General features: G+C 42.3%; 1 protein-coding gene and 1 non-coding gene across 6 annotated transcripts; both read left to right on the plus strand.

Moving 5' to 3' along the window:
* Window positions 1–6,364: 6,364 nt before the first annotated feature.
* KCMF1 (potassium channel modulatory factor 1) lies at window positions 6,365–109,034 on the plus strand. Of its 5 annotated transcripts, XM_074285619.1 has the most exons (8): window positions 23,594–23,619; window positions 24,165–24,367; window positions 69,523–69,690; window positions 82,376–82,515; window positions 97,929–98,030; window positions 102,129–102,303; window positions 105,439–105,721; window positions 108,409–109,034. In XM_074285619.1, exons 3-8 carry the CDS (start codon window positions 69,660–69,662, stop codon window positions 108,668–108,670), a joined length of 993 nt encoding a protein of 330 aa, XP_074141720.1. In that variant the 5' UTR covers window positions 23,594–23,619; window positions 24,165–24,367; window positions 69,523–69,659; the 3' UTR covers window positions 108,671–109,034. The 5 variants fall into 5 exon arrangements, with proteins under 5 accessions (XP_074141718.1, XP_074141720.1, XP_074141719.1 ...); XM_074285617.1 differs by lacking the exons at window positions 23,594–23,619; window positions 24,165–24,367 and adding an exon at window positions 6,365–6,499; XM_074285618.1 differs by lacking the exon at window positions 23,594–23,619 and having other exon boundaries at window positions 24,144–24,367.
* Window positions 46,117–46,364, plus strand: LOC141559268 (small nucleolar RNA SNORD17). The gene has a single exon (XR_012487330.1). It is a non-coding gene; the product is annotated as a small nucleolar RNA SNORD17 (small nucleolar RNA).
* Window positions 109,035–144,179: the final 35,145 nt, after the last annotated feature.

Here is a 144,179-nt window from a genome sequence, read left to right on the forward strand (position 1 = left end):
GCATTTCACTCTACCAGGAAACAGGAAGGAAAGAAAAGACAGGCAATAGGAGGAAGGATAGATTCAGGAAAAGATTCGTTTATAAGGAAAAAAAGTCTAACAACAGAGGGCAAAGTCCAGAAGGGTTTACAAGGAAAGAAGGGACAAGAACCCGTGACTGGGCTCTGTGCAAAGAGGGATTACCTCCAAGAGAACACAAGGGTTGGGTACATTAAATGAAAGCTACCCTCTTCTCTGGAAAGACACAACGGTGTAAGGATCCTTTAAATGGGTGGCCATAGCGCAACAGGCCTAGAAGTAATCTCTGTGGATATAGGATTGCCCTATGGGTGGAATCCTGACCATAGTGAGATAGCTTCGTAATGGGTGACAGCTCTCTTGCTGGTTGGCTGTGTGTGTGTGACCTCACAGCCCTTTTATAAGCCCACTGCTTGCAGCAAGTTGCTCTCTTTAACCTGGGGTAGCTAAGCCAAGCTGATGGATAGCCGAGAGGTAAGGCGTTTGGTAGTGAACACGTGGGTCTTCAGACCAGGTGTTCACTAAGGAGTTAACAAGTCAGGGCATTATGTGAGTAGGTACAATAAAGGCTTTTAAGATTACACATGGCTGTTCTTGAGCGTATTACCGGTTATTAAACTATAGATTCAAGAAATCATGGCCAGAGACCTTTGAAGGCCTCAAGAGGAGGCGAGCTGGGTAGAGTTGACACTGCAAAGGTCAGTGGTCAAAGGTACTCTGTTGGGCCTAGGACAGACTGGTAATAGTAACTGCCAGGAAGGCATGTTACACAACGGGAAAGAACAAAACCTCTCAGAGAAGAGGATGGAAAGAAATACACAATCCCAACAGACTGTGGATAGGCTACACTCACCCATGCCAAATGAACTTCAAGATCACCGTATAGACTGAGCACCCAGAACAGGTAATTTTTACTAAGTTTTGAAGAATCTAGGACACAACATGGGGAATAGTTCAGAAGGTCAGAGTACTGGCTGCTCAATTTTAATCCACAGCAAAGAGGGCTTTTCTGCTCAGTACCATCCCACCAGGCAGCAAGGGCGATCTCCTTGTCAGGGAAGTTTAGAAAATGTTCCCAGTATCTGAAGGGTCTAGGTCCCTAGCCCTTTGAACATCAGTGAGGTCGGCTTCTACAGCGTGGATAGGAGCTGTTACACTCCCACTGATGTCTTTACTTTGATGTCTTAACTTTGGCTACAAAGGGAACAAGGAGGGCATCAGCAATGTTGAGCTATGAGCACTACATTCCTGTCTTTCTGGATAATTAGGTTTCTCCTTTCTAAGAGTTAAGGAAATGGCTGAATTACAAGTGACTTTAATTATAGAATCACAGCAAACTAGACTGGTGAGAATCATAAGTGCCTTCTACTTCAGTTTCCTTGTTTCACAGAGAGGCTCAGGGAAGCTGTGACTTTTCCAAGTTCACACCGTGTAATATTATCCTCAGCCTTCACAGCGGTGAAGTCCTCCCGAGTCCAATTCTAAGGTATCTGAGGGCCCATCTCTCGCCCAGCACGGAGTCTAGAGCTCCATGTGTTTGCATTTTGTTTAACAGATAAACACTTGTTTTGATGAGCAGCCTGTAGTGGCTCACAGGATCTCCAAGCAGGAAGCAGCTTTAAGACCACTGAATTGCTATAAATGCAGCCTATGCTGTTGAGCAGCTCAAGACTTAAATAGTATCCTGTAGGTGCTCAATCAGTCCTGTGGATGGACCTCAGTTAAGGGACTAAGAAGGTCCAGTACCCTGACAGCCATGATAGACACCCCTTGGGGATGCCTCTTCCCAGGCTACCAAGTGCCCACATGAGCTTTACTGCCCACTCACACATTTATAGAGGGCCAAGTGGGTGAAAGGAAGGGTCCCAGGCTGCTGTTTCAATCACATCTAAATCTTGGTGACCTCACTGGGGGTTTTCTTGGCAAAGATGCTGAAGTGGTTAGACATTTCCTTCTGATGGTTTTCCAGCTAAGGAAACGGAGGCAAACAGGGTCACGTGACTTGCCCAGGGTCCCACAGCTAGTAAATATCTGAGGCTAGATTTGAACTGAGGGAGAACAGGCTCCCTGCCTCCAGTCTGGCTCTCTACCCTCTGTATAACACTGCATACCCAACAGACCAAAGATGTTGTCTTCCACTATTGTCAGGCACCAGGGACACAATGACAAAAGTCCCAAACTAACAGGGAGAGAGAAAATCCCAGCAGGCACTTAACTAGATCCCTAGAAGAGAGCTCTAAGGGCAAGGGCCTGCTGGCCGAAGGAAAGGGAAGGCTTCTTGCAGGGCCTCTGAACTGGATCTGGAAGGTGAGCGTGTGTGTGTGTGTGTGTGTGTGTGTGTGTGTGTGTAAGAGAGAGACAGAGAGATAGAGGGACAGAGACAGAGCAAGCACAGCATCCCAGGATGCAGGGTGGCCAGTACAAAGGCACAAATGCTTAGTGCTGTGTACAAATGCTGTGGCAGCTGAGATAAGAGAGAAATGAATATAGTCTGAGCTTGGGTCAGTGACAGTTGTGGAAGAATACCAACTTGATCCAAACCCTGAAGAAGGCTAGAACTTATGATGAAGGAGGGCACTAAAGAAAGATGATGGGGGAGGGCATTGAAGTCACATCATTACTCAAGGCGAATCCTAGTGTCTGACCTGCCTTTAACCTTCCTCAGCTGGAGCTCACAGGGCCTCAGTCCGTCTTCTGTCCGATTTGGTCATTTCTCTCTTCTGAGCGTTCATGTCTCCTCTTCAGTCCTCAGTATGAGGTTAAGTCAGCACATCAACCTTTCACATGGATGGGGCAGTCCCAATTTATAGGTGATTTTCCAAAACTTCATTTGAAATTCAGTTGTTTGCAACTTGGAACATATTTTCCTATTAAAAAACAATGTTACAGCTGGTAAAACTTATTTCACCCATAACCTACCTGAAGTTTGGTAACAATATCTTTCCTACTTTTCCTAATCATTATTTAAAATGAATTCCAGATTTCAACAAAGGATGACAGGAGTAATTATCCTTTAGTAGGGAGAAAGGTTAAAGGTGGAAAAGAGATGGTCCTGGCAGATGGAAGGCTGGGCTTCTCTTGGCTACATTTGAAGTTGATCTGAAGTTAAAGTGGAAATACCACAAGTGCAGAAATGAACCTTGTCTCTCCCCCCACTCCTACTGCTATCTTTGCTAGCAAATATAGGCCCTGAATGGATATACACATATGAGGGACCCACGGAGTAATCCAGGAAGGGGAGGTGGTTACTCTGGTAGTTTTACCATATGGTTTGATTTACCTAAACTATCTGAAATGCAAAATGACTCCTTTAAATAACCAGTGAGAAAAACAGTACAGTTGGTATTGAATCATTGTTGGACTGAATGAGGCTGAAAAGAGCAAACTCAACCTGTTGAAGGATAATCATTCTCTTTTCTCCAATGCTATTTATACGGGCAGTACTCTATTCCTCCCCTGAAATCCCATTTCACTGCCTTACTAAGGATATAAAATTTGTTGTCAGAGGCTATTCCAGAGGAACCAAAGTTCTGGCTGAGCTTTCCAACAAGGAAAGCTTAAGAGTGTGGCTTAAAGGACAGACTCCATTTACTCATTACCCACGTGCTAAGGTTCTTCAGCAGGGTGGCCAGAACTACTCTTAAATACTAACTCCCTGGGCTGAGAAATCAGAGAGCTTTTGAAAGATTAGTGTAACTACTATTAAGTATTTAAAGGGGATCACTTATTTCTTGAAAAAAAAAAAAAAAATTTTTTTAAATGGAAGTGTTTTCCTAGAATTTCTCCCATATTGAAAAGTATTTTGGAAGTTCAGACTCCAAAATGTTTAAGAAGTTCCTCTATGAACCAGCAACGTCCATCCAGGTACGGATGGATCACACCAGCATTTTCCAGCTCTACAGTTTGCATTCAAAAGACAGCTAAACTTAATAGAAACTGTACAGATACAGAATTGATGGGGCCTCAGAGACCATCTAGTGCACACACCCCTTTTCAGATAAAAAAAAAAAAAAGCCTAGGAAAGTTAAGGGACACCCCCAAGATCACCAAGTTGGTGGGATTTGATTCCAAGTCCAGAATTGTTGCCCTTATCCCTATACTAATAAATAGGGCACTTCTAGAAGGCAGGAGCTGTGAATCATATTTCTTGTCCACAAGGGAACAAGCATTTATTTAGCACCTACTACGAAGCCACTGTGCTTTGTGCTCTTCAGGTATTATCTCAGTGGCTTAGAATAGTGCACTCAAGGGGAAATCAAAAAATTGAGCTTGAATCCCACCTCAATGGGTGACCAAATTTAGCAAGTATGGAAAGGGTATTTCACTTGACCTCTCTAAGCCTCAGTTTCTTTCTAAATTTATTATTATTCATTCACATAATTATAATTATTAATTCAGAATAACAATACCCTTACTTCCTAGAATTGGTGCAGATCACAGGAAACCACATGAGCTTTATAATTGGAGATTGTTTCCTCCTAGCTCCACTTTGGAGATTCAAGGCCTGTCTCTGACCCATACTGACCAACTGAGCCTCCACATGGTACTTCGTGTCCCAGTGATCTAGTTATAAATTGCCAACAGGTGCCTATGGGGGAAGCTACAACCAAAATAATTTACATAAACAGCCCGAATGTAGAGGCAGCAGCCTTGAATCTCCCTCCCTCCCTCCCATAAATTTAGATATTAAAGAGATTTCTAAAATGTGTAAAAATAATGTTCCCATTTTCACTAAATTATTGCTGTGGAAAATAGTTACTTTTTTTTAAAAAGACCTATTATTTATGTTAACCTGGAATGGTTTCTTCTTGCCATTTTTCAATGAATTAGTAAGCATTCCAAAAACTCCATTTTTAACTCAAAACTTTAAATGAAAATATTGGTTGAAAACGGCTCCGTTTTCACTCTTGACGCCGTTAAAGGTGAGGAGGCCGGAGGCCCCTGTAATTTACGGTCTGATTTATCACTGCTCCGGAGGGGCGGTCGCGGCTCTCCTTCCAGGGATTGCACATGGCCGCAGGCCCGGGCTCTCAAGCTAAGGCCGTGCCGAGGCCGCTCTCCCGCCCCCAGGCCCCGCCGCACACATGGCTAGCAGAAAGGGCGACGCAGGGCAGACCTCGGCGGGAGCCCGGCTCCGGGGGCATCCAGGCCCCGCGGAGCTTCGCTCCGTCCCGGGAAGCAGGCACGGAGCCCGGCTCTGTGGCCTCCCCAGAACTGGGGTTCTTCCCGCCCGGTGTCCTCCAACCCCCAGCGGGGCCTCCCCTCCCTCGGTCTCGGTGTCACCCCCAGTCCCGGAACCGGGTTCACCCTCACCTCCCGCCTCAGTACCAGCCTCGGTCTCCCCCCTCCCCCCTGGCTTCCCCGGCCTCACCCCCGGCCTCGGTCTCGGCCCCGCCGCAGCCTCGCTCTGGCGGCGCCGACGGCGGCTCAGAGGGTCCGTCAGAGGGGGCGCCGCGGGCCCGGGCATTTCCTCTTCCTCCCGGGCGCCCCGGGGCAGCGGCGGCCCAGGCGGCGGCGGGCGGCGGGCGGCCCAGGCGGAGGAGGCAGTGCCCCGCCCTCGGCCGTGCGGGCGAGCGCGGGCCCGAGAGCCGAGCGCCCGGAGCCGCGGCCGCCGCCGCCTCCTCGTCGGCCGCCGTCGTCGGCGCTGTCGTCGCCGCCGTCGCCGCCGCCGCCGCCTCCTCCTCCTCCGGCAGCAGCTGCGGGGCCCGAGGCGGGAGCGGGAGGCGGGGCGGCGGCGGCGGCGGAAGGGGGAGGGGGAGGGGAGGGGTGGGGAGGGGAGGAGGGAGGGGGAGGAGCGGGAGCCGGAGCCGGAGCCGCCACCGCCACTGCCGCCGAGCGCCGCCGGGCCCGCAGCCCAGCGCACAGGGACCGTGTCACGGTGACGGGTGCCGGCTGAGCGAGCGAGCGGCGCGGAGCTGCGGCGTCGGCCCCGCCTCCTGGAGGAGCCGCGCAGCCGAGCGCGGCCCGGCCCGGCCCGGCCCCGATCCCTCCTCCTCCTCCTCCTCCTCCTCTCCTCCTCCTCCTCCTCCTCCTCCCTCTTTCCTTCCTCCTCCTCCTCCTCCTCCTCTCCTCCTCCTCCTCCTCCTCTCCCTCTCCTCCTCCTCCTCCTCCTCTTCTCCTCTCCTCCTCCTCCTCCTCCTCCTCCTCCTCCTCTCCTCCTCCTCCTCCTCCTCCTCCTCCTCCTCCTCGCCGCCGCGGCGGAGCCAGCACTGCCCCCGCCGCCGCCGCCGCCGCCGAGCCCACCCCGCCCCCGCGGCCGGCCCGGAGCCCGGAGCCCGGAGCCGCCGGAGCCGGAGCCGGAGCCCGGAGCCGGAGGCAGGGCGCCCGCCTGCCCGCCGCCGCCGCCGCCGCCGGCCGCTCTGTGGCCGGGCCGCTCGGTCGGTGCGGGCAGCGCCGGGGCCCCCGCGGGGACTCTGCGTGCAGCCGGAGCCCGGCAGGGGCCGCGCCGCCACCGTCTGAACTAGGATGTCCCGACATGAAGGTGAGAGGCCGGGCCGCGCCCGCTCGCCGGCCGCCGGCGCAGGAAAGGGGAGGCCGCCGGGCCCAGCCCGGCCCGAGTCTTTGCACTGTCATGGGGCGGCTGGGAGAGGCCTCGGAGGGGCCCGTTAGCGGCAGGGTCTGAGCTCAGCGGCCGATACCGGACGGACGCGGCGGCCTGGGCCTGGCGGGCGCGGCCTAGCGCCGTGCGGGGCCCGCGGGACCCGGCGGGAAGGGACGGGACGGGACGGACCGGAGGCCGGGCGGCCGCCGCCGTCTTCCCTTCACCAAGGCCCAGGCCCTGGCACCGCGCTGGTCGCTGGGGAGACGCCGCCTGGCTCGCCACGGCTCCGCGAGGGCCCGGGAAACCCTGGCGCGGCCCTTCTGGCTTAGGCCGCGCCGCGTCCCGGGGCTCGGGTAACTAGCTCCCCCGCGGGACTCGGGCCCTGCCCGGCCCTGCGCCGCTCGAGCTGTTGGGGTGAAGCCGGCCGGCTCCGGGCTCGGCCCAGCCGGATTCGGGGCCATATGGTCGGGACGAGCAGGCGGGGGCCGCTGGGCCGTCTTTGTTCGGCCGCGTTAGGGCCCCGGCGGCCCCAGTGTCCTATGGGGCCGGGGCCCGTACTGGCCTCTGCTCTGAGCTGAACCCCGGGCCGAGCCTAGCCGGCTGCTGGAGCAGTGCCGGGGCCCTAGGGGTTCACCGCCCAGGGAGAGAGCAGCCTCAGGCTTTCTACCCCTTTTAAACTCAGATCGATTCCTGCCCGATTAGTTTGGATTTTATTCCTAGTAAGTTTCAAAAAATAACAAGGCTCCGTGCCAGTTGTTGGGGGCCCGGAGCACTTTGGACTCGAGGGCCAAGCTCTGCCAAAGTTTAGATTTTAAAGGGAGACCAGAGAAACCTAGCACCCCGGGCTCCAGCTTCAGGGACTCCTTAGGAAATACCCTGTGGGCCGTGTATTGTGCTGAATTGGAAGGTGGCACAGGGCCCAGCCAGGCCGGAGACTGCTCAGCTCTTCTCGGGTTAGCCCCTTCCCTGCAGCTTGTCCTAGAGTGGGGGCTGCCCAACTGAAGGGGAATATGTGCCGGGAGTCCCCCAGCCAATGCATCACTCTGCCTCGCAAAGGGCTGGAAACAGCAACAACAGCCCTAAAATATTTAGGAAGCTAGTACCATTGTAACATAGTAACATTCAGAAGTTACACTTATTTCTTCCACTTCTCAAAATTTTGCCTCCCAGGCCTGAGTCATTTAAGGTTGGGCTATAATAAAGTATTGGATTTTGTAATCAGATTTTAGTTTTCATGTTAAGTTTTATTTCAGACTGCAAGTTTTAGGTGTGTGGTACCTATGTCAAAGGGATAGAGACAGTATGACATCCCCTTCACACAGCAGGCCTGTAAGTTAAAATCACATAATCATAGCCTTGGAAGGGACCTTGAGAGGTCAAATAGTCCATTCCCCTTGCTTCAAGCAGGACTATTTTTAAAGATATTTCAAAAGAAGATTGATTTCAGATCTCCCCATAACCTTTTCTTAGTGCTAAAGAGTCTCCTGTTAAACATTTTTCCTTATGTCTAAGTATTTTGAGATCTAGTTCTGAAAGTTTAGAATAACTTTTGAGTCACTTTAATAAACTGGTACCTTAAAAAAAAAAGCAAAACTGATTATTCTGGCAGCTTAAGTTTCGAAATTAGTCCCTATCAATTATTTGTCCCTTGTTACATTATAATAATAATAATTTTAAAAATACCTTCCTCCTTCTTGGGACCTGATTCAGTTCCCAAAGTTTGAGCATTAATCGTAAGCTACAATCTAAACATGACACTCATTTAAAATCATCTTTTATTTTGTGGATTTATGTTTTGTGAACATTCAACTTGTGTTAGGATTCTCATAAGAATTTTAGTCCATTGGTAAATCTGAGTATGATGCTAGTACCCTACTGAAGATGCTTCAAGTTGCTTTCTCTCACACATCTTTAAACCAAATCCTTTTTCTTTCATTGTTTCTCATTGCTGTAATTTTTCAATCTATTAATCATCTCTATTTCTATTATCTGAATACTTTCAGGACCTCCCCCTCCCCCCACACTCCCCTTTCCTGTGAGGTTGTGAAGTTCAAAGCTGGGTAAAAAGATCTAAACACTGCTGATTGTAATGAGTTTGTTAAGCTTTATTTCCACTTATGGCTCTCTGCTTCCCTTTTGGCTTGGGTATGCATTCACTGACATCATACTGTCCATTTGTCTTAATGCCCATTCTGTAAACATTTTGCTGAATGTGAGACTTTACAGTGAAACCATTTACCTTTGGTAAACAAGGAAGCTTGGAGTATTAAGACAGACCTCTACCTGGCAAGTCTATACACATACCATGCCTCTTACAGTAGAATGTTCTCTCCGGTGAAACAGCAAAAGAGAGAGTTCATGGCAGCAGGAGTGATCTTTGAACAGCTAAGGAGAATAGAATTCTCTGGGAATGTCAAGGTGAGCTTGGTAGAGCAGGTGACACTCCTGTGTAGGCCACGGTGGTGTCATTGATTAGGGAGCAGAGAAAGTGGAAGCTCTTCTGTATGAGCAAAATGAGATGCTGCTGAAGGTCGAACCATTTCCTTTGAAAGAGGAGAGGCAGAATCTCTCTAGGGCAGTAGTTGCTAATTCAGTTCACATATGCTTTGTGTGACTTGGGACAGGCAAACAGGCTGTTCTATCACACCAGTATTTCCCAGCCCCTGCCTTTTCCTTCATCAAGGAGACTCCAGAGGAGCTCTGGAGTTCCTTCCAGCTTCAAATCTGGGATCCTGAGAAAGCCCCGACATGAGCAGAGCTGTCATTACCAAGGCCTGGGGTTGCCCAGGTGAGCAGACTTTGGCAAAAGAGCATGGAACCTCTTCTTGTAAACTGTTGTCCCTTTTTACAATTTAGGCACCCCCAGTGGCATGGCAGAAAATGTTTTCTTTGAAGCTGACCTGAGACTTTGCCTGTAATACTTATATCAACCCTAGCTCTGTCAGTTGGAAGGGCTGTACAGGTCATGTTATCCCCCTACCTGATGAGGACACTGGAGGGTCAGAAAGGTGAAGTAATGGCGAGCTAGGCCTCTTCTACTGCCCCATCCTGTCTTCCAAACAAGGCCCTTATTCTTTTTTTTCTTTTTTTGTATTTGCCATTATTAAACACTTTGTTGAATACACCTAAAACAGATGAGAGGAAAGATCTTTTTCACATTTTACATGAATCTCATTTCACTATAGTTTGGTAAATGAAAGAATATTTTTAAAAATTTCATGCATTTTTAAAATATTGCATTCATTCCTAAATATATCACTCACTCTCCTCAGTGACTTCTCAGCCTGACATTATATAATGAAGGCCATCCCCTTACTTTCTGATATGCCTTTACTGCTTCTATTTGATTATCTGGGAATTCTGGGACCACAGATTCATGGTTGGGATGCCTGTCCAATGAGGTGATGAAGCATCTTTGTGGCTCTGGGCTAGAGAATCAGAGGCTCACATTTTGATCTGAAGCTGGGGAAGAGGGGCTTCAGAGCTGATGACCCAATGGATGTGCCAGAGAGATTCATCTACCCACTATTACTCTCTTCCTGTGAATTTTTTAAAAATTATATTTAAATATTTTGAACTAGGCAAATTGAAATTATCTTGTATTGTACTTGCATTAGTCAGTATCATGGAGGGTGAAGATAGATCTATCTTGATGGTGTCATAGCTGGATGTTGAGTGGTAACAGACAATCTGGAAGTGTCTGGTCCGAAGCACTTTTAGGATGTAAAAATAAACATCATGAAGCCATTGATTCCCAGTGATGTTGAAATTGTAATACTCTTTTTCCTTATTTATTCCATTTCATAGATTAGAGCTGGCAAGGAGTTTTTGAGGCTGCCCAGATTGCAGTGTTCATTAGTTATAGAGAGGTTGGATGACTTGGGTAGAATCACACAGTCTGAAAGGGTATGAGGCAGGATTTTAATTCAGTCCTTCTTGCTTCCAGTGCAACACTGTAACCACTCCCCCTTCTCATTCTTTCATTCATATATACATCCCACCCCTATGCATACACTCATAAAAATTAGGGTTAGGGACTAGATGTATTTCATTGTTACTAGAACTCCCTCGTGAGAAAATGCCCTCCTTAAGCTACTTGGCTCAAGATCTTGGGGGGGGGGGGTGTGCGTGCCTGTGTGTGTGTGTGTGTGTGTGTGTGTGTGTGTGTGTGTGTGTGTGTGTGTGTGTGAGAGAGAGAGAGAGAGAGACAGAGAGAGACAGAGACAGAGAGAGAGAGAGACAGAGAGAGACACACACACACAGAGGAGAGAGACACAGAGAGAGAGAGAGAGACAGAGAGAGACAGAGACACAAACACAGAGACAGACCAGGACTTGGTCTCATGGCTGTCCACTGTCACACTATCTCAAATATATATTAAATTAAATTTTGTTTTGAGAACATAGTGCAAAACTAAGTTCTCTTAGCATCTCTTCTGGTGATTCCTGGCTGTCTCCTTTTATGATTGTCAATTGGCACATCCACAAAACTTTTTTCACCTATACTTAACAGGTTTTTAATGTGTGCCTTATATTTCAAAAACAGTACTTTAAAAGCATTGTATCCCTCTTCACCTTTAAAAAAAAAAAAAAAAAAAAAAGCTGTGCTAAACTCTAAGCTGTACCTGTAATGTCTTTCTTTGTACTTAGGATGCTGATATTATTAATTATGGCTCAGATTAAAGTTGACAATTGAATTGTCTTCAGTATAATTGAAGGGGGTAAGTAAACATCATAGGTTCTGATTTCATGCTGCTTCAAGCTTGGTCTGAGTAGTACAAGTGTCCTGTTGAAGCAATTGCCCTTTGTGCCTATGTGTGAGATTTGAGTCCTGACTTCCCAAACCTTACTTAGCAATTGAGCTCAAGGACCGGAAGCTCCAGCTTTCAGACAAGTCAGGGCTCAGCTTTGAGGGGAAAAGCATTTGTTCTACGGCTTTGGAGGGAAAGTCAAGACATGCTGAGTTTATTTGGATGTAGTTGCCAGTTTTACAACAGAGTAGTAGCTCAGCACTGTAGCTTTTGCTTTGGAAGTTTCATATCAGCACTATCACTATTTTTAAGCTATTCAATTGATTCCTTAGTCTCTTAGTTTTTCCATTTAAGTATTCAGTGTGATCAGATTGGGAGTACAGATTCACCAGATTTGAGGAACTAAATTCTCACAACTGTTTTGAATGGATGTTTAAGTAGTCTGGACTTTGAATCTCTTCTGATTCATGTAGCAATAAATGTCCTGTTTATACTGGAAATATCAGTGTTACAGAAAAGGCAGGCATTTAACTTCAGTTCTTATAGACATCAGTTCTCATACTGTTTACAAAAATCAGGTTTTTGGTATGCTAGACCCTAAGTAAAATTCCTCTGTTCTTTCAGAAGAGATCAGTGTATTTTAGCTAGAGGACTTGATTTCATTTTCTAAATCTGTAGCGGTCTATTTCCTTTAGTCTTCAGATTGACTCATGATATGAAATGGGAAAACAAAAGTAAGTAGTCTTTAGGAAGGACTATATCATAAATATTTGTCACAGTTGTTTTTATAATTTCAGGGACACTGAGAGATACTGTAGTGATTGCCAGGTTTAGCAGCTGGCCATAACCTGTAATTCCTTTGTAGAATGAGGGATAGCTAGAAGCAGTTTCTAGAAGGAATATATGCAGATGGAGGAAGTATAGAATGCCCAGGATATTTGGAGGAGGTGTTCAGAGATGAGGTGGGGGGAGTACAGAAGAAGGCCCAGTGACCTCTGCTAGGTGATCTCATTGCAGACAGGTCCAGAGAGATAGGAGATCATAGGTTTGACGGAGTGTTGGGGGGTGGATTTCTTATGAACAGCCGTCCTGTTTAGGGGAAATGTGGTTCAGGTTTTTTTTGGGAGAGGGGGGATTTGACTTGAGATGAAAGTACTTCTCACACTCTTTTTTTTTTTTTTAAATTTTATTCATTTTTCCAAATTATCTCCTCCCTCCCTCCACTCCCTCCCCCCGATGGCAGGTAATCCCATACATTTTACATGTGTTACAATATAACCTAGATACAATATATGTGTGTAAATACCTTTTTCTTGTTGCACATTAATTATTAGCTTCTGAAGATATAAGTAACCTGGGTAGATAGACAGTAGTGCTAACAATTTACATTCACTTCCCAGTGTTCCTTCTCTGGGTATAGTTATTTCTGTCCATCATTGATCAACTGGAAGTGAGTAGGATCTTCTTTATGTTGAAGATTTCCACTTCCATCAGAATACATCCTCATACAGTATTGTTGTTGAAGTGTACAGTGATCTTCTGGTTCTGCTCATTTCACTCAGCATCAGTTGATGTAAGTCTCTCCAAGCCTCTCTGTATTCCTCCTGCTGGTCATTTCTTACAGAGCAATAATATTCCATAACCTTCATATACCACAATTTACCCAACCATTCTCCAACTGATGGACATCCATTCAACTTCCAGTTTCTAGCTACAACAAAAAGAGCTGCCACAAACATTTTGGCACATACAGGTCCCTTTCCACTCTTTAGTATTTCTTTGGGATATAATCCCAATAACAGCAATGCTGGGTCAAAGGGTATGCACAGTTTGACAGCTTTTTGGGCATAGTTCCAAATTGCTCTCCAGAATGGCTGGATTCTTTCACAACTCCACCAACAATGTATCAGTGTCCCAGTTTTCCCACACTTCTCACACTCTTGAAAGACAGAGGTCTTTAACCTTTTCTGTGTCCCAGACTTCTGGCAGACTAGTGAAACCTCTGGACCCTTTTGGAAGATGTTTTTAAATAGATAAAATAAAATGCAATTACAAGGAAAATAAAATAAAATGAATTACAAGGAAAACAAATTCTATTCAAAGGCGATTATTGAACTATTAAACCCCCAAATTCAAAAGTGGTTGAGGCATTCCTGAAAGGATGCTTGGGATTGAGGACACAGGCCAGGCCCCTTTGTCTGTTGGCTCTGTTGTACTCGAAATGAAGGTGTTTGAATGGGGTAGCTGAGGTCCCTTCTAAGATATAAGGAGTCTGACACAATGTTTCCGTGTGTTAATATGACTTTGAACACCCAGGGCCTAGTCATTTTCTGCATAGATGTTAAGTATATGGGTATATTTGTTTGAGGGGGGTGGTGGTTATTGAGGCAGTGGTCCTGAACTATGATTTAATTCGTTTGGGAGCTCCTGATGTAAGTACTCTTGTTTTTAAATTTGTTTGACTGGCCAGTGATGATCACATAGTTAGTATATGTCAAAGGCAGTATTTATATTTAGGTTTTTCTTCAGTACTACCCTGTCTACTATTCTGCTTTAGTCAATTACTGACAGTTTTGATTTCTTCTTAACAATTAATTACATACCATTTGCAAAAACACTATTAGGGAGATATGAAGAGGTGGTAGCTTTGGAACGAAAATTTGAGGTCAGATCTGAACTCATCACTTCTGCTCTGTGAGCCTCAGTTTCCACATCTGTATTGTACTAGATGACCTCTAAAATCCCTTTCAGATTTCAGTCTAGGAACCTCTCTGATCTTGGATCCGATGGGTCTGTCCTTGCGGTGCTTAAAATTACATTTGGAGGATATGCCACGTATGCATGGTATGTGCCTTTGGGATTGCCTCAGTGAGCAATAAGAAGGAAGCCAAAGTTGTGGGTAGTCTTTTATTTGAGATCAGCCAATTTCACTGCTCTGTGGCTACAGACTAGAACCCTAACCCCAGCCAGCCATTCTGTTAAATACATGCCTTTTGTCTTAAGATTAGGAGAGAAGAATGGACTGGTACAGATTTATCACTTTTACTGGAAAAACAACATTTCCTTGATGATGGTTGTTCAGTAGTATCATATTCTGACACGACAGAAGCGCAAGTGACGTCATTCATCAAATTATCAATTGAGTATCTACATAATGCTAGGAAGAGTACAAATACATATATATTCATTTCTTTTAAGGCACAGTCTTGTGGTGGGGCAGAAAGAACTGAAGAGAGGTCCAACCCAAAGCTTGTAGATCTTTATGGGAGACTCTTTGCTGGGGCTTCAAAGCATAGCAGTGTGACAGATACAGTTTGGAAGGGGGAGAAAGGGCATTCCAGGCTCTTGAACATCATGAAATGGTAATGGAGAGTACCCAAAGCAGGAAAGTTCGAAAAGAAGGCAGGAAAGGTAGATTAGGACATGAGCATGGGAAAAGTATGAATGAAACACTAAAGAATCTGGCCTATATGAAAGTAATAAAGGTATAGGTGAAGGGAAGGGGGGATGAAAATGGAGAAGAGGCAAGGAATGTTTAGAGCCTCCTTGAGTGTGCTAGACGAAACTCTGGTGACCGATGTCCAGAGAGAGAGAAGAGTCCCAGGTTTTCATGTTATAATTTGTCTGAATTGTGGACTTTTTTCTGCTTAAAGTAGGTGAATTATTGTATAACATGATATACAGTAAGAGAACTTTAATTAGAAGGCATTCAAATGCTGAGCTAATGACAAAGCTCTTAGGGCAGTCTTTAACAGGTGTTTTCTACTAAAATTTCTTATTTGGGTCTATTTTTATCCTACTATAATTCTAAACGAAGGATCAGCAACCTTTCATAAGTGATGTATTCAAAGTTTCATTTCTTCCCAGCTTTAAAGTTTCGTGTACTAGTAATAACTTTTTAAAAATCCTTTTTGAATTAAAAGCTCCAAATCTATCTAAAAGGACAGGTGAATTAAGGTGATTTTATTAGATCTGCTCAAGTTTAATGTTCGCCAAAGGTGACAGTGAAATCTTGCCTTTTATGACCAAGATGGGATAGCAGGTCTGAGAATTGAAGGAGAGCTTTTAGAAAAACTGAGGGATCTGGAGAAGAGGAAAAGCAAAAACTTTTATGTGAGCTGAATGTGAGGAAATACCGAAAAAAAAGAAAACAAGCCTCTTCTTTTAGAACTGAACAGAATGTGGTCTTCTCTCGCTTTCCTTTGACAGATAGTACCTTTCTATCTGTAGCACTTTGACTACCAAGAAATCCTAGGTTTCTGAGCTGGAAAGGACTACAGACACCATCTGTTTTGGCCTTCACATTTTGCAGAGGAAGAAAGTGGGAATGACTTGGTCAGGGTCACCAGACTGATTGTGCCAAATAACTAGTGGTTTTGAACTAGGGTCATGTGACTCCTGAGCTGGTGCTTGCTCACAGCCATTCTATGCTTTCCTCACCTGGTAAATTGAACTAGCGTCCATTCATTCTTTTGACAGACATTCAAGTGTTACTGAAAATCATTTCTGATGTCTGTCAAACATTTGTATCTCATACTCAGCATTTTTGAAACCACATATGTATTTGCTGCTTCAGAAAGTTTTTTGCAGTCTCTTAACCTTTCAAGCTGTTTCCGTATTTTATTTTTTAACAAAGCTTTTTATTTTTAAAACACATGCATAGATAGTTTTCAACATTCACCCTTGCAAAACCTTGTGTTCCAAAAAAATTTTTTTCTCCCTTCCTTCCCCATACTCCCTGTCTTAGACCGCAAATAATTCAATATATATTAAATATGTGCAATTCTTCTATACGTACTTCCACAATTATCATGCTACACAAGAAAAAAATCAGTTTTTATTTTAATTTTAATACTTAGTTTAAAAACTTGTATTTTTGATAGAAAAATATTTAAATCGGGGGTTTTTTAAGCTTTTGGGGAGGATCATAAACCAGACCCTTTTGTCAGTTTGTCTATGAACTCCTGAGAATGCTTTTAAGTGCTTAAATAAAATACATAGGCTTACAAAGGAAACAGATTATATTGAAATATACTTATCAAACATGTGTGTGTGTGTGTGTGTGTGTGTGTGTGTGTGTGTTTTAAAAGCAAAGTTTTTTACCTTTGACCTAAACTAGTTATCCTAACATTTGGACACTTATGTCAATTATGGGTGTTTGTACATACAGTCATATACATATATGCTTTATGTACAGTAGAAAAAGTGATTATTTAGCGTTTCCTACTTATTTTTAAAATTCTGCTTAATTATATTCTTTAAATAATATCTTATACTTATGTTTCTGTCATCTGAAATCTCAAAGTACTTATGTATACAGAATTATGGATTATTTTGGATATGGGTTAGTCCTTAGAGATGATTTCCTCCTTTAAAAGAACTTGAGAGGGGACAGCTTCCCTGAATAACAAACCAAACTGGAACCCAGGCATTGGCTCTTTTTCTGCTATCTATGGTAGAACATTTTTAGTCTTATTTATGTGGCATTTATTTTATTGATGCTTAGGAAGAAAAAACTATTTTAGCATTCACTTTGTTGTTTAGTTGTTTTTCTATCTTGTTGGATTCTTCTTGACCCATTTAGGGTTTTCTTGGCAGAGATGCTGAAGTGATCTGCTGTTTCCTAATCCAGCTCATTTTATAGAGGAGGAAACTGAGGCAAACAGGGTGAAGTGACTTATCCAGAGTTACACACAGCTAGGAAGTGTCCAAGGCCAAATTTGAACTCAGAGGGTAAGGCTTCCTGCCTAGTGCTCTGGCTCAGCAGCGTGCCCAAGCTTCCTCTTCTGTGGTCAGGTAGCTCTATATACTGATAATATTGGAGAAGTTATATAAGAGTTCTTCTACCATGTTCCATCAACACTCTATTGTATAGTACATGGATTAGTCCAAGCATTTGTACAAAAGTTCATTTATCTATTCACATTCTTGCCACTAGTGTGAGAGAACCAGTGTGGCAAGTTAAACAGCAGCAAGAAAGAGCCAGGATTGTTGCACTATACATTCTCTGGAAAATTGATATGATATAAACTTGGAAGGATGACTGTTAGAAGGAAAACATAACTTCATTTGCTATTTCATTAAGGCAATGAATTTTTATTCTCTCCCCCTCCCCCAATCACCTTAATATTTATTCTTATTAACAGCAATATATAATTTAGGTATAATTCTGAAACACGTGTGTGTGTGTGTGTGTGTGTGTGTGTGTGTGTGTGTGTGTGTGTGTGTGTGTGTGTAGATGGGAATAATTTTCATTTTTTATGGGAGAAAATGATCGTCAGAACCATTTGCTAGCAGTGAACAGCAACTTTTATTGGAATATGCTGAAATTTAATTAGAGGTCAGTATACCTCTGTGTTTTTTCATGCAGGCTGTTAGAGCCTTCTGGATTTCTGTTTTTGATCTTATAGTTCTTAAGATTCTTCAAATTCCATGATTCTTTCTATTCTTGTGTGGAAATATTTGTTAGATTATTTTTCTGTTATGCCTCATGTTTATCATATTTACATAGCTCTAACTTTAATTTAGTCTTAACTTGTTGATTTGCTATTTACCTAGATTGGTAATACTGTTTGCCCTTTAAAAGGGAAAAATAAAGTACGATGAAAGCATATGCTGGAATTTTTGGAGAATCTTTATATTGAACCAAAAGTATAGAAAGAAAGGAAATGATCTCCCATTTTTCTGAGACATTTTCTACAAACTAGTTTGGAAGCTTACCTAAGACAAGGAGGCATCAGAAATCCGTGTTTTAAAACAGCTGGGGATATCTGAGCCACCTTTTTTAGACAGTTGGGTGTTGTCTTAGGGAATGAAGGCATAAAAAACAAAATCATCAGCTACAGGTCAATTTGAGATCACCTAAATTAAATTTTATTTTATTTTAACAAATTCTGATAAGTAAACCTCCTTGGTCTTTTCTAGCAAGTCTTGTTCTACTCCATTCATTGGACTGTTCTTTGATGGAGGTGGAAGACTACATGGTGAAAACCGGGTCAAAGTCTTAGCTCCTCTACTCCCTCTATGGACTCTTGGGGAGATCTCCTTGCCTCTTGGGGACAGGAATTATCTTCTCTGGAAAAGGAAAATCTGCTTCCAAGTTCCTGTGATCTCTGATTTCTTTGTATCCTTCCCCCCCCCCCCCCCCATTTATGCATCCTGATCTGAGTGTAGGGCTTGATCCACACTTCCAGAGTTGTATAAAGATGTAGCTGCTCACTCTTGGCCGTTTTTGTATGTATGTTTGATGAATTTTGTGGTACCTTGTAAATGTATTTTAACTTGCTGGTCTCCACTGCCTGTTTTATAATGTCTTCTGAGTTTTTCCTCCTGGGGACCGAAGATCAAACTTTACTCTATTTGTCCCAAAGGTATTGGATAGCCTTATTTATACTTTAACAAAACCTAACTTAACCATGCAAATAGACATCAATTTAAGTGTGTGCCTACTTCCGTTATAAAATGATAGGGCCTAGAAGCTTGTGTTACTGAAAGATTTTTGAGATGAATTTGGATTTGTTTTCTCTATATCTCATGTCCTTAGGGAAGAAGGCTTTGGAGAGACTCTGTCAGATCAGTATACTCAGCCTTTCTCCCTTTTGCTTCTTCTAAGACCTTGCAAGTTGCCTTTCTCCTGCTTCTCTCCTTCTTCCCTTTGTCCTTCCTATCTTCCAAACCTGCTCAGGTATCTACAATGTTCAAAAAGCTTTCCCATGATCTTGTAGCTCATCTCTCTTTCCTCTCCTCAATAGTAAAAGCTTTTGAAAAAGCTTTCATGAAGAATTGAATAAGACAAAACAGCAGCATCTGTATCTGATGTTTACAGCCGCCTAAGACTTTACTCTGCCCATTACTTGAAGCTGTTCTTTCAAAAGTCATTGTGGACCTTTTCCCCATCAAATCTCACCTGGTTTTATTTTCTGTCTTCCTCCTTGATCTCAGTGCTGTTGCTGCTCTGACCTTCCTTGGTTTTGAAACTGCTCCTTTTTATTTCTTTTTCTCCTTGTCCCTTTCCCAATGTCATATACTCGAAGGTAGTTATCATATTTACCCTAAGTCTTCTCTTCTCCAAGATCATTATTCCTACGTTTTCTTCCTCCAATCCCTTCTCTCTCTACCGCTAGTGTTAATCATAGGTGGTATTTATGTAGTGCTTTTAGGTTTTCAAAATATCTTACTAGCATCTTCTCATTTTAGCCGCTCCGTGTGAGACATCCCCACTTTATAGATGATGAAAGTGAGGGAATAGACAGTGGCTCAATCATGGGCAGGTAGCTAATTAGTGTCACAGACAGGATGGGAATTGGATGCCTCTGAGTCCAGGCCCAGCCCCGTCTCTGGGCCATGGCGCCTTCCTGTCACTTTAACTGCCACCTCAGGCAGATGATTCCCCAGTGTGTGTCTCCTCTGTTGACCTCTTAGGCTTTCCAGGTCCCTTCAGGACATTTCCATCTGGATGGTTACACTAGCACTTCAAACTCTGCCTTGGTTGAGATATGGCTGGCCCTCCCTTGGAGAGTGAGCTGGGGGTTTTAGAGAAGTGCCAGCAGGGAGCCCGCCATGTCCTGCTCTCTGGCAGTCAAATCCCTAACAGACTTCAGCTTTCTCTAAGGAGTAATGTCCTCATAATTCACTGCCTCAGGAATTGGAGGTTCCCCTCTTTGAGGTTCTCATCCAGATCCAGATTTGTCTCTGAGAACTTTCCAATTTTGAGCTGCTGAAGTGATTCTCTTGGCAGGCATTTCCCCATAGTTTTTGTTTTGCCATTATTGACTGTGAGAGACAGAGTAGGCACTGAATCGAGAGGATCAGGACTCCTGGGCTCGTGTCCTGCCTCTGACTGAATAGTATTATGACGACAGATAGGTTACTAAGCCACTGAATTGTGTCGTTCCCCCCTCCCCCCAATCCTTATTCCCCAAATCATAAGTTTCAAGACAGTTGCATCCCTAGAGAGAGTGTCCGGACCACAAGTCCATGTGCAGATGAAGTCAGGATTGAAAAGCTAATCGGGGTCTATCATTTTTGGAAAGCTGGCTTGGATAGTTTTTAGCATGCTTTATCCTTAGAACGGGGAGGGAGGTGCTCTTTTTATCCTCCAGGGGTCCTGAAGTGGTAGCGTTGTCAGAGTTGATGGGGCCAGACTTCCAGAAGGTAGTGGGAAGGTCCATTTTTGAGCCAGGATTTGAACATTGTATGGATTGGGCCACTCAGATGCCTCATCCCCTCAAATATACTTCCAACTCTGTGAGGTGTACATTGTCATTATATCTGTATCTTTCTTCATTTGCTAGACTGTTCGTTCCATAAAGGCAAGAAATATCTTTTCTAAAATTCTATCTTCAGAACTGTGAAAAAGTAGCTAACATTTATATTGCTTGTTAGCTTTTGTAGGGTACTTTATATGATCTCATTTGACCCTCCTTAATAATCCCATGAGTTAGGTACTGTTATTACAGGGTCAAGGAGATGCATTCAAGGCAGAATTTGAACTCAGGGCTAACACTCCCAAGTCACCAAGCTGCCAGTCTGTATACAGTAGACCCTTAATGAAATATGAATGAGTGAGTGACTGACTGTGAATCATGAACCCTCAAAGGATAGTTCCTCCTCTCTAGCCAGAAGTAGAATTTTGGTTACTTGAAATAAATAAATTGAAAATGAGGATGTTTTACCATAATTTAATTGACAGAATCTCTAGGATTTTATTCTATAATGATAAACACAGCTCCCACTGTGGGAAGTCAGATTGGATGATGATATGACAAACTCTGGGACTGAAAGGGATTTTAGGAGCTCTGGGGAGACACTAGATCAGCTTAAGCCCAACTGTCAACAACATGAGTTCCCTGCTGGAAACTAGTCTCCTTTTACCCATTGACCTTGTTATGCTCTGTAACCAGTTTGAATTAGATTTACAATTAAGTCTTTGAGACACTTGAACTTTTGGAAGGGTGGTGCTTTAGATATATAAAGTATAGTGTTTGCTAAACTTTTGTAAACACATACATTGAATTATCAATTTGTACTTCTCTTCAATTCTCTCTTGCTTTTTTTCCCCTCCAAAACAAATAAAAATCTAGCTGGAGCTTTAGCCATAGTCCTGGTACTTCCGTTTAATTATATGACTTTGAGCAAATTAATCTTTCTGGATCCATTTCCTCATCTGTGAAATTAGTAGGTGATTTAATTCAACAACATTTGAATTGAATTGCATCTTTCAAGATTGTTTTCATCTCTATGATCTCTTCTATTTATTTTGTGGGATTTTTTTTCCGCTGTTATGAAAAAAATGTTAATCAGATTTAGAAGTCATAACCTTTTTTGATATAGTATTCTCTTTGGCTTTCGAGCCGTAATACTTTAAATGGAGTTCTCAAAATTAAGACCCAGGAAAGTTTCTTAAGAAGCAATTCTCATCATTTCCATTTCCTCTGGTAAAGTGCTTCTATCCCACCTTCCTTATTATATATTTAGTATAAAAGATAAGGCTCACTAATAGCAGATGAAAAGAAATAAAAAAATAGAAGTCAATAAAGATAATATTTTATATATTTTTTTACCAGGTACTATGTACAAATTATGTATATGCAATTAATATTAAAGGTTACATAAGGTTTAAGTAGCACTTTTTGTGTGTGTATATATATATATATATATATATATATATATATATATATATATATATATATATATATATATATATATATATAAAATATCTAGAGTGACTCTTTGGAGATGATGTAGATGATATCAGTGTGTTATCTTTGCATGTAAGGGTGACTCCCTGCTAGCATAACATGTTCTTTTTTTTTTTTTTCTTTTCTATTTATTTTTTTTTTTGCAAAAATTTTATGCCTAGGTAATTTTACAGCATTGACAATTGCAAAACCTTTTGTTCCAACTTTTCCCCTCCTTCCCCCCCACCCCTTCCCCCAGATGGCAAGTTGACCAATACATGTTGAATTTGTTAAAGTATAAGTTAAATATAATATATGTATACAATAACATGTACTTTTAAGAAGTTTTCAGTTTTTTCTGCCTTCTTCCTAGTAGTTGCGAATATGGTGTAAACTGACTAATTCATGCACTTCTTTCTTATTATTCTGTATTAGAAATGCCAGGTATTTTTTTTAAGATGATTTAATCATCTTAAAATCATTTAAGATGATTTTTTTTTAACATCACCATAGCTTTGACTTAGTCCCTCCCCCTCTCATCCCCTCCTGCTCCAAAGAGCCATCCCATTTAACAATATTTTTAAAACAAAAAAAAAAAGAAAGGAAAAATTAATATGATTGATTAATACATCCAAAACCCTGAAATGTGTGTAATGTACCCCAGTTATGGACACCCCCCCCCATTTTGTAGAGGGAAGAGTGGAGTATCTTCTAATATCTCTTTGGAGTCATGCTTGTTCCTTGTAATTTTGTAACATTTTCATTTAATTGTGTGTCTGTCTGTTTCTTTCTGTTTACATTGTTGAAGTCCTGTGTGCTGTTTTCTTCACTCTACTTACTGACCTCTACCTCAGTTCATGTAGCTCTTTCATTATTAGTTTTCATTATGTAGCTCTTTATTAGCCATCATGTCTTGTAGCACAATAATATTCATGTAGTTTGTTAGCCGTTTCCCGGTTGATGGGCATTTACTTTGTTTCCTATTATTTGTCTGTCCATAAAGAGCTGCTGTAGAGATGCTAGTGACTCTGAGGACTTTCTTAGTGTAAAAACCCAGTAGTGGAATCTCTGGGTCAACGTGTGGGGACATTTCAGTCGCTTTTTTGCATAATTCCAAGTGGTTTTCTGAAGTGGTCCCGCTATCACAGCCCCTCCAACAGTGCAGTGACTGTCTTGCCTTCCACAATTCCTCCAACCCTGACTGTCCTTACTTTTCTTCATCTTTACTCATTTGCAAGGTGAGGGGCTGCAAAGTTTTTCATCACTCTTCTTATTTGTAATTTGGAGCATTTTGTCATGGTGGTTGAGTTTGTGAGTCTTCTTTTGAAGTCTGTTGTTTCCTATCTTTTCATTTATTGCCCAGGCACAATTGTTTCACCTGGACATATTTTTTTAATCGCAGATTATACAGTTGTTTGCTTTTCATCTAAGTCTTTTGTATCTTTTTCTAGTTACTCTGTGATTTTTGCCCTTCCTTTGCATGTGTGATTTTTTAAAAAAATGCTTTGGAATTTTAACTGAATGTTATCTGCCCCTAGTTTCCATGACTGTTACAAGAATTGGTTGTATAATCAACTTCTGATTATCTCTGCTAAACTTTTTACTACAGTTATGATCTCTTTATCATGTAGGCAAGTTTCTGGGCTCTGTCCCTCAACTATAAACTTGATGAATATTTGGGAATCGAAACTACTTTTAGGTTGAGATAAGGATCCCCAGAGGGTCAGTTGTGATTAATTCTATCTTCAGAGCCAAGGTCAGCATCAGTTATTACCGTGTTGGCACTATCATGCCACCTTTTCCATAGTGCTTGGGTTTTTCTTGTAGAGAGAAGCTGGGTGCTGACAACATGCTCGTTTACTTAGGACAGTCAAGTGAATGCTGGCCTTCTGAGTGTCTGGCAGTATCTGCATCCTCCTCATTTGGGATGGGCCTTATGGGATCTTTTCACTTTGGAGAAATGGAAAATATATTTTCCCATGGAAAAATTTGAGGCCTTCCTTGGAAAGCAGCTATGAAATGATAGCCAAAGTACTTGGCGCAAAGATTTATGTGCTGTGAAAATTTTCCTTAATTCTGCCATTCTGTGCTACTCACTCTTTTTTTTGGTTGGTTTAATTCAGCATATCTACCGTATCTTTATCTTATATTCTTAGTTTTGTGTTTCTCTCATTAGATTTTTAGTTCTGAAGGACAGACTTTTAGAAGCTGTGTGGCAAGCATCATGAATGGAATACTTGGTGTGGAGTCGGAACCTGCTTACCAGATTCAAATCCCAACCCCCATACTTAATAGTTGGGTAGGCGACTTTATTGCTGTGAATCTCAGTTTTTTTTTATCTATGAAATGGAAATAACAACTTCAGTACCTTTCTTACAGGTATGAGATCAAATATTTAATGCATTATTAACTGCTCAGTGAATAAGAGATAGCCAGGTGGCACAGTGGAGAGAGCAATGAGTCTAGAGTCAGGAAGGCTTGAGTTCAGATTCTGCCGGAAATGCTTATTATTAGCTATGTGATACTTCACCATGGTCTATCTCAGTTTACTATAAATTGAGGCTAACTATATGGCACCTATCTCATAAGGTTATTGTAAGGATCACATGAATATTTGTAAATACAATGCTTGAAACATAGTAGGAACTTAATAAATGCTTGTTTCCTCCCCCAAATGTCAGTTATTCTGAGATGCTTAGTCAGTCAGTAGCTACCTTATTGAACATTTACAATATATGTCGTTATGCCTGCCAAGCATTATAAAGGAGAAAGAATTGTGTCATGGGCCTTAACTCCCCCAGGTGCTTATACTGTACTTGAGGCAGTAGGATGTATATGCATTAAATATTAACTGTTAGGATGGGACAAGTACGGGTAGACTGAGCTTAAAGTGTTCTAAGGATGGTGATGAGGGAAGGTTTAAGGTGATCTTTGAAAGTTAAGTTTGATTTATGTATTCAGAAACAGAGTATGACCAACCATTCCAGGTTAGAGGAATGGAATCGATGTTGGCATGAAAATTGGAAATCAGAAGACTTATGTGGAATAAGGCAGGTGAATTTTACTAGAGAGAACTTATTGGATCAAAGTTAAGGAAATAGTGAGGGAAAAGTCAATTTTAGGAGATCTAGAATGCTAAGCAAAATTCTAGAATAGATTACTGATCAATATTTGGGGGATGTTCAGGAAACAGTTGCTCATTGGGATCTATGTGTTTTCAATATTTAAAAATCCTTCCAAATGAACTTTTATTGCTTCTTTTTTTGATTGGACTAAGGTGATGGAATAAGGGAATGCTATTTTCAGCACATCATTAGACTTTTTTCTGGGATATTCTTGTAGATGAGATGTAGACGTGGGGGGGATGAGTATTAAGTTTACTTAAGGAGATTCATAGTTTGACAATTGTATTCAGAACGGATTTTCATAACCTGGAGAGTGGGTTTTAATAACTCATTTGAATGACTGGCCTTTGTGTCCTCAGTCATGCCTTGTCCAACATTTTTTCAAATTAGTAACTTGGTTGAAAACATTTTGTCTTCCTAGAAATCCTAGTTCACATGTCACGGTTTATGAAAAACCACTGTGCTAAAGAGAATCTCTCCTTGAATTTCTCATCTTTTTCTGTGTAACTTTTCTTTTGCATCTCTGTGCATATTCCTACCTGGGTTATACTTCTTGTAATATCACTTCAGTCTTCTCAATTTGCAGGCTCTTTGAAAGCAGGGGTCCCATTTTTCATCCTTGCTTTCCTGCCCCTTTGTAAAGTGCTTTGCAAATGGTTGAACCTGGATAATTATTTCCTGAATTGAAATAAATTGAAGTGACAAAAGGGCCTGTGATTGCATTTCAGATAACACCAAGTTAAGTATGTTCACTAATAGGTCAGGTGGAAGAATCGGAACTGTAAATTAACTCAGCCTGAATGAAATGCCTGTATTTGAAGCCCCACAGTTTTTAACTTTGAAACATCAATTACAGAAGTCAGTGAGGAAGACCCTGGCTTAGCATTTAATATAGAAGACTTAGGGATTTGAGCCTGATATGAAGGAGCAGCCTTTCACAGTAGAGATTAGCATGTGGTGGAAAGGGGCTACTACTGTATTCTCTCACAAGTCTTCATCTGAAGCATTATGTGCCATCCTGGGGGCTCCAGACTTGATAGGAAATTGGTTATAGGCTTATGACATTTTTACCACAGCAGCTTTAAAGACACACTGTGTCTTAGAGAGGTGGTGATACATGTTGATGGCTGAGAGTGCTCACGTGGTTGTAATCATAGCTCATCTCAGGCTCAACAGATTGACAAGCTAGAGAGTAGGAACACTTAAGGGTATGAGGACACCTGTTTCCCCTATTAGGTGAAGGAATGTGGAATGTATTTTATCCTCATTATGGTTGATGGACTAGTGTGCTCATTATTTTCAGAGTGCTGTACTAGGATCTTGAATTGAAATATTATTATGGGGTGGCAATTCATTTTAATTAAGAAATGTTCCATATACCAAAACACAGAAGGGGCCAACAGTGGAATGGACCACTTCAGAACAAAGGGCTCCTTAACTCTGCCATAGTTCAAGTAGCTCTCTGGGGGGGATGTTGTAAGGGATTGATAACTCTTGGAGTTGGGAATTGATGGGATTAAAGAGGAGCTGCCTTTTCTCCCACTTTAATTTGATCAGGTTACAAAATACTGGAGTTCATTCCAAACGTCTACATTTCCTTCAATCTTCTCTTCCCACTTTCCGTGTGACTCTATACAATGTAGGATTGAATCAAAATAGTCCTTCATTTCTTGAGAAGTGTATAGATGGTCAGGGCTCAGGATTCAAAGGGGACATTGCAGGGTTTCTTCTTCTTTGGCTCCTGCCCGATCTAAGCCTGAGTATCATATTCCTGAATTTTTAGAACTTTAAAATTTAGAACAGACCTTATAGATTACTGCCCATTTCCTAGTGAGGGGCCAGAGATTCACAGGGGTCTGAGTTTAGTTCCTTTCACTTCTGTTACCACTGATGGGGGGAGAAACCTCTCTAAAGCCAAGGCTCTCACTATTTTGACCTGAGGAGAGCAGGACTCCTAGGGAGAGTTGAGAAACTTTTTTGCTCCAGAACCCTGCTTGGGTTTCACTTCCTCTGCCCTGGATTGCCAATGGTGGTGAATGGATCTAGATACTGAATTTAGAAGCGTTTTTATTCTTAAACTTCCAGCCACGTGTATAAACTTCCTTGGGCCCTTTTCATGGGCAACAGACAAGGATGGTAGATGAAGCTTTGAGCTTATAGTGGGGGGGGGGGGGGGAGGAACTCCACAGGACTTTCTGACTATAAGCAGGTCCTGCCTCTCTTATTTCTGTGTTTGTTACCTGATGTCAGCACCATTCCTCTGCCCCTCTTCCCACCTTCTTGTCCACCTCAGCCTCCACTTCAAACTTTTCAGCTTTTCTGCTGAAAAAGCCGCTCTCCTTTTCTGTTCTCCGTTAAAGTATTGCACTCTATTGAATCTGTTCTCATATTCCTTCCATCTTTTTGAACTTCAAGAAAACTAGCTTTCCCTGGAGACAGTCTCTGGCCATCATTACCAAATGTGCCTTTTCTCATGTCCTTTATATGCTGAGCCAGGAAAGAGTCAGGACAAATTGATATTTTAAAAAATACCATATTTTGGGTTTTTTCCCCAGTTACATATTAAAACAAATTTAAATACTTTTGAAAATCTTTTTTTAAGAAGATTTTAAATTCCAAAGCATATCCCTCCATTCCCCTCTCCCAGAGACAATAAGCAATCCTATATAGGTTATACATGTGCAGTCATGTAAAACATTTTCTTGTTAGCCATTTCATACAAGAAGTCTTGAATAAAAAAAAGTGTAAGAAAAAAAGTGGAAAAATAAGCATGCTTCATCATGAGTCCTTTGGGATTATCTTGAATCATTGTATTGCCGGGAATAGCTAAGTCACTCTCGGTTCCTCATCATACAGTGTGGCTGTTATTGTGTTTGGTTTTCTCCTGGTTCTGTTCTCTTCACTACACATCAATCCATGTAAGTCTTTCCAGGCTTTTTTGAAATCATCTTGCTTGTCTTTTCTTACAGTACAAAAATGGCCTATCTCGATCACACACCACAGCTTGTTTTGCCGTATGTATCCCATCCTTTTGATTCCCAACTCTTGGCTACCACAGAAAAAAGCTGCTGCAAATACTTGTACAAACAGGTCCTTTCCCATTTTTTAATGCTGTCTTTGGGACATAGACCTTGCAGTGCTATCACTGAATCAAAGCCCTTGGGTGTAGTTTCGTACTGCACTCCAGAATGGTTGTATCAGTTCCCAAGTCCAGCAATGGTAGTGTCCCAGTTTCCCAACATCTTCTCCAATATTTATCATTTTCCTTTTTTGTCAAATTAGCCAATCAGATACGTGAGAGGTGGTACCTCAGAGTTGTTTTAATCTGCATCTCTCAAGTTTTTGCTACCACCAGGCACTGCACTAAGCTGGGGCATATAGGTACAAGCAAAAGGATAGTTTTTGCCTGGGCAGCTTCCATTGTAATGGAGTGGCTCTGGGTGCTTCCACTTCCAGGGAGTGGAAGTCCCATGGAGACCCTCATTTATGTACCTCTGATTCCCAGAGTCACAGGCAAGATTTGAACTCGGGTCTTCCTGACCCATGGTGGGTACTCCATCCCTGGGCTACCCAGCTGCCCTCGTCTCTAATCCTTAAGAGTGGGTTTTTTGTTTTTCTTAAAGGAGTAAAGTCTGCTCCTTTGCACCTTGTAACTCATGGTGCTGCCTCTCTGCTTGGCTGCCTTTCAGGTACTCCAGGACAGCTGTTTTGTTGCCTCTGATTCTTTCTTTCATTCCCCGACCTTTCCAGTGACCCTTAGAGAGTCTGGAGCTTGGGAGCTCCCAGATCTGCACCTCGTGCTCTGACTGACACCTGGCTAGTGAGCCAGGCCTCAGCCTCTCCCAATCCAGCCTCCCCTTGGAAAGCCTTTGAAGCTGTGCGGTCACACCTGTAGCTGGGACTAACCCAATCCTCAGATGGTTTGCAAGCCACAGTTTTGTACTTGGACACTTTGTTTTGTAACCATGTGCCAGACTCTGCCTTCACACTGTTATTTTCCTCAAAGCTTCAGTGCACTGGTCCCATGCTCAGTGAAACCAGGTATAGAATCTTTGCCATTTGTCTTAACTAACTGAGCTGTGACCAGTTTTCTAAAGTTCTACATTTTTCTTGTCCTTTTTTCTGCTGCTAACATTCATTTGCACCTGTTTTAGTGAGATTCAAACCAGAGAAGCAGCAAGTATTACTTAATAAAAGGGAGTCCTTACCCCCTTTTTAAACTGCTATATAACAATGATCCTGGCACCATTAAATCCAGCATCCTGATGAGCTCTGTTCAGCATTTGTGATTGAAAAAGACAAAATGTAATTGTTGGGGTATAAATGGAGAGGTTTAGTTAAAGCTGGTGACCCATAGGGCACTCTGAAATCATTTGGAACAGGATTTTCACCTTTTTTATGTTACGGGCCTTGGCCAATCTGGTGAAGTCTCTGGAACCTTTCCCAGAATATTTTTAATGCAGAAAATTAAAAAGACTAAAAAGGAAACCGATTATATTGAAATATGATTGCCAGTTGTTGTTATTGTTGTTAAAGTTCATGGACCACAAGTTGAAAATATATATTTTTAAATTTTATGGTGGAAGATCAGGATAAATATGTGCAAAGTATTTTTTTAAATACTACTTTTAGCTCCACTTCTGAATCTTATTATTTTTGCCCTCACAACATCTCTCAGGGAAAGATGCCCATCTCCCACTCACACAGCCACCCTCATTTAGCTCTTAGCACCTCTTACCTGGACTACTACTGGACATTTCTGAGCAGGTTTTTGCCTTACCCACTCACCTGCCAAAGTGATTTACCTAAAGCGTGACTCTTGACCACATTGTCCTCGCTATTCAATTTAATAAACTCCAGTAAAATTACTTCCAGGATCAAATATAAAGTTCTTTGTTGGATATTCAAAACTCTTCGTAATCTAGGATCTTCCTACCTTTTTATACTTCATTCTCTCCAATCCAACAATACTGCCCTGTTTTGCATATTTTGATTAAGTTTTTAAACATAATTGGTTTCCCAGTTTTATTTTATGTATTTAAAAACCTTGTGAGAAGGTTACCAAAGCAGGGGATCTGTGCCACAAAGACTAAGAACAGTTGAGGTCACCTTTCATTTCCTCTGTCTGGATCTCCAATGTGCCTGTCTCTCCCAAATTAGAATTGAGCTCCTGGAAGAGGATGCTGTTTTGTCTTTCTCCATGCTCTCCAAGTTTAGCACACTCAATGCCAAGGATAGACCACGAGTGCTTTTTGTTGCATTGATTCAGAAAAGGTCTCTTAAAGAGATAGCTCATAGAGGTTAGACTCATCTTCATTGGTAGGCAAAAGGTAAACTAGATAATGGTCTAAAAAAATCTGAGGATATGTCTAAGAAAGGAAACCAGTTGGAGGGCCAGTGAGGTAGCTGTACAAAAGCTGTGCTTAGATTTCAGAAGGAAATTCCATGCATTCGGGGCCTTGGGCTCAAGAGAGCCCCAGTGGCTCTGGAGACTTCACAATGGTACATTGTCAATAGAGAACTTGCGGAGAAACAAAAAGTATTTTTTATTTATGTCCTCTGGCCTTTATTGATTTTTTTTTCCCCTTTGTGGATAAAATAACCTTCTTAACAGAAATGGCTTTGTACCCTGAAGTAATAAAAGTTTAAATCTGTAGGCAGTGTTTTTATGAAATTTGGAAATGGGCACATTAGATTCTGTTTCATAATACCTTGGTAAATGCCTAACTTTTGTTATCGGCATTTCTGTAAATGAAAATTTTGTAAAATGAATCCTGCTTTCTTCCTTTGACTTCCATCATGGTTTTGAATATGCACTATCCTTATCTTGTTGATTTTTCAACAACTATTTATTAAAATAGGCTTTGTACCTGGCACATGAAGGAGATAGGAGATATGTTGACCTTTTTAACTAAGATTCTTACAACTTTTTAGAAAAGACAAGCTAAATGTAATACGCAAAATCTGGAAAATTAAACTAAGTTAAAAATAATGCAGTGCAAAATCCTCAAGAATAGAAGTGTGGATAAGCCTCCCCATTGGGCAGTCTGGGCAGAGCAGTTCCTACCCAGGGAGCTGGCTGTGTTTTGCTCGTGTCCCCTAAAGCCAGCTGCTTCCAGTTTTGTGGATTGCCTGTGCGTGACACCCTGAGCATTGCAGGCATTTATAATGGGGAGATTCATTTCTTGCTAATGTGCTTGTCAGAAGTGTGCAGAAGAGCTAAAGCTGGTTTGAGTCCATTCTTTCTTGAAGAAGTATATCTAGTTAGAGCTTAGAGTATTGTTCTTTCCACTCAAGTTGACTCTACTTGAAATTCGAGGTTTTTTCCTTAAGAATTTTTAAATGAGAAGGGCCCATAAAGATCATATTTGACCCAGTTTTTTATTTTAAGGGAAAAAAGTATGCATTTACATTTCTAGTTTTTGTTTTTACTTCACCTACATTTTCTACTGTATGTTTCTCATACTTCTGTCCAAAAGAGCCATTTTTTATAATAAAGAATTGAAAAAAAAAAAGATGAAAACAAAATTCATCAAATCTAAGTAACAAATGACAAAAAGTCTGAGGTTCTATGAAGAAGCAAGAAATCTTCTTTTCTCTCTTCTTTGAGGTCAAGATTGATTATTATAACTTCAGAGCATTCAGGATTAGGATTTTTGTTTGTTTTTATTTTGTAATTCATAAGGCAAAGAAAAATAGTAGGTAGAAATTTTTATTTCAAAATAAAATTATTTTTATTTCAGTCACTTTATGTACCTGGTCCTTCTAGTATTTAACTCAGCTCCTCTGATCTCAACTCTGTGCTTTCTTTATTATTTGGTGTGTATTTCATTTCAGCAAACATTTATGAGGGGCCCACTATATTCAAAGACCCAGTGTTGGGCATATCTCAGAGAGAGAGAATTTTCCTGTTGAAAGCCACATAAGAAATCTAGCACTCCATTTTGTTTTAATCTGTTTGCTCTACTATATTAAAATAATGAGATGTGCTGAAAGATTTTGGGGGAGCAGGTTTTGGAAAAAATATGTTTTTTTAAATTCATGATGAGTGACAATAATGTAGTGTATTTCAATAAGCCCTTGGACTTGGACTTGAGTTCTGGTTGTTGTAGTTAGTGGACATTGATCTCTGTTTTTGAGTTGAGGAAACAGTCTCTAGATTCTGACTCCCAAGTCTAACCTTCCATTCATGATGCCCTATTTTCTCTCTGAAGGCATGTAATCTTTAAAGGTACTGACTTTTCATTGCTAAAATGAACAAATAGACAATGTGAGTCATTTCAACATCTGCTTGAACATTTTCAGTTGCAGAATATCTCCTGCTCTGAGAAGCAACTTATTCTATTGTTGGACATTTCTAATTATTAGTGAGTTCTTCCTTATATGTAGCTGAAATTGCCCCTAAGATCCTCATCCTTGGAAAAGGATACAGTAAATCTAATCTCATTTCATATTGAAAGCTCATGCTGTATTTTAAAGACAGCTATCATGTTTGCTCTTCCCCAGACTACCCTTCCTTTTTCCAGGCAAGATATTCTTAGTTCTTTCACCTTTTTCCTATGAAAGTCTGATTTTCAGACCCTTCACTATCTTGGCTGTTTTTCATTAATTTTATAAGTGTTCTTTAATGTGGCACCCTCAACAGTACGTGGTATCTTTAATGTAGTTTGACCGGTACAGTTTATCCTGGGGCCATTATTTTGATTTGGAAACCATACCTGTCAATAGTTTTTGAGGGGACTTGTTAGCAACAAAGTCAAATTGTAGTTTTTTTGAGCGTGTAGTAAAAATAAAAATCCCAAATCTTTCACATGAACTTAAGATCACATCTCTCTGACTCATGCTTAGGTTTTTGAACCTGTCTGTCCAGTTTGCTGATGACACACACGTGTGTGTGTGCTGACAACATCAGATTTGATGGTAATACAAAGTGAACTACTATGCTAGGTAGAATTTAGTTAAGATTGCTGATTGACAGCTAACCAGATGAAATGTAGCAGAAATAGCTGTCAACTTGAGCTGAATTTATCAGCTATTGTCATTTGGGCCTGCCTCTGGGTACCCTAGCCTGCTGCCATGTGTCCGGTGCTGTCCAGTGCAGGTTTTTGCCAAAGTACCGGAGTGGTTTCTGTTTTCTTCTCCTGTGGATTCACACAAACAAGGTTAAGTGACTTGTTCAATCACCCAACTAGTTAGTAAGTGTTGCATTGGGGCCTTACTGACTCCAGGCCCAGCATTCTACTATTATACTGTAAGAGCTGCCAAGTTTTTGGTCATAATCCACTTTGATAAGCATTCCTTCTCTGTCTTCATTTGAAATTCTTTGGTAAAAGCCTTAGGTAGACTAGATCCTGCAATATAAATTTCTGGGTGGTCTACCAAAAAAGTATGGAACTTAACATTTTGTATGGAACTTGTCTTAGGGGGCCAAAGTTCCTCACACCAAAGAAATATACGGTGCCATAAGCCAGAGCTTGAGAAACCTTGATATATAAATCTCATATTCACGTGGACCTGTGATCTCATTGATTTGGGAGTGTGCTCCAACAAAGCAGATTGCAAACCATCTCTGCTTGCCAATCCATTGCGGCTCTGGTCTGTGTCTTCCCAAACATTTGTCCCAAAGGCTCTTCTGATGTGCTGGAGAGGAGAGGCCTCCTGACACCCTGGGGGTGACAAGGAGCACCCTGGTCTTGTCAGCTCTCACCCACTTTCTGTCAAGTATTTGATGGCACATTGTATTCCTGATTCCCAGAACTGCTCGCTGTTGTCTTCTGAAGCCTCCCATGCCCACAGAGCTAGACAGACTGACCGACCAACTGACAGGAATGGACCCCGGAATAGCAAGAATTGGAGGAGAATTCAAAAGCCACTGGTGCAGTTTTCACCTGGACAGAAATGTCATCTGCTTATACTACTGACTTTCATTAGGGGTTCTCTCTCAAGGCAGTCTGCCCCAATTCTGAGGGCTCCTAATTATTAAGGAAGAGTTCTTGGCCCTACATCAAGTCAAAATCCATTTTTCTTCTGATTCTGTGTATCACCAGAGAACAACAGATCTATGATCTATGTTCTCTTCCACATGAGGATTAGGTAGTCCCAGGTCTTCTTATCTACACCCTAAGTATCTCCCAGGTTCTTTTACTTGCTTTGGTTATGTAACTTAGCAAAAAAAAAAAAAAAAAAAAAAGGGGGGGGGGAATGATCTAAGCATACAGAGAAGCCCTTGATGTCTTTTTGAAAAAAATCTTGCCATTTACTAGATGGTGCCCAGATCAAAATTCTTTGTGAAGGAGAATAATTATGAATGTAATAAATATTTATTACATGTCAATAGCCTCTGATCCCATTGAATGTTGTTTTAGAGACTAGGATTTTCATTTTGTGATCAGCAAAGGCAGTTTCTAAATATTTGAGATACATTCCCCCTTCCCTCTTTTTTTCCACCAAGAATGGATTTTTCCACACATAAGTTTTTTAATTTCTAAAATCCCTGGAGGCATCAATTTTCACTGTCTGGTTCTTCTTCTGTGATTAGCAGTCAGATAATTGCAATAGTGCCCAAGAGAATGGAGTTCTAATACAGTTACTAACACTAATTAGCCATTTGTGTTTGGACAAGTCATGTCTCTGGAACTTGGTTTACCCACACCTTTCAAATGAGAAGATTCCATTTTGGATGATGTGGCTCCTCTCAGAATGCCGTAAGTGACTTTTCACCACTTTCTAAATAAAATTTAAGTGACTTATTACTACATTTAGGAGCTCCTACCATCCTGACCCCATCCTTTCAGCCTTTTCTTATATTCTTCATATATTCAATTTCTAGAAAAACTGTGCAATTCTCAGCCTCCTGCTCTTATTATGGCCTCTCTTTTTGAAATATTTGCTCAGGTGGTTTTCCCATGCCTGTAATTTACCTCTTTCCTTCTCTCTCCCCAGATAAAACAATTACTCCCTTATCATTAGTTCTTTCTTTCTTGCACCATAGTCCCTTTGTCCTTGTCATTCCCGATCAAGTTTTGTATAGTAGAATTTTAATAAATGTCAGTTGAGTGAAAGTCTGAGCACCTCGTAGTTTTAAAATTCCATAAACACTACGCAGGGAATAGCCATTGAGGCAGCATTTTGTGTTCTTAGGAAAAATGGGCCTAAATTTCCTTTCTTGATCAAATGGCAAAAGAAGGTTGTTTGTGTATATGTTGTTATCATTTTTTACCGTTAGGAGATTTGCTTTATGGTTGGTTGGATTTTTCACATAAATACTTAAGTAGCAGCCTCCAGGTTACACTCTTGTGCTACAGCTTCATTTATTTATAATGGGCATCTAGTTTTTGTTTCAATGTGAAAAAACAATAAATCAAATTGGTGGTAGAGTGTTAGTTTTTTGGGAGAATCCGAGCTACTGAGTGCTTCCCTGCATGTTTGCTTCTGTGTTGTAGTGCAGCCGAAGTAGGGGAATGGAGGACTTTTTTTTGGCTGAGGTAAGGAGATTGTATCTGGAACTTCTGGAGGAAGCTCCCTCTAATGATGCAGATTTGCACTTCTTCATAGAGAACAGGTGGAGGTCGAGATGTTCAGTCACTTCCTCAGGTTGTCATGGGTAGCTCATGTCTTAGAGACTGCCCTTGAAACCTGGGACTGTCTGGTTTTGAGGACAGACTACTGAGACACATGGCTCCTTTGTGGAGGGGCAGGAGAGAAGAAACTCTCTTGGGATGGTTGGGAGATGACAGAAAGCAATGGTGACTTTTGGGAGGAGTAGGTGCCCTTTTCTTGGGTCTCTCGAGTCAGTCGATTGGTGTTTCTGCCAACTGTCCCTGGAAAGCAAAGCCAAGAGATGTGCTGAGAATGCTTTTTAGGCAGGGTGGCGTCCATTGTTGAGACAGTTCCCAGGTCTTCTCCCTTGGGAAGGAGAGAGGAAACAGTGGGTTACAGGACTAGAGACAGAGTTGGAAGAGACCTGAGAGGTGAGGCAGGGAGCAGGCTCACACAGCACTTTTCACACCTTACCTCATTTTATCCTCCCAAGAACCTTGTGAGGTAGGTTCTAGTATTACCCCCATTTTATAGGTGGGGAAATTGGGGCTGGGAGGAATGACTTCCTGGGATCACCTCACTGGTTACACTCCTGAGGCTGGACTTGGATTCCCATCTCTTTGACTCCAGCTCCCAGAACTGCCTTTAGAGGGCTTTAGGGGCTTTAGAGGGCCTCAGCTCCCTTTGTTTTACAAATGAAGATACTGAATGGCAGAGTTGGGATGTGAGCTCAGGTCCTCGCCTGTAAATCTGCGTTACATTGTGTGAGACAGGAATTATTTAGGTAATTATTGAATGCTTTCATGTATTCTATGTGTTTTGTTGCCTCAATAAATATTTAATTGTTTGACAAATAGTTAGGGATAGGGAACACAAAGAAGAATATCTTCATCTTCAAGGCACATCCCTTCTACTGGGAAATGTAGCATGTGCATGAATTGGTAACTAGAACTTAATTTGAGAGACCATTAAAAAAAATTAGGGGAATAAAAGAAAGCATCCTGGAGCAGGCAGCATAGTCTTGAGTCCTAAAGAGAGTCAAGGATTCTTAGCATTGGAGGTCAATCACTTAGCAATTATTAAGCATTAATTATTGTTAATTATTAATTATGTTCCAGACAATGGGCTAAATATTGGAGACATCAAAAAAGGCAATAAATAAGTAAATATATAAACAAATAAATAAAATCAAACCATGCTCCAAAAGAGCTCAGTTTAATGGGGGAGACAATGTGCAAACAAAATATATAAAAGATGAATTGGAGATAAAGTACCAAGATCGGGATGACTGAGAAAGGCTTCTCATAGAGAAGGTGGGATTTTAGCTGGTCTAGGAGGTGAAGGTTGGGAGAGAAGGAATTCTGATTGTGGAGAATAGAGCAGTTAGGAGATAGGCTGTTTTGTGCGAGGATCAGCCAGAAGGCCCACATCACTGACAAGAATTATTGCCAGCATCAGGAATTGCTTATGCAAGTGCATAGAGGAGGAGAGAGAATGTTGCGTTCAGGGAAGAGCTGTTCATATTTGGAATATAGATGGGGACAGATTAATGTGTGAAATCAGCCTAAACCAGGTAGAGGGGAGTCTTAAAAGCCAGGTTTAAGAGTTTTTATTTTAACTGAGGAACCATGAGAAGCTATTTGAAAGTTTTTGTGTAAGGATTAGAGGATTATTCTAAATTCTTTTGACAACTATAGGGAGACTGGGATAGAAGGGGGAGAAATTGGACACTTAAAGAGCACTTATAAGGAGATGATTACAAGAACCCAAAAGAGAGGCAATGAAGGGCTAGCATGGGTTATATAAATGGAGAGAGAGAAATAAGTGGAAGACGTGTGGTAGATCTGCCAGGACTTGGTAACTAATGGTGAGTAAGTGGAGGAATGTCAAAGTTACAAATCTGGGTGGTTTGGCACACCGTAGAGCCATAGGTTCAGAGCTGTCTTCTACATAGCCCTGTTTTTCACACAAAGAAACTGAGGCTCAAAGAGGCAAAATCATTGTCTGCCATTTCACAGGACTAAGCGGCAGCGCAGGCAGAAATGTGGTATATAGTAGAGGGAGAGCACTTGGGCAAGATCGGCGTTGCCTCTGGGCTTTGGTTCTTTCTTCTGTAAAAGGGAGTGGGCAAATCAACAGATGTGGAGAAGGCTAGAGGATATAGAAGGAAAAATGAGTTCTCTTGTGGATTCTTTGAATTTACTACACCATTGGAACAATCTCTTTGAAATATCTCAAATGAGACTAGGATTTGGAGTAGACATTCTGCTTATGGAGTTGTGTTCATCTGAAAAGAGATAATAATTGTGTCTGTAAGAGCTGTTGAGATCACCAAAGAAGACATTGTGCAGAGAAGTGCCAGGGAGTGCTGGACATCCCTGCTGAAGTGGCCATTTATTTGTTTACTTTTTGGTTTATTTTCAATTCTCCTCTACCCATTGAGAAGGTAAGAAAAACAAAACTGCCACAAAATGTAGCCATGCAGGACAGATTCCTGTGTTAATATACGTGTTTATTAATGATTTACTATGTGCTAGGCACTGTACTACAAAGCATTTCCTAGCACTAGGGTTACAAAGAAAAAGAAAATGTTGCTAATCTCCTTGTTGTTAAGGAGCTTACATTCTAATAGAAGAGCCAGTGTATGTATTAAACAAAGTAGATAAAAGATGAGCATCCCAGTAACTGGAGGGATTATCAAAGATAGCACTTGAGCTGAGTCATGAAGTAAAACCCTGGGATTCTGAGAGACCTTGGTGAGGAAGAAGACTCTTCCAAGTATTGGGAATAGCCAGTGCAAAGGGATGAAAATTGGGAGTGCTGTTGCCTGAAGAACCATGAGAACAGTTTGGTGGAACTCTGTAGAGTGTATGAAGGGGACCTCTGAATAAGAAGACTGGAGAGATGGCCAAAGAATTACAATGAGAAGAGTTTATATCTGGTCTTAGTGATAATGAGAAACCTTGGAATTTTGAGTGGGATACAATGACATGGTCGAACTTGGACTCTTATTACCCATCTTTATAACTTTCCCTTCCTCCTTTGAATAACACCAAGAAACAACAATAATAGAAATAGCAAAACCCTCATCATAAACATGTATTTATAGTCCAGCAAACAATCCCCACGCTCACCTTGTTGGAAAATGTTTCTGCCTGCATTTAGATTTATCACCTCTCTGGCAAAGAGGTGAGTGGCTGTTTTAATTCTAGGCTAGTGGTTCATCATTGCATCGATTACAGTTCCAAAGTCTTCTAAAGTTTTTCTCTGCAATGTTATAAAAATTATTCCATTTGGGATACTTTTCTTTCACCGCTTCCTCTGAAACAATCCATTTCTTCATTTCTTATGAAATGATAATAATCCACAGCATATATATGCCATAATTTCTTTAGTCATTCCTCAGTAGGAAGACTCCCCACTCACCCATCCAGTTCCCTAGTTTGGGGCAATTACAAAAGGAGCCACCTTAAATATTTTTCTCTAAATAGAAATCCTCTAGGGGAAGCTAGGTGGCCCAGTGGATAGAGCACCAGCCTTGAATTCAGAAGGACCCGAGTTCAAATGTGGTCTCAGACACTGAACACTTCCTAGCTGTGTGACCCTGGGCAAGTCACTTAACCCCAGCCTCAGGAAAAAGTAAGTAAGTAAATAAATAAATAAATGGAAATCCTCTTTCTTAGATCTTTGAGGGATATCTGTGTCCAATAATAACTTTTTGGACATAATGAAAGGGAGCAGAAATGTAACACTTCCAAATTGTTTTCCAAAATGACCAAATTTATTCACAGTTCCATCAAGAATGCACTAGGGCGTTTGGTTTTCCAGTTGCCCTTCCAACGTTTGTCATTTTTCTCTTGTGCATCTTTGCTGTGAGTAGTGGGCATGAATTGGAACCTCAGAGTTTCTTTAATTTGCACAAATCTGCACTTTAGGAAAATCACCTTGGTAACTGAGTAGAGGATAGAGTGAAATGGGGAGAGATTCAAGGCATGAAGACCAATTAGAAGACTATTGAATAATCAACCTTAGTGTTTATATGGATCTGAACTAGAATAAGACTATATGAGTGGAGAGAAGAGAGATGAGAGATATTGTGGAGATAAAAACAGTGAGATCTGTTTTACTGAATGAATATATGAGGTGAGTGGTAGAGAAGACTTGATAGATGACACTTAGCTTTTGTACCTGGATAACTAGAAGGATGGTGGGTCCATTAACAGGAATGTAGTAGGTGCTTAATAAAAAGTTTATTGTGTTGTAACATTAAAAGAGGTGGGTGAAAAATGGATGGTGAACCAGCAAATTATTTTTTGGGAAAGATTACAGAGGGGTCAGAGGAAAGGTAGGTAGAATTCTTAATGCTGAAAAAACAAATCTCTCTATAGAGTACTTGCTGAGCCCCAGCCTGACCACCTTCAATAAGGAGGGAATTCTACTAACTCCAAATGCAGCCCGTTCTATTTTTTGGATAACTGTGATCATTAGGAAGTCTGTAGTAGAAGTCAGGACAAGAGGAATAGGAAACTCTTAATAAAGTTTCGAACACCCAAGGGGGAATAATCTCTGTGAGAGTCAAAAATGAGAATTATCTGAAGAGGCAGGTATGAATGTAGAAAAATTTTCCATTTAGATTTTTAAAATATATCTGCAGAGAACAGATCCTAAAACAACATTCCACATTATCCTAAGGATTATGTTAGAGGCTATAGTTCCAAGTGTACAAAACAAAAGGGGGAGGAATAAATCTGATATACAGGGAAGAGAGGAAGATCAAAGAGAGTTTAAGTGCTATAGGCTCAGACTGGATAGAACAGGGATAACTGATGACAGAGAGAAAGAAGGCAGAGCAACCTACTTCTAATTTTGCTTCTGATTTTTCTGCCAAGGAGAATGACCTTTACTTTGGAAAAGAACAGAACAAAAATGAATAATAGGGAGTGGATACCCAAAACAAATAAAGAGATAGTAAAAATACTAAGCTGTCCCAGATGAATTCAAGTCATTGAACCTGGCCCAAGCGAACTACCCCCTTGGGTACTAGAAGAACTTTGGGGTGAGGTTGAGCCACTGTTGATGAGATGTGAACAATCATGAAGAGTAGGGGAGGTAATGATATGGGACTGGAGAAAGCAAATATTCTTTTCAAAGAAAGGAAGATAATACGGTTACCATACTATAGACAAGTGGATTTAACTTTGATCATTGGTACAATTCTAATATATTGTTAGAGAGGTAGTGAACATCTAAAAAAGGAAAAGATTACAAGAAAGCTGGTGTGGCTTCATTAGGAACAAGACATGTCAGAATATTTTTTTTTTGGATATAAATACTGAAGAGTAGGTCAGGGGAATGCAGTAGATCTAGTTTACCTATGTTTTAGAAGGCATTTGATAACAATATCTATACAATTCTTACGAGGGAGATAGATGTGGGCTAGATGATAGTATAATGACATGGATTTGGGGCTGGTTGGACAGATGTTAATCATTTCATATCAGCTTGGAAGGAGTTCTCAAGTAGAGAGCCCCCAGGGATCTATGCTTGGTTGTCTATGAGCTGTTTATTGAACATTTTTTATCAGTGATTTGGATTGATCTGGACTAAGGCATAAAGTAGGCCAATCACACTGGAAAATAGTCCGCAGCTAGGAGAGATACTATATGAATCAGGATTTTGAAAGGATCTTGACATCGGACTGATTAATATGACAATTTTAAGAAAGGTGAATGTCAAGAATTATTCTTGGGTTTAAAAAAATTTCCATAAGTACACAATAGCTCAAGGGCAGTTTGAAAAAGAGCCTGGGTGAAGATAACTAGGTGGTGCAGTGGAGAGAGAGCACCACTCCTGAAGTCAGAAGGACCTGAGTTCAAATCTGGCGTCAGATACTTAATACTTCCTAGGTGTGTGACCCTGAGCAAATCACTTAACTCCAGTTGCCTCAGCATAAAAGAAAAGAAGGAAGGGGGAAAAAGTGTATTATAAGTTCAATATAAATCATAAGTGAGATGGGACAATCAAAAAAGCTACTACAAATTTGGGCTCCATTAAGCTTCCAGGAGTAAAGGAGGTTGAAAGTCCCTGTCAGTCCGGAGTATTCTGTTCTGTTCGGGCCCTACAGTTTAGGAAAGACATTCAGAACATGAATAGTGACCAGCTTCTGACAGTGACAGAGAAAGGCAACCAGGATGATGAAGGGCTTATAACCCCACATTGAGGACTGGTTGAAAAATCTAGCCAAGTTTTGCCTAGAGAAGACCGAGAAAGATAAAGTAGCAGGCTGTCCTATGTATGAGGGATTAGATTTATTTTATTTGGTACCAGGGGACTGAACTGCTATCAAGGACTAGAAATTGCACAGAAGTAAATTTAGGCTTAATGTCGGGGAGAGACTTCCCAATGATTACAGTTATCCAAAAAGTAGATGGGCGGTATTTGGAGGTAGAGGGATTTCCCCTCTTATTGGAGGTGGTCAGGCTGGGTGGGCCTCAGCAAGTATGCTGTGGAAGGATTGTGATTTTTCAGAGTTAGGGTTAGACTATGAGGTAACATGGAGTGGTGGCTGGAGCACTGGACTGGGAGTCAGACCCGATTCTGGCCCTGCCTGAGACCATTGTTAGCTCTGTGACTACCTGTGCAGGCCATGTAATTTCTCTGTAAGATGAGGGGGTTGGATTTAAAGTCCTCTAAGGTCTCCTCCATCTCTAAATCAATGATTTCTGACATAGGTGGTCAGTCACTTCTGGTTCTAAAATGCTGTGGGAAAGGTGGGTTAGATTGTCCAACAGTCAGAATAGAGCAGTGTCAGGAAATTAGTGCGTGAGAAATTATCTGGGGGTTGACAGTGGCATTTCACAGAAAAGCACGGGGATATTCAGAGGGCCTGGGTTTGAATTTTGCCCCCTGCTGGTTGCTAGTCCTTGAATCTTGGGCAAGTCGCCCTTTGGTGACCCAGCTTCCTCATATGGAGAAATTAGGGAGTTGCTTTGATGACTTCTAAGGCTCATCTTTGTTCTATATCTGGTGATTTTGGAGGATAGGTCAAGGATTGAGAAAAGCAGTTAAGAAGCTGTTGGTATCTCAGAGAGCTGTCTTAGCATGGTGAGTTGGGAAGCCTGATGTGAAGGAGCTGAGAAGGAGGAGGCAGGAGGGGAAAAAGAAACAGAGAGAGGAAATAGCTCTTTATAGGGAGACAGGGAGAGGCAGCCAAGAGGTAAAATATTGACCAAGGAGAGTGCTGGGAAAGGAGGAGGAAGCTCTGGGCACATTGAGCCATGTTAGGGAAGGGACCAGCTGGAAAACTAGAAAGGAGAGGGTGATGGGGGCCTGTTTCCTGAAGGGAGGTCGGGGGTTCTTAGAGCCCATGCCCAAGAAATGAAGCGGCCTAGCTTACAAGAGCCGGCCTTGTTTTACCCTCATAGAAGTAAGGTTTTCAAAGTGGGAAATTGAGGCTGTCTTGCCTTTTTCATAGCCATAGCCAAGATCTCCTGCACTTTATAGGTACCTGTACCTACCTCTACCCTTATTCTTCCCAGTCCCCTTACTATGTATGTATGTATGTATGTTCAGCGTCCTGATTAAAACTTTTTTCAAGAATTCAACAAGTAAGCAAGCAGGTAATGCCAACTTCAAAGCATTGTGAGGGTGGGGAATGTGAGATCACAACCCCTGTTCTTCAGGAGGAAGAAAGAGTGGCTCTCAGGGGTTTCTAAGAAAGATAAAGGCATATGTGGAAGGATGGAGTGCTCCTCTGCAGTGGGGGGCAGCTACACCAAGTTAATTTTTGGAACCAGCTCTTCTGGTTTGAATGGAAGATGGAGTGTGCTTGTGGAAGCAAGGTGAAGTCAGGCTGAAAGAGAGCCAGATTGTGGAGGGGCTGGAAAAGCCAGCCTGAAGAGTTTTGTCTTGGAGTCACTAGGGAGTGACGGTTGAGGACATATGTTCATACTTCTACTTAGAAGGACACTTTTGTTAGAGATTTTAGCTTTTCGTGGACAAAGACTTGTCAGAATACTTTTTGTTCAAGTTTCTCCTTAAACTTTTCTGTGTCCTCATTAGCAGAGTGGTTTTTAGAATAGATTAGTGACCAAGACCTGGGGGAAATCTTGTATCTGTGAACTTAACGTTATCATGGTGTTTTGTACCTGAGTAGTGGTCTTGGTTCATTCACATTGATGATCTGTCCATTTGCATTGCTAATCTACTTCTCAAAATTTATGCTCGATGGATGTAAAATTAGAGGGGTTTTGTGTTCTAGAATATGGTACAGTGGAAAGAGAAGTGATTTGGAGCTTTGAAGACTTGAGTCCCCTGAGCTGAGTGCTCTAACCCTGACTCCTTAGGTCAGCTTTGTCAAGTCACCTAATCTTTTCTTTTCACCATCTAGCGATCCAGTAGGTTAGCTAAAATGATCTCAAAAGGCCACTGCAGCTTTAAGTTCTATCATGCCGGTGTTAGTATAAATCAGTTGGAAGGAACAAAAGAAGAGAGAGAATGCTTAGCAAGCTAAGTCACAGGTGTCAAGCAAGCAGCTCCCAACACTCTGTCCAGTGCTCTGGAACCAGATTCATATGGAATTGGGAGAGATTTAGCGCAATAAACAAAAATAAGATAAAACCTGGATAACTGGAGCCTTATCTATCTTAGTGGCCCTGTTTCTATTGGCTTTTAACCCCAAATTGAAGCTTGTTTTCCCGCTCTTCTTCAAGATGTAAAATTCTCTGGCCTCCTTGAGAGGATCAGAGGTGTTACAGAGGTGTGATGGTCCCATATATGGACAGGGCTTAGTGAGAGCCAAGTTGTTACACTCCCAGCATGAAACAGGAACTCTGCCATCCGGGCCAAGTTGTGATGGGGGGAGTCTCAGCCACTTCTCAGAGCTTGCACGTGCCTTACGCTGACACCTTGACCACAATCATGAGAGCTGACTGCCCTCATTTGGCAGAGAAGGACACCAGCGCCCAGGGGAAGCAGGGAAGCTGCTGGGGGGCCGAGCCAGGCGAGGGCTGGGTCTCCTGGTCCAGACCGACTGTCATGAGGGTGACTTCAGGCAGTCGGTGACATAGAGAATCACCTTTTTGGTTAAATTGTCCAAAGTGACAGTGTGCAGACAAATGGAGAGAGAGGAGGGGTTTGGGAGCGGAGCCGGGGGGCAGCTCCTGGTCACCCTGGTGGCCTTACTGAGGGCTGTTCAGCAGAAACTAGAAGCTGCTCACTTTGTAGGGGACAGAGCCCCAGTCCCCCAGGCTGCCTCCTAAGACTGCCTCTTAGGTGCCTTCTTTATTAACAGAAAAGAGCCTTAGGGTACAGAAAGGGGAATGGCGAATGATGAATGATGTGTAATAAGTTTAGAAAGTCTAGACCATGTGGTAAAGAGATTATTCCAGAAAATTTCTATTTCATCCTAGGGGTGATAGGAGCATTTGGAATTTATTGAGTAGGGTGGTAACATGTCAGAACCAAGCTTCGGGAAAATCACTTTGGGAGCTGTGTGAAGATTGGATTAGAGTATGGAGACAAGGTGGTTGGGAGACCATCATCATCATCATCCCAGGGGAGCGTGATGAAGCCGTTGCTAGCAAATGTCAGTGAATACTTCTTGCCTGGCATTCAAGAGTGTATTAAAACTGGCCCCACTTTACTGTTACGGCTGGCCTGATCTCCCTCTGCTCCCTAACAAGGACTTTCTGCTCTAGTTGAGCTGGCCCTCCCCAGCCTACCCACCCTCCCCTTCTTCTGCAGGCAGCTTGCCTTTACTTTTCTGTAAATTCTTTTGCTTTCTTAACTGATGCAGCTCTCTTGAGAACACCTATGGGGCCTCTCTTTGCTTATGGTGTTTTATATGTCAGCACTTTTATGTCCTTCGTTATCTTGATTGTATATACAGAATTTGAGATTGAGATCATAACTGTTGTATTATTAGGGCTTCTGTTTTCCCTTACTTTCTCCCTAAATATTCATTTATTGATTAACTCAATTCAAAGGACTTTTCTGTTCCAAAGAAATAGAAAACAAGAAATCAGAAAAACAAAATGGATTAGTTGCCAAAAATAGGGTGCCCCCCCAATATTCTCCATTCTGGTTCCTGTTACTTATGTATAGACAACAGTACACTACTCTACTTAGATCAGAGAGTAACATCTAAAAGAAAATTTGTATCCTAGTACAACTTTTCTACATAAATAAAGGTAAACAAGGTCAAAAAGAATGGTAAATTGTAGATTGTTTTTCGTGTTAGCAGCACTATATGTTAAAATTGTCATGAACCCCCATGGCTTCAAATTTGGTTGTAATTAAATGTAATTTTGCTTAAAATATATCGGGAACGGTGATTTTTCTTTATTGTTAAAGCACCTTAGCAGTGTTGCTTTAGTTTTTTGTGACTCCTGGAGATCTCTAAAAATCGCTGGCTGCCAATATTCCTTGAAGTAGATTGGAATAGCTCTTTGGACTACTCTGTATGTGAAATGATGACAAAGTTTATCCATTCTCTGAGATCACTGTTCATTAACCTTCTTGTAGCACTGTGTTCCTGTTTTAGGAATTCGGTGCTATACAGGCTCCAAATGCCCAGCAGTCTTGCAGTGTTCTACTGTAGACCGTTGGTGTGAGTGGTAGCATTTTAGAAGGAATGGATGGTGTCAGCAGAGGTGGAACCTCATCCAGTGGAGGTCTTCTCTTGCCAAGATGAATAATGGGAGTCTGATCACATACTGCCACCTTCGAGTTTTATACCCTTTACAACAGGAACTTACAGCTCAGCCATGAGTTCTCTGGGACATTAACGAGTTTGACAGAAGAAGTAGAAAGTCCTCAGAACCATCAGCAATATCTAATAACCAAGCTCTCTGATTGCCACCGGATGGCACAAAATTTAATAGAAGAAAAAAAGTTCATAGGATCATCCTTGAAGCGGAAGGGAAAGCAGAGGCCATGTGCTCCAACATCTTTATTTTTCAGTTGAGAATACTCAAGCCTGGGAATTTCCCCAGGGCTACAACAGATAGTAAGTATGAGAGATAGGCCTTGAACCCAAGTCCTCTGATTCCAGATTCAGTAAGAAGGATGGAAGGAAAATTAAAGAAATGTGACTAAGTTGTAGTAGTATAATATAACTGATGATTACCACCTGTTATCACTAATGCCACAGATTGCACGTCCCTTTCCCTTTAATAGTAGTGAGCAATTAAATTTATTTTGAGTTTTTAATAATAAGCTAACAGAAAACAGAAGTAAACATAGTATACATTGTTTTACATGACATTGCTAACAGCACACTGCTACAATGAAAAGAACTTTTGGTTTGACTAGGTGCTCCAAACTTATGTCACAAACTCAAATGGGTCCTCACTCCCGCTAGGCAATCTTACTACACCTCTATTATTGACTCACTGTCCTACTATTCAGAGTACCTCTTTGAAACCTTTTTATCCCTCCTCAAACCTTCCATGACTCTCTGCTCATTCTCAAATTCCCTCAGCTGAGAATCTTGCCTCGTTTTATAGAAAAAGCAAATGAGCCCACTCTCTGTGAGTGTCCTCTTGGTTATTTTCTATCACTTCGTATCATCACTTCCTTCGTCATTCCTCTAGGTGTCTTCTGCCACTCTCTTCTCCTTCACGCCTGTCTCATATAATGAAACGCCTTGCTCCTTACCAGAGCTATCCCATCCCATCCCATCTCTTCTGTCATTCCCATTCTTTCGCTTATATTCAGTCTCTTGTCTTTGTAGTTAAACTGGAAAAGGTTCTCTACAAAAAGCCTTTTCTCTCCTCTTCTTAACCCTTTACAGTCTGCTTCTGACCATATCATCCCATCGAAACTGGTCTCTCCTGAGTTACTGAGCCTCTTTGCAGCCTTTGACACTCTTCTCTTTGGGTACCCTCATCTTTCTGGGTTTTTAGAATAATACTTTCTCCTGCTTTACTTTCTACCTTCGGACTGCTCTTTTTCTGTCTCTTTTGTTGGACCCCCTTCTAGGTCAGGCCTTCTAGCCGTTGGTGAGAGGCAGCTAGGAGGTGCAGTGGACAGGGAGCCAAAGTGGAGTCAGGAAAACCTGAGTTCAAATATAGTACCAGTTTACAGCTGTGCGACTCTGGGCAAATCACTTCACCCTCTTCACCTAGGTTCCCTCCTCTGTAAAACGAGCTGGAGAAGGAAATGGCAAAACCCTTCCAGTAGCTACCAAGAAAACCTCAGATGGAGACATGAAAAGTCAGACACAACTGGAATAATTGAACCCTCAAGCTTCTCTCCTGAACTTTTTCCTCTTCTCCCTCCCTACTACTTCACTTGATATCCTCAGCTCTCATTGATTTAGATGTCATCTCTATGCTGATGATTCCCAAATCTGCCTTTCCTGCTCAGTCTCTCTGGTGATTTCCAGTCTTGCGATTTCAGCTGCCTTTCTCACATCTTAAACTTTATATGTTCAAAACCGAACTCATTGTCTTCCACCCAAACCCTTCTCTGTTACTACAAAGAGCAAGTCTTTCCCCCGGGCCCTCTGACCCACAACCTAGGAGATTTCCTCACTACCTCTTGCCCCTCCTGTCCAAATCACCCCCTCTTCCCTTAACACAACTGCCCACCTCTCAGGTGCCGGCTCTTGTCCCCTCACCCCTGGGTCATTCCAGGGGCCTGGGGGTGGCTCTCCTAGTGCAGAGCCGGGCATGTTGCCTCCCTCCTCAGGCAATTCTGGCAGTGCTTCAGTGACTACTTATTGCCTACAGAAGGAAATGCTTAGCCTGGCATTCAGGGTTGTAGAGAAACAGGCCCAGGGTACCTGTCAGGTTGGTCTTAGGGACCAGGACAACATAAGCAAACAAAGTGGGATCAATAGAAGTGCTGGGAAGAGGTCTGAGAGCTCCAGTCATATCTGGTTTTGAGTCCGCTCTCCTCCTTGTGAGTGTTATTTATTATTGAATCTAACTTGGTCTAACTTTCTGTGCTGTTTTAGAAATGATGCAGGGCAGTGTGCTGGGCTGGGAGTCAGGAAGGCGAGGGCTCATGGCCCACCTCTGATGCTTGCTGACTGGTCACATGTCCTGAGATTTTTGAGCTAAAAGGGACTTTAGAGGTCATCTGGTTCAATTCTTTTTTTTTAATGAATGAAATCCAGAGAAGTTCTGAATTGCTCAAAGTCAACTAGTAACTTACAAAATCAAAATTAAAACAAATTCCCTGACTTTCTATACCATTCTGCCTTTCCATTGGGTCAGAAAAACTCTTGATATTTTGTCACCTAGGAAAAGATATTCGTAGATATTATTGACCATGTGTCTATTCTAGCTCCATCCTTAGGTCATCTTGTGCCCATATTGGGGAGGAGAGAGTATCTCCTCAATTGCATTTTACCATTTTTATGTAGATGACTCTTAAATTTGTATTTTTTCCCCTTATATCCCTTCTGAAGTTAATGTGGACATGCCCAAGTGCATTCAGGACTTCTCCAAATTTACGGTTACACCAAACTCTATGTCCAAAACCATACTTATCTTTAAGGTTTAAAGCCCATTGCCTTCTGTCTTTTCTGTTTGTCTGTCTTTTTGTCTGTCTCTCTGCGCCACTATTTAGCCGCTTTTATTTGAAAGCTCTGAGTTGCCAGCCATGTGTGTAAGACAGTGTGCCAGATTCCAGAAATAAAAAGATAAAAATGAAACAATTCTTGCTCCCGAGGAACTTGTGTTCTGTTCTGTTGGGGGTGATTCAAAATCTGTAACTGTAAGTCAATAGAAGATAGTTTGAAGATGAGAACTAGCAGCTGGGGGGAGCAGAGAAAGCGGTGGCCACTCAACTGAGCTTTGATTGAAGATAAGAATTCTGAAAAGCAAAGATGAACATCACTCAGAATTTATTAAGGACATATGCTATATGCAAAGGACTGTGTAGGGATGTAAAAAGTCAACATAGTTCCTGCTCTCAAGGATTGTACATCTAATGAGGAGATACCCAAGTGTATCTACATAATAAATGTATTTATTTAGTATGTATATATAATATAAATAAATAAATAGATAGAACTAAAAGCAAAGCAGATAAATACAAGAGGAGCGGTACTAGCAGTTGTGAGGAAGTAAGCAGAAAAAATGTTATAGGAAGTGTGTCTTGAAGAAAAAGAGGGATTTTGAGGGGCACTCAGGAGAAGAAAAGACATATCGGCCCTGGTGGGGTAGCTAGTGTCGAGTTGCAGAGAGAAAATATGGAGGATCCTCTGTGGGAGGATACAAGAAAAGCAAATCTGACAAAAACACAGTGCACAGGGGACAGTAGTGGACAATGAGGCTGGAAAGGTAGGTTGGGACATGGATATAAAGGCTTAAAGACTAAAGGTATAGCAGATATGTGGAGGAAGGCGATGGAAGTTTGATTTTGTAAACAGCTGGCAGTGTAGATTGACTGGCGCTTAAAGTTTGTGAAAGAGAGTAACGGGAAATAAAGTTGAGAAAGTGGGTTACAACCAGATTGTGGACAGCCTTAAAAGTACTTAGACTGAGAAGAACAGGGAAAGGGCATGAGAAGACCTTGGCCTAGAAAGACTGTTTCATCTGCTTCATGGAAGGTAGATTGCAATAGTTAGAGAACAGAAAAACAGGGAGACTAATTAGGAAGCTGTTCGAATAGTTTGGGAGATGAGAGGCTGAACAAAGGTGACAACTCTTGGGGAGATGGGGGAATATATCTAGATGTGTTGAGGAAGTAGAATCGCCTCAATTTCCCATATTCTCAAATGTGGGTTATCTTTGGTGAGCGTCCTCTGTCTCATCACGGACTTGAATAATATTTTGTTCTTAAGGAGAGTCATTATGTTTAAAATTTTGTATACAAGCATATTTCATAAAGATTTTGGGGGTGGTATTTAGAAAACTTGACCTTGTCTCCCATTTAGAAGCACTCCTGAAAAACTGTTCGTTATCTTTTCCTATCATTCCACAAACATTTTCAAGCTCTTACCAGGTCCTGGTGCTAAGTCCTGGGCACGCACAGAAAAAGCAAAAATCAATCCCTGTCTTCAAAAAGCTTGCGTTCTAGTGCCAAAGATAAATCTCTTATCATCTTGGGGATGTTTTTGGTTTCAATGTTTGATTGATTTGGAGAAAAAAATTTTTGCTTTTACTTCCCAAGACTTACATTGATCCCAAGAACTCTCTCTTGCCACAACAAAGTATAAGTGAGTAAAAATACTCAGACAAACCCGAAAGGCGTCCCAGCATTCATACCTGATCCTTCCCTCTTGTTTCACCCATCAGGGTCTCTGCACATGTACACACACCCACTTCTCTTAAAAGACTTGAGTGCAGTAGGGTTAAATCTTGTGAGCTCTTTAAATATGAGATCTTTGAGTATCTATTAGTGGAAGTCCTAACTGGTGCAGTCTTTGAGGTCCTTTGGGGAGCTGTGAAATAACTGTTGTGAAGTGCTTTGGGCTTTTCTTTCTGAGCAGGGGAGCCTTCCCATCAGGCTCATTATAATCATTTATTAAAGATATATCTGTTAAACTTGGTCAGTGTGTGTTCAGGGCATTACACTAACTGGCCTGTATTTGGGTAGCATTGCTTTTGATCTTATCCATGACTTTCAAGTGACCCAGATTTAAGTGAGGCAGGACTGTGCGGGGTCTCCCATTGCTTTGTGCCGGACACTACCGTGGGGAAGAAGACCCCAAAGAAGTAGAAACCCTAAACTGGCCATGCTGTTGGGCTAACCAGGCAGACACAGGAGCTTGACAATCCAGGTGCAGTACTTATAGGATCATCTCCCAGCATGAGACACAGGTGAGGTGCCAGGGTGAGGGAGGAGGAGGAGCTGCTGCTCTCTAATGGAGCCATTCCCCTGTTCCTCTGTACCAGGGGAGAGTGAGGTGGCCGCGGAGCCACGGACTTCCCGGTGGTAATGGAACGTACTTTGGGAACTCCCGAGCAGAGAAGTCACCAGGCAGTTTGGAGAGCTTTAAAGCCAGAGGCAGGCCAGTGATTGCCTTTCTGAAAAAAGATGTGGCCCGGAGAAAGTCCCAGAGAGCCAGGAGACTGGAATTAGTAGTAATGAGAGGTCTGAAACCAGGGGATCCTGGACTTCTTGGTGAGATCCTAGAAACCAAAGGAGAAGTTCCAGGAGGGACAGAGCCCTGGTGCTGCAGCTTGGCTCTTCTGCCCAGGGTGATGCTGCCCCCTGAGGGCTAAGCTTCTGTAAGCTTCTTCATTCATGAGAAAGAAAAATCAGTGGATTCCATTGAAAATATTAATGAATATCATGTTTGCACATGGTAGGTGCTTAATAATTGTTGCTTAATGTCTGATTTAAGGGCAGTTGTTTTTAGCTCATACAAAACTACTGTACTGTGGGTAATGAAAGATTTTAAGGTATGGAATATTTTCTGCTAAGTAATATTAGCTTATTTTAGGGTTTTTTTCCTTTTAAAATATTTTACTGATATTCTATGCCTTTAAAAAAAAAAAAAAAAAAAAAAAAGCTACAATCTTGGTACTTTTCCATGAGTCCTTCCAAAAGAACCCTCCCTTTTAAAACTAAGTACAGTCAGGCAAAGTGAATCTCCACATTAGTCATATCTGAAAATGTAGGCTTTTTTCCCCCGAACATGTTCATCTGCAAGAATTGTGAAGTCATCATTATTTGATTTGACAATTTCTGGACAAGGTCTAAAATATTCTTAGTTGTATTTACTTTTGCTCATTCAGACAATAGAATCTTTTCTTTCTTGGGTTTTTACACAGCCTGTCTATATTAAGTGTAACCTGGTTGAATTGAGTCTGCCTTTCATCTGCCTTTAATTTCAGGCTGATTCGCTTTCCCTCGGAGCTTCTCATTTGATTTCTGAGTGGGAGATTTTTCTTCTTCTTTGGATGTTAGTTCTCCCACAGGACTTGGTGTTTGAAATTGTCCTAACGTGCTGTCCCACCTCAGCACAGCCTGATTTTGGTTCTTGTGAAATTCAGACTTTAGAACTTTTTTTTGCCTGCTCTGTTGTGCTGGATATTTTTGAAGGATACATGATTTCACCTTTGTGAGCATTCTCTCTAGCTTGGCTGGTGGCAGCTCCTCTGTGCTTTTTCTTCCTGTTTCATTACTGTCAGAGCTGTCCTGTTGCTCTCTCTCCCTGGGGCCTACTCTCTGGATCCCTTTTTGCTTTCATCTTCCTTTGTTTCCTTGTCTGCTATCTTAAATTCTTCCCTCTCCTACTTGCTCTTGCCCCACTTTCATTCTGTCCCCCTTCTCCACTTCTCCCCTAAGACTAAGCTCTTATAATTGGGACCATGTTTTGCCTTTTTGTCCCTGGTGCCTGGCAAATAGGGATGCTTCATTATAAGTTTGTTTCTCTGTGACGTACTTAGTACACCTTCAGAAAAGGTGTTGACCCTGGAAGGAATCTAGCAATCAAATCCACTTTTCAGAAGTCTCTTCCTGACAACACAATAACATATATTTTCATAATACCTATTTTTAGTACTATTAAACAAGCTCAGTGAATCACAGTAGAAAAAAGGCCCCTCTTTTCACTGCAAACATCCTTCTTATGATGATGTTGATGACATACATATCTTAGAACTCCAGGCTTTAAGAAACCAAAATTGTAGATGATCCAAAGGACAATGAAAAGAGCCGGAGTGGGGAAGCAAGTAGGTTGCCACCTATTTCCTTTGTGGCACCTCTGTCCACAATTGACATAGAAGCTGTCTTGGAGAAAATGTATGATAGAAGAGGTGGTGGGGTGGTCATATAATGAGATAGTATATGTATGTGTCCTAGTGATTCTTTAGTGTCTGAGAAATCATTCAATCAGGGAATATTTAAGTTCCCATTCTATGCCAGGCACTTAGCTAGGCACTGAATATACAAAGCCAAAAGTGAGACAAGACTAAAGAGGAAGAATCTTTGAGTTAACCTTGCTGAAGAAACTATTAGAGAATCTTAACAAGAATAGCAAAGTAAGATTAAGAGCTCCTCTAATGGAAGAAATACTCATATTCATGAAATCACAGTAAATAAGAGTGTACATTTATATTTTAACAGAAAACACATCATCTCCTATTATCTCCAAGAAAGAATATTATCCCTTATATTCCACTTTCTCCCCACATTTACCTTTATTAAATATCCATAATTACTCCAGCAACAAGAGCCCATAATTTTTCAGTTTAAAAAAAGGAGAGGGAGAAACCCTAGCTATGTATATCTACCAAGCTAGGATCCCCCATTTCCCCTCCCCGGTCCTCCCTCGGAGAGCAGTGGTCATGTTGGAAAGCCGGCAACAAAACCACTGACCTCAGATGTCTTTCCTTAAAGGCACAAAGGAAAGATAACAAAGTGAAAGACCAAGAGATGCGTGTGACATTAGAGACACTGCTGAGACATGGTTGGAATCAGATCTGGGGCTACCGTGGTTCTAGGAGAAACTAGTGAAGGGGGTAGAGTAGCATGGAATGTCATTTATTATTAACACTAATAGACATCTTAGGGGACTTTCAAGCTTGCAGAGCAGGTTATATACACTATCTTCTTTGAGTCTCACTCCCACCATATGAGTTAGATTCTCATTTGTGATAAGGAAACCTGAACTCAGAAGGAATAAGTGACTTCCCCATGGTCACTCAAGTACAAAGTGGAAGAGGCAAGGTTTGAACTGACACAACTATAGGAAGAAAATACCCAGGAACCAAAGAAGGAAGTGTAATGAAGGATGTTTGGGCTCCAGTGGAGGCAGAAGCAGCTTTCACCGGTGTCCCAGATCACCTGGAAGGAAAATGGGAAGAGATAAGGAGTTCCAGGAACAGATGCCCGGGCACAGAGGCGTGGCATAATAAGGATGGGCAAACAAAGTTAGCCATCCTGGGCTGAACTTCTCCTGTCCAAAGCAGAATAGCTCATAATTTCTTGATTTTCCTTAAGGAAAATAGCATCGCTCTGACAAAATGAGATCCAAGAATTTCCCTTTTAGTCTTGATTCTCATCAAGAAGGGAGCTGGTTATTGGAGTGTCAATAATAAGAACATTGGTAGTCAGAGGGAGGGGGAAAGGAATCATTCCTTCTTAGAATTTGTGATATAGGTGAGCCATCCTAGGTTTTAGAGGAGAAGATTTCAAACAATTCTAAGAAGGGTCCTAAGCTCCAAAGGGGTTCCCTCCTACCTGTCTAGCCCTTCCCTTCTGCCCTGGGCCCTCAACACTGTCCTTGTCTGTTGTTGAGCTCATCCACAGGCTTACTTTTCCCTCTCCTGTTTATGGAGACGACTCCCTTCTTTACCTACCAAGCCCTGCTCTTTGGAGCTACAGTTCCACACCATTAACCCACTTCAGAAAACTGGAAGATGTGTAGGCAGCTCAAACACAGCTTGTCCAAAACCCCAGCTTCCCACTCATCCCTCTTCTCCACCGTGGTCCCGGAAGCAGCAGCAGGGCTTCCCTTCCTCAGCTAGAGGCCACGAATTGCACACCTGTACTGCCCTCCATCTCATTTCTCACCTGCTCGGAGGCTTGTGTTGATGTCCCATGGTCCCTGGCGCACATAGTCACTTGATGAAAAGCTATTGACTATTGACTTCTCCACCCGCTCGCACAAACAAAACAAAACCCGGGAGTCATACCCTCCTGGCCCCTCATATCCAGTTAGTTTGCAGGTCTTCATAAATTCTGTCATCACTACACCTCACCATCTTATCTATCCACTTTTCAGGCTCTTAACCCTTTCACCCCCACTTGTCCAGCAGACTCCTCATGGCCTGTCAACCTCCTAATTGATTTCTCTGCTTCCAGCCTCCTTCTTCCCTCTTATCTTCTTAAGAAAAAAGACTGTTTTGATGTTTTTTTCTTTATACCTTGAGCCTATTAGCACTGTTACAACTATTCGTCAATCAAGATGTTCAGGAGGGTCTTCGACTACGATTGGGCTAAGTCGATTCCAGTTAGGATGATTTCTGATTCTCATACTTGGACTAACCCTCTTGTTTTCTATACCATATGAGTAAACTGAAGCCTCGCCAGGTCTGCATTTAGGCCAAGGGATCCCAGGCCATAGTCTTACTTCCAAGTATAGGAGGGGATAAGTCTGCCTAAGCTCATGGGGAAAAAAAAAAAAGACTTTAAAGGGTTGTTAGTGGTCAGAAAATTCAATATACCAGGACAAGCTGCAGTAACAGAAGAGTTCCAGAACGAGAGTGACGGGCCCTGCCCTCATTGCCCCACACCGGAGCCTCTGGTTCAGCTTGGGGCACTAACAGCAACATCGCTGAAAGAGTGGGGCGTGTTGGGCATGTGGAAGAGAAGGCCGGGGACTCTGGAAGCTGTCACGTGGGAGCAGGTGTTGGAAGAAGTGGGTGGGGTTCAGTGAACAGAAGAAACTTCCTACAATTAGAACTGGGCAAGGTACCAAGAAGTGCCGGCTTGGGAGGCGGCTGAGGCCTAAGTGACCACCGGCAAATATGATCTCATACAAACCTCAAGCAAGCCCTAGCTCGAGCAAGATTCTGTCGTCTCTATGACTAATACAAAACAATTAATGACGGATTTGGGAAATCAGGCAGTCAGGAGAGTAAAATTCTAACCACTTGGGCAGATGAACCCCTATTATGCATCAGGACACAGTGAGAAGGGGAAAGTAAGGAGGTCTCCATTCAAACAAGGGAAACTGATGAAATTTGACAGCTAAAGTATAAATATGACCCTGATCCAAACTGAGGAAGACCTTGGGTTATGAGCTCTCCAGCTACCTCTGTTCCTCCCCTTACAACTAGTAGCTAAGTCCTGTTGCCTCTGCTTCCCCAGTCTGTCTGACACCCCCCCCTTTTCTCTCTCTGTGCTAACTCGGGGGGATTCTGAATTATTTTGAGCCATTTTGGGAAACCTCTTCAATCCAGGAAGAGTCTTTCCTAGTTGTCTCCTTTGTAAAAGAAAGGGCCTTGTCCAGATGACCTTCAAGGCCCTTCAGCTCCGAGTCCACCTGTGTAGCTCAGGCCCGTCCTCCCAGCTCCTTCTTCTCTGCTGGAGGCCTCCCCCTTAGCCAGTCCGGCCCCCACTCAAGCTCACCTTCCAAAGGGCCGCTCTGACAGGTCACTATGGTGACACACAGGCTCTGGCTATCTTGCTGCCTTTCCCCAGCCTGGCTCTACCGTCACCCCGGCAGCCCTGATTCACGCTGGGCCTGCCCTCTCCAGTCCCGTGCATTTGTACCCGCTGGTGTCCATCCCTCCTTTCCTCTTGCCCTTAGCTCAGTATCTCAAAGCCTGGGTCTGGGTCCAGATCGGAATTACTGTGAATAAAGCTCCAGGCCTCGAGTTCAAACTTGAGCTCAGATGCTTCCTAGTGGGGATCCAGGGCAAGTCACTTTCTATGTGCCTCAGTTTCTTATCTGTACAATGGGTGTAAAGCAGCACCTCCTTTGCAGGGTTGTGATGAGGATCAAATGAGAAGATGATTGTAAAACTAGCTCCAATCTTTGTGGGTCAAGGAGCACAGTGCTCACCTGTCACAGTGGTGATTGAAGCGAGGATAATTGAATTGATGTTTAAACTTCAGAAAAGTGTTCACTTCAGTTCAAGTTTAGTTTACAGAATGTAGAGCAGAGTTCCCCCTCTGACAGAGCATGGCATGTACCTCTCGGTACAAAACAAAAGATGGACAAGCAAAGGGTTGGGGGACACGGGAGAACTGTCAGGACTGCAGGTTGGAAGAGAGGGCTTTGGGTTGGGATTCCAAAGACGGGGTCAGAATTAAATGGGTGGAAAGGTGATCTGTGCAAGTGTCCCAAGCCTTGCACTTCCTTTGCAGCCTGTCATTTGGGGTTTGTAGGGGTTCAGATTCATAAACAACATTATCATGAATATAGCCGTAGGATTCAACAAAGCATTTTTTGCTTAATACCAAGTGTGGGTTATTTTGAGTCTGCATTTTTCTTGTAGTATTAGCTTCCTGTGTTTTTTTGTATTTGTACCCAATTTTGGTCAAATAAAAATGATATTATTACAGATTTCTTCATTTGAAGGTGTTTTAGGCATGAAAAAAAGAGTACAGCAAGTGAAAGAAAATTGAGTGAGCATAAAAGGCAGGGAGCCTCCGAATTTATCAGCGAAGAGCAGGGCATGTGTGGGGAGAGACCTATTTTTGATTTAAGATTTCTTTCCCTGTCGAAGCAAATAACAGTTATCTGGTACTTGTTATCTATTATTTAAGAATAACTAAAAACAGATTCAGCTTATCGCTCCTGGGGAGGCGTCTTCCAGAATGCAAGGCTGACTAGACACCAGAATTCCTGGTAGAGCTCTGCCTTCATTCCTGGCCTTTTCTCTGCAGAAATTTTTGACTCATGGTCCTGACCATGTGTGTGTGTCTGTCTCCTGTCTCTGTGTCTGTCTGTCTGTCTTCCTCCCTCTCTTCTCTCTCTCTCTCTCTCTCTCTCTCTCTCTCTCTCTCTCTCTCTCTCTCTCTCTCTCTCTCTCTCTCTCTCTCTCTCTCTCTCACACACACACACACACACACACACACACACACACACAGATTCTCAGAGCGGGGAGGGACTTCAGTGACCATTTAGTTTAACCTCCCCCATGGATCCTCACTACAAGTATCTGTTAACCATCTACTGTGTGCTGAGAATTGGGGATCTCGTTGCTGAGCAGGAAAGTCTGCTTGCAGCCAGCCTGCAGTTTAACCCCCAGCACTCATGAACACAGGGACAGGCAGGGCACTTGTAGTTGGGGCTGGCGCTGCCCTTGTGAAAGACTTCCAATAGGCATGGTGGTCCCCAGTTTTCTTTTGGACAGTTTAATCTTTTAGGAAGCTTTCCCTTTGTTGTTTTGTGGACTGGTCTTGTCCGACTCTTCATGACCCCATTTAGGGTTTCCTCGGCAGAGGTGCTGGAGTGTTTGCCATTTCCTTCTCCTGCTTATTTAACAGATGGGGAAACTGAGGCAAGTAGGTTAAGTGGCCTGTCCAGGGGTCATATGGCTGAGGCTGGATTTGAACTTTGGGTCTTCCTGACTCTAGGGCTATATTACCTTTACTACGCTCTCAATTTTCCTTCCATCACCCCCTCAGTTTACTGCTTTTAAATTCTCCCTGGCTTCTGGGAGCCCAATAAGAGAAACACAATTATCTTTCCAGGTGATGGCCATTCAGATACTTGAAGGAAACCATTGTGGGTGACTAGGTCTTTTCTTCCCTGATTTATTTTTAAACCCTTGAACAGCCTCATCTTGAAGGTTTCTTCCCTCCTCCTGTCCTTTCCCTGAACTCTTCCTGGCTTATGAATGTCTTTCCTGAACACATGAAGATTATATTTTCAGGACATTTACATTCACATGCAAGGCAAATTTGCTGTTTGGAGGCGAAGGGAGGAATTGATTTTAAAGCATGATTATTAATCACGGTTCAGATAACACCTTAAGGTTCATAGAGCATTTTTCTTACAACCACCCTGTGGAGTAGGTAGCACTCATTTTACAGGTGAAGAAACTCGGTTTCAGAATTTCCCATGATTTATCACAACCAGTAAGTGTCAGAACTCTAATTCAATTTGATTCAAGTCTGGTGTCTTCCTGTATCATTACCATCAGTGCTCTGGAGTCCCTGCTCCACTGTATGTAAGGATGATGCTGTTTGTTGTTTCATGAGCAGTGTGAAAGTGGTTTTATGTTGACTCATCCAGATTCCCTCACTCAGTAGCCATTGTGACCAAAGGGAGACATGGGTAAGAAGGCTAGTTGAGTTTCAGGTTGTGTTCTGTAGCTATTATTAATGCAGCTGAATTTGTTCAGATTGATTAGCCAGCCCTCCTACAACTGCATTTGGTGCATTTGAGTGAAAACTTGGGGGTGCTCAGGGCACTTCCATTTGGGCTTAGCATCTTACAATGGTGAGACAAAAGCGGCTTGCTTTTTGAGAAGCACACAGACATAGAATTACATGATCATCTTATGCTACGCTGGCTTTAAAACTAAACAAAACTAAGTTTTGGCTTCTGATACCTTAAGGACTTGCTGATTTTTCTTTTTATGATTACATAAAGCTAACCAACAGTTCTTTAAGCCACAAGTTTAAGCTTACCTCTTGCCACTTCCTAATTTTCCTGTTAGGGTAGAGAGCAACGCTCTCCTCCCACTCCCTTGGCTCCCCATTTATCTCCCACCCGCTGGATCCATATGTTGGCAAGGCCAGTAGGTCTCACCCCTCCGAGGCTGCCCCCATTCTAAGGCAGGACCCCCTCCTCCGGTGCTGGGCCTTAGTCTGCAGAGGGGCTCCCAGGGCCTTGACCCCTGCAGTGCTTTTCCTAAACTTCGAGTTTTCACTCCCAAGTTTTCACTCAAATGCACTTTTCTCCACAAATTCTGCCGGCTTCCCACGGCCCTGGAGATGCTCCGGCTCCCAGAGTCCTTCAGTCTTTCCCCTCCCTCCCTGCCATGGGGCTGACATCCAGGTCACTGGGCCCCTGGCACTGCCTCTGGCTATGAACCCTTCTCCTCCTCATCTCAGCCTCCTGTCTTCTTTGCTTCCTCCAGGTCCCAACTCCAGTCCCGCCTTGTACAGGAAGCCTTTGCCACCACTCTTAAGTTCTGGGGCTGACTCAGGCCTCTGCAGCCCACTCCCCCGGGGGGCCTTCCTCTGGAACCCCTTCCCACTGACTCATCAAGTACAGTTTGGGAGCAGACCAGGGTTTGACCTTACAGTTCTGACCCAAGAGCACCCTAATGCTATTTCTGAATGTTTGTGATCTTAGAACAGAAATTGGCGTCCTCTCGGAAGAATTGTACCATGCTTTTTTGTTTCATTCACAAGTAAGAAAATGTTGAGGATAGGAAGGCCATGGCTCAGAAGGAACAATCTGATAGTTCTCTCCTCGAAGAGGAAGTAGAAGTGGCTTTTGCAAGACTTAGAACGAGGGAACGCTTGAATAACTGCCAAAGACCCAGTTCTGCCAATGTGAGTACTGGGTACCTCAAGGTGGGATTGGACCATCCCATCAGAAGAGCTGCAAGAAGGATTAGGCAACAACAGTTCCCTGATCAGATGTACAGGACACCCTCAGTACTTCTTATTCACTCTTGGATAGGAAGAGAGGAAGGAAAAAGCATTATTAATACCCATTAACCATAGGCCAGACTCACAGAGCTATTGTTTTAAAAGCATTTTGTGAACTGAAAACACTTTGTAAACTGATCTTGGACATCATCAGAGATAGTTGATGCAAAGATTTTTTTTTTTTTTTTTTGGCCTTCTTTCTTTTGTCAGCAATTGAATTTCTGCTTATCCTCTAAAATCCAATTCCAATGCCACCCCCTTCAGGAAACCTTCCCATGTCTGCTTAGTTGGAAACAGATCTGTGCTATCTCGCCCCATATATGGCACTTTACCTTGCACCTCTCTGAAGCATATAGAACTTTTTAAAAATTATACTTACATACTCTGTACATTTGCCAAGCTGTGAGTACCCCAAAGGTAGTGGTCCAAAGTGAGTACTCTCAACTTTTTACCTCCCTCAGTGCTGTGCACACAGCAAGTACTTAATTAATGTTTGCTGAATCAGAAATTGGGAAAAGAAGATTTTAAGAAAACTTGCTTACTTTCATTACTATAAGTAGAATAAAGAAACTATGTGATCCTGGCAATGTTAACCATCAAAAACCCCAAAACCATAGGCTAGAAGTGTTTCATCAAATGGATTCTTTTAAATGAATAATACCGAATAAATGAATTAGTTCTTAGTCTTTTAGTTGTTTTGACCAAATTTCTAAAACTACGTTAGAGCTGTGCAGTTCTGTGACAGTCTGGAACGGTTATTTCATCAGTGGGTGCTCCACTCCGCCTGTCAGATGACGACCCGTCATTATATAGAACATGAGCAAAAAGATAAAGTGTGCTGAATGATGGTTTGGGGTGCTCGGTAAAAGGCAGAGCTTTGTCAACGGCTGGTTTTTCCTCTTAAATACTTTTGGCTTTTAAAGGGAGACTCTATCTAAGGATAAACACCTAAAACAAGCGTGTCCTATCTCTGCATCCTTGCAGTCAAAGGATTTACAGACTTGAAAAATCATCTAGAGGCATTTCTCTTTTGTCAAATGATCTTCAGTAACTCTCTAAGCAAATTGTGTGTAGTGCAAACATCATCCACTTCCATTTTATGGAGAAGATAATGTTGGAGAAATGAAATGACCCTAAGAGTTCATGGGAGGGCTGGGGGCTCCAAGATGGCGCTCATTCTGGACATCTCCAGGTGTCCTCTGCATTCCCTGCCCCAGGCCCTCTCCCCTCCTCCCTCAAGCTTAAAGCCATTCGGAAGGGAGGGCTTTATACCTAAAGATCAGTGACAGAAACTGTTTCCGTGGCCTCAGATTTTTATGCATGAGATTCATACTTGATTCCATGCTAGACAAACTATGCAGAGAATTGAATTTGACCCCATAGTTAGCACTGAGACTTAATGGGTTTTAACTGACAGTTGAGATCCATGACTGGAATATGATGCTGGAAGGATATACCTTCTTCAGAAGAAACAGGATAGGTTAAAGGGATAGCATCTTATAGTAAGAAGAAGATGTGCTCACGGGAAGAAATCCAGAACAGGGAAGCAGCATTGGAGTAGATTGATGCCGACAGAAGCAGAAGTGATTGTTATCCACATATACTGTAAACCAATGCTCCTTAAATTGGGCGTCCCCCATATGGGGTCAAGTAACTGAATGTGGGGGTTATGAAATTGTGATTTATTATCAGCAAATATTTGATTTGTATTCCCATTTTGTAGGCCTATGTATAACTAGGGTTGCATAAAAATGTTTCTGGCGAAAAGGGGTTGCTAGTGGAAACAGTTTAAGAAACCCTCCTGTAACCACCTGGACAGTCAAGTTCATGGATTAAGTAGATCACTAGCTTGGCACAGACCCATGGTATAGCAGTGGTTTGAAACTTGTTTCCTCTCTCTTAGAGTAATTCATAATTTCTTGATTTGTCTTTGTGATATTTTCATCCTTTAAAAGATTACAAAACCAACAAAGGAAATTTTATTCTGAATCAGAGTCACACTAGAAAAGAAAAACTGAACTCTGGGATATAAATGATAATAAGGGTAAGAGAAAGTATCTTGAAATGAACCCTAGTTTTTTTTTTTTTTTTTTGGTTTGTTTTTGTTTGTTTTTTGAGGGGAGAGGAAGAAGCAGAGTTTTAAAGATTTATGGGTAGGATTCAGTGAATTAAAATTCTGTTGATGAAGTCAGCTTCTCAGGAATGGAAAACTATAAAGAATGTCATTTGAATATAGGAAAGTTCTAGGACAAACAGAGTTTGAATAAAGATATTAATGTGGATATGTAGGGACTTCCAAACAACTTGGGATTTTTTTTACTTTTGTTTTTTTATAGAGATAAGGGAAACGGGATGAATTCAGAACCATGGGTACTATAAAATCCTATCAGGAATTCTTTCGCTCAGAATTATCAGAGAATGCAAAGACCAACATGGGTTTTGTTATGGTTTTAAGTAATATTAGGGAAAAGGGAAGATCATAATAATTCTTTGATATTTGCCTTTGCTATTGTATAAATTGTTTTTTTTCTGCTCATTTAAGTCTGTATTTGTTCATATGAGAGTTCCCAGGTTCCCACAGTGTCCTAGTACGTTGTAATCCAGGAGTAATACTAGGATGATATGACAACACTATTGTCTTCCTGGATGTGAACATTACTGCTGCTGTGAAATCTGTGTATGACAGCATTGACCTTTTTAGCAGCTGCCTTGGGGCACAGAGAGGCTGTCTTCAGTAGTTAGAATTCAGCAAGACAATTCTAAGGAAGATCTGGGTAAAAGTGAATGAGAGTTATAAGAAACAATCTGGTGAAAATGATTCCATCACAAAAAAGGGAAAAAGATCTATTTATATAAAAATGTTTTTAGCAGCTCTTTTTGTGGTAGCAAAAAATTGGAAATTAAGATGTCTATCAATGAGAGAGTAGCTGAACAAGTTGTGGTATGTGATTGTGATGGAATACTGTTGGGCTATAAGAAGGGACAAGCAGGATGGTCTCAGAAAAATCTGGGAAGACTTATATGAACCGAAGCAAAGTCAACAGTATTAAATCAGAAACACACAATACACAATAACAGCAGGCTTTTAAGGATGATCAACTGTGACTTAGCTACTTTGACCAAAAAGTTGAAGACAATTTCAAAAGAGCCATGATAAAAAGTGTTACACTGAGAGAGACAGAAACTCACAGAGAGATATGGGGAAAGAGACAGAGACAATGAGAATTTATATAGTGGTGTAGATTGAAGCATACTTTAAAAACCTTTATTTTTCTTGTTTTTATTTTGTTTGTCTTTTCTTTTGGATTGTGAATAATATGGAAATGTTTGGCATGACCTTATTTATAATCAAAATCAAAGTGCTTGGAAAGAACTTGGAACTTAAAATTTTTTTAAATTATAATTGGGAAATATATAATGAAATAAATAGAAATAATTTGTTTTAAAAAGATTCTACAGCATAGTAAAATTATGAAAGCAAAGAAAAATTATGAAAGAGAATAAGGATTAGGAAAGTGAATTTTGGAGAAATGATGTTTTTAGAACTCGGAGCAGTCAAAACTTGAAGTTTCCTTGTCAAGCTTTAGATTGATGTCCCATTTTTGGATTTAATTATAAAAGATCTTGCTTCCCCATGATCTGATCGTCCTAGTCTGACTGGTCAAACGATGCCTGTAGTCACACCTGAGCTGTGTGGAGGGGAAGATTTGGGTAATTTTAGAGACATTAGTAGCTCTAAAAGTAAGAGCCTTTAATAATCTTAGTGAATATGGAGAAAAATAGGTGCATGTCAGAATGGTGAAAGGGCCAACCAGAGGGAAGTAGCTGAAGGAGGTTCCCTCACCTTCCCCTGTGTCCTATGGCCTTTGAGGACAATACAATGCGTTACTGTTTTTATTACTGTGGTTAAGAACCTGAAAAACTTATTTTCTTTATTTTTAAAGTTCAACTGTTCTTTCCACAATGTTTCTAAAAAGATGAAAATTGTACACTATAGCTCCCAGAATCTGTTTCTTTGTTTATGGCATGTAATGGTCATTAGAGCTAGAACCAGAGCTCAGAAGAGATGATTAGAACATATTATTACTTATTCTATCTTTCATAACCAGAACTCATATTTAAAAGCACTTTCTAAGTTCATTGCATGCCATCGTGCCTTACATAAGGTGCTTAGTAAGTATTTTTTTATCTGCTTCAAGCCTAAGCCCTTGGATAACACATACTTAGGTAGAATTGTCCTACTCAGATTGTTTTAACATTCGTGACTTGAAATAAAATTAACATAAGTTTAAAGATTATAAATTTCAGTTTTTAAAAATATATAGGTTTTGTTCTGCAAATATATAATGCACAAGTGTGAGGACAAAATTGAGACAATGCTCACCTACCTACAACATTGCATATGCTTTCAGACAAGGCTGAAGTCTTGGTTTTGCTCAGCTGTTTATGTTTTCTCCTTTTTTATTCTTTGTTATAAAGGATTCCTTACTGGGTAGGGGATGAGAGGGAGACTGTTTAGAAATAAAGTAATATAAAACAAAAAATAACATTTTTTTAAAAAAGAAAAGTTTTAAAGTGTTTCTTTAATTGAGATTCTCTAGTCTTCCCTCCTCATTTTACTGATGAGGAAAGTGAACAAAGAGCTGAAGTGATTGCCCCAGCTAGATGGTGCAGTGGGTAGAGCACACTTATTAGCTGTGAGACTCAGTTTCCTCTTCTGAAAAAATGGGGATAATAACGCCATCTACCTCCCAGGATTGGTGAGGATCAGATGAAACAGTATTTGTAAAAAGCGGTTTGTGAATATTAAATGCCTTATAAATGCTGTTATATCATAAGAGTAGAGTTTGATATAAGCCGAGGCCCTTTAATTATACCAGGAAAAGGATCAGAACAGGGAACCCAAATAAATGCTGGTGCCCATGAAGAGAATTAGGGAAATCAGAAGGAAAATAAGTTTAGAGGGAAAGATAATGAACAACAAGTCTGAGGGGCCAGGTGGAGGGTAGGCCTGTGGAGCTCCAACTCCGTACTTTGGCCAATTAAAGTAGAAACACTTCTAAAGCCAGGTGAAAGTCGCTCTCCTTTCTGAGAGTGGAAAGCTGGGCCTTCCCTGCCTCATGGACCAGCTTTGAATCTTGGGGAGGCCGGTTAGCTTTCTGCACCTCAATGTGGCCTCAAACAGGTGTTCTGTGTTCTGGCAGCTCCAAGGGCCGGTGCTGCCTTCCAGTGACCTGAGTCTTGTGCAGTGGACAGGGTCTGCAAAGAAAGGGGAAAGTAGGGTGGGTTTTCTCTCTCAAAACTTGTCAGTGCATCGTTTCCTTTTTCAGTTTTCATTTGTGTACCAGAGATGCACTCCCCGTGCCCTTGTAAAGTCTGATAAAAATGGGCACAAGCCCAGCCGGGCCCTTCTGGCTCTGGGGGGCCACCTGCTTCCTGCACATCCCAGAGCCATTGATGCTCCTTGGAGGCAGTTTGGGTCCTGGCGCAGCGGAGCACCACCAGAGAGTGGGCCCAGAAGAGGAGGACCTCTCTGTACTTATTGACCAGGAAGGGGGAAAGACCTGGACCTTGGATTTCCTTCTCATCCCCGGGCGCCTACTCGAGGGGAAGAGTCCCTCCTTCCACATCTTTCCTTGTTTCCTTTTGAGACTCCATCAGCCCTTCTCTTCCCTCCCCAGATGGACAAGCCGCTCTGTTTAGGTTTCTGTAATTTCCTCGCTTCTTGGCTCAGTTTTCACACGGCACCATCCTGGTATCTGAAGGTCTTTGTAGAAAAGTTATTGGCCCGCCCTGGTTTAAAAGAAGTAGAATTGAATTGGCTGATAAGCCTAGAGCAGCAAAGTAGGGTGAGTAGCTGGAGCAGGGGTCTGTGAACTTGCCTTTTCAAAAACCTCTAACTGAAATGTGTTTGAAAGAAATTCTGAAAAGGGATCCTTAGGCTCCCTGAGGTTAGGGTTAGGGTTAGGGCTAAGTGTGCTGTTCCTGAAAAAAGGAACCCACAGCTAGACATAGGATGGGAGGAATGGAGGAGAGAGGGCTTGAGCTGGGCCGCAGGCCACCAGCTCCTGCGTTCTGCCACATCTTACGTGAACCAATGGTTAATTTTAAAGTATTCATTATACTTTTAGTTCAATGAAAAGGAAAAAAGTTCAGTTAGAAAAAAATTTGCTTTTGTGATTCCTTGATGGTATCAGAAAAAAATAGTACTTTATTATTTTTAAATTAAAATAATTCCTAATTCCAACTTTGTATCAGTTTTTTCTGTCTCTTTATGCTCACACATACCTGTGGGGAAAGGAGGGGAGAAAATATTTTGGTTCTAACCATTTCTAATTTGGGCCTAATAGATTTGGAATAGAACCTTGGAAATTTTCTAATTAAACTTCCCTTACTTTCGAGGTGTGATTATCCCAGTCACACGGTGGCAGAATTGGAGCAACATAATTATGTACTTTTCAGATTCCTAGTTAGGAGCCAAGCTGACAGTCATTTGTAAGTAGTAAGATTTTTATCATCTGAGATTGTAAAAGGCTCTTCGTCTCAGAGCTAATACCATCTCTGCAATTAGCCAGACCTTCCGACTTCCACACAGATCAGTTGTGACTACAGGCATTGGCTGAATTAGTCTTCGGCCAGTCAGACAAGGATGATAAATGGGAGCCTGGAATAAACATGATCTTTATTATTTCCCAGAAGGGTGCATAAGTCAAAGGCTTGACAAGGAATCCTCGTGTTCTGGCTCCTCCGAGCATTCTATGAACATCATTTCTCCAAAACCCAATTTCCTCATCCTTTCTTTATTCCCATTCTTTCATAATTAGCTTTGGAATCTTTTTACAGATTTTTCTCAGACTTTTCATTCATTCTTACCCAGGCCTGCCTTAGAACTGTCCTCTCAGTGCCTCAACGCAGCTGCAAAAAGGTCAATGCTTCAAAAGCAGATTTCACAAAAGCAGTAATGTTCATCTCCAGGAAGGCAATAGTGCTAGCTTACCGTCAGCCTACACTGGATTACTAGCTATTCCTAGACAACTGTGTAGATGAGGGATGAGGGAAGCGGACGGCTAGCTTAGAGAAGCGCTCACTTGGTTGGAATGTGGCCTCCAAAATTTGATGACTGTCGTTAGTAAATGCATTGGGTTACTCCAGTACCATTGGGAGGGAGTACAAGGAGGAAGATTAGATTAAAAAATAATAATTACAAACTTAGCAGCCAAAGTAGACATTGTTAAAATGCTCAGCTCCTCATCTCTAGCAGTATTCAGACGTCGTCTGGATCTGTCAAAGTGCTGATTTTGTCATGGCTTTGTATGATCTCTCCTCCTTTTAGGATACTGACTGCTAGTTCCATACTTGCTATTCATCTTCTGACACTTAATTAGGAATCACCAATTCTAGAGTTTGAATTTTCCATATTAGGAATTTCTAAACAAGATTTCTAAATTTCTAAACCTCCCCCCAGCCCTTTTTCCTCACACTTACGGGGGAACATAAAGGAAATATGAATGTTGGGATTTTAGGGCACAAGCAACACACTCAGCTTTCCATGTAGAAAGAAATAGTCCTGAAAAATGGCTGTCAAATAGAACCCAAGCTCAAACAGCCCCTAACCTTTCAGACTTGTGTGGACCAGGACTTAAACTTTTTTCCACTCACAACATCTTTATACCTTTATAGAGGTATGTAAAATAGGCATTCAAATCAAAGTTACTGACAATAAATCATAGTTTTGTGACACTCCACACACACACACACACACACACACACACACACACACACACACACACACACACACATTCAGTCACAGGACCCACAAGGAGTGTAAGAAGTGTTGCTGTAGATCCCACCTTGATGACAGTCCTTGTGTCCAGGATCACCTGAAGCTTTCTCCATCTTGAATGGATGAGGCCTTTCTATCCTATCATTGCTCTGCTTGGAAATTGTACCACTCCGTAATCCTGGCTCTGCTTCCATCTATTGATATTCATTGTAATTTGACAGATGATGTAACTTGAAAACTTGAGTGTCCTAAGAGAAAAGTTCAAGTACTGGGAAAGTTAAATTAGACCAAATTAAAATTCTTTCTTTTCCTGAAAGCCTTACACAATCTCTGTTAATTCTAGTGTCTTCCTTTTGTTAATCATTTCCTGTTTATCCTGATTATAGCCTGTTTTGTATATATTTATTTGCTCTTAGCCTCCCCATTAGGCTGTTAGCTCCTTGAGGGCAGGAATTATCTTTTACTTCTTTTTGTAATCCTAAATACTTAGCGTAGTGCCTAGTAGCCACTTAATGTTTATTGATTAGCTGATTGCTTGACCATACACATTTCTTAGTGGTATAAAATTCCTTGCTAGAAACTGTGCTAAAATAATTCCATTACATGTACTGCTTTACTTCACAAGGTGAAAATCAAGTTGCTTTCTTAGGATGGTGTTTGTTAGTCAATGCTTTATTTTCCAATTCAGACTGGTGACAAAACTTTGGCACAAAAATAGAAAATATTGATCAGACTGTAGTATTTTCTCATCTTACATTTGTGTGGCACACTCTGAGCTGCTACTTTGATTTTTTTAAAGTGCCTCAAGGCAGAAGAGGGAGGTTGACAACATTCCCATTGAGCTGGTAAGGAAATAGAAATGTTAGCAATAGAGCCTGAGAAAGTCCCAAATTTCTAAACTGCAGGACATATTCTATTCTTGGAGATCTCTACTACTTGAGCATTTTAGAAAGGTAAATAAAAAGGCAAGGACATGATTTAAATGTTTTATATATATATTTATTTGGAGAGAAAAACAAGAGCTCCTTTTCTCTATACCTTCTCTATTTTCTCTTTCACAGGTGTCAGCTGTGATGCATGTTTAAAAGGAAATTTTCGAGGTCGAAGATACAAGTGTTTAATTTGCTACGATTACGATCTTTGTGCATCTTGTTATGAAAGTGGTGCGACAACAACAAGGCATACAACTGACCATCCAATGCAGTGTATACTAACAAGGGTAGATTTCGGTAAGTGATGAATAATGCCATTTCTGCAAAAATTCCCAGATAGGAATTTTGGGAGAAGGTGCATGACTTTGTTAGAAAGTAGGCATTAATATATCTCTGACTTTCTGCCATTTCACTGCTTGTCCCCCAGGCCTGGAGGGCTCTTGTTCTTCTTTGTGGCTGTCTGGATTTCCCTGGTTTCCTTCAGGAGGCTCCTGCCCCTTCCTGGCCCCTCTGCCAGTGCCTTCCCTCTGTTTATCCCCTCTGTGTCTTGTACCCACGTGATCTCTTTGAGAGCAGGGACCATTTTTGCCATTTTGTCTTCTCCATCACTTAGCAGTGCCTCACATATGGCAGGCACTTAAAGCCCTGTTGACTGAACAGTGAACTCTGAACAGTGCTTTATTTAGGATTTAATTTCCTTCAGTCGTGTTTTCTTTTTTTTGGCAATATATAAAAACCAAATGGCATGGGTAAATACAGACCTGTATCTCAAACTGTCTTGTAGACATTTCACTGGATATTTTGGCAGAACCTCAAATTTAACTTGTCCCATATTGAATTCATCTTCTCTGAGTCTCAATTCTTCCATGTCAGTAACAGCACCATCCTGCCAGTTAGTTAGACTCAAAAGTCTAGTTCTAGTTGGTTCCTTACTCTATCAGGGAGGTGCCAGATTCTATTGGACATCCTTCCCCATTCTTCATAGCTCTTAACTTTTTTCTATTCCCACAGCCACTATTTTTCTGAAATAAGTTATTGTAATATCCTTTATCTACTCTTCATCAGGTTTGAAGTGCCTATTCTGAGCCAAACACTCTTCTGGGAGATGGGAATACTAGTATAAAAGCAAAGCATTCCTTGCCCTTATGGAACTTAGCTTTTTAGTTGCATGCCCAATTCAATGATCTCCTCTTTCTCTATTTTATTCATGTAAACATCTAGAGATAGAACATTTCCCCTAACATCTACTTTGGCTGCATCCTCTAAGTTTTGGTATGTTGTCTCATTATTGTCATTCTCTTGGATGAAATTATTGCCTGCTTCTATGATTTGTTGTTTGACCCACTTGTTCTTTAAGGTTAGATTATTTAGTTTCCAATTAATTTTTTTAGACTATTTTTCCAGGTCCTTTATTACATATTATTTTTATTACAACATGATCAGAAAAGGATGCATTTAAATATTTCTGCCTTTCTGCATTTGATTGTGAGGCTTTTATGGCCTAATTCATTGTCAATTTTGTACCAGGTACATTGAGAAAAGGGTATGTTTCTTTCTCCCCCACTCAGTTTTCTCCAAAGGTCTATCGTACCTAACTTTTCTAAAATTTTATTCACTTCTTTAATTTCTTTCTTGTTTATTGTGTGATTAGATTAATCTAGTTCTGAAAGAGAGAGGTTGAGCTCTCCTATAATTTTGCTGTGTATTTCTTCATGCAACTCACTTAACTTTTCTAAGAATATGGATACTATACTACTCAATGTAGCTATGTTTAGTATTGATATACTTTATTATTTATGGTGTTCTTTAGCAAGATGTAGTTTCCTTCTTTACCTCTTAAATAGACCTATTTTTTCTTTTGCTTGGTCTGAGATCAGGATTGCTATCCCTGCTCTTTTTTTTTTTTTTTTTTTTTTTTTTTTTTTTTTTTTGAACTTCAGCAAGATCTGCTCTAGCCTCTAACCTTTCCTCTGTATGTATCTTTGTTCTTTAGATGTGGTTCTTGTAAACAACATATTGTAGGATTCTGGCTTTTAACCTACTCTGCCATCCAGTTCCATTTTATGGGAGAGTTCATCTCACTCACATTCACAATTAAGATTACAAATTCTGTATTTCCCACCATCCTCTTTCTCCCTTCTTTTTATATTTTTATACTTTGCTCCCTTCTTTGCCCCTTTTCTCCTCACCAATTTTACTTCAGATCCCCACCTCCCTCAATCACTTTTATTAGCACCCCCATTCTTTTTCTATTTTTGCCTTTCTTTCTATTATCCTCCCCCTTTTCTTTCCCCTTCCCCTTTTTACTTCCCTATGGAGCAAGGCAACTTTTATATACCAAACTAAGTCTGTATGTTATTTCTTCTTTGAGCAAGCCTTAATGAGATTAAGGTTCAGACAGTGCTCATTCCCCTCCTTTCTTTCCCTCTACTGCACAAGGTCTTTTGTGCATGTAATTTGTCCCCATTTACCTCTTCTTTCCTCTTCTTCCAGTGCAATCCTTTTTTGTGGGAAATATCTGTGCACCTATAAAAACATTAAAAAATAGTAGATGTGAAATTACCACAAGATAAAGGCAAAGTGATGAGTGGAGGAAAAAGCAGGAAAGGTTCCATGGGAAGGGGCATTTACATTAGTTTTGGAAGGAGACTTAAGATGCTATGGAATGGGCAACAGCTCATATGGAGGCCGAGAACCTTGGGGTAGGTGGGATGGGGGCAGGGCAGATCTCCAGGATGGCTAGCTGGGGGCGAGGGGGGCGGCTCAGAGGTGTGCTTTAAGGATATGGCCACACTGAGAGGTGGGGGAGATGGGCCCTTTTTTTTTTTTTAAGGGCCTGAGCTGGGGGGAGGGCGGTCCCAGAGAGGAGCTGTGTCGGCATTCTCACGCATGGAACAGCTCAGGGTCCCCCAGCTTCCCAGCTTCTGGGGCACCTTCTGTCCATGTATGGGAGCTTCTGGTCAACCTGGCAGAAGTATGGGAGCAAGAAAGAGGGGTACATTTGGGGAGGGAGGGTGACTATTTCTGTTTGAGGCTCCTGGGGGCCAAGCCCAAGAAGGCCACAGTCTAACGGAGACCACAGACAGACTAGAGGTGTGTGAGGGGGAGAGGTCTCCATGTTTCGGGGGCAGCTGGTGAAAGTGCACTTTGGGGAGGGGGAGCAGTGAGGCGAGATGCAGGAGACATGGAGGAGGTGGGCCGCTGGGCAGAGGCTTTCAAGGCTCGCAGGATTTGGCACTGGCAGGGAGTCCTGGGGGCACGTCTTCTCATGGAAGATGGCTTGGAATAGGGAGAAGCCTAAGGCAAGGATACAGGGCCCAGGGCCTCACCCAGGAGTGTCCACAGAGCTCTGATATGACCTGGGGCATATTAGGTGGGAGGACCTAGAGTGAGGAGTCAGGGATGACCTCTCGGCCCAAAAGCTTAAGCCACTGATGGGGGGAGAGAGGGTTTGAGGGGAAAGTGCCGTTGGGAGCACGTCTGACGGCGTTTGGCAGTGCCGGGCTGCAGAGACTGGGCCGGATGTGTCCAAATATACAGAGACGGCTAGACCCAAGCAAAGAGCCAGAGCTGGGGCCCTGCTGCCAGTCGGGGGTCCAGGCAGGTAGACATGGAAGAGGCCCCAAGAGATCAGTCAGATGGGTCAGAGCTGAGACCCGTGGGGGGCCCCTGGATTCTGCCCAGGAGACCAGGGCTCTTCTTAGCCATCAGGCCACTGGTACCTGTGGGAAGGGCTCTCAGGATGAGTGATGAGATTGCCAATCAAGGAGCAGAGAAGGAAGGGATTGAGAGAAAGAATGGCAGGTGGCGGACCCCCGACCAAGTGTAGGGCACAGGTAATGACAAATGATGAGAGAGGTAGAAGTAAGGATAACTGTGGGGATGGTCTGCTGGGACCCAGGGAAGTGGAGAGGGGAGCTGTCTGCCTCTTCATCCAGAGCCCGGGATACAGGAAGAGAGGATGGCAGTGCCCAGGGGTTCCACGATAGAGAGCCAACTACAAGGGCATGTCCGGGCCTCTCCTCTGAAGGGTCAAGGCCCAGGGCCTTCTGTTGGGAGAGCAAGGGCCGGAGGAGAGGACATGAGGTCCGAAGGGCCTGTGGTTAATAAAAAGGGATTGCTCAGCCACTCCAGCACGGCCCCCTCCTCTTGGGGACCTCTGGGAGTGCCGGAGCCGCAGGGAGCCAGGCCCTCCCGTCTTGTCTGGGTCTGGCACACAGCTCTTCATAAAAAGTGCCCGAGACTGTGTCATGGAGCTGGCATGAAACAAGAGGCCAGTTCTGATACTGCGCCCGCGGGGCCAGGGACCCCTTTGATCTGTCTTGCTGGGGGAGCCTTTCAGATGGGACTTCCTCATTAGAATGAGCCCCTCAAGGGCAATGGTTATGCTTTGCACACCAGGAGGGCTGAATAAATGCTTTTCATTCATTCAGAGTTCCTTTGGTTATAGCAGAACTCATGGGGATTTAGGGGCAAATGATGGTATATGGATGGGATGGAATATTATTTTTTTATGAGAAATACCCAAGTATTTTTTTAAATCTAGAAAGACTTATTCAAACTGATCCCAAATGAAAGGCCTAGAACACTCTGTGCCATAACAGCAGCCCTGTACAAAAACAACTAAAAAGACTTCTATGCAAGGAGCAGTCAGCGTTCCAGAGGACAGGTAACACGTGGTGTCCTGACAGAGCAGCAGCAGATTCGAGTTGGAGAGCTACTGGGTGTGGCCGACGTGGGGATCATGTCAGCTAGCCATTTGTTTCAAGGATTTTATTTACTGTTTCTCTTTAAGTTTTCAGGCAAAAGAAGTGGGAAGAAGAGGGTACTAGGAAAAGGATGTCTTCCCCCCCCCCCCAAAAAAAAAAAAAAAAGAAAGAGAGAGAGAGACTGAGGAGGGACATTGAAGCATTTTTTTTTAAATGAAGAGGAGAGCGCTCAAGGAAGGCTGGAACAGACGGGCAAGGCAGCTTTGAGATATATTGAACATTTACATGTTTTAAAAGAATTTCCCGTACAGTCTTCTATAGTATACAAGGAGGTGCCTGTTTTTAAGGAAGGAGGGAAGAAGGGAGAGAGAGTTTGAATAAATACTAGATGTTGGAGGTCTCAGGGAGGATGAAGAAGAGGTTTACAAGGGACCTGGCCTCTGTTACTACTGTAGTTCCTTCAAATGTAAAATGAGGGAGTCAAGAAGGTTCCAAGAGGCCACCAAATACAGCTTTTTCTGCTTAAATTGAGGGATTGATTCTCAGAGATGAGAAGGTGAGAACAGGGTGGGGAGGGGGTAGGAGAAGGTGAAGTGCCTAAACGTAGCAGAATCAGTATTTGAATTCCAAAAACTGTGACAACGTCCTTAGCATTTTTTCCCCCCCAAAGTAACACTCTACCTTCTTAAAATCCTTTGATGCTGTTCCTTTTCTACATGGATCTTTCCCCCCTCTTTGTCCATAAGGACAAATGTTTTGGTTTTTTTCTAACATAGAAAGTCTAGTCTACCTGGAAAGGCAGAAAGTCAGGGGAAACTCTCAGGATGGGAAGGGATGATTAGAGTCCAATATCCCACAACCTCAAGTTTTCTAAAGCTTTCATTAAATTTAAATATCTGACTGAAATACCATTTCTTGCACAAGAATCTTATTCCTTCTTGAGGCAAGGACTCTGGACTCTAGGGAAAGAAACCTCTTCAGCCAATATAGAGCAACAGTTTATTCAGCACCTTGATTTTAGAAGATTGCTATTAGTATCCAGAGGGGTCCCTACAGCAAGGGACCTGTTGGATATGAGACATACACCTGGGCCTTTCTGACTCCATGAGCCAGACTATCCATTGACTCTTCCTGCAGCCTACTAGAAAGAAGGAAAATTGCTCAGAGCTTTCTGAATGTTTTATTTTGGGGCTAGTACAGGAAGTTCTCCACAGACAGAAGATGGCCTAGGAATGGATGAGGCGTTAATAGAGACAGACACTTTCTAGAAATTTTGAAAGTCATAAAAAATATTTGGAGACAAAAATATGCTTGCAGTGAGGAAGCAAGATAAGATTAAAATAAAGATAATACTTGTAAGAAACCCACATAGTAACATTGTTAGTTTAGGAACACGAAAATACCCTGTATATAACTTGATTTGCTCCCAAAGTGTTCATTTAACAGTTTAAAATTGTAGCTTATTTAGGTAGTAATATCAACATTACTAATTAATTTTAAATGCTTTTAATTTTTATTACCAATTTTATTACCAATAGAGCTGTAAACTGCAAAACTTTAAAGTATCCAGTATTTTTTAGTTCCTACTTTTTTTTTTTTTTAAACATACACACACAAGAAAATTACTTTTCTTGTGAAAATATCAGTATCCTCTTCAGGAAGAAATCTAAAATCTAATTTGCTCTTCCCTTTATGAGAGGTTCAGGCAACCTTGGTAGAAATCACATCTTAAAGCAGATCTCTACAAGGTGAAATCTTGGCTGCAGATGCCAGTTACTTCATGTCTGAAAATGTTGGCAGGAGCTACCAAGTGGGTGGATGAGTAAGTGAGAGTGGTGGGAACTGAAGTGTCCATTTTTGTTGGGAGGCAGCAAATCCAGCAAAAATTCCAGCAGAAACCCCTGTCTATATTGTACCGTTTATGTGGCGGGACCATCTCAATGTCTACTGTAGTGCTCTTAGAAATGATTCATGAGAGAATTACAGACCTAAGAATCAAAACAGACATTCTTAAAACATTATAGTTATTCCTCTAAAAACCAACATCCCTCCCTCACCTTCCCCCCCCCACACACACATACATGCATATTTGGGAGCAAGGGTAAAGGTAAGAGATGGCACAGCTTGACAGAAATTGTCACAAACTTGTATTTCACTTTTCTTCAGGTTTTGGGTGGGCCTTCATTCATATATCTTGCTGAGAATAGTAGAAATATGAGAACATACAATTGAACTTAAATAGCTCGATATTAACTTTGTAACTTGAATAAGTTAATATTCCTGCAAAAATAATCACTTTTCATTTTTAGAATTCTTGCCCTTTCCTCCTTGGATTTGACTGCATACTTGAATCGTTTTCACATTTTCGATGCACAGATCGTTTTCATATTTTCTAGTTACCATTGCCATTCTTTAAAGCCCCTAGTTTTTGGTGTTAAAAATTCATAAAATATCAATAATTAGAGCAGAAGTCCAAAGTTAAATTTCTGTAACACCTGTAATATAGCATTATATTCCAGGCTTGAATTACTGCTTCAGTGGTTCAGGTTTGGATTGGAAAGACATAAGACATTCATAGACCAACAGTTAACAAAAGGAAGTTTATTTAGCCATAACCTGAAAGGAATATCCAGCAACAATTCTGTATACATTTGCATTGACAGGGCTGTGTATGTGTTTACTCCTCCTGGCCTAGCTTTTGTACTTAGGTTAGAAGGAAGCTTTATCAGTGGTTCCAGCCTTAATCCCTTTTTAAAGGTAAAATTGGCCTAGCTTTTACTGGGGTAGAGTTACTAGTAGGGTATATAGTCATGTGGGAATAACCCGAACCCTCTAGATGGGGCACAGGAGACATTTTTGAGGTTCAGGAGGTAAACTAATCTGCATTAACTCAACCAGTGCATTTAAATGGATAAAATAGGCTTTGGGTCCTCCGGACTGCCTACCTTTAATTCTGAGGAGAGGCTCGAATACTGGCACATGGGCACGACAGACGTTGTTAGAAAGGAACTACTGAGCCAGGCTTTGTTGACTATGTTTTGAATGCTTAGCCATAATGGATCCATGGCTTCAAGGTGTTTCTGCTTTAAGACACAGCCAGCTTGTAAGGAACAGACTTGTTATCCCAGTATTGCTATAGTATATGGCTGATCTCTGCCGCACACCTTCCTGTATCTGCATCTGAGATCCATCGACACCGCATTCCAGGATCTGACAGAACTTTTGTCTGCGTGTTCTTAGAGCAGATCTGCCAGTGCGCTGGAAGACTTCCTCTAGTTTTTCAGTATCTTGTGAGTGCCACATTATACTCTCTGTCTTTAATCATTCCAGCTCGATTAACCACTTGCATTTTGATACCTTCCCTGCCACTTTTTGAGCATCTTTTCATCACTATTTAGCTCATTATAGTGGTGATTTTTCTGATCAGCAAGCTTTTATTAGGCACCTTGCTAAGTGCCAGAAATTCAACGTAAGATAAAAACAAACAAAAAACAGTCTCTGGTCCCAAAAAACTTATGCCAAACAAGGAATTGGATATTCAGTCCTGGAAATGCAGAGATCTTCCAGAGTTGATAGAAAAGACAGGAGTTAGGTGGTCAAAACTTCACTTTAGGAAATTAATTTGGCAGCTGAGGGAAATACAGATGGGAGTAGCAGAGGCTTGAGGCAATGAGCAGAATGCTGTGTGTCTGTGTGAGTACAGAGAAGAGATAGGAAGGTAGGAAGAATAAAACTTAGGGCCACAATGGATATGTGAGGTCCATGTTAGTGAGGAGTTGAAGGTGGCCATCCTGTGTGATTGGGAGGATGGCAATTTGCGGATCACTGCTAGACAAAGAGAGAGCAAATGGGGCTGACGCGAGGAAATGGGAAAGATCTACAGAAATTAGGATTTGAGCTGTATTTTTAAAAATTAATAAACATTTATTATCTTTTCATCTTATAGTAGGGGGAAATCCTTGTAACAAACTAACATAATTAAGTCAGATCCAAATTTTGTGCCTTGAGTTTACTCCACTCTCAGGAAGTAGGTAACATGTTTCATCATGAATCCTCTAGAATTGTGATTTCTTACTTCATTAATTAAAGTTCATAAGTCTTTAAAAGTTGTTTATGAAATGTCATATAAGTTATTCTCATGGTTCTTATATGAACTGAGTCTTAAAGGCAAAGAAACTTGGAGGTAAAGGTGAGAAGGGAGAATATTCAGACCTATTTTTTTCCTCAATAGTATTTTATTTTTCTAAATAAATGAAAAGATAGTTTTCAACATCCATTTTTATAAGACTTTGTGTTTCAGAATTTTTCCCCCTCTCCCTTACTTCCTCCCTCCCCAAGACAGTAATATGATATAGGTTATACATGTATAGTACTTTTAAACATATTTTCATATTTGTCGTATTGTGAAAGAAATCAGACCAAAAGGGGGAAAAAAAACCACAAGGGAAAAATTTTTGCAAATAAAACAAAAAGGTGAAAATACTGTTTCAATCTGTGTTCGGTCTCCATAGTTCTCTCTCTGGATGCAGATGGCATTTTCCATCCCAAGTTTATTATTATTATCTTAGATTGCTGAGAAGAGTTAAGTCAAACATTCTTTAAGTAAACCACCTTGGCAGCTGAGTGGCAGATGGATTGAATTGGAGTTTAGAGAGCCCGGAAGTTGGGAGTCCAGTTTAGAGGCTATTGGAATAGCCTAGACAAGAGGGAACGAGGGCCTTCTGTCTGCTTGGAGGCTTTGTGAATGGAGAGAAGGGGATTTTTTGAGAAGTATTGTGATGGTAGAAATAACAGGATGAGGGATGAGTGTGAGTGAGGTGGGGAGCAGGAGGAGGGTGGGCTGTTTGTAGTGGGAGAAAATTGGTTTCAAGAGTTGGACTTGTGCAGCACAAGTAACTTGGAAAGAACCCAAATGCACATTCTCATCTGGAAGATGCTCAGTTATATCATAAATAAGTGATATTAAAGAGTCAAGCAGGGAGGTAGACCCAAGATGGGATTATCAGAGGAATTACATCTGAGCTCCTTCTCTCCAACATGTATAAGAAAAATCACTAGTTAAAGTCCTGAGCAAAAAAAAAATCCAAGGGAAAAAACAAACAGCACTGACATTTCTAGCCAAGGTCAGCATAGGAGAATAGACAGAGCGGTTTGGGGACAGGGTCCAACCAAGGACATGCCCGTGGCTTATCCCAGCTCACAGAAAATGAAAGTGACCCAAGATTGCACCAGAACAGGAAAAGCTCCCAGACCCATCAGTGGAGATGCCGACCTTGTGGAAACTGCAGACATAGGTGCCACCTGCCAGTTCTGGCATTCACTACCCAGTCACAGACGGAGGACAGCCTGAGGAGGGGACCTGGGCCTAGCCACAGCCTCCAGGATGAGCTCTGTGGCTCTGACTCCAGGAGCCAGCACAGTCTGAATCACCAGAGCACAATTCTCAGACTGAAGAAGAGCCTGTGGTTCTGTCACATGGAGTCAGCAGAACTCCTCGGTAGCCTGATAATGGCTCAGTTTCATAGCAGTCTACTGACACTTCCGAGCAGGGCCGAGCCCCTCGGCACGTTAGGCAGGCCCAAACCTAAGTGGGAACTTGCAGAGCTTGGACCAGATGGGCCCCCTTCAGATTCTCTGCTGAGTCAGACTGCTGCGACCACGCCAAAGGCTCACAGGCCCTCCTGCAAGGGCAGCATCATCCTCTAGGTTCTGGCCCAATCCCGCCTTCTACAAGAATCCTCTCCTGGTTCCTTTCACGTCAGTGCTTCCTCTCCGGCGGTTATCAAAACGTATCCTGTATTTGTCTCATTGTGCTCATTATGCTCACTGAAAGCAGGGACTAGATTTTGTGTGTCTGAGAATCCCCGGCGTTTAGCCCAGTGCCTGTTGGGCCACAGAGGCTTAATGTTTATTAACTGACAGCTCCATCCCTGCTAGTGCAAAACACACAAAAGGGCTGATCCAGCCTGCAGCACCCAGAGAGCCGTGATGATAATCACGTGAGCTCATCCTGGAAGATCCCATGAGCCCTTCGTCCCACTGAATGGCCCTTTCGCTCAGATGCTAACAGCTGGGCGACCTTGGACAGGCCACAGAACTCTGTCCCCCCTGATCCACCGGGGAAGGAGATGGCAACACGCTCCGCATCTTTGCCAAGAAAACCCCATGGACAAGTTAATGGTGGACAGAGGAACCGGCACACTATGGCTCCAGGGTCATGAAGAGTCGAACAACTGAATACCGCCACCCAGGCTTGATGGGCGCTTGGTGAAATGTGTGCCAGGCTGGGCTACTTTCAGTCAGCCCTCTTTCCTTTTACCATCTGGGTATATAAAGCCTTGTTAGGAACCCAGCTTATTCTTCTCATATGTCCAAGTATTGGACAAAGTAGCCACTTATTAATTGATGAAATACTTTTGAATTAGAAAAACTTTAATATCTTATTTAAATTACAGTTATTGTTAAAAATTTAATCAGTGTTCCCACTGTGTAAATTTCACTAATGTAAAAGGGTGTGATTGCCATTTCAGCCAACTAAAATGAAGTATACTTATCCACAAAAGCAATTGTTTCTTCCCACATTCTTACAATATTAGTAGATAGTTCTTTACCTTGAAAAATCTCATTTTGTGCTATTTATGTTTAATCACATCTGATGCTATTTTAATTTAAGGATGCTATAAATATGTTCAAAGCATTTTTCTGAAATGATTAGACTCAGTTCATACTTTACATTGAGTTCTTTATTTTCCTTCTTCTCTTCTCTGAGATAATTGTGTGAGGACTGGTCTAAGCAGCCTTTCCTATACAAAGGAACCAGGACAAAATAGGGAAGGAGCCAGTTCTGGTAGTTTCAGCTATTTAGTAACAAAGCTAAGAAAACCATAGAACACATCTTAGTGGAAAGATGAAAATAAATATTGATGTCTTATGTTTGAGGTTTTCAATGTAGGAGGTATTTGTTCAGTATTGAGCTCCAAGGAGTGTAGGTTGTTCATTATCTGGAGTCAATGGAATGTTTCCCTATACAGAAACAAACTATGAATTCCTCTCCTGTTTCGAAGCCACTTTTTTACGAAATAAAATTAGGATAATGCTCTTGTCTGAAGTCTTTGATTCCTACCTGAATGAGGAACTCTTATCAGTCTTTGGATTCAGGCCATTGCATTGGAATATTGTGAAAAGCCTCATCAGTTTCTGAAGATGGGCCTGATTCATCCCTCAAGTGATTTCAGTAATGATCTCACAAGGAAAAAGAATTCTTTGATTAATTCACTTCTAGAAGTATCTCTTTGATATAATTAAAAGAAAAATCCTTAGAGGGAATGGTTAAAGAGGCATCGGATGTTTTAGGAAAATGATTCTTCAGAGAATACCTGCATTTTAAGGGACTGTTAGGAGTTAGGAAAGCCTGAGTGCAGATTTAGAAGTCCTAAGTTCAGATCTGGACTCAGACTCCAGGCAAGTCACTTACCCTGTTTGCCTCAGTTTCCTCAACCATGAAGTGGGGATAATAATTTATTTTATAGGATTGTTATGGTGATCAAATGATATAGTAATTGTAAAAAGCTTAGCACAGGTAATAGGGCTGCATAAAAATGTTTGTTCCCTGCCTTCCTTCCATAATGAATTTACCTGCATATAAATTATAACTACAAAATGGCTGATGGGGGAGAGATTTTCATAGACAAGTTTGATTTCAGTCCCTTTCTGGATTTTTCTCTGAGCCTGGTATTCTTCATATGGTATCTTCAGACGTGTTTGTTGATCAATGAATTTTATTATAATTGGTTTCCTTTCTAATTTTGTACATTTAAAAACATTATTATTGAAAAAGGATCCATAGGCTCCACCAGATTGCCAAAGAAAAGATTATTTAATTAATAAATTATATCTGATGAGCTTGTGCCTAAGATTTTTCTTTCCTACCCAAGATCATCTAGGCCAACCCTCATTTTACAGATGAAGACACTGAGGCTGGAGGGAAAATGGAAACATTGCTTCTCAAGTGGTGGGGACATATGTGATGTGGGGTTTTAGGATCTGCTTCAGACTTTGTTGGGATGGAAAAGGGTCTTTGGTAGACAAGACAACCAGACGTAGGCAATGTCAGGAGTGGGGATATTGAGAAAGGAACTAAGAGCCTTAAGCATAATGAACTATGGTCAGTGGAAACAGCTGTTTTTCTCTCATTCCATCAATTCTTTTGTTTTAAAATTAATATTTAATTACTGTTTTTCAATGATAGTTGACCTTTTTTTTTTTTTCTTCAGATTTATACTATGGTGGAGAAGCTTTCTCAGTAGAGCAGCCGCAGTCTTTTACTTGTCCCTATTGTGGAAAAATGGGTTATACGGAGACATCTCTTCAAGAACATGTTACTTCTGAACATGCAGAAACATCAACAGAAGTGGTAAGTAGAAGCAATTTGTGTTGAAATAATATTTATGTGTATACTACCTGTATTGGAAGCCATCTTCATTAGTGTGAGAGAATTTCTCTCAGATGTTCATGTCAAAAGTTCTGCTCTCATTCATCACACAGTAAATTTCATTTCTTGTAAATATATCTGAAGGCAACGTGGTTTTCTGTTGCTTATTCATGTTAATTGTTACAAGTTTCTAATTTATTCTAAAAAGCAAGGAAAGCTTAGACCAGTGGTCCTCAAACTTTTTAAATAGGGGCACAGTTCACTCTCCCTCAGACTGTGGGAGGGCCAGACTATAGTAAAAACAAAAGCTCCCACTCTGTCTCCGCCCCTCGGCCCATTTGCCATAACCCGGCGGGCCCATAAACGTCCTCAGCGGCTGCATCTGGCCCACGGGCCGTAGTTTGAGAACCCCTGGTTTAGACGTTCCATATTGAATCAGACTAAGAATAACAAGACATCGAGTATTTTACCCCCCAAAATTTAAATCTCTTTCAAAATGATGACCAATAAAAAGTGAAGAATAATATTCTGTACCACATTTGCCTGACCCTGTTTTGTTATTTGAAGGCCTGGACCACTTGCTTCCAAAGATAATTAAAGGAATTTGAGAACAATGGTACCTGAAAAGGCTTGTTTCATTCTTGTTACTAACTTTGTCTTTTAGTGTCCGTGTGAATAAGATCTTCCTGTTCATTTCTTTCTCCTTTTTCTGTGTTCTAGCCCATTTGTCTTTGCTGTCTGTTTTCCAGGATATATTTCTGGGTCTCCCTCATCTCTTTGGGACAGTCTCCGGGAGGAGGGCCTGGGTGGGCTAGTTTGTCTGAGCAAATGTTGAGAGGCAGAGATAGGATCTAGAAAAACACGCCCCACTCCCCTTCTTCGCTCCCCCCCAAAGTCCTCGGAGTCGTTCCTGGGGAGTGGTTGCTTGCCACCTCGACACGACCAGAGTTTGCATAGGCAGCAGGAAGTTCCGATTTCTTCGGATAGTTGGAGATTTAAACGGATGTGGAGCCCCTCACACTCCTTTCTTGCTCTTCTCGGTTCATCAATGTCCATCATTTTCCTCAGGTTCCCAGTTCAAACTAAGTCCAGTTTCCCTGGACTCTTCCTCGCCATTTTCTTGGCCCGGCTGGCGCTGGGTCACACTTTCTGGTGCTTTGTTTCTCAGAGGGCTGCCATAGTTCTTCCCGTTCCCTGCCTGATTTTGGCCCGGAGTAGAGCACTGGGCCCTGAGTTCAAATCTGGCCACAGACACTGCTGGCTATGTGACCCTCACATACTGCTTAACCTCTATCTGCCACTTTCCTTGTCTGTAAAAGCATTTCTAGAGGGCCTCCTTTATGGGGAGCATGGTGAGTGCTGGAATCGGGAAAGTACAACAGGAAGAGCAAGGAGAGAGGAAAAGGGCTTTTTTTTGTCTTTTCCTCCCTTCCATGACACCTGAGGCTGAAAGTGACCTTGGAAGAAACCATTTTTGCCTCCAGTGATGGATGAACCTGTGTGGGTGCCTCCATTCTCCTTTGGTTTGGTCGCGAATCCCTTGCTGTTTGTGTAAAGAACAGTTTGTCTGACGCTTCTGTGCCATGAGAGGGTCTCCATCCTGTTGCCTCAGATGCCCTTGGGGGTTTCTGCTCCTCCGGGGCCTGGTGTTCAGTTTGGGTTAGGATTTCTCCCTTTTCTCTTCCTGCTGTGCTTGCCGCCATGTAGTCGACAATTCAGTGCCTGTGGCATGCCTGGCATGCTGAGGTAGGTTGCCTTTGTCCCTTTCCAGAAAGAGAGAGATCAATAACTTACTGACACGCTTGGCGCGACCCATAATTGACAGGTAAACTGATTTGTTGGGGGTTAGTCTAAGGGGGTCGAGAGTTGTGATGGATTCATTTTCATCTAGTAAATAAATACAATACTAGATTTATTTGTGTCCTGCTTCTACCAGTTAAATAAAGGGAGGAAAAAAAGGAAGGGATTTTCAACTTGGAACTTCCTCCCTTTTTAGTATAGAATCATTAAATTTGAGGTTTTTAAAGTTTTTCTGTCTGAAGCATTTCCTTCTGTTGGAAACTGAGAAGCGGTGATGGCTTCTGTGGACTGCAGCTTGCACACGTCTTTGTGTTCATAATCCAGTTCTGTGTAATTCTGAAGTTCCTCGATAGGCACTTTGTTTCCATTGCATTTCACTCTATCCCATCATTCAGACAAAGTAAGAATTTAGGCTGAATGAGCAGCAGAAAATGTTGCCTTGATTTTTGCCAACAATGTATATCTTGTGGAGGAAAGCAAATTGATAAGATTTTTGCACTTCTGAACTAACAACACACTGTGGTAAAATAAAAACAAACAGAAGTTGGGCGATATCATTGCCAGTGGTGAGTAAAAAGCATTTTTCCCCCCTGGCTATTCAGCTATGTGCAGCTAGAAAGAAGGTAGCACTAGATATATTCATTGAAATGGAAGCACTCCCTTCTCTGTCTCTCCCCCCCCCCCCCCCCTTCCCTCCGCCAAAGTCTATTCCTTTTGATGATTAAGGCAAATAAGCTTTGGTGGGTTATTACAATTAACCTTAATTTCATTCATTTTACTAGGCATGACAGCATCATTTGAGTTAGCATTTTGGCAAGTTTTTCAGAACCCACTTTCTTTCCCCACCCTTAGTGTGCAGCAGTTCTTTTACTCACCAAGCATTTATTAAGAAAACACATGGGGTGGGCCAGCCCTGTGTGAAAGCCCGAAGGTACAAGCACAGACAAGCATGACGGCAAATAGCGACCCCGTTATATTCTGTTCATCTCTGCAGCTAACATCCAGTTGTTGTGGTACGTGATTTTTGCCTGTTTGATTTATGATGTTGCTGATTTGCATTCGCTGCATTCTCTGTGCTGGACCGTAAGCAAGAGGAGCATATTCTCGGGTACCATCTCCTGTTTATTTTACATGTGGCCTACGGACTCGGAGCCAGTCCCCAGGCACTTCTTCCGAATTTCTGTGGCCCTGCAGACACGATGCTGAGTCGATGAGACACAGAAAGACTTTTCTTCCCTTTTTCTTGTCCCTTATTAGCTATGAGAAAAGTCGCGTTAACTCTCTGCTCGGCCTTTTCCTTTTCTTTTTCTCCACAGTAGCACGGTCACAGTCAGAGTACCTGACGTTTCTCTAGCACCTGCAGACACCTTGTGTCGGTGTCCCACCAGCCTCATGAGGTCTTACTCTCTCCCTTTCACATTTGAGCAGGGCCATTGGCATCCGTGATGGGAGTCAAATCCCACGTGTGTTTGGCTTCCGGGCCAGCACCTTCTCCACCCTACCTGTAGAACCTGCCTCCCCAGGTTGCTGGGAGGCCCAAATAGAAAAGTACTTAGGCAACTTGAAAGCCTTCTCCACAAGGTGTTTATTGGTCTCCACTTCCCCAGCTCCTCTCCCAGAGTTCTGAAGGAGCTTAATAAGTGGTTGTCAGATAATATCCCTGAATAATTACCACTGCCCTGCTTTTATGTGCTAGACTTGTTTTCTCCAAAACAATGATGATCCTGACTGAGAACAGCAGCTCTGAAAAGTAACAACAAAATTCCGGTCTAGACGCTGCCTTCCTTTCACCTTGGTTTTTCTTTGGGTGAGGAGATGGTTCTGGTTTGCCAGGCCAAAGAAAACCTCGTGGAAGCATTTTCTAGGGCCCATCCTCACAAAGGGAGTATTTGGAGGGACTGAGGTCAAGTGCAGCAGGAAGTCACAGGCAGCAAATGAACCTAGCCAGAAAGAAGCTGTTGGAGAGGAGAAAGTCTGGGGCATGAGATCTTCTACGCAGAAAAACTTCACTGTTTTTCACCCTGAGGTAAAGGAAGCCGTCTTCTGAAAAGAATTCTGATAGCCAGCACCAGGTTTTATTTGAATACTTTCAAAAGTAGAGTGGTTTTGGTTTTGGTTTTTATAGGGAAGACAGGTTAAGAAACCAGCAGACAGCACGAAATGGTAAAACATGAGTAGTAAATTTGTAACTCAGGTCTTGCCTGAATTTCTTACTTATTTGCGAACTCTGGAGAATGGCTGTAGCTAGAATCTGCGGGTATTTTATCTCATTTGTTACTTGGAACAGCCCTGTGGGGTGGTGCTTACACACTCTCAGTGCTGTAGTCGCTTTTACAGTGGAGGAGACCGAGAGGAGAAGAGCAGAGGGGCCTTGGCCCAGCTCCGGGCCAGGAGTCACACGCTCCCGGGCCAGTCTCCCAAGGGAGCTCTGAGACCCATGTTCCAGTGCCTCAGTTGGCTCTGATAAAATTGGGTGGATGGTTTGTCAGAACTGTTTCTGATCCTTTCAGCTTTCACTCCTGCGTGCAGAGTTAATGAAGGCTTGATTACTTCCCCCACCATCCAAATGAAAAGAATGATAATAAGATTATAACCATTTGGTTCAGTGCTGATCTTCAGTGTGAGAGAAGGAGCCTAGAGTGGAAAGCAGTAGGCAGATTTAGGAAGCTAACCAACTTCCTTCCCATCTAGCTATGAGTCAGTATTTCACAGTGGCTTCGCTTTTTTGTTGTTGAATTCCCAGAACACCAGACACACCCATGTTTCAGTTGTGAGTAAAACAGGACTCAAAGTCAGAGCTGAGTATTTGGGGGTTTCTTTTAACAATGTAGAAAATTTGGGAAAACACACACCACTTTGCTATATGAACACAACTTTAAAGATGCTTGAAGGCCACTTACAGAAAGAAATGAGGATTCCAAAGGCCTTGTTGAGCTGGTAGGAACAGTGGTAACACTTAAATAGTGCTTCCAACGTGCCAAGCCCCATGCTAAGTGCTCTGCAAATATCTCATTTGGTTTTCGTGTCATCTCTGGGAGAGAAGTCCTGAAGCTGATAGATGGAACTGAAGAGGAAAATAGATCAGGTAACTCATACTATTGGCAGTAAGAGGCAAAAAAAATGCACTAATCAAATGAAAAATAGGAGTAGCTTGTGGTTAATCCAGAGTAAGGAGGCTGACAAACACCCAGCTTGGCCCAGGTAAAACTGAAGTCAGTGAATTCTACAGATGAACAGTCCATTGAAGTCTTTGGAACGGTGACCCGAAGTATAGACGGCATGATGGGCAAGGCAGCAGGGAGGGAACTACCTGTTAGGTGGCCCCTAGCTGCCCAGCCTGTGAAACCCGGAACCCAGTTTAGTGATGAAAGGTACAATCACCTTTGTGGGGCTTTTTAGAACAACAGCGTTTGAATTTTGTAGTGTTCATTCATAGGTTCTCAAATCTGCAACCTTATAACTTTTGACTCCAGCACCTAGTACATGCCTAATAAATGCTAGTTGATTGACTAATTAATTGATTAAAGACTGGGAGTCTCGGGATCAGGAAACTTGGATTCTGGTCCCAAATTGTCACTAACTCTGAAAGATGTTGGGCAAGTGGTTTCAGGTCTCTGGTCATTAGTGTCCCCATTTGTAAAATGAGAATTATATTAGATCACTGGTTTTGTAAAAGGATAGTTGTATTAATATTTACTGATTGAGGAAGTATGTAATGACAAATGAATATATGTTTTATGAATCACAACAGCATGGAGACACAGTTTAGTCTTCAAAAGGTAGATTGGCTTATCTGTTCTATAGTCGTTTAATGAGACGAGGTCCTTGCAGTGACTTTCAGTTTTGAAATGTTTCAGATGGAGCAGGGGCCATGTATGCTTCTTATTTAAGGACCCTAAGAATTTAGTCGTCTCTTAACTTTCTGAGGCCTCAGTTTCCTCATCCATAAAATGGGGGAGTTAGACATGGTGGCCTCTGAGGTCCTTCTAGCTCTCAAAAAGCTTTATATAGAAGTATTAGCAGTAAAACAAAATTCTGTGCTTGTATGACCAAAGCAGATGGACCCTACTTGGAGTTCAGGTCAGCCGGCTTTTCCAAGCACCTCCTCTGTATGGCAAAGTGCCAAGGAGAGTAGAAATAAATTGTCATAGGTTTCATCCTATGGAGTTTAGAGTGCAGTGGAGACGGATGAAAATGGATGGTGCAGCCAGGAGCAGAGCAAGACCACTCAGCCCAGTGAATTCTTGGCAATGGAGATAGCGGCAAGGTGGGGCCTGGGCCCGCCCTGGAAGCACGGATAACCTTTGACGGCCTGGGAGGAGTCAGGAGGGCGATGACTAAAGGCGTGCAGGGGGGTGGCACCTTGAGGGGCCAGTGAAATTAGACTAACCGTTAGGGTTTGTATTGAACTAGATAAAATTGGAGCATTCCAGGGGAAGGTCACTTTAATTAAGGTAGAGCTGTATGAATAAGCTATGGGGCAACCCTATGGATGGCGACATGACTGAGGATCAAACCCCTGTGTTTTAAATTCAGATCATTTTACAGAAGGAAAAACTTAGAGCTCGCTCCTTTGCCTTGTGGGAGAATCCAATTCTTAGCATTAGCCCTCAGCCCTGGAAATTATTAGGCAGGCCCTTGTTGCCAGGAGGTAGTTGTGTCCAATCGGATCGGCCAGGCAACGTGCTTCTAACAGAGAGAGAGCCTTCTTTTCCGCTGAACGTGGGAGTTACCAGTAAATCCTCCTCCAGCCATCCAGCATGATAGCGGCTGCCATCGCGAAGCACGCTCGTGGTGACCACTGACCGTCTTTCTTCCTGTGGCTGCCGTAACCAGTTTGAAGACTGAATTTAGTGCTTTCATCTCCTTAAATTTAGGCACTATAACAGTCCTTATACAACAGATTACATCATTTGTCTTTTATTGTCTTGGGGTATTTTTGGCAGAGTCTAAGGATGAGTAAAATAATGAAAAAACAAAGTACTGTCATTAGAAGTGAAGCTGTTTTCATCTTGAAATACGTTTGTGTTTTGTCATGATCTCATAATTGTTCTTTTTCTTTGACATTCACTAGACAGGCTCCTGATATAGTGCTTATCTCTGGCAGCAAGCCATGCTTTCCCAGAAGCGCCGGCTCCTCCACCGCAAGGACCAGCAGCCTGCTATCCCGCCATCATTTTAAGTTCTTTTTGCCATCTAAAATCAGAACCCGGCCTGTGGTTTAGTCTGCTCTACCTCTCCTCCCCCATCGTTGCTGAGTATTATATAAATGCTCCTTCTGCCCATGTACTAAAATCGCTGCCATTCCTTCTCCATCAGCGCCTGACTCGGTCAGTGAGCCCAGAGACCCGGGAGCTGCCGCCTTCATTTCCTGGCCTTCCCTCTCCCAGGCTGGGGTGCATTGGGCAGCTGACCTAAATCCGAACTACCTGCCTCATGGGAATGAGGGGGACAAGGAGCCCTTCAGTGGGACCACGCTGGCAGATCCCCCAGATTCACATCTTGGACCCACGGCCCCAGCTCGAACGATGCAGAAGAGCAGTGAAGCTCTGACAGATCCTCACCCGCTCTGGCCCCTGGGGCTCTCAGGTGCTCTTAGAATCCTACCTGGAGAGAAGCTGCTTTTCTGGCTTTGGGGCCCATGTGTGTCGGTGTGACAAAATGCTGATGTCAGAGCCCGTTACCGGTCTTGGGGGAGTCCTCGGTAGAAGCTGCAACATGTCAGGAGGAAGTGCGAATGAGTACAGTTAGGCCTTTGTCAGGAACGCCCAAGAAGTGCCAGCAAGCAGAGTGGGGTCCCCAGGCACGGGCACGTGGCGACATAGAGTGCGGCCATGGTTTCTTTATCAGCCTTCTCGAAAGGAACCAGCAGAGCCGCAGTGGTGACCGCTGGGAAAGGGCTGTTGCCTGACCCGCTCTTCTGAAAAGAGACGGAGGCATGAAATTCGGTCTCATGATTCCTACACAGTTTCCTATTCTGATCTATATTCAAGCTTTTAATGAAAACAAAGTGATTTAGACCAAAGAAATGATTCAGTTTCACAGTGGAAGTAAACCTTCCCAGCCTGAGCGCATCAGGGTCCTTCTTTCCAGGGACCTTCCTTGGTCTTAGCCTACAACTGGCTGGGTAGCTCACACTTCTCTGTTCATGGAATGCCATCTTGTACATGAGCTCCTCTCAGAGATGACTTTTGATCTCTCTGACCCCAGGTACCACTTTGTGTCTCTTTTGTATTTATTACTCTCTACTTTTCATGGTCGTAATTGTATAATTATAGATATTGGTCTGTATCTGTTGTGGGGCAGTTAGGTGGTGAGTGGATAGTTATCTGGGTCTGGAATCGTGAAAGCTTTGAGTTCGAATGTGGCCTGAGATAGAGGGAGTAAAGTAAGAGGAGAGTTGTATTACTGTCTGCTGATTGAGGAGGTACGGAATGGCAAATGAATTTGTGTGTCATATATCATAGCAGTGAAATACCACGTAGTCTTCCAAAGATAGATTTGCTTATTATGTAAAGTCATTTTACAGTGGCCCCAGATGTCCGATGATCTCAGAGATTTCTTTTTTTCAAATCTGGTCTCGGGCATAGCAAGTGTGTCTAGTAAAGCAAGTCACTTCTCTCTGCGTGCCTCAGTTCCCTCACCTGTAAAATGAGCCTCTCCAGGGTCTTTGCCAAGAAAACCCCAAATGCGGTCAGGTAGAGTCAGACACAATTGAACGACAGTGGAATGGACAGATAGCATGTCCTTCAAATTTAAAGTGAAGTACTCTGTCTTAATTAACCTTCTGACTTCCAAAGCCCTACGCAGCTATCTCACACAGAGCAGCATATTAATAAATGGTGATGACTGGATGAATTGGCCTTGATTCCATTGACATAGAGTCAGGAGGAAGCTCAGAGACTTCTAATCCAGTCTCGTCATTTTTAGAGACCCTCTGACCAGGGTCAGCCAAGGGGGAAGCACCAGAGGCAGGATGGAAGCCCAGGGCTTCCTAGTTTGGAGTCATTTCTTTCTTCCCTTCCCCTCCCCCCCACTATAGCAGGCTGCATGTGGTTTGCCTTTAGTGCAAGGCGAGGTGCAGAATTGGATAAATAGAAAGGATCACGACCCCATAGGATACTGTACGGGGCCTTTTGGTGTGCTGGATTAGGTTTTCTTTTTTAAGAAAGATAAACACGTATGGACATGCTTTGTCCCGTGTTCACCTTTTAATACATGGACACACGCTCCAACACCGTTCGTGCTTAGGAGCCGCTGTTTCCTCCAGAATAGTGGCTGACATGTTAACCCAGCTCTTCTGAAAAGTCCCTGACCCTTGAATTATGGCGTGCTGCTGCTAGCCTTGGAAAATGACGCGCATTGTCAGGTGCTTCCCTAAGACACCTCACAAAGGGTGTTTCCCAAGGGGGAGGGAGGGAGGTGCCGGGTGTGACCTCTGCTGCTGACATAGGTAAACCCCCATGGATAAACCTTCCAAAGGGATTATGTGGATTAAAAAGTTAACAGAAATTGAGAAGTTATCTTAAGTTTTTTTAGATCAGGGTTATAAAGGGGGCAGCTAGGGGGGGCAGTGGATAGAGCCCCAGCCCTGAATTCAAGAGGACCCGAGTTCAAATCTGGTCTCAAACATTTAACACTTCCTGGCTGTGTGACCCTGGGCAAGTCACTTAACCCCAGCGGGGGGGGGGCTGGGGGGAGGAGATCAGGGTTATAAGGAAACTGAAATTCCAAACACTTGATAAGGACATATCATGTCCTTATTCCTGTGTTAGGCCTTGTGACAGGTACAGAGAAGTGTGGAACGTTCTTGGACCTCAAGAAACTTTTTATAGTCTAGTCAAAGAGGCGAAACTTCATGCTAGATGGCACAAGGCCGACCAAGAGATGGATTCAAGGACTTCTTGACAATAAAAGGACGTGAATGTGTTTACTGTTAAATGAACCACTTTAAGTTTTCTGAGGGGTTGCATGCTCAACTTCAAAAAGTTGACCAATCTCTAGATTGGAACAAAATATTGAATCTCTAAACTTCTCGTTGCCCCCATGCATTTCTTTCCTCAGTTTAAGATTTTCTTCACTTAAAGCGCACAGAGCACAGCGGTATCTTTCCATTTTCCCTCTCCCTCGTTCCCAGTTCAGCCCAACACTTCACAATGTATGAGGACTCTGCTTCTGAAGCACCTGTGAGAACTTAGGCAGACTGTTTACCTTCCCTGGCCCTGAGCTTCCCCATCTGTAATGGGACTACCATTTCTTCATGTCTCTTTCTGGGCCAAATCTGTGGTCCTGTGATTTTGATCGTTGAAAGTCGTATCACAAAATCATAGAATTTTGAAGTTCTGAGAGAAGCTAAGTGACCTTCTAATTCATCCCATATCTTTAAAAAACTGTCCTAGATCTCTAGCAAGGGTTCTTAACCCAGTGGGGAAAATTTTGTCTTTATTTTCCCTGAGCTCTGACTGAAATCTAACCATTTCCTTCCATTAGGACTTTAGGCAACAAACCACAGCGTTATTAGTCTCCCAGAGCACCAAAATGATACAGAAAGAAGAGTCCCTCACCTGTTATCAGCATAGGTGATCATCCAGCTTCTTGAAGCCCTTCCAGGAGAAGGAAGTTGTTGGTACTTCTTGGCACCCATTGCACTTTTGGGTAGCTTCTGGTTTTGGAAAGTCTTTCCTTAACATCAAAGCTAAATTTCCCCTCAACCAGTCGTCATGTGGCCCGATTTCAATGAATGTCTGTAATAGTTTTGTTTGTCATCCTTTGAATGCTTTCCAGCAGATGAAGGCGGCCCCCCCGACTGGTTGCAGGACTCCAGCTCACTGTCTCCTTATTCCCTAATGTAGCCTAAGAGCACGTTAGCTTTCTTGGCTGCTATGTGTGGAAGGGTCCTTTGTAATTATGGGTAAGCCAAGTATGATGGGTTAATCCTCTGATTTGGAACACAGTGAAAATTTATATTGATGGTACTTTTTTCCTTTATAAATATAGCTTAAAATACACATAATTGGCAAAATCCATACTTTTTCTTCTGCCTGAAAGGGACTCAAAGGCCATGCTTCATCATTAAATATGCAAGCCGTTGGAGCCAGTGAACGAGGATAAGTTGTCCCTGGGTCCTGTTGTTGGTCAGTCGGTGAGTTGTGAGGCATAGGATCAAAGTGAAATAAAAACTGAGTCTTGGAGACCCATCCCTAAGGAAGCCTGACGAGATAGGCCATAGGAAGAAAAGCTATTTCACCGTCAAGAGCTGAACCAGCCCATGAGACCCCAGCCAAATAAAATTGACTTCAGAGGCAGCCTCGATCGGGAAGTTAGGATAAAGTAAGAGAATGGCCAAGAGGCCGGAGCATCTCCACATAAGGAGCGGGGCAAGCCCAAGGCAGGGCGGTGAAGAGGGGGACAGACGCTGACTTTTCAGTCTGGAGGCATTCAAGGGATAACCAGGTCGGAGAGGTCTCAGGGAAGACCCCGAAGCCCAGCCCCCCATTTCATCAAATCCATGAGGAAGTGGAAGCCCCCAGCCACAGCTCTAGCCTTGGAATTCTAAGCACTACCTGCCCGGTGGACACTTTAAACTTGATCTTGTTCCATCATCACAGTCCTGTTTGACTCTCCCCGATCCCATTTGGGATTTTATTGGCAAAAATCCTGGTGGGCTGTGCCATTTCCTTCTTCGGCTCATTGGAAAGATGAGGAAACTGAGGCAGATGGTAAAGTGACTTGCCCAGCATCACACAGCCAGGAAGTGCCTGAGGTTTCCTGACTCCAGGCCTACCACTAGCCACTGCACCACCCAGCTGCCCCAGAGAAAAACTCACTGTCCCTCCGCCCCAAACCCATCTCCTTTCTGAGCTTCGTCTTTCAAGGCTCAGGCAATAAATATTTTTAAGTGACTTCTATGGGCCTGTCACAGCTCCGGGGATACACAGAAAGGTAAAAGTTCTTGTCCCCAAGTGGCCAGCAGTCATATTTGGGGGACAGCATGCACACCACCAGAGCAAACTATAGGTAAAACAAATGGGAAATAATCCACAGAAGGAAGGCAGTAGAATAGGAGGTTTGAGAAGGGCCTTTTGTGGAAGGTCAGTGTCACCTGGGACTCAGCTGGGGTGATGAGGAGGAGGGTGAAGGGTATTCTGGACAGCGGGGCACAGCTCTTCTGTCCCCAAACCTTACTGCCCTGACTCCTTCCCGTCTCTTCTCCCCCAGTCGGAATTAGGAGCTAAATCTCATCAGATCGCTGGCCTGAAGCTCCTGCCTCAAGTCTCCCCCCCTCGCATGTGCCAACCTGGAGGCTAAGGTGCCTCTCTGGCCGAGCTCTCCCCTCCTCCCTGAGCCGCTTCTGGCTCTGGGGTCGGGGGGGTCCAGCCAGTCTGATCTGGCCGTTGCTCCCCCCTGGCCCTCCCTCATCTGCTTCCTTTCCAGGCCGGCCCAAAGGCCCAGCTCCAGATTCCCATTCCTCTCCCCCGTGCCGCTGTGGTGTGTGCCCTTCCATGCATAGGTGCTGCTTTCCGCCAGAGCTGGGTTCTTTGTAAACATTCTCTGGATGTGGGCTCCTGGGCAGCCTGTGGAACGCTCCTCAGAGTGATGTTTTTAAACGCTTAGCATAAAATACTCAGGAAAGCATCTGTGACCACCAAGGAAACCCATCATATTGAAAGACATCACTGGATTCTCTTTTACATTTACAGACTCCGGGGGAAGCCTAGCCCCAGCCCCATCATCTCTGTCTCCGCATCCTAGCACTGGGACATTGGCTCCTGCTAATGCTAGAAAAAGCCTAAATGCTTCTGGTTGCTTCCTCAAGTGAAACGGCTGCACCCTTTGTTAGAGGAGGCCTTCTCCCTGGTGTGTGCCCCCCGGGGGCCCAGGAGACCTTTGCAAGCTCGTGTTCCCATCCAGAATTGCTCTAGGATCATGGGGCTTCTCTCGAGTTTGAGCGCTCTTCTCACCGGCCCTTCCTGGGTCGTGTCTTGTCCATCTCAGCGCAGTGCAGTAGTTCGGGCCACTTGGCGCAGTGGGGAGAGGCAAGACGAGAAGCCCTGCCGGCTCCCAGGATGATGAGGGCCAGAGCTCTTGTCTGTGGCCAGGGCTTGGTGCCTATTTGCTCCTTGTTTGACTCTGTGATACCTTTGGGGGGGGGGGGGTTGGCAGATGTTGGAGGGGTGGGCCATTCCCTTCTCCAGCTCATTTTACACATAAGGAAACTGAGGCAGACCCTTGCCCAGGGTCACATAGCCAGCAAGTGTCTGAAACCAGAGTTGGACTTAGAAGGACTGGGTCTGCCCACTGTGGCACCTCACTGCCCAAAGCTTTGCACACAGGAGACACTTAATGCTTGCTGCATTGAATTAAGCAGAGTCCTGCCATGGGCTCTGGGGAGGCTCCCCAGAGCTTCCTTTTCTATAAAATAAGCCAGTTAGCCCAAGTGGTTTCTGAGCCTCCAGGTCCATTATCTTGAGGACGACCTTCAGTGATGAGCTCTATGACTGAGAACCCGGATCTCAGGGGCTTGAACCCCACCTCCAGTACCTCAGAGCTTTTACCTAACCTTCTTGGAACCTCCGTTTCTTCCTTCGTAGAGAGGATTAACTTGTAGGATTAGCGATTTCTAACTGAAAGGGGGCTCATCCCTCTCAATTTACCAGTGGGGAATCCCAGGCCAAGAAGCTTTGGAGTGACTTGCCACGGCAAGTGCCCATGGGCACCCGCATTCTTGGGCGCCAGACTCGGCCGTGTGGAGGGCCACCTGCTGACCGTGCTTGGGTCTATTTCTTTTGTTACCTTATTTCTCCTCAGATTCAGTCTAAAGCCTCTGTTTTGTGCTGAACCCTGCTCTTTATTAAGTGCCGTCGCACAAGGCCCTGGTGAGATACCGTGTAGAAAGCCTTTTGCAAACCTGAGCACATTCTGGCAGCATCAACTGCTCGTCAGAAGGAAGAGAAGGGTGGCCCCACTGAACTGGAGCCGGGGCCCCTGGCAAGGAAGGGCCTGACATCCTCAGGGATTCCCTTTTGGGGAATCGAGACCACCAAAGACACAGAGCTTTTGGGGCGGCAGTCAGGATCCCTGACTCGTCCTGTGGACGAGAGCCTCTATAGGGCTCTCTAGTTGTGTCCTTTCATCAGTTCTCCCCAGGGATCTTCCCAGCAAGCCTCATTTTGTGGGTGCCTGTGCCCCTTGAGGCTGGTGGTCTTTTTTCCTCTCACTCTTGATACATGCCTGGTCTAGAGGGGGTCTCGGATATTTCCTGTGCCCTCGCGGTCCCCTACAATTCAGATTCCATGGAGATTGTAGCGTTCATTGTGCATCACAGGAGAGCATCAGCAGAAGAATAATGGTGTTGAAAAGATGAGCTTTTGTTTGGGGAGCAGCTGGAGGGTGCTGAATAGCCATTCACCTTCCCAAATAAAGTCCAGCCAATTCTCTGCCTCTTCCTCACATCCTGAGGGTGTTCAGTGGGCTGCCCATCCCACTCCTAGGAATTCTTGATCAACTTGGATTTCCTGTAAGAATAGTGGCCCTCACTGGGGAGGCATTACAATATTCTGGGACTTGTAGTGAGCAGGGGCCGGTGCACCTGAAGGACCTCCGCTTCCATAGAAAAGTCAGCAGAGTTGCTGCTCTTCATCTTCACTCTGATTTCCCCCTTCTTTTCAAAGCTATTACCGCTGTGAACCCTCAACTTCCCTCTGGGTTTCTGGAGGGGTGAGCTCCCTTTCCATTTAAATCCTCCTATCAACTCAGTGGGTGTCCCTTGGAGCTCTGCCTTTTAGGTCATTTTTGCTTCTCTAAATTTCACCTCAGGCCTTACGTGACACTATTTCTCCCAACTCCCTGAACTTAAGTCAGAGCAATTTGGATTTCTAAGCTCCTTACCTTTTGGTCATAGATTCCTTAGAGTGGGCTGACCCCCCCAGCTTAACTCCATCTTTGTGTCCTTTTCTCTCTGGAGATCATTTTCTTAAATATTGATAGCATTTACATGGATTTGATGTTTTACTCTACAGGAGTTCTTAACTGTATGTTTGTATATTTGTGTTCCTTTCCCCTGAGAAAACCTTACTTGTTTTTGTTCCCTATATGTAAATTACTTTAGCCCTCACACTCACATTTTCATAATGGCCTCTTATCCAGGGCTCTGTGATTATGCTCTTAGAGGGAAGGGGTTCTGGTTTAAGCTCAGTGCCCTAATTGGTGTGGAAACCATAGAGGTAAGTGGGTAAATCTCTGAGCAGACACTATTTGGGATCAACAACAAGCCATTGAGGCAGATGTGTCCAGCCTCGGTCTGAGTGCAGCATCCTCTGACTGTGCGCAGCCCATTTTGCAGTTTTCTCATCGGTCTGCCCTGGGATTGATGCCTGCCCAAGCTCCTCTGACCCTGCAGTCTCAGCGATCTCCAGATGAGAGCTGGAACTCCTTCTTCGGGTGTTTCAGGAGCACTTTTTGTTGTTTGGGTTTGCTGCGTTATAATGGGATCATTAATGACTAGCTGGTCTTATTCACATCTTGGTTCTCATTGGCGCCTGTGTCTGTTGGTAAATAGCTTTTTACTAAACTTGTTCTTCTGGCTTTCGTTGCAGATTTGTCCAATCTGTGCAGCATTACCTGGCGGAGATCCTAATCATGTCACAGATGACTTTGCAGCTCATCTCACACTTGAACACAGAGCCCCTAGAGATTTAATATCCTTTTATGTGCCAGCAAGAAAAAAAAAGGAAGAAATTACATGGGTCACCCTTGGCTCTAGCTCCTAACATGTGCTTGATTATCTAAAAAGCAAATCAGAGAAAAGACCAAATTCTCAAACTCTGTTCATTCACAATAGGGAAAAAAAAAACTCATTTAAAGATGGACATATCTATATCTGCATGTTAAGTCTTCCTATTTTCAACATTATTCAGAATCATATGGTGTGTCATACACAGGTAGATTGATAATCATCTGACCCTTGGGATAACCTCCTCGTATGTCCCTTGTCATTCATTTACCAAGACTGTCGATGTTTCTGTTCTCTGGAAGTTGATCCTCTCTGTATGATATGTATCAGCCCTGTTATAACTGGCAGATTTTATTAAAACCAGAGTCTCCTCTCTGATAGTAGCCAACCAGTGTAGTGCAAACACCTCAGTTATCCATGGCCCTGGAAACCAGACTTGCAGGAATTCTAAGTATGCAGAAGGAGGCCAGACCTAAGTATGGCGAGGGGGAGGCAAGTAAGCTTGGGGGGTGGGGGAAGCTAAGCAGCATAACCTGGGAATCACTGCCAGAGAAAATAACGAGGCGTTAGAGGGCAGCTCTTTCAGCAGAAGGAAAGGGACCCTCAGGATTCGTATTGATGATGTCTGTGAAAAAGCAATTACAGACGAGACAAGGAAGAATAATAATGGGAGTAGAACGTGGGTGCTAGGAGGAGGGGAAGATAATGGATCTCAACAAAATTGCAAAGAGACGTTTCTGCAGTAGAGGTGCAGAGATACATAAAAGGACAGATAGACGGACACACAGACAGACTATACAGATAGACAGGTAGCTGAGTAGGCCGACAGGCTATGCAGGCAGTAGGTAGACTGATCAATCCATCATTATCAATAGGTGAAGCTCTTTATGTTCATCAAACCAAAGGGTTAATCAAAACATGATTATTCCCATTTTGAAATGTGGAAACCAAACCACAGAGAGGGTGGTAGTCTGGCACTTGCCTGTATATGAAGCAGAAAAAAACTGTGATGCAGATGGAGTGCTGTATATACACACGCAACAGAACAGAACTAGCATATTTTAGAAGCTATCCCTTGATAGATAGGGATTTCTACCCAATTGATGACAGATGCACATGTACACTATGCTCTTCTTCCCCCAAGAGAAGAACCCCTGCCTGGCACCTCCATCACGGGTATTTTCGGAAGGAGCCTGGTTTAGGACGGGGGCCTGAGTCCAAGGTGTAGCCCTTCCACTTCTTTGTTGTGGAACCCTGGGCACCTTAAGCTCACCAGGCCCCAGTTTCTCCCTTTGTTAAAGGAAGAGGGGAGAGAGAAAGCTTAGAATATGGAAATCTGGCCACAACTTGAAACAGGGAGCACAGGAACATATTAATTGGTCAGTATTATCTGGGTTAGGTTTTAATTGTTTCATGGCAAACAAAAAAAAAAGTCAGGGTGCCCTCCAACTCCATATCTCAGTGTCAGAGAGCAAAAAAATAGTTTTCTGAACAAAGGCAATGAATTAAACCATGTGAGCTGCCCAAAGGTGATTTTTTTGTTTGTTTGAAAGTCAAATAAGACTTTAGAAACCTAGATATAGATTATAAAAAGCAGCAAATCATGCGGTGGCAGTCTTTTTTTTTTTTTGGTTTTCAGCATAACCCATCCTTAGTGAGGCCCAGGAAACCAGTCTATTTGGGTGATGCCTCCTAGTGACTCTAACACTCCGCCCTGTCAGTTTGAGCACCAGTAAGGACAAGTTGTTTTTGTCATGTCCTGGTAGTGACTCAGAGCGCCACTGAATCCAACCTCCGATGACTGGAACAGCTCAGCAGCCACTGAGCTCTCTCAGAACAGAAGCTGCGTGGAAAAACATTTCTTCTGACTCATTGATTTTTTTGTATTTTTTTTTAACCTTCATTGAAAGGTGAATTTCCGGCTATAATTCAAGCCCAAAAGGATTTAAGTGCCTTCTCTGTGAGTGGCACTAGAGCCCCTCAAGAAGCTCATATTCTACTAAGGAATTCATTATGTCGTTCAGAAATGAATAGAGCCAAAGCCTCTCTTTAGTTAGGAGGCTCACGGCTGAGGGCGTTAATGTCTTAAGTTCAGTGGCGGGTGTTTTTTACCATCTTTCTTCCTACCCAGCGCAGAACCCGGGAGCCAGTGCAGATGAGACTTGCTTACAGAAAACATTTCATGAGAAAGTTGACGTGGGTATCATGGCTCTAGAGCTGGAAAGGACCTTAGAGATCATGACGTCCCACTCTCTCCCCTTGGGCCTCGTGAGCTCAAGCTGCCCAGGGTTCCACCCCGAAGAAGTGGCCGGGCTACCCCTGGACTCAGGCCCCTGTTCTAAACCTAGCTCCTTCCAAAAAGATCCACGATGTAGGTGCCAGGCAGGGATCCTTAAGGGGAAGAATAGCATGGTCTAATGGAGACAAGAGTGCATTGGGGTTCAGCGGTCCTGAATACAAACCTTGGCTTGGCCACCTTAGGCAGGTCACATAACCTCTCGGTAACTCAGTTTCCTCATCTGTAAAATATTAGAATAGATGACTTCTGGCTCCTTTCCAGGTCCAACTCTGTAATCCCATAGTTTTGTCCAATTCTATTAGGTTTGTTTTAATTTTGCCCATACCTGGAGTTTTCTCCTAAGGAGAAATTAGAGGAAATTGGATAGTTTTGTGTCCACAAACATGTAACTGGAAGATGGGCGTGCATTTGTAAGCCTTGAAGCAAGCCCTCTGATACTAGTATTGTGCAGTCACACCTCAGTTGTTACATAGCTCTGGAAATCAGACTTTCAGGAGGTTTTACTCTTAGCACAGTTCATGTAATAGTGAGATTACAGTTCATGAATAATCTCAGTGTCAACAAGTTAGAAAAGTGGAACCCCCAGTCAGTCGAAAGACTGGGAAAGGTGTGTGATAGTCAGGTGGATGTAGTGTTTTAAGTGATTCTCAGAAGCCTGTGGATCTGAAAGCAGTCATGAACATGGAAGATTTAGGTGAATAGAAAAACCTTCAAAACGTTGATTCCCCAAACAAGCTCAGGAGATGCTTAACTCAGTCTTCTGTTAGAGAGAAAGAAATGACCAAATATAAGCAACCAACAGGAATTTAAAGGGTTAACAGTTTTCCAGAAAACTTAATTTACCCAAATGATTCATTTCCTTTGAAAAATCAAATTGTGACAACCACCTGTTAATTTTAGTACACCTGTGTTTAGCCAGCATTGCTCGGGACAGGAGTTCTTAACCTGATAATTGTATTTCATACATAATCAGTCTCCTCCTTAAGGTCATGTCTTTTATTTTTGTGCATTTGACAACCTTCTTCTGAGAAGAGTTTGTGGCCATGATATAAAAGAGATTCAAAAGCCTTGGTTGATTTGGTCTCATATCACCCGTGTCTGTATAACCTGTGAACTTAAGAGAGCTTTTTAGATTTTCAAATAGAAGTTTTACTGAATTTTAAAATGTAAAAAGCATTCTTCCCCTCCAAAAGCTTACTGATTAAATCTCATTTTCTTGCTTATCAATCTGGGCATCACAAGTGCCCATCCACCTGGAATGGACTTAGCCCCTAGGCCAATGTGCCCCTGGACCAAACAGTCTCACATTTCTAAGCCAAAGAGATAGATATTTGCCACCCGCTTCTAGGGCGTGGAGCCTTTCTGCTCTGAACCTATGCTCCTTGCTTAGGTCTCTGTCTCCTGATACTGGAACCCAAGGCTTTCTTGTTCTTGTTCCGTTGCCTGGGAGCGAAGGGGAAGGTTAGACATTTGTGATGAGAGGAAGTGTCTGACCTGCCTCCTTCTCGGGCTCTTCCTGGGAGGCTACAGGCAGCCCTCCCGGTGGGCGAGCCAGGCCCCGCACTCAGACGCCAGCAACCCCGCTTCTGCCCACGCCAGGCAGGAAGCCTCCATGCAGTTAGCTCTCTGTGTGAACTGTCATGGGGTGTTGGTTAAATGCCAAAATCACGTTAGAGAAATCTGTGTCGTCCCCCCCCCAAGAAAGGTTCAGCCTGTGTTTATTTTCACGAGTCATTCAATTTTTTTTCTTAACTTGCGGGTTACGATGAATCGAGTGGTGTTCGACATGTACGTAGAATGTTTCACCCTGGCCGAGGACTGGGAGGTCCTCGGGCCCGTAGATCAAACATGCACTTTACTAGCAGTTCTACTGGTGGGCTTTCTTCTTCGCAGAGTTCGTATTCTCCAAGCAATAGGGAAGCCATGGATCCTATCGCTGGTAAGACCTTTTTGTATTTGCCTCAAAAAGAAAATTGCTTTTTCTTTTTCCTTTTTCAAGTTTGGTTCTCATATACATGTTTTTGTTCCCTATCAGACACTCTTTAGTTTTTTATATATTTTCATTTAAATCAAAAATTCCTTCAAATATTAAAAGGTAGTAATATATGACATGAATCATCTTACTTTACTGTAGTTTTGTTTTTTTTTTTCCCAAGCACTGAGTAAATTATAGAAGAAATAAGTAATTCTTTTGATATTTTCTCTATCTTTTTATGCCTTGAAAAAAAAAACAACTAAAAAAACAATCTTTTTTTTATACAAAAGTCAAACAAGAACATGTTTGTTTTTGTGTAAAATCACAGGAGAATCTTAGGAAAACACAAGAATATAAAGGCAAGATATTGGAAAATATTTCTTCCGATAGCTTATAATGAAAATACATGTGAAAATATATTGAGAGAAAAAATTCATAACTGATCCTCCTTGCCCACCATTTGAAAAACCATGAGCCTATAATTCTGCTTTGAACTCTTAAATTGCAATTTGCCATAATTGTAAATCATTTTTGTTTCAAACTGGCCCATCCTGTTGAAGCAGTGGGCTTGAGTAAGAATGAAAACTTTTTGCAGCAAATTAGAAATCTCTGGACTCGGATTTCTTCTTTATGTAGTTTGTAGTGTATGGCTCCTTTGTAAACCAATTAAAAGTGTTTTAGTTTAAAAAAAAAAACTGTCAAAGAGCTTCTGTATACATCAATACAATATAACTTGAGGTAGAAGGGAAGCCTTAACAGCTGGGAGCAGAGGCAACCCTAACTGGGAGTTGAAGAAAGAGGAGGGCTCCTCTGAGGGGGAGAGAGAGCAGATTGGGCACATGAAATGGCCCTGTTTGGCTAGAATGTAAAGTAGTCGTACCAAAGAAAACACAAAGGGGGTAGAGAGGAGCCACATTGTGGAGGATCTTGGAAGAGAGGCCGGGGAGTGTACTCGGTCCTAAAAGCAGCAGGAGCTGTTGCTTTGTGATTGATGGATGGATTGATTGGTTGAAGAGGGGGGGAAAAAACTAAGGAAGAAGAATTAGCAAGGTAGTCAAATAGTCTGGCCAAGGGGTGTGGATATTCTGGACAATGTGGCTATCTCCAGGAATGGACATGAGAGCCCTGAGGCAGAAGTCATTCCAGAAGTAGAATTAATGTGAGTGGGAGAGAGGGTGCAGTGTAGGTCAGGGAGAAAGGAGAGGCAGGAATCACTCCCAGGATCCATATGGGTAACCGGAAGAATGTAGAGTTGTAAAAGGAAGGTGAGTTCCATTTTGGACCTGTTTGATTTATGATCCCTGAGATACAGGTGCTATTATTCTCCCCATTTTAGAGATGTGGAAAATCAGGACAGAGGTTTAATGGTTTGCCCAGAGTCTCATAGCTTCGACCTTTCTGAGGCAGTATTTGAACTCAGGTCTTTTAAATCCAGGTCCACCATTCTGTCTGCTTCATCCCCTAGTTTCCTAGTGAATAACAATTGATATTATATTTTGTTCATCTACTTAAATGAAGAACAGATGAACTTACAGAGCAAACAAGCAAGAGAGCACGAGGTGAGACATCCGGCAAAAGGAGGCTTCTGAAAGTCACAGCTGACATGTTGCACTTCTACACGCCATGGTCTTATTGGATGCTGGCAGCAATCCTGGGGGCTGTTTGTCAGTCTAGGGCCGAAGTGGTGGTTGCCGCAGGCCTGGTTCTGTATTGGGGACAGAGACTCCATTAGGCACAAGGAGGGAAAATGAGTGTGAGCCATCTAAGCACACCATACCTAGGGACCCCTGGGAAGTGACAAGAAAGAGCAGGTAGCGCAGCTTGAGTGACGAGCAGGACTCCTAGAGATTGGCAAACGGCCTGAGGAGCTCAGGGAGGGAAATGGGAATCTCCTCTACCCCGGCAAGGTCCCACCTAGGAATGCAGGCCATGAACAGCTTTTTTCCCAAAGCAAGGGCCTGGCTCACGTGAGGGAATTGGTCTTCAGAGGCTCAGCTTCCTAATGCATGTATTCTCAACTCCTCTGCTATGTTGGTAGTTTTGTGAAACTGGGTTTTTTTTTTCCTCCTTTTTATTCTTCATTACAAAGGATGACTCACAAGGTAGGAGAGAGAAACGAGAACTATTCAGAAATGCAAGTTAAGTCAGCAAACATTCTTTAAGTATCTGGTATGTGGCCGGCCACTGTGCTAAGCACAGAATGGAAGTGACATAAAGACAAAAGATAGTAATCAATACATTTTGCAAAACTTCTAAAAAGCACAACTTTGTTTTTACGTGCTCAGTTTGTTCATTCCTTTGCAGGAAAAAACCAGTAACATACCCAGGCCAAATAGTGGGGACTTAAAAAACCGTTTCTGATGGGTGTGTTGCTTTAAGAAAGCAACCTTTTATTCAGGGGTTTCCAGACTTTTCAAACTTAAAAAAGGTTTGTTGTTGTTTTTTAACATGGAAGGTTTTTTTTTTTTTAAATCTCTGTTTAATAATAGTTGTCCTTTTTAGTATTCATTTATTTGAGAATTTATTTGAAATAGTTGATTTTTAAAATATTGTAAACTCAAGAATGTTTTTAAATAAATTTTTTTATTAATAACAGTAGTATACTAATATATTTTAAATAAATAGTAAATATTTGTATGAGACAGTCAACAGAAAGTTGTTTGCTCATTGAATATATTAAGTCACACTGGAGATTCTGTTTAAGGTGAAAAGCAAAGAGAAAATAATCGGTTTGCCTGTGGGTCTAAGGATCCCTTGCAATAACTTGTTTCCTCTCCTTCCCCTATAGGTCTGTGATCCACAGACTGAAAACCACGGTTCTAAGCCATTCTTCTTAAAAATTTCATTTTGGCTAACAAGTCTAGGTCACTCAGTGGAATGGGGAGACAGCCCAGAAATGCTGAGTAACAGGAGGAAGACTCCATCGGGTTTAATGTTCACCTGCATAGTTGAAGGATGAGTCCTTTAGATAGCCCATAGCTGGCTCTGAGTTACCGGTGGGCCTTTAACCGAGCATCTCGGGATCGAGGTGGTTCTCGACGTTGTGGCCCGGTTATTGGCGTGGCCTGGCTTACAGCATCTCTCCATTTCTGTTGGCAGAGCTTTTATCTCAGTTATCAGGAGTGAGACGTTCTGCGGGAGGACAACTCAATTCTTCTGGCCCCTCGGCTTCTCAGTTACAACAGCTGCAGATGCAGCTGCAGCTAGAACGCCAGCACGCACAGGCAGCACGGCAACAGCTGGAAACGGCCCGCAATGCAACCCGACGCACCAACGCGAGCAGCGTCACCACCACGATTACACAATCGACAGCCACAACCAACACAACAAACACAGAGAACAGTCAGCAAACGATCCAGAACTCCCAGTTTCTTCTTACGAGGTAGCTAAATCTTTGCCTTTCTACTTTGATTCTGTTTCGATTGAATTGTTGAGTAGTCATCTTAAATTGACTTAGCCTTTCCCCCTACATCTGAACTTTAAAGCTTTATATTCCTATCGATTGTGAAACCCGCCGCTCTTTAAGCTAAGTCCCCTGTTAATATTTCCCTCAGTTATCTTAGACGTTTAGACTCGCTACTCGCCGAATGGCCAGAAATGCGGCAAGGTTTCCAAAGCTCTTTACGTACAGATCACCCCAGATCGTACAGGTATTACAATCCCATTTTAGAGATGAGGCTTGGAGGGTTTGTTGCAGATCTCACCAATCAAGGTCTTCTACTGTACCATCCCAGTGTCTTTTTTTATTGCCCATGCTGCCTCCTTTAAAATAGGGTTGATCGGGTATTTATTTTGAAATTATTTTTCTATTTCATTGTATTTCATACATTTTTTAATTGTCCAAAAAACCTAACCTATCACAATAGTACATATATAGATATTATTAGGCGAAGTTGTGAACATAATCCACATTGCTTTTTCTTTGTTATCATTCATAGTGCTGAAAGGTTTTAAAAGATACATGCATACTCTGGATCAAAGAAACTTAGAATTTCGGTACCGCATAGCTGGGATTTAACATGTCAGCATATTTAAATCACACACCACAAGGTCAGTGTGTCAAGTGATGGCACATAACCCAGCCAGTCTTAATCTGCCACCGAAAGCAGCTTTGTGCGTCTGCAAGGGGACCGCCTGACTTCTGGACTCAAGTCGCACAACCATTGAAGTGTATGATTTTCAGAAGATTATAGGAAAGGGGAACAAATGAAATGATGAGCTCTGGATTTATTTATTTTTAACAGAGCTTAAACCTAAAGAAAACAGCCTATTCAGAGAATGGAGGAAGGTAGAATAGATATAAATTGGAAAAAAATTGGAAAAGCAAATGGGGAGCATAAGATCAGCATCTGTCATGTGCTTACAGCTGGGTTTTAAAGTAGTAGCCACACTTGGCCATCTTCCCAAAGTCAGCAATAACATCAGCTTCCTTCAGGCAGCCTCTTCTCTCCCCTCTCAAGGAAAACATAGACTTTGATTCCTTCACCTAACCCTAACCCCTACTTTTCTCAAGTAAACTCTCTAGTGGAGGGGCCCAAATGATAGCCACCGCTATGCAGCCCTGGGTACATTTCTTGAGATCCAGTGAGCCTTAACAATATGATTTCCACTTCTCAAAAAGTTATTTAATTGGGCTCATTATTAATCACCTACCAGGAATTAGTCAGAACACCAAGGGGCTGCAGTATGGGCCTTTTAGCCTGGTGCCGGCAAACAAGACCAGTCTTCCTTCACCTCTGGCGCAGCCTGATTTTTTTTCCGACCCCACCTCTTTTTTCCTGGTCTTTACCAGGACAGAGGATTCCCTGATCCTGCCAAGGAGTGTGTAGTTACCTCCATCCAAGGGTAGCCTGGCTCTGGGGTGTGTCAGGCCCTTTCCCTGAGAGCAGTTTTTCCGGGTACCAATTTTATCCACTGATTCACTAAAACCTGACCGGTTTTCCAGAGAAAGGCCAGCCTACCCTGATTAACTCAGATGGCCTCTTGTTATAAAGAGGATAAAGTTGGTACACTTGCTTACCCTAATTTTTTTTTTTTCCAGACTAAAGATCTCAGCTTTATTTAGGTTTTGGACACTATTATTTGAGTAAAAATTAGCAGCTCATCTCACAAGGCATCATCCTGCCACCATACTGGTTCATCACATATCATTTCCTTCCGTTTGCATTTTTATTACAAACGTATTCTCTCCAGACTTTCTTTGCTCCTTATATCCTGATATTTAAAGTGGGTTTTTCAGAGACAAAGAAAAGAAATGGATGGAGCAGAGGGTCAGAAAAAAAAAGATGTCTATATGGGAAATACAACTTAGCTAAGCTCCTTTTTCTAAGTTTTTAATTTCAGATTTGTTTCATGGAGGATATTTCTCACTAGTTTTTTTCACTATATTTTTCAAAGTTGCCAGTGATGCATTTCAGGTGTTATTCCTGCAAATCCCGCTCCACTCTCTGTAAAACCATGTTTACTTTTTCATGGCTTAATTCTTACGAAACCATGCTAAGTACATAGACTTTTTTCTTGATGTAAGAGGGGAAGTAGGACTATTTGAACTTGCAATTTTTCTGTAGAAAAATTAAGGCCCAGGGAGTTGTAGGACTTTCTTAGCAAGGGGCACTGCCCATGAGGGCGCAGTAGTAGATGGCTGGTATTAAAAGTTACTGTGGTTGAGAACGGCAGCGGATTTGGTGGCCCGCCCCGACCTTCTGGTCTCATTCTCAGATGCTGGGCATCCAGCCCACCTGGAGGAAGCTAGTGCATTTGGCGGGGTAAGAGGGGGCTGCCAGGGCGGCTGTTCTTGGTCTGGCCCGAGAAGTTCTCAGGGCTGGGTATCAGAGAGAGCCACGTTTGGCTCCTACCTTGAGATGGCCCAGATTTCCATCATGGTAAAGAAAAGACCCGTTCTCGACGAGAAGCATCTGACAGGGGGCAGCCTCTGGCTGTAAAAGTCCCCAAGCTGCATGGAGACCTCCAGCTTTTGGCAGAGGGCACAGGCCTCCTTTCCAGGGCCTCTGTACCCGCCCTGACGCCGCCCGGCTTTGATCAGTTCTCTTCTCTTTTGCCATCTTGCAGGTTAAATGATCCTAAGATGTCCGAAGCCGAGCGTCAGTCCATGGAAAGCGAGCGGGCAGACCGTAGCCTGTTTGTCCAGGAGCTTCTACTGTCCACTTTGATGCGGGAAGAAAGTTCCTCCTCAGATGAGGATGAACGGGGGGAAATTGCCGATTTTGGTGCTATGGGCTGTGTAGATATTATGCCTTTAGATGTTGCTTTAGAAAACCTAAATTTAAAAGAGAGTAATAAAGGGAATGAGCCTCCACCACCTCCTCTTTGATGACACCCCAATTTGCAGACAGTGTCCTCTGTGCTGTATTTGCCAATGAAAGTGGACAACAACTATCTTGGGTTTGTTTTGGTGATTGTAATTTCAGGTCTGTCACTCTTGTTACATTGTGTACATTCAAAAGGAAGAGAGAAAAAAATATATATGATAATCATTTCCACTTAACTAATTTTTACTTCTAGCAGGTAAATGTAGGTAGCAGTGCAGGGGTGATCCTGCTTCCTGTACCTTGACATGCAAAAGGCTCCTAATACTCCACATTCAAACTGAAGAGGAAAATTGAAATCTCTAATGAAGCTGCTGTGTGTATTTATGAATATTAATGAATAAAAACTGCTTGGATGGTTTACCTTAACTACTGCATGAGGTTTTTTGCAGCGTGCATGAGTTTTAGTGACCTTGTCATTTAAAAATTTAAATACAAGGAGTAAAACTATATGAGACCCAAAGCTTTCCCCAACATTATTCAAAGGTTACATGACCCAAGAGTGAGTGTGCGCTAGCCGTTTGTAGCCATGAAGTAGCTTTTGAATAATGTCCTAACATCTGACTGAACCAGCCCCTTCCTTTCTGTGCCTCGAGCACGTGCCGCCAGCTGTGCAGCGGAGTGGGCCCTTTGCAGGGCGAAGCCCCCTCGCCCCGGGTTCTGGTCCGCTTGGCTGCCCCACGTGGAGTCCGGCTTCTTTAAACGCATCCGAGAAGACGCCCCAGGAAAGCTACTGTCGAAATCTGCTGCAAGGGCGTCTGTGTGCCCTCAGAATCAAATCCTGTTCATATTTGTTTAAAGTTTTTACTTTTTTGTGGTTGTTTCAAAATTTTCAATTGTTAAACATGTTTTATTCAGGTGTAGATGAATTCATTTATTCACTGTTCAACAAAGTTAACCTGGATTATGTTGTCTTAGTTTTTTTAAAAGCCTCACCTTCTCAATCATATTTTGAGTTATTTATGTATTTGCTTCTAGTTCGCGAAGATTTTGTCAGTACCGGGGAAGCCTGAGAATTTGCCTTCCCAGACTTTGTCAATATATTACAACTGAATTCTTAATGCTAACCTTAGCACCTTCTATTTATTGGGGTTTTCTGGCATAAAAAGTAAAAGCCTTTTAATTGAATCATGCCACCTATATGCCTATATTATTAATCCTCCATGTAAAAAAAAGGAAAAAATGTACAGCAGTTTGGGTTTGTTTGGTTTTTTTTTTTTCTTTTTTGGATTTCGTTTTTTTTTGTTGTTGTTGTTGTGCATAGACTTTCATAATATACCCGAGGCAGGGACAGCAGTTGGGATAGGGGTGGTGGGGTTGGCAGGGATGGGGAGGGAATTTTTTTGGAATGTAAATTTAGGACATTAAACAAAGTTCGCACAGCTTCTGAGAAATTTACAACTAGGCTTCTCCATAATCATGTCTTTTTCCAGTTCCCTTTTCTCTCTCCCTTTCTCTCCTTCTCTTGCCATCCTTTACTTGCCTTCTTTTTCTGTGTCCTTCCATTTCTGTAATGATTCAAACATTTTAGAATTAAATTACAGACTTGAATACCCACTGGTGTTCTTAAGAGAACTGTGACGTGTTTGTTAATCTAAAGCAACCAAAAGAAAAAAAAAGGTCATCCCACATGTCCAAAACAAAAAGTTTGTTTCATTTTCATTTTCCTAAAGAAGCTTCAGATTCCAATGATTTCCACATAATATAAGTTTGTTTTCTTTAGTCTCTGCAACGAAAAATGTTTTAAGGGAAAAATTTACACTAGGCCTCTGGTTATCCTAGCAGTTAACCCTAGTAGGGATTTTTTATTGATTGTTGAGGATTTTCAAAAACAATTTTCAAGCTGTAGTCTTTTCAGACACATCTTCTGCACATTACAATAAGACACACAGTTCAATAAAGCATTTTCAAGACTGTTGTTCAGTTGAATTTCTTTGGTGTTGGTGAACTATCCTGACTGCTCTACTCTAGGATTTCAAATTGGGACTCTCCTGTCCAGGTATTTTCTTCCACTTCATCCTCGATAGAACATTTTTGGTTTTGTGAGAGTTAATTCCTTCGGGGATGCAAAGTAGAAAACGATGAACTTTTCATTCTTTTTTCCTCAGAACTTCTTGGTGAATGGAAAAGTCCTTTTTTTTGTTGTTGTTCTTTTTGAACCCTGGAGGCCATTGTGCAAGTCTCAATGATGATTTAACATTTCCAAATATCCAAAGGTGATATGGCATTTGTTATATTGTTTTTAGCAGACACTTGACAAATATTTCATCTTGTCTATTCAGGATAGATGGAATGTGTTTAAGATAGAAAAACTCAAAAGTGTGTGTGTATGTGTGTGTGTACGTGTGCGTGCGTGTGCATGTGTACATTGCCTAGATTTAGGTGCACATATTTAGAAAAATAGCCTTCTTTTCATAATTTCAGTTTTTCCAACTTTTGTGTCCTCACTCCTTTTTGCTTTGGTTTTTAAAATTAGCATCATCACACCATTTTGATTTCTCTCATACTTTTGAATGAAAATATGCTGCAAAGACTGATGGGGTCAAAACAAGGAAATGGATAGACGTTGACATTTGTTTTAGCTCTCTTTGCATATTTCTGGTCTAGTCCTGACTTGGTTTGGGAGACGGCTGTCTTACCTATAATCTTGAAATATTATTCTCTGACATTTTTCACTTGTTTTTTCTGTTAGGTGTGTATTGTACCATTTGTACTATAGGAGGTTCGGTGCCAAATGTTTCTCGGTGAAACTGAGGGGATTGTCTGGAGTGACCCCTTTCCTGTTTCTCCTCCTTTGTAATCTGTACCATTCATTGTATACACAGTGGATTCTGGTATCCCCAGGTACCAGTTGGCTAATAGTCAACTATAAGATAGTTATAGAAGAGTGACTTTTTCAGAAATAGTACTATACTCTTAATGTGTCTTAATAAAGAAACACCAGGGAATTTTTTTTTTTAATAAGAAAATAGCAAGGTTCCCCTGTGGAGCAACAGTGTCATGAAATAGGAGTGATAACAGCAAAATCCCAAATTGTATTTTCATTGCATTGTATTGATTTAAAGATATTGCAGAACTTGTGCTGATATGTATGTATTCTAATTACCAAAGGAAGAAAATTTTTTTAAGCTCATTACCTTTTGTGCGTGGCGGTTATAAGTATAAACTTACCAAATCTTAAATTGATACAGAAGAAATAATCGAGGCAAATCCTGAAACACTTGTAGGTTTGGAGTTTTGTTTTAGGACCTATGTTTGAATCTTAGCTCCTGAATACATCGCATTCCCTCATCCTCAGATTCAATGAGGGGATTGGACAAGATGACCCTTAAAATTCTTCTGGGGTCTTGATAACTTCAACCTTCCCCTTCTCTCCCCTACCCCACCAAAAAAAGAAGTGTTCCTGTGAATGAAATGTCCTCCTTATTCTTAGGAAGAATGGTAAAGATCTTCCAGAGCCACCTAATCTATTGAAAAGTTCCCTGTTCCATAGAGGGAATGGAGTTCTTGAGAAGCTCCCGATGGGAACAAGATTTGGTCTCCAGGCTTTCTAGAGCAGCCAAGTCGAGCAAGGTCCTGAAAATTTTCCGCTTCCAAAACAACCTATTGGGGATTTCAGGACTATAGAGAGAGAAACAAGATAAAGTTGGGAAAAAAAAAAAAAAAAGGGTGGAGAAAAGATGTAATTGGAAAAAAAAATGATTTCTGGTTTGTGTTGGCTAGGATAATTTGGGAACTATAAACATTATGGACACTAAATAATCTCCTAAAATCCCAAAGATATTTGTCATTTTTCCTTTTGTAGTGTCTTTACTTCTAATCATCTGCACTAATGAGTATTACTATAAGTAGGAAATATGTTTCTCACTTTAAAAGGATCAAAATTAAGGTCATTTTTGTAAAAGTTTGCTAAGTTTTCATTCAGGCAGGATATCTACTCTGACGATAATCCAGAGGCTTTTCCTTTTATCTCTTTGACTTTCACTTTGCCTTTTCTGAAGCCTACCTGGAAGCCTTTTAAGCCAAACCACTTGATCTTTCTCTCCTCAGATGTAATTGTGGCTCATTCCGCTGGATGCTTTGCACTATTCTTGAGAACTTAATGCTGTAGTTAATGAGCACAGAGACCAGTTGGGGTGAGGTTGCATGATGGAGAAAAGGAATATGTGACTACCTCTCTTGAATCAATTCTTAATTGTGTTGTTTCCTTGTTTCCATCACTGTGGTATGAATTTTCAGAAGATTTAGGCACCTCTATGTTTGAATATAAGAAACCCCAGTTTAAAACTTAAGTGGTAATTTTTTTTTTTTTTATAAGAGCAGATGACTGCCTAAAATTTATCTTTTCCCAAGACTTTCATTATAATTCAAATAGAATTTTCCTTAACTTTCCTTCTAATTGGGCTTCTGGGACCTAATTCCAAGGGCTTCTTTGTCAAGTAACAAGTGACTTGTAAACAAACTGGGCAGGCTCATTAATCCCATAACCCAGTGGCAATTCTTATGTGAAAATATAACATTTGCTGTCATTTCTTGTCCTTCCAGATTCAACTGGGGGAGACAGAGCAGGGTGGATAGCAAGAGGAATCGAGGTGTCTATTTGAGCATACTACCTCTAATGCTGGTGGTGAAGTCTGTCTTTTAGCTGGTCAGTTGGTCTGACCCGAGATAGATACTTGACCTGGAATTTAGAAGAGAAACCGTTCAAAGGTCACAAATCTTTTAAACTGATGAATTTAAGTTGCCAGAGAATTAGATAATGCTTCGCAAGGTTTATAAAGAAGGTATTAGATACCATCTGATTCCTTTCTTGTATATAATCTTTCACTGTTGGCAGCTTATTCCACGTATAACTTTATTAGGATGTTTCTACATCTTTTCAAACTACACACACACACACACACACACACACATATACATATATACATAAATGTATGCATGGAATGAGGTTTTCAAGCCATTCTCAAGTTGCTTCCTTGATACCTGCGGCTTTGCTTTATTGAAATAGTTCCGAAGACTAAGGGATTGCCTTAATTTTGCTTTTCATCACCCCATGTTTGGATGTTCTTTTTAGAGCACCGGTGCTTCCTTCCAAATACTGTACCTACATGGAGAGACTCCCTTCCCTTCTTTAACTGATTTGGAAGAAATCATTGTAAAGCGCTTAGCATAGTACCTGGCACATAATAAGTACTATATATATAAATGTTAGCTATTATTGACTTTGCACGTAATGCCTATTGACTTTACAGACTTAAGTGCTTCCTTTGCTTCCTCTCCATCCCTCAATCGCAAAGCAGTTCCATTCAGACTTATAACCGACTACTGTGACAGATGTTGAGGATTCAAAGATAAAACTCGTTCCTGCCTTCAAAAGCTTACGTTCTACTGGGATGAAGTAGCAAGTTCACAAATGAGTAACTAGCATAAACAAAGGAGTGATCAGAAAAGGGTCTCTCCAGAGGTGGTGAGCCAAGTCTTGAACCAGAATTGTAAGAGGGAGATGGCTGACCTGTAGAATGGGTACAGGGAAGAAAAGTGAAATCATTCCAGAAAGAGCCAGATCCTGAAGGGTTCTATTTTACGCTAGGATTGAGGTGACAGAGAGCCTGTGAAGTTTCTTGCTCAGGGCAGTGTTTCAGGATTTTCGGTTTGGCAGCTGTGTGGAAGGATGGCTTGGAGAGGGCAGAGTTGAAACAGGTTGACCAATTAGGAGGCAATGGCGGTCAGCCAAGTGATTCCCACTACATGTAGGGTTCCACGCTAAACTTGCCCACAAGAAATGGGGAGGCCTTGGTTCTTGGGGAAATAATTCTCTGAAGGGATCGCATGCAGACCAAAACTTCTTGAGCAAACCTAAGTACATTTTAATTGGCTTCTTTATAAAAGGGAAGAGCCTTTGATACGGCAAAGTCAGTCTTGTGTTCCAACTTTCATGGATGCTTGCCTAAAGGGATTTTGTGTCTGTCACGTTGCAGTTGATTTCAGTTGGGGGGCAGTTGAGAGCCAATTCCAAGTCTCAAGCTAAGGACTTCTGGGTAACAAACTCAAATAGAATGACTACATCATTCATAAGGATCCCTGAGAGCTACATATTAGTTTTGAAACGTGTTATCTGTGTTTTACTGTATTTTTAAATTTTATTTTGTTAAATATTTCCTAGTTACATTTTAACCTAGTTCTGCCCATGGGTATTCTGGGGCAGGCGTCCATGTTTGCTGGACATTTCTGTCTGGGCACTCTACTGTTTATTACTAGCATATTAGTTACGTTCAAGACGTTCAAGACCAGTCTCCATCACCTGTGGTACCAGGATCCCCCAGCAGCAGCTGAGGCAATTGGTAGTTGTGCCTTAATCTTTACTGGAAAAAGCCATTATTTATCCTTTGCCTTCTATGCTGCCCCCAGTCTTTTCCTCCCTTGCCTCCTTCATTAACCTGGGCATTCATTGTTCAGTTTTGCTTGGAGTATCCATAGCCGTTGACCCCTGGGGTCAGTTCTAAGGTCACCCTGTGATGGCTCAAGGAGTCCAGGGAAGACAGCCCAGCCTTGCCTGCTTTCTGTTAGCTCAACAGGGTCTGCTTTTTGGTCCTCTTCGCCCAGAAGAAATGGAAGGAGCTGGATCTGCTTGTTGCTTCACTTTTCACTTAAGGCCAGAACCTTTGCTCCTTGAGGGCAGTGGGGGGGGGGGGGTCCTGGAAGGTAAAAAGCACTGAACCTGGAGGTAGAGAACAAATGCTCAAGAAAAGTCACTTCCCTTCCGGGCCTCGGAGCTCAGCTCTGAAACAAGGACAGGACCAGATTGAGGGGGTTCTCCCCCACATTCCCCACGTCTGATCTGACCACCCACAGGCCTGAATCCTTCTCACTTTAGACTTTTGGTACAGGTTCCTAATTGGCTTCCCAGCTTCCAGTATCTGCCCTCTCCAGATCATCCGCCATTTAGCTGCCAAAATAACCTTCTCAAAGCATGTCTGAGTATGTCATTCCCCTGCTCCTGAGTCGTAAGTAGCCTCTAGAATAAGATACAGTCTTCTCCAACCTTCACAAACGCTCCGGCCTACCTCTGCAGGCTAAATTCACATCATTCCCCTTGCTTTCTGTGCACTTTTACCCCTGTTCCCCTTAGCTCGATGCACTTCCTCCTCACCTCGACTTAGAAACCATCAAAGCTAAGCTTGAGAAACTTGAACCAAACTTTTCCTTGCTCTCCCTAGCTGTGTTCCCTCCTTCCTTAAATTAATGTGTATATACTTATCGTATGTATGTACGCAGTAGAATGTAAGCTCCATATGGGCAGGGACTGCTTTCATTTGGGATTTGCATCTCCAGTGCTAAATAAATGCTTGTTGGATTGGATTGGGGTGAATAAGTACTTTCATTTTAAAATCAGAGACCAAAAAAAACCACTTAGGATTAACTTGATCAACCCTGGCCAGTTAAGAAAGTAGCATTTCTTTAAACCATTCGTATTCCTTCTCCATGCAGGGCATTGGGTTCATTCCCTCAAGCGGCCATTGCTTAGATTGGTGGAAGTCTAAAACTCGGCCTTGGCTCAGTGTTTTATGTTATAATCATGCTTATGACTAAAGATCTTTTTCTACGATTACTAGTCATAAGAGCTTTTTAAACCAACCAGTAATTACCTAGGGGTCATCAGCCAAAGACTTTACCTTAGGAGCCAGAATGACGACTCATTAAATAGAAGCCTCTGAAAGCAGATTCTGGCTTAGTGATTGGAGCTGTCCAGAGGTGAAGTAGACTGCCTTGGTGAGTAATGAGTTTTCTGGAATCAGAAACTCAATGGTTTCTTGTTGAGTATAAGAGAAGAGATTCCCTTTCTTAGAGGTTTATCTTGTTGACTCGAATGAGATAATGTAGGTGACATTTTGCAAACCTAAAAGTACTAAGTAAACATTGATGATAATTATTTTCTTTTGCAAGCAAAAGTTTAAAGGGTAAGACTACTCACCATCTCCACTATGCACCAATCTTTATTCAGCACTACTCAGGCTAGATAGAACTCCAAGGTTCCTCCCTGCATTGAGTTCTGTGACTTGGGATTCACTCCCATTTCACAATCATGGGTTGGTTTTGTTTTTGTTTTTTTTTAAGGAAGTTGCATTTTTGTGACACTCCTGAGTAAAATGTATAGCTGCAGCTTACACAGTATTCAGAGAGTGGCCAAATGCTGGGAGAATTCTTTGGAGTCTTGCAATTTAATGAGATGGTTGGTTCAATTCAACATTCAATGTGTATTATGTGCAAGACGCTAGGTACTAGGGAGACAAAAACAAAACAAAACAGCGCTGCCCTCATTTATTTTCTACTGGGCAGATACAACACACACACAGTTAAAAAAAAAAAACAAGTTTGAAGAAGGATAAATCATGTAGAAAGTATTTTCAAAAGGAAGAGAGAATGATAATTGAGGGATTCAAGAAGTGTCTCATGTAGGAGGTGCTGCCTGAGGGTGCTTTCGGGATAGCTGGGATTCTTTGAGCATGGGAAAAGGAGGGCCTTCCAGGTATGAGGGGCCTCCAAGGAATCAACAAGCTTTTATTAAGCACCTTTCCCATGCCAGGCTCCATGTTAGGAGTTGGAGATACAAAGGCGCTCAATCCCAGTAGCCTCCATTCTACCTAAGCAAAGATTGATGGGAGATAGGACGTCCTGTACAGGCTACTTTGAAAATGGAAGGGGGGAATCCAAGAAGGGAAGGAAGTTAATATGAATTAAACTTGGAAACTTGGAGGCTTCCGATTCCAAGATGAGATTGTATTTGATCCTAGAAGTAATATACACTGGACATTTTAAGAAGAGCTGTCATGGTCACATCTGCGTTTGGGGAATATTATTAGGGAGCTATGGAGGGAAGAGACTAAAGTCAAAGAACCCAGTTAAGAGGCTGTTATAATTCTAGCGAGAGGTAATGAGGACCCATTTGGAGAGAAGGGGAAAATATGTTAAATGAATAATACTTGGCAAGTGATAGAATGTGAGAGTTGAGGAAGGAGGGAAGAATCAAGGATGGCTTGGGTTACAAACCAGGATAACTGGAAGGATGGCAGTGCTATGGGAAGGTTTGAAGGAAGGTTGAGTTTGGAATGGTTCCTGTAATCACTGATTTTAGATCTTAGAAGTCATCTGTTCCAGTCACCTACCGAGTGCAGATAAGGAACCAGAGATGGGAATTAGGGAGTTTTGAACCCAGGTCTCTCCCAGTGCACCGATGAGCATTAAAGGCAGAAGTCAGAGAACAAGATGAAACCTGTAGCAATATGAGCTGAGAGCTAACTGATTCTCCAGCCGATGGACATCAGAGATGACAAAGACTAGTTAAAGATTTCGACAAACTTCAATTTACAGATAACGGCCGGGATCACAAAGCTCACCACTTGGATGGAGAGAATAAGATGACAGATTCAGACAAGGGTGAATTTGGGGTTAGGATGAGCATTCGGATTCAGATTATAGAGACGTTTTTCAAGTGGAATTAACTGCTTTTATCAGATCATTATTAGATGACGGGATGCAGAAGGCTGTGACTAAGCAATTACTAGCCCTCCATTTTTTCACCTGTGATGGGGGGGGGGGGGGGGTTGGGAGGGGTGGCTTTCAGATTTGTAGAATTCCCTAGACTAGTCTTTAGTCAATCCTACATCTAGGATGATGGAAACGATTGGTCGGTGCTAAGGGACTAAGAGCCACTAGGTGGTGTAGTGGAGACTCCTCTTCCCTAGTTCAAATCTTGTCTTTGACACTAATTGGATGACTGGGCAAGTCTCTCTTAACTCGGCTTCCTCCTCTGTAAAATGAGCTGGGAAAAGGAAATGGCGAACCACACCAGTGTCCTTGCCAAGAAAACCCCAAAGAGTTGGATGTGACTGAACAACAAAAAATAGCATTTATATCACATTTCGAGATTTGCAAAGCACTTTACAAATATTATCTCATTTTTCTCTTCAAATGGCCGGGAGGTATTATCCTTATTTTATAGATAAAGCAACTTAGACATACAGGTTCAGCAACTCCCTCATGGGCACATAGTGTCTGAGGCTGCATTTGAACTCAAGGAATCCCTGACTCCAAGCCCGGGGCTTCATCCACCGTTGGCTTAGATGTCCCCATTTAAAACCACCATCAGTGAGAAATGCCTTCTATGATAACTTCTGGCAGGGGACAGACTTTGACAACAGAGAGCTCAGTATTTCACAAAGGATTACCCCATTTGGGTACAGTTCTGAATGTTTTTTAAGAAGTTTGGTCTTTTTAAAATAAATATTGAGCAAAATGTTTCCTCTCTAACTTCTCCTGATTTATTCTGGCTTCACCCTCTGCAATCTCCTCCCTCTCCTATGTACTCTCTAGTCTTTCTGACATATGAAGCGCATCACATCCTCCCAAAAGCTTTTCTAGTATGAAAATCCCCCTTCCTTCAGTCAATCTTTATTAAAAACAAATTTTAAAAACCCAATAACATTGGCATATCATTCTAAAGTTTGCAAGCACTTTACATAGATTTTTCCAGATTGAATTATCTTAGAAATTTGAGGTTGATGTTAGGGATAGAATGTAGGTAAGAATTTGGATTTTGTTAACATAGGGAACTCCTGGGAAAGGAAGCTTCCCTTCCAGGTCAGGCCCCTCTCAGAAACTCAGTCTTAGGTGGTTGCTTAAAACTGCGGGGAGCAAAGGTCACCCAGCTGCCTCCGAGCCCAAGTCTTCCTGGCTTTGTCACCAGCTTTCCACCCAATATTTCCAGTGCCTCTTAGCTGTTACAAGCATTGTACTGAATATTTTCATTCAATTCTCACAACCACCCTGTGCAATTGATACTGTTTGATGGATGAGGAAACTGAACCCCAAAGAACTTAAGTGACCCCGCCTAGAGTCACACGCTTCAAGATGCAAGTCCAGGTGTTCTTCCCCAAAGTTCTAACGCCGGAGCCATTAGACAGAGTGTCTCCTCCGTCCCTTATCACCACGACTAGCCCCCATCTGTCCTCCTCGGATCTGTCAGTGTCACCTCAGACGTGGCGGCCAGACTTCAACCAGCACGTGGAGGCAGTCGGAGAAGCCCCAGGACCCAAGGCAGGCTTTCAAAGGTGTCCACACTGGCGCGCCCTCCAGAACCGGGAGAGCCTGGCGGGGGAGCGTTCTCTGGCGGCCCCTCTCACGAGTTTGGGGGAGCTGCTCATCAGCACAGCCAGGATGAATCTTTTGGCCACAGAAACTCACCCAGACCATCTGTTGTGTTAGGGAGGACTGCTGCCTCCTGCAAGGAGCCTGATCCTCCCTCCTCCCCAAAGTACTGCAGAGAGAGGTATATGTATAATAGGGACTCTGCATTTAAAGTGTATAGTACACGTGTATATGTATATAAGGCTGAATTTGAACTCAGGTCTTCTTCATTCTAACCCCAGGGCTCTATTCACCGGGCCACCTAATTGCCCTTTTTTTCTTAACTCTTATATAATCCATCTTCTGATTTCATCATTCTGTCAAATTGTCTTCCACAAAGTCACCAGGGATCTTTTCATTGCCGTGCCCAGTGTTTTTTCTCAAAGCCCATTCTCCAGCCTTTAACTCCCTCTCTCCTTCTCTTGCTCCTTCTCTCCCTTTTTTACTCCTTCCCTCCCCCCCTCTTTCTCTGTCTTTTCGGTCTCTCTCTGTGTCTGTCTATCTTTCCTCCTCCTCCCCAATCTCCCTCTATCTCTCTGGGTCTCTGTCTCCCTCTGTTGCTGTCTCTGTCTCTATGTCTATTTCTCTTTTCTGTCTCTGTGTCTGTCTTTGTCTCCATCTTTCCGTAGCTCTATCTTTCTCTCTTTGTCTCTTTCTTTCCCCCCTCCCTGTCTCTGTGTCTCTGTTTCTCTCTGTCTCTCTGTCTCTGTCTCTCTGTTTCTTTGTGTCTCTGTCTCTTATCTCTCTGTAGCTCTTTCTCTTTCTGTCTCTGTCTCTCTGTCTCTCTCTTACACACACACACACACACACACACACACACACACACACACACACACACACACACACACACACACACACACACACGAGCCATCTCTCCTCCAATGCCCCCCTCCTTGGTCCCCGCCCGGCCGGGCTGCCGCGGCTCGGCTGCTCCGGGTCTCTCTCTACTCCAGACTGTCCCTCACACTGTGACTAGATCACTCCCCTCCCTCCTCAGTAAGCCTCCGTGCTCCCTGTCCTCCTGGATCAAGTACGAGGTGCTCTCTCTCCCGCAGCCTCCTCCGCCCCTCCCTCGCACCGGGTTGTTCCCCGGCTCCCCTATCAGAGGCAGCTTTGCGCGAGCGCGGGCTGCTTTTTGCCTCGGGGCGGAGCCACTGGCTCCCTCAGGTTGGGGGGGAGGCTCCGCGAGGGCTTTGGTCCCGGGCCCTCGGGGGCTCCGGGAGGCAGGATCTGAGGACAAGGACCCCAGGATCGGGGTTTTTACCGCCCCCCCGCTAGCCAGCTGCCTCCTCCAGCGGAGGACACTGCGGGCTCGGGGTCCCAGCGCCACGGGCCGCGATGTCCGGGCCAGCGCAGTTTTATTCTCCCCCCTCTCTTTCTCCGGATGCCCCTGCCTCTAAGACCTCCAAGATGTTGTAAATAGGCGAGTAGTGGCAGACGACGGCCACGTGGGGGCAGAAGAGCAACGCGACACGAAGTGGCTCTCACCGCCGTCACACAGGGGGTGTTCGAGCGGCTGACCGCGCCGGCCCCGCCCCCAGGCCCGCCGGCCGCCCCGCGGGCCGCTTCCCTCCTCCCTGTCCCCCGTAACCCGGACGTGGAGACGGAACCGGCCCGCGCGGGGTCTCGCCGAGAGATCCCCAGGGGGGCCGCCGGGAGTCAGGGTGTTTCACCCCGGACTCGCCCTTCTCTCTGTGCTCCGAGCCTCAGTTTCCCCATCTGTAGCTCCCAGTCTGCGCCCCGGGGACCCCGCTTCCACGGAGACCCTGGAGATGCTCCGAGCCGAGCTCTGAACTTTCAGATCGTTTACCCAAGGGGGGGTGTTAGGAAAAACCCGCGGATCCCGCGGATCGAGGGAGAACTCGTAAGGTCCTTTGCAGACCTTAAAAGCGCAGCTGCCGTCAGCGTCATTACCTAGAGCCCGGCGGAGCTAGACTTAGAGGAGGTCCTTAAAAACGGTACTTGTGAGGCGGCCGGGTGGCGCAGTGGGCGGCGCCCCAGCCTGGGGTCACGGGGACCTGAGTTCAAATCCTGCCTCAGACACTAACAGTTCCGGGCTGTGGGACCCTGCGCCAGTCACTTAACCCCAGTTACCTCCGGAATAAAAATCTTTTTGGATTGAACATTGAAGATGGGAGCCGGCAGGGGGATTGGAATTAGGGGCCCGGATTTTGATCCTAGCTGTGGGACCTCGAGCAGATGACGTCACCTCTCTGGGGCTCTTCCGTGGAATGAGAGGCTGGACCCTGAGGTCCCTTCCGGACTCCGGGATCCAAGAAAGGAAGAGATGGAGGGGCAGGTGACAAAGCGGGGCAGGGGATCACCTCGGCCCTACTCCGGGCCTCCAACGGATCCCATGCAGTGGGCTGCCCTTCCTGCAATGGAAGCAGCATAACGACAGCCAAGTCTCTCATTCTCCTCCTGAACTTGGGGGTGGGGGATGGGGGAGAGCAGGGAAAAACCCAGGGGTTGGAAGGAGCAGGAGTTCATGAATAATCCAGAACAATCCAGGGACCCCTGAGCTGCCTGGCGGCCTCCTGCCTCCAGCTGAGACTCATCATTAGCTACAAAAGCATCTGTGATCCCTGACTGCCCACAGCCAGGGGGGAGGCTGGCACGGCCTCGTTCTCAGCAGCTGTGCCAAGATATCATCCGAGCCAAGTCTTGGGGTCTAAGTTCTCCACAGCGGGGAGCCGGGGTGACCCAGGAGACCCCCAGTTCCCTTTAATGAGCTCTACCGGGACCGCCCCAATGTGTCCATCAAAGGCAGCTCTGCTCACCTCCTCCCGTCAGCAGTGACAGCAGAGAGACCCCCAGACTCCCACGCTGGCAGCTAAAATTACCCACAGCACCGAGCAGAGGGGGGGAGGGGAGGCGAGAACGGGCCGCTGGCCGAGGGGGGTGAGCGGCGAGCCCCGGGACGGGACCCGAACAGCAGCCCGGCGCCGGGCAGGAATGGGGACGTTCCCCCAGCGCCCGAGCTGCGAGCCCCTTCTCCGGGTATTCCATCCCCGGGGCCTCCCGCCGAGCCTGCCCAGCGATTCCGGCCCAGGAAGTGTTCCTTCTCGGCTCTCCCTCCCATTCACGTTTGTGCCCGATATCGTTTACGTGTCCCGGCCCCCGGCCTGGAGCCCTCTGAGGGCGGGAAGGGCCTTTGGCCTTCCCTTGTGTCCCCGGGCCTCAGCCCGGAGCCTGACTCAGAGCAGGTGGGGAATGAATGACTTTAGGACGCGGTGGTCCCCTGCACCGGGCAGCAGCGTCAGGGGCCGCGGGGCAAAGCCAGGGCGCAAAGCCTCGAGCCACCGTCACGCGCAGGGCAGGAACCAGAGCCAGGCCCTTCTCCGCTCGCTGCGATCCAAGGCAATTCCAGTTCCCCGGGGAAAATGCCATCGTACCCAGGGAGAGCCGGAGACCCTTCTTCTTTGTTTGCCCTTCTTTCTCACGGCTTTTTCCCCTCTTGGTCGGATTTTTCTAGCACTTCCTGACAAATACGTTTAGAAGGACTGCGCATGTTTAACCTGGACCAGATCGCTTGAGTCTTGGGGAGAGGGAAAGTAAGGGAGGGAGGGAGAAAAAACTGAAACACGAAGTCTTACCATGAGTGTGAAGGTTGGAAAGTATCTTTACATGTAGCTGGAAAAATAGAAATAGTCTGGGGAGGGAGAAGAGAATTACAGCCGGGGAGAGACCGCTTTCTCCGCCGCCTCCAGGAGATCTAAGTGTTACGTGTGAAAACGGACATTCAGACACCAAAAATGCCTTCGTCTGTCTCAAAAGATAAAGACGTTCAGAAGAGCCTGACGAAGATTAGATTGGCTTTCAAACCCGCACTGAATCCACGGGGATCCAGCATCCCTTTACAACCTTCTTGTGCTCCCGCCAGACCCGCCTTCCTGGTGTCCCAAGTACACGATCCTCCATTTCCCACTCAGTTATTTCTGAAGCAGTTGTCCCCACGCAGTCAGCTCAGCGAGTGCTTAAAAACCCCAACAGTATTTTATACTGCTGTAAATATTTTATAGTGACATATTTGTAAATATTATATTTCTATCAATATATTTGTGTATTAATATATTTCATATAAAGTCATATAAAGTAATATATTTTGAATACATATGAATAAAATGTATATAAATTTTAAAAATAAATTAATATATTGTGTATAAATATAAATAAAATTTATATAAATATATATGTGTTAAAAATAAATTAATATATTGTGTATAAATATGTTTATATAAATTCATTAATGAATTTTATAAAAATTGTATGCTGTTATAAACAAATACATATTGCTTATAAGTACCTACTCTGTGCTAGGTGCAGGGAGACAGAGACAAAAAGGAAAAGGAGCTAACCGTTATTGGAAGGAAACAACTCGGATAAACCAGTGAGGAGTAGAGACAGAGGAAATGCAGAATAATTGGAGGGTGGGGTGGGGGTCTGTGAGATGGGCTAACAATTAGAGGGATTCAGAGAGGTTCAGATAGGATGCTGCTCTTTAAGCTGGACCTTAAATGGAATTAGGAGTTCCAAGAAGTAGGAGGTGAGATAGAAAACATTGTAGGCTTGGACAATGGTCTAGACAAAGGCCTGGAGGTGTGAGGTTTGATATAAAAGTGGCTAGATGACTGAGTGTGTTAGAGAGATTATTAGAAACTAAATTTGAAAACAGAAGTCAGAGTCAGATTGTGAAGGGCTTTAAATGCCAGATGGAAAAATGTGTAAAACGAGAAGATATTGTTATTATTAAAGAAACTCAAATTCAATTTGTCTGAGGAATCTGTGGATGAAAATAATATTTTTATTATTTAACTATCATCATTCCTTAGACATGAGTCAATCAAAGGAAAATATTTTTCACGTGGAGGATTTTTAAAAACTGCCTCAGGTAGGAAACATTTGATCTGTCTTGCTTCTGTCACTACCTTGTGAATTTGGGCAAGTCACTCGAATATTTTGTGCCTCAGTTTCCCTACATATAGAATGAGGAGGTCATCTTGGAATGGAAAATGCCATCCATATCCAAAGAGAGCGCTATGGGGACTGAATGTGGATCAAAGGATAGGGTTTTCAACTTTTTTTTGGTTTGTTGTTGTTTTGTCAACTTCTTAGCTCTAAATCTAAGACCCCATGGTCCTTGCCAAATGGGAAACAATAGCAGCCAATAGCTATTTTTAGATTCAAAAGTCATTTGTTAAACATTACAGAAGAATATGATATGAGATCATCATATTTTTATTGTCCACTTGATCTGACTCTTCATGGGCTCATTTGGGGTTTTCTCTTTTTTTTTTTTTCCTTTTTCTTTTCTTTTTTTCCCCCTTTGGGATTTTCTTAACAAAGATACTGGCGTGATTGACCATTTCCTTTTCCAGCTCATTTTACAATTGAGAAAATGGAGGTAAATAGGATAAAGTGACTGGCCCGGGATCACACAGCTAATAAAGGTTGGGGGCCAGATTTGAGCTCAGGAAGTTGAGTCTTGAATTCAGGGAGTGGAGTCTTCTTGATTCTAGGAAAGAACTCTGGGAAGAGTTGGACAACTGAACACACACAGGATGACCACTTGTTGGTAGGGTTATAGAGCGTGGACTGAAAGGCCTTTAAGGAAGGATAGCCAGAGATTTGGAGCCAGAGATTTGGAGCTCTAGTTCAAATTCCAAGTCTGCTATTTAAAGTCGGCTTTTTACTACCAGGTCTGCCATTTACTACCTGTTTAATCTTACCCAAGTGGCTAAACTTCTGAGTCCCAGCTCCCTTTCGGAAAAGGAGAGTTTGACAGGGTCTCTAAGATCCTTTCCACTCTTCCAGTCCATGTTTCCTTTCAGTTCTAATTCTGGGATTCTACTTAACTATATGGAGGTGCTCCAGAGCATTGGCCAGGGGGCCCCAGCTCCACACCTGCCCCCAACTGTCAAATTGACAATTTAACTAGAAACAAAGACTTATCAGGGCTGGGCCAGGGCGGACGCCCACCCTCGGGTGGACAAGACCTGGGCGCTGAGATTTGAGGAGGGCGCGCCTCCAGCCTGGAGAAGGCATTAAGTATTCCAGAGCATCTTCGAGCTTTGCAGACACATCAGAGCAGAAGGCCCGCGAGATGGGAGGCTGGAGCTGGCTGCTCACACCTGAAGTGCCCCTGGCAGATGCTCTTCCCTCCACTGAGGTTTCTGGCTCCATTGGCCTCCTTCCTGGAGGCAGGAGTACAGATGTGCCCTTTGGAAAGGGTCATGTCCCACTCGCACCCAGGAGGAGCTCCTGGGAGACCCTGAATTTGGACTGCAGCCCAGGGGAGCCCCAGGAACCCCAAGACTTCCCTGCATGACAGAGGCACCATCTGTGCTCTCACCTGAGGCAGCAACAGCTCAAAAGGAAATGTTCATTCTAGCTGGAGGTACCCCTGGAAGTCACTGAGCCCAGCTCTTCATTCTACAAGTGAGGACCCTGAGACCTGGGAAGATAAGACCAAGAACGGCCACCCAGGTGGCTTGGGCTATGGCATAGCAGGGTTCCAATCTGGGTCTCTCACCACCAACAGAGGTACCTCCAAAAGCAGGGGCCCTGGCTGGGGTCAGACTGCTGGGGATGGGCAGGATGATCTAAAGCCTCTGGGAAGCAAGCCCACCCAGCCAGCCCACCCCTCACTGCTTCCCAGCCACTGCACTGGCACACTGCTGAGGCACAAAAGGCAGTCTGGTTTCTGGCCTGGGTTTCAGCAGATCCGCTCCCACCCCCTAGCAAGTGCACCTGTACTTGGGGAGCACCTCCCAGGGAAAAATAAGAACCCTTTTTTTGCTGAGACAGTTGGGGTGACTTGCCCAGGGTCACACTGATTTGAACTCAGCTCCTCCTGATTTCAGGGCTGGTGCTCTACCCACTGCACTGCCTAACTTCCCCCTCCAAAAGTGTTTTCTTGGTCTGGTTGGACTACCTTGCCTTTTTCTGCCTCAGAACCAGGGCTCGCACCACTTCTTCCTGGCCACCTCCACACAAAGCTGCCTCCCAGCGCTGAGTCCCCCTCACTCATCGGTTTCCCCCATTAAAGCATGAACCTCACTGGGGCAGGAACTGTCTTTCCGCCTTGTCTTTGTACGCAGAGTGCCTGGCACATTGTGGCCACTTAATAACAAGCTGCATCCCGCAGTATGGTTAAATGTTTAATAATCGACTCTCTTTGAGGTCCATTCCCTATCATGTCATGCTGCTTCTCATCTTAATTCTTCAAAGTTCTATTTAACCTGAAAGATGATAGTATACCAATATTTGACATAATTACATTTCCCCCCAAAAAAACCCTCTTAATTCAGTTCAGCATTTATTAAGCACCTGTGTATTAGACATGGGGATGAAAAAGCAAAAGATGAACAAATAATTCTATTTAGCCTGCAAGATAGTATATCAATATTTGCCATAACTACATGCCCCCACAAAAAAAAAAAAAAAAAACAAACTCTTAATTCAGTTCAGCATTTATTAAGCACCTGTGCACCAGACATGGGATGCAAAAGCAAAATATGAACAGTAATTGGAAGTCAGCTATTCTAAACAATCGCCTCTCAAAGGAAAAACACGTGTCCTCAGGACACACTTTTAAATTTAATTTCCATGATCAAGTTTAGCACTTGCATTAGACAACAGATAAAATAATAAATCAAATTCCGATACGGAGCTTATTGAATTCTCGGAACCTTGACCATCTTTCCAGAAGGAAATAATCTCCCCATTTTAGAAACAACAAAACTGAGGCTCTAGACGTTAAATTGACTTTCTTAAAAACACACACTATAAGCAGACATAAAAAAAAAAATATTCAAGGCTCTTCCCCAGTCCCCCCATCCAATCCTTTTCCTCTTCCCGTGCCCCAATGTGCTTCCCTTCACATCTCCTCGTTTTGATTGGACCCCCTCCTCCCTCCATTGTGGAGGAAGGGAAGGGACTACAAGCGGGGAGTAAGAGCATATCCCAGCCTGGCTGGGACCAGAGTATTCAAAATATAATTGGGGTATACATGTGCTAATGGAAGATGCTGACATGTCATTGGGAAGACAAAGGAACGCAGAGGATGGTAGATGCTGGTGCTGAACTCCTGCTATCCTGGAGTAGGGGGTGAGGAGGGGGGGAGGAAGGCAGAGCTGGGAAGCCATTTAGAGCTTTTTAGAGAAACTATGACTTTAAAATAAAAAGTAATTTAGTTCAAATCAACTACCAACAACAGCCTATGAGAGAAAGAATGGATATAACTTCTCCTCTATGTCTATCAAATGTGGCTTTCTCCAATCTGGAATTGGGAGGGAGGGAGGGAAACAACTTGGAACTCAAATGTAACCAAAAAATAAATAAATTTTAAACTCAGGGGAGTTGACCAAGATTATGGACACCCCAAAAAGACAGAAAACAATTCAGAGGAGTTCTTTGGACAGAATAGAGGGATGTTGAGGGCAGTTGTGATATTTTAAAAATTTTATTTATTTAATATTTTCCCCAGTTTTATTCAAAAGAAAAAAAATACATTTGTTTTTAAATCTTTTGAGTTCTAGGTTCTCTCTTTTATCCCCACCCACAATTACAAAACCATATGTGACATTATGCAAAACATTTCCATAAGACTCAAGTTGTGAAAGAAAACATACATCTCCCACCCTCATGAAAATCAAAACCCTCAAGAAAAATTAAGTTAAGCATTTATTGGTCAACCTGCCATGCTGGAGGGGGGGGGGAAGAGGGGAAAAATTAGAACAAAAGGTTTGGCAATTGTCAATGTTGTAAAATTACCCATGCATATATCGGGTAAATAAAAACTATTAATAAAAAAAAAAAAAAGAAAAATTAAGTTAAGAATAAGAGAGATGGAGAGAGAAAGAGAGAATGCTTTAGTTTACATTCAGATCCAATCAGTTCCTTCTCTGGGTATGGATGGCATTTTTCATAAATCTTTCAGAGTAGCTGTGGATGATTGTATTACTGAAAATAGTCAAGTCATTTACAGCTGAATGTCCCAGAGCATTGCTATTACTTTGTATACAGTACATTTCACTTTGTTTGAGTTCGTGGAGGACTTTCCGGAGTTTTTCTTCTTTCCTGAGATCATCCTGCTCATCATTTCTCGTAGAACAGTAATATTCCATCACAAACACATACCACAGTTTATTGAGCCATTCTCCAATTGATGGGCATCTTCTCCGTTTCCAATTTTTTTTTTGTTCTGAGAAGAGAATTGCTATGAATATTTTTGGACATTTTCCTTTTATTTCCAATCACTTTTGATATTCAAGCCTAGTAGGGATGTTCTTAGGTCAAAAACTATGCATGAATTTTAGCCCTTTGGGTACAGATTATATCTTTTGATCATTTGTCATTTGGGGCATGGCTCATATTTTTTTTATAAATTTGACTCAGTTCTCTCTATGTCTGAGAAATGAGACCTTGTCAGAGAAGCTGAGAAGATGCCCATCAATTGGAGAATGTTCCAATTTTTCCCCTCCTTCGCCCCATCTCCTCCCCAAACGGCAGGTCGACCAATACATGTTAAATACATTAGAGTATAAATTAAATACAATATATGTATACATGTCCAAACAGTTATTTTGCTGCACAAAAAGAATCAGACTTTGAAATAATGTCTAATTAACCTGTGAAGGAAATCAAAAATGCAGGAGGACATAAATAGAGGGATTGGGAATGCTATGTAGTGGTTCACACTCATTTCCCAGAGTTTTTTTTTCTGGGTGTAGCTGGTTCTCTTCATTATTGAACAAATGGAACTGGTTTGAATCATCTCATTGTTGAAGAGGGCCACATTCTTCATAACTGATCGTCATTTAGTATTGTTGAAGTATATAATGATCTCCTGGTCCTGCTCATTTCAGTCAGCATCAGTTCCTATAAGTCTCTCCAGGCCTTTCTGAAATTCTCCTGCTGAAATCCTCTGACATGTATTAATGTTTGACATCCCCTCACTAAATCTCAGTTTCCATCTTCCCTGTGGTAGCTGCTTCATTGAGCTGAAGCAATGGAGATACCATTTGAGAAGGGCTTTATAGAACATTGTATGAAATCCTAACTCTGCTACCACTTGTGAATTATGTGACCTTACACAAGTCACTTCCCCAGTGACTCTAATTTCCTCCTCTGGAAAATAAAATTAAAATCAGTTCCAGATTTGTGACCCTAATCTTTGTCCTTTCTGTATAAAGTGACAAAATGGGTTCATGGTTAAAATACGGACTTTGTGATCCTGTAACTTTGTGGACTTCCCCTTCTTTCCTTCTCCTAACATGCACAAGCTTCTAGATTAAGAGCTACAAGAGTCTTCAGAAGTCATCTGGCCCAAAACCTTCATTTTGCAGAGAGGGAAACTGAGGCCCGGAGAAGTTAAGTTATTTGGCTAAGTTCACAAACAGAGGTGGGATTTCTCCAAAACCAAGGGCCCTGGAATGATAGTTATGATTTGTAGGACTGAGAGCTATTGTCGTCATTTGCCCAGTCACCCAGAAACAAAGTGAAAGGTGATCGACATGGTCAGCCTTCTCTCTACTTCCTCATTTCCCACTCACTTTTCAAACCCTTGTGATCCAGCATCAGACCCTATCATTGCATCAACACGTCTCTCTCCAACATGACCAGGGATCTCTTGGTCCCCAGCTTCTTCTTGGATATCTGTTCCTCTCCCAGCTCTTATAACAATAATGGTTCTCTTCCTACATGTAGGACCAGCCTTTCTCAGTCTCTCTTACTGGATCATCATCTATGACCTCTTCTCTTTGCATGCATATTCTACACTATTTTCTCCCTATTTACCCGGTCTAGGTTATCTCATCAACTCCCGTGTTTTCAACTGTCATTTGTAATTCAAATGACTCTTAACAAATCTCTTGAGCTCTCCTTCTTTATCACTAACTGTGACACATCTCCACCTTGGATATCTGTAGACATCCAAACTCAACATGTACAAAGTGAAATTTATTGTCTTTCCCTCTGTTCCACAAATCTACTTTTCTATTTTTTATTTTTATTTTTTTTCTATTTTTAAAATCAGATGACTACTGCTTTATAGTATAATCTGAAGTCTAAAGTTTTATTCTCCCTTCATTCCCACTTTCCCTTCATTTCCCTTGAGATTCTAAACTTCTTCCCAATGAATTTTATTGCTATGTTGGTTATAAATTACAAAATATCCCCTTGGTAGTTTTGGTATAGAACTAAGGCTATAAGTGAATTTTGGCAGTATCATTTTTATTAAGTTGGAGCAGTCCAGCCATGAGCACTAAAAGGACTATTCCTCCCGTTATTTAAGTTATTCTCTTTTTTTCTTTTTTTTTTGAAGAGTGTTTTGAAATTCTATGTACTCAAGACTTGATTGTCCTTGATTCCCATATTTTATTCATTTTGTGATTATTTTGAATGGAATTTCCATTTTTATTATTTCCTTTTATACTTCATTATTACAATATAGAGATGAATTTGACTTTTGTGTGTTTATTCTACTACTTTGTTGAATTTGTTAATGTATAAATTGATTTCTAAGAACATTATGCTATTATCAAAGAGGGAAAATGTTATTTCCTTTTTGGCTGTGTTTTCCTTTCTTTTGTATTATGGGTACTGAAACATTCCCAAAACTATGTCAGAAAATAGTGAGGAAGTCCTTCCTTTCTTATCATTTCGGTTCATAGCATCCATGTTATGGATGAACCGTGATATTCACTCTTTGGAAATAGCAAGAATGAACATTTAGAAAAGAGTGAACCAGAAAAAAGAGCTACTTTCTATCTTACCAGTGTTAAAATACAGAATGTTCCAACCCATACTCAATTAAAAGAAGTTACCCCTACCCACATGGTAGGGGAAGACCTCCTGTGTTAAGTGATCTGGACATATCTACGCAAGCACCATTACATATTCTCCCCTGTTTAAACATTGCCATCATGCAAAATGGGCAGGGATGCATTTTTTAAAAAATACAGGCTACATGGTTCAAAAAAGAGAGAATTATACCTCCCACATATTGGGATAGTAAATTTGTATATTTCTGATTATGCCTCTGGAATAATAATTTATTTGCAAAAGCTGAAAAAATGAGGACATATCCTATTAGGATATCCCTGCTTTACTCTCTATTTACTGGGAAAACTTCTAGTGTTTCTGCATTGCATGAACTATCTATTTTGGGTCTTAGATTTCTTATTAAAAAATCACATTAAAATGGCCCTTTTATGTTTTTTCCTTAGAATTGATTATTAATTTATTTGCAGAAATGAGTGATGTACTTTGTCAAAGTCTTTTCCTGTTGTCTATTGATATATGATTTTAAATATTTTTGTTTCAATCTGTAGTTATTGTTGCTGTGAGATTTTAGCGATCCCTCAAAGTGGTGGCTAAAAAAAAAAACTGGCATAGACTAACTCAGAGTACATTCTTATGTTATGTCTTAGCTATATGATCTCCAGGAAGATAATTTTTCTTGCTGGGTCTCAGTTTCTTCATCTGTAAAATAAGAAGACTATTCTTTGAACCAACAATCCAAGCAATGCCCAAATGAGTGTGTAAGGGGGTCAAAGACAGAAAGAAAGATTTCATATTTATCAAAGTATTTATTTTAATACTTTTGGAGGGAGCAAAAAAAGTAGGTGCCCATCAACTGGGAACTGGATAAACAAACAGTGGCCAATGAACATGTTGGTATGCTATTAAGTAGTAAGATATAATGAAATGTCAACAAATTAGAAAGACTTGGGACAACTTGTAGGAACTAATTCACAGTGAAGAAAGAACCAAGAGAATAATGTACATAATAACTAATATACACAATATAGATAATAATAACAACATTATAGATGAAAACAATAGTAAATGGGGTTTAGAATCAGATTAATGAGAGTAACTGATCATGGTCCAGCAGTTCAGATGGCGAAACATACTCCCCTTCTCTTGGTAGGGTTGGAGGACCGACCACAAGAGCAGAATTTCTGTACACCCTCATATGCGGTCATGTTGTCCTTCAGTTTACTTAGCTGTTTTTCTTTGTTACGGGAAAAACTTTGGCACAAAAATGTGTTACAGATGTGATTCCCAAAACAAAAAAGGTCAATAGATTTTTTAAAAAATATTATTAGTAGATTGAACTAAATGATCTCTGAGATCCATCCTAACTCTTCTAACCTGTGTATCTGTTTCTTTTGAATCTAGCAAGTGAATCTAAAGCCTTAGGGCTTCATCTTTTTTGAATAAAAGGAAAGGAGAGGGGTTTATAACTTTAAAAAAGATTCTGATCTTAACCTTGGAAGATTATTACGATTAACAAGGGCAGAGCTGCTCTGCATTTTCTCAGAGGAAAACAAATAGAAATCTACAACATAGATTTGTTTTGAACTGATGAGCCCAGATTCTGCAAAGAAACAAATGAAAGAGTCTTAGCAACGACAAATATGTCATTCAGAGTAGTTGGTCTATCAAAACCCACCCCACCTCAAAGGGATATTTTCAAAATGTTCCTGAACCTGAAGACAAATAGTAAAATATTAAAAGAAATTAAGATTCAGGGGGAAAAAACATATCACGGTATTCCAAGAAAGCCCCAGGGGTAGGAGTCTGATGTTGAAAGGGTCAATAGAACTCCCGGTGGCTTCAACAAGTTACTTAGACAATTGGGATGTTCCCTTTCAATACCATTGGGGCTTCCTTTTCTGACTGGGCTTTCTAGACAATGGAGAAGTTTTTATCAGCACAGAATCCCACAGAGAGACCTGAAATACTACTGCAGAGAACAAGAAAGAGAGGAGGAGAAAAGAAGAAAAAACACTGTCTGGAAAAAGCAAAAAACAAATGAGTGGCTATTTGCCCCTACATTCATACCTGGGTGTACCTGGAATTAATCAAGAAAAATTTATGAAGTACCTACTAAATTTCAGACACTGTAATTGTCACTGGGGGAACAAATATAATAAATGAAAATATATAGATGCATATATATCTTTATATGTGTATATATACATATATACACGCACACACACACACACACATACATGTGTGTATGAGTAGAAATGGATTTTAGGCCTTTCCTTTTTTGTAGATGAAGAAACTGAAGCTGAAAGGACATGAATGGACTAGGCTCACTGATAAGGAGCTGAGTTAGGATTTGAAACTTGATCCTTTGCCTCTAAAGGAAAGGCTCGCTTTACTACACTACCAGGTCAATGAGCCTCACACAACCCTGGGAGGGAGGATTATTATTCCTATATTACACATGTGGAAACCAAGGCTCATAGAGGCAAAGGTTTTTGCCCAAGACCACATGGCTATTCAGTGGAAGAACCAGAAATGGAACTCAGATTTCTTTACATCTTTGCTACATTGCACTACTTTACTTGTTGCTGCTGCTGGCCCTAAGCTATTAAAATGATGCCCTTAACAAAGAAAGGCCTTCAGAAGCTTCATACTCCCCTTGATTTGGGAGTTTAGTCATAAGCTTCTAAAAAGGCTTGATGCATTGTCCAGTTTATTCCCCCTGTTGAGAGGGAAGAAGAAGTTGTGGAAAGAGGAATTTACTTATCTCTGTTGCTCAGGTTAAAAGTTTTAGTTTCCAACATTTTGGTTCCAACACAAGATTTCATTCAAAGGGGTTTCAGTTTTCTCATATATAAAATGAGCAGGTTAAATCTAATACACTTTACAAAGAAGAAAATGGAGACTACAAGTGAAGAGAGAATTTTCCCAGTCACACAGAGACTCTCTAACAGGGTCTTTTTGTTCCAAACCTAAAGCTAGAGTTGTATTATTCTGTCTTTTAACTAACACCAATGTAGGGGAAATAACAATTTTAATGCACTTAGGAAGCTAGGATACAATTCACTATTCTACCCTATGGGTTCTTCAAGTCTGTGTCCAAGGATGATTTCAATGGGCCCACTCTAGTAACCAGGGCTTGATGGGAATTGAAAGAAATATACTCATAACAAACAACTCAAATAGAAGATTGAAATCAGGAAGTGACAACTGGGATAAAGGATGTCAATTTAAAAGTCAGACTTATACTCAAGCTCTTCCTGATTGGCTGGGCACAGCTGTGAGCCTGACTCACAATAAAGCTAAAATAAATTCCCCCAGACTATGGGCAAAAAAAACTGAGTGCCCCATCCCCTGTGGAGGAAGAAATCCCTCAATAATCTCAATTTAGCATAGCACCAATAAGTGATAATATAATGGAAGACCTACAGAGAATAGCACAGCAAAAATAATAATAATAATAATAATTCATCAGAGGATATGAGGAACTTTCTATGCAGCTAAGAAAGCATCAAGTGGCAGTATAGAAAGCAGAGAGGGGAGGGCTTCTAGCTGGTACTCTGCCCTAGAAATGTGAAGTGCTTTGATCATGCATCTTTCCTAAGTGTTGTGAATCATATGATTGTTGTGGATTTTCCTTGTTATTTATCATGCTTTATCATTTAATTAAATGGATTTTTCTGGTTGGTGTGGTAAAAGAACTAATGCAGTCTTTGAATAGCCTTGGGGTTCATGGACTATGATTTGAGTAGACCAATGGGGTATCTCTTTCTGACTTGGGGCATCTTTCAGGAGAATCATATTTGAGAAGAACCCAGGCTTCTTTGAATTATAAATGGTGTAAGAACCAATGTATTACTACAGAAGCGTCCAAGAGAGAAAGTACTAATATAATAATTGCTTTTTTTAAAAGTCCATTACATATCTAAAGATTTGGAATCTATTTGGGAAATATTCATTTATATATGTCAAGGGCAATTGAAGAGGCCAGCCATTCACAACAGGCTCAATAATATAGCAAAAAGTGTAATGGACTTTGAATCAGAAGGTCTGGATTCACATCTCATTATGGATTATAAAAAACAGGTGATTAGGGTTGTTTGATCTTTTTTTAAAAATTGAAATGGGTATTGTATTTTTTCAAAAGCCTTTTCTACATCTATTGCTATAATCGTATTATTTTTGGTATTCTTGATGTTATAGTCAGTTATATATTTATAGTTTTCCCAATATTAAACCAACTACATTTCTAGTATAACTCTAATCTGTTCATAGTGTATACTCTAGTGAAAGGTTATTATATTTTCTTTGAGAATATTTGAATTTTTTGCTGCTATGTATCAATGTACCAATATTCCTAATATACATTGAAGCAAAAAAAATTCAAATAGGGATATTGGTCCATAATTTTCTTTCTTTATTTGTTTTTATTTATTTTAGCTATCATATATATATATGTATGTATGTATATATATATTATGTGGAGGCACTCTGTAAATTCTCTTATTTTGCTATTTCTTTTCAACAGTTTCTGCAACAGTTGATAGAATTCATTTATAAACCCATGTAGTCTAAGATTTTTTTTTTAACTTTGGAAGTTCATTTTTTGTTTCAATTTCTTTTTTCTGAGACTTAACTGTAAATTATGATAAATTTCTCATTCTGTTATTCTGAGCAGTTAAATGATTGTAAGTAACCATTTAAGTTAATGGCTTCACGAGTATATTGTGGGCAAAATAGTTTCTTTTTTTATTATAGCTTTTTATTTACAAGATATATGCATGGGTAATTTTTTAGCATTGACGATTGCAAAACCTTTTGTTCCAACTTTTCCCCTCCTTCCCCCTACCCCCTCCCCTAGATGGCAGGTTGACCCATACATGTTAAATATATGAAAGTATATGTTAAATACAATATATGTATACATGTCCATACAATTATTTTGCTGTCCAAAAAGAATTGGACTTGAAATAGTGTACAATTAGCCTATGAAGAAAACCAAAAATGTAGTCAGACAAAAATAGAGGATTCATAGTCATCTCCCAGAGTTCTTTCATTGGGTGTAGCTGGTTCAGTTCATTACTGCTCTCTTGGAACTGATTTGGTTCATCTCATTGTTGAAGAGGACCACCACGTCCATCAGAATTGATCATCATATAGTATTGTTGTTGAAGTATATAATGATCTCCTAGTCCTACTCACAAAATAGTTTCTAATGATATTCTTTATCCTTGATTTTTTTTGTGAATTCTTTGAAAAAAATTTTTGATACTAGTAATTTTCTTTTCTTCTTCTTTTTAATCAAATTATCTATTCTATTGTTTTTTCAAACCTAGCAACTAGTTTCATTTATTCAACTTTTTGTTTCAATATTTCAAATTTCTTCTTTGATTTGTATGCTTTATTTTTTAGCATTTAAATAGTTTTAATTTTTTGTTGGTTTTCTAGGTTTTGTTTGTTTGCTTCATTCTCAATTTGTTGATCAGTTCTTTCTCTCTTATGTTTATTAAAGTGCTTAGATATATTAATTTTCCCCAAAGAACTGCCTTGGCTACATTTCCAAAACTTTGCCATGTTGTTCCATTATTTTCCCTACTTTTAATGAAATTATAGTTATTTTGATTTATCATTTGACTCATCAGTTCTTTAGAATGAAGTCACATAATCTTCAGCTAGTTTTTAATCCTTTCCTCCATGACCCCTTTATTAAATATATTTTATTACATCATGTGCAGCAAGGGATATGTAGAGTATACTACTTTCTGTACTTTTTTGGGTATTATTTTGGCAAGGGTTTTTTTTTAATGGTGTTTTAATTTTTTATTATGTGATGAATTTTTGTAATGGTGACAAGCATATCTGAGAAATAGATGTTTCTTTTTATTTCCATTCAATATTCACAAAAGATATATCACATATATAACTTTTTAAAAATTCTGTTCAGGTCCTTAATGTCTTGTTTATTTTTGGTCAAATTTATCTAATTCTGAAAGGGTAGATTGAGGTCATTCATCATTATGGTTTTATTATTTTCCCCTATAACTCATTTAGTTTTTCCTTTAAGCATTTATATGCCATGTAATTCAGTGCATACATGTTAACTATTTTCCTGTTTATGGTATCTTTCAGCAGTATAATTTCCCTATTTGTCTAATTTAATTGATTATATTTACTGTTGCATTGTCAGAAATCATAATTACTTTTTTGAATTGAACTGAGGTATATATTTTGCCCCATCTCCTTTTAATTATCTTTCTGCTTCCAGTGTATTTCTTGTGAATAACATATTGCTGTAGTCTGCTTCCGTTTTTTTTTTTTTTGTTTGTTTGTTTGTTTGGTTTTTTTTGAGGCTGGGATTAAGTGACTTGCCCAGGGTCATATAGCTAGGAACTGTTAAGTGTCTGAGATCAGATTTGAACTCAAGTCCTCCTGAATTCAAGGCTGGTGCTCTATTCACTGCGCCACCTAGCTGCCCCCTTGTAGTCTGCTTCTGAATACATTCTGCTATTTTTTTGCATTTTATAAGTGAGTTCATCCCAATCACACACCTAGTTGTGATTGTTAGTTGTGTATTTCCATCCTCTTCTCTTATACTTTTCCCCTCTTTTTTGACCTGATACTCTTTAATACAGGTTCTCACTCCTTCTTTTCTTTTAAATTTCAGCATGATATCCACACAGAACTTAGCATTTGTTTTCCTTTTAATTATTTTCTCCCTGATTGTCATCATTTATTTATTTATTATTGCTCTCCCCCCACCAAAAAAAAAAAAAAAAAAAAAAAAAAAAAAACAAGAGGAAATCAGTGAAGCTTCTTGAGTAGCAGAGTTACACAGTCAAAATTTTGCTATCAGAAGCCCCTCCTATGAAAAACAAAGTAAAGGCAAGAAGTGATGATAGACTGAATTAAAGTGGTGGCCAGATAAATGGGAAGAAGATAACGTATGTGAGAGAGATTGTGGGAATTGGCAACTGATTAGATATGACTCTATCACCCAAAGCCCAAAGAGAGCCCCTCCTATGAGGGGTTTCCATTTTGCATTCACACAGACCAGATTTGATTTTGGAGAGAATCGAACTTCAAAGAATAGGTACTAGGCTTTTTTTTTCACCTCCTCTGGCTCATTATGCCCCTATCCTGGAGTTCTGGGGCTGATCCTTAGAATAAACATTAAGTGTGACCCATGTCTAGAGTTCCTAAAGAAACTAACAGGATCCCTTCTTTAGGAAGTAGATATCAGAAATAGGGAACACTTTTATTTCTCCTACCAGAAAAGAAATGCTTAAAACACAAAAGATTCAGAAGCATTTGAAAAAAATGGTTGATTATGAACTCTCCATGGCCAGGAGTTACATTTTCCACCCTACTCCCTCACTAAAGTGTTGGCAAAGTCTTTTCTTTCCTTGACTAGAGCACCTGTTTTAGGGTCATAGGACCCCCACTTCCTTTTAACTATTTGATTCCGGTGGCTTTTACAAAAGAATAGTTACTTCAAGATATATCAAGGAAAAACAACATTTGCCCCCAATTCCTTGGAGGAGTGGTCCCCCAACTTTAGGCTGAGGGGAAGGGGAGATCGGGCTCACAATTCAGCTTAGCTCTTACATAGCATTCTTCTCAAGTTTATATCCCAAACTACTTACACTGCTGGTTTCCCATGGTCAGGTCCTAGAATCATTGTTCTTTGGGGCTTTCCTACTGGACTGACTATAATATCTGGTTGGAACCCCAGGACTCATGAATCCCTGGATGAAAAACTTCGCTTCCTGCCCCTGAAAGAAAAAGACGGAAGAAAAGGGCCACAGAATCAGATTTGTTTCATGGGGGTCATGGGGACCCTTGCCCCCTTTACAGCTTCTTGTTGTTCTTGATCACATCAGGAAGGTGATGTTGGACTTAGGAGAGCTGTACAAAGTCATCAGTCTCCCTCTCTCTTCCAGGGTCATCTGAGTCCAGTGGCAAGACATGGATTAGGGCACTTGAAGATGGTTGCTTCTGTGAGTGTGAGTGAAGGGGTCACCTCCTCCCTCAGAGCCACAGCAGGGGCCGAGTCAGGACCTTTTAAAGATGCCAGCAGTCCCACCTATGGAATCAATGGGGAAAAGTCACTCCCAAACACACATGGGGCCACCTCGGAATGTCCACAGCCATTCTGGTCCTCCCCGGGGCTCCCTGGAAGATGGTTTCTACCATTTCTCATATGGACGTCATCTCAGCAAAGTTTCTATACAGAGTCAGACCCCCCCTCCCATTACATAAATAAGTAGCCTTCCGTGCCTGTCTGGGCAGTCTTGAGATAAGAAAAAGGGGGAAAAACACTCATTTCCCTCTTCTGCGCCTATCTGAGGAATGCGAGCTTTGCTGACCATGTCCAGCCCTGCCTTTTCTCCTCCCAGGAGGCTGCTCTGAGTCCCCAGTCGCTGCCCTGGGACTGCCCCTGAAGAGAACTTTCTCTCCACATTTGTGGGATGAAAGAAAAGTGAGTAAGAGTATGTGTCCCAACACTCAAATCTTGCGCAAACAACAAAATGCTGATGTTCTGACCCATTTTTAGCCCAGGTCAAAGGAAGAAAAAAAATCCAGATCCAAATTCATTCTTCCTTTGGAAAGTTTTATTTTTAAAAAATGACTAATAAATCAAGCCAGAAGACTCTCTCATTGTGGAACCGGCTAGAAGAAAGCTTTAGACTTTGGGACTCCAAGACCAGTATCTTTGGTACCTCCATATGTACAATCATTTCCTAACTGTCTCTTCATAAGCTGATTGGGAGTTTCTTGGCAGAGATACTGGAGTGCTTTGCCGTTTCTTTCTCCAGATCATTTGACAGATGAAAAAACTGAGGCAAATAATATAAGGTGATTTCCCCAATGTCATACAACTAGTAAATATCTTCCTGACTTCAGGCTTGGCACTCTGCCACCTAGTTGCCCATGCTTCTGTATGGTATGGACATATATATATATATATATTAAACCCTATTTTAAAAAAAGGCAAATCCCCATAATAATGTCAGCTTTATCTAAGCAGCAAAAGAAAATCAAGCTCCTTAAATGAAAAATAAAAAAGCAAATTCACATGATAAGCTTCTGCCTAAACAAGACCAGAGGAGACTATAGCTGACAGTCTGGTGTGTATTCTCATGTAGAAAGCCAAAACCCAGCAGTGCCCTTTTGGGTCTATGGAACACAGAGACAAATGTACCGCCTGGGGCTCCAGCTGTGACCCCTTCCCCCCAGGTGGGGGGCTGTCCAGCTCTAATTCCCCACTAGCTGACAGCGATCTCTCCCTTCCCCTGGACATGCCGTTGCTGCTCCCGCTGCTGTACTACCGAAGGCTTGGCCTACTTGCACAGTGCTCATTTTAGAAACCTCCCAGCTTAGTTTCACTCCCATCTTCTGGTTGTGAGCTCATGGGAATCTCAGTCCCTTCCAGAAGGAGAAAAAGGCTGTTTGATCTGGACTCCATCAACCTGAAAGCTACAGAGCTGGCTCTGAACATTCCCCCATGCCCACAAGGGTCCTTCTGGACAGCCAGTCACACATAATCATATAATGGAACCCTACTACACCTATTGTAATCCGGAAGGGCAAAGCCTTCCAGACATGGCGGATGTACAGAGGAAATGCCTGGAGTGGAGCAATGGAAGGCCTTGTTTGTGGAACAGCCAGGAGGCATTAACTCAAAGAATGGCAGAGATGGAAGACTGGATCTGTCGGAAGAGTCCATGAAAGGCTTTGAATGCCAAAGGGAGATTTGGTACTAGATCCTGGAAATGATAGGGAGCCACTGAAGTACTGGGGGGTGTCTTGGTCAGTCCTTCACTCAAGGAAAATCACTTTGGAAGCTGAAGAGTGGATGGACTGCCTTAGGCAGCAGCCATTGCAGTAATCCAAGCATGAGATGATGAGAACCCGAGGTGATGGTGAAGATGGCAGAGGAGGAAAGGAGGAATATTTGAGAGATGCTGCAAAGGTGATATCAACAGGCCTTGACAATATTTTGGAAATGGTGGATATGGGAGTGAGGGTTTCACACAGGTGGGGAGTCTGAGGGTCTAGGAGGATGGTGTTGCCCTTGACGTAATAGGAAAGTTAGGAGGAGGGAGGGGCTTAGAAAAAAAGATAGCAAGTTCTGTTTTAGACATGTTGAGTTTAAGAAATTCATTGGACGTCCAGTTTGAGATGTCTGAAAGGGAGTTGAAGATCAGCAGGAAGATTAAAATAAATAGAGTTAAAAACTATTAGCATAAAGAGAATAATTAAATCCATGGGAGCTGATAGGCTCACTAAGAGAAATAGTATAGAGGGAGGAGAGGATCCAGGACAGAACCCTATGGGATATCTAATATCCCATAGATCCCATAGATGCTTAGAGAGCATCAGTAGCAAAGGAGATGAGAGGGAAATAGGTAGAAGGAAAACCAGAAGAGAGGGTGTCCAAGCAACTTTGTGAGAAAGGCAACAAAGAGAAGGGAGTGATTAATAGTGTCAAAGACATCAGGGAGATCAAGAAGAATGAAAGGAGGAAAATGCATTTTCTATACTGTGTATTCCTTTTGAATGGTTTTAAATTAATATGCTTTGTTTTTACATTGTCTAAATTCTAATTTTAATTTTCTAATTCTAAATTGCCTAAATTGTGTTTTTCACTCTACTTCCTCCAGGGACATATTTCTTATAGCAAATAATTTTTAGAGGAGGGAGAGAAAAAAATCAGCAAAACTAGTTAATATGTTGAAAAAATCTAAACAAGAAAAAAAGAAAAGAAAAAGGGAGCAGCTAGGTGATACAGTGAACAGAAGCACTGGTCATGCAGTCAGGAGGATATGAGTTTAAATTCAGTCTCGGACACTTGACATGTGGGAGCTGTGTGACCCTGGGCAAGTCACTTAACCCAAGTCGCCTTGAAGAAAAATGAAAAAGAACAAATCTGGGAGTGTACATAATGTTCTATTTCCAAAGACTCCTCCATCTGTCCAAAGGAATGTGGACAATATTTTTATATGACTTATTTTTTTCCTCTATTTTTTAGCTTTTATTAAAGATGTTGGTATTTTCCAACCTACTGGTGGTTTTTAGCCTATTTGTTTTCTTCCTTTAAAAAAATCATTTATTTCATAAAATATTTCCCAATTACATGTAAATTTTTAAAAAAAACATTCAATTAAAAAAATTTTGAATTCCAAATTCTCTCCCTCCTGTCTTTTCTCCCTCCTTGAGAAGATAAGCAATTTGATATTGATTAACATGAACCCAATGAATCCATTTGTATTATTTGTGAGTCCTCCTTTCTTTCTAAAAGCTTGCCTTGAATAACAAGTTCTAGCATTTTACCAGGAACTGACATCAACGCTATTGGACTAACAGTTTTATAATATTGGCATTCTTCTTTATGAAAAATGAAATAACATTTGCCCATCTTCAATCCTGAGCTACTTCTTGTAATTGTCAGAATTCCTCAAAGTCACCTGACAGGGCCCAGTAATCATAGCTGCAAGCAAGCTCTCTCACTCTATTTTTGTATTTTTCCTGGGCCCCATCCTCTCTTCCCATTCTAATTTTTTTCCAGCTTTCATTTCTTGCAAATTTGTTCCATCCTCCCCAAGTTAAAGACCATCTTGGATGAGAAAACAATATAATCCTTATAGATTCTTAGGGATTTTCGCAAAGCCAATTCCCCCACAAAGATCAGATCCCCACAGAGCAGTCATTTAAAGACTCTGGGAGAGCCACTCTCACTGATGACTCAGATCTCCATCAGGACAATCCCCTCTAGGTTTTAAGGGTACCCCTGAGGGCCAGTGGGATATTTTTTATATCAACTTGAACCTCCCTTCCAATGTATTCTCCTTCGTATCAATAACCAGTGTCTCAGTATCACTGATTAATGTTCTACTTTCTTTTTTAAAAAAATTTTAATAGTTTTTATTTACCAGATATATGCATGGGTAATTTTACAACATTGACATTAATTGCCAAACCTTTTGCTCTAATTTTCCCCTCTCCTCCCCCCCCCCCAGATGGCATATTGACCAATACATGTTAAATATGTTAAAGTATAAATTAAATACAATATATGTATACATGTCCAAACAGTTGTTTTGCTGTACAAAAAGAATCAGACTTTGAAATAGTGTACAATTAGGAAAGAAATCCAAAATGCAGGTGGACAAAAATAGAGGGATTGGGAATTCTATGTAGTGGTTCATAGTCATCTCCCAGAGTTCTTTTGCTGGGTGTATGTAGCTGGTTCAGTTCTTAATGTTCTAATTTCAATGAAACTTAACACCAATTAGCTTAAACAGATTTATTTACTGAGCAAATATAACAAGAAAGAAATATAAAACATTCTTTGAAACTATACTACCTGTGTCCCTCCAACTTAGAGTGATGGCTATAAAACATCCACCCTGATTCACTTCTGAATCCAGCAGAGCTGACGGATGAGTAGCTCTCTTAACTGCTGTTGGTACACTGCTTTATTGGGTCAAGCAAGTCTATCTTTAGAGAACTCAGGGGCCAGCAAATTTTGGCCTAGATTCTAGT

Source organism: Sminthopsis crassicaudata, chromosome 2 (genome assembly GCF_048593235.1).
Source record: "Sminthopsis crassicaudata isolate SCR6 chromosome 2, ASM4859323v1, whole genome shotgun sequence".
Lineage (NCBI taxonomy): Eukaryota > Metazoa > Chordata > Mammalia > Dasyuromorphia > Dasyuridae > Sminthopsis > Sminthopsis crassicaudata.

Excerpts from the sequence above, each read along its gene's own strand:
- KCMF1 (XM_074285615.1), top strand. The coding sequence starts at position 46,588 with ATGTGCTCCAACATCTTTATTTTTCAGTTGAGAATACTCAAGCCTGGG. Across the intron at positions 102,304-105,438 it reads AGCCATGGATCCTATCGCTG|AGCTTTTATCTCAGTTATCA; the intron begins GTAAGACCTTTT and ends TTCTGTTGGCAG. Across the intron at positions 105,722-108,408 it reads TCCCAGTTTCTTCTTACGAG|GTTAAATGATCCTAAGATGT; the intron begins GTAGCTAAATCT and ends GCCATCTTGCAG.